Genomic DNA, 126,066 nt, shown 5'->3' on the forward strand with positions numbered 1-126,066 from the left:
TAACCTGATACATTCAAGTAGTAGAAAAAGAGGAGTAAAATAAATCCAAAGCTAACAGGAGGAAAGAATGATAAATATTAGAGTCAGCTAAATAGAATCGAAGCTAGAAAAACAGAGAATCAATAAAATCAAAAGTTGCTTCTTTGAAAAGATCCACAAAATTCACAAACTTTTTGCAGATATTTTGGTTTTTACAAACTGAAAATTTTTGGCAATCCTGCATTGTCAGATGATGGTTAACATTTTTCAGCAATAAAGTAGTTTTTAATTAAAGTATGTACATTGGGTTTTTTTTAGATATAATGCTATTGTACCTTAATAAACTTCAGTATAATGTAAACATAACTTTTGAATGCACTGGGAAGCTAAAAAAAATTGTGTGACTCACTTTATCATGATATTTGCTTTATTGTGGTGGTCTGGAACTGAGTCCACAATATCTCCAAGGTATGCCTGCAAAGACAGTGAATTGGTAATCAAAACTTCCCAACAAAGAAAAGTCCAGGACCAGATGGATTCACTGGGGAATTATACCAAACATTTAAAAGAGAATTAATACCAATCTTCTCAAACTCTTCTAAAAATTTGAAGAGGAAGAAATATTTCTTAATGTATTTTACGAGGTCAGCATGACCCTAATATCAAAGCCAATCAAAAACAATGCAAAAAAACCCCATAGGCTAATATAACTTATGAAAACAAACGCAAAATTCTTCAACAAAATACTGGCAAACCAAACCCAGCAGAATACTTAAAGGATTATATACCATAACCATGTGGGATTTAACATAGGCATGCAAGGGTGGTTCAATCTCCAAAACTTAATAGATATAATACATCACATTAATAGAATGAAAGAAAAGATATTCATAATCATCCCAACGGATGTATTTGACATAAACCCACACCCTGTCATGATACAAAATAGGAAGAAGGAACTCCCTCAACATGATAAAGAGCATTTATGAAAAACCCACAACTAACATCATAATCAATGGTGAAAGTCTGAAAGCTTTCCCACTAAGGAACAAGACAAGGATTCTGCTTTCACTGTTTCTGTTCAACATTGAAATATTTCTAGCCAAAGTAACTAGGCAAGAAAGCATTTAAAATTGGAAAGAACATGTAAAACTATCTCTATTTGCAGATAGAAAAGTCTAAAGAATCCACAAAAATATGAGAAAACTTTATGCCTCAAAGAACACCATCAAGAGAGTAAAAAAACCCTACAAAATGGAAGGAAATATTTATAAATCATATATCTGATAAGGGCTTGGTATCCAGTAACTATTATCTTACAACTCAGCAACCAAAAGATAAACAACCCGGTTAAAATGTAAGCAAAAGACTTGAACAGAGGGGAGGAGCTTCAAGATGGCGGAAGAGTAAGACGCGGAGATTGCCTTCCTCTCCACAAATACATCAGAAATACACCTACATGTGGAACAGCTCCTACAGAACACCTGCTGAACGCCGGCAGAAGTCCTCAGACCTCCCAAAAGGCAAGAAACTCCCCACGTAGGGCAAAAGAAAAAAAGAAAAAACAGAGACAAAAGAGTAGGGTTGGGACCTGCACCAGTGGGAGGGAGACGCGAAGGAGGAAAGGTTTCCACACACTAGGAGCCCCTTCACGGGCGGAGACTGCAGTTGGTGGAGGCGGGAAGCTTTGGAGCCACAGAGGAGAACTCAGCCACAGGGGTGCAGAGGGCAAAGCGGAGAGATTCCCGCACAGAGGATCGGTGCCAACCAGCACTCACCAGCCCAAGAGGCTTGTTTGCTCACCCCAGCGGGCGGGGCTGGGAGTTGAGGCTCGGGCTTCGGAGGTCAGACCCCAGGGAGAGGACTGGGGTTGGCGGCGTGAACACAGTCTGAAGGGGGTTAGTGCACCACAGCTAACCGGGCGGGGAGTCCAGGAAAAAGTCTGGAACTGTCGAAGAGGCAAGAGACTTTTTCTTCCCTCTTTGTTTCCTAGTGCGCAAGGAGAGGAGATTAAGAGCATTGCTTAAAGGAGCTCCAGAGACGGGCGCGAGCCGCGGCTATCAGGGCAGACCCCAGAGACAGGCATGAAACGCTAACACTGCTGCTGCTGCCACCAAGAAGCCTGTGTGCGAGCACAGGTCACTATCCACACCCACCTTCCGGGAGCCTGTGCAGCCCGCCACTGCCAGGGTCCCGGGACGCAGGGACAACTTCCCCGGGAGAATGCACGGCACACCTCAGGCTGGTGCAACGTCACGCTGGCCTCTGTCGCCACAGGCTCGCCCCGCAGTCCGTGCCCCTCCCTCTCCCCTGCCTGAGTGAGCCGGAGCCCCCGAAGCAGCTGCTCCTTTAACCCCAACCTGTCTGAGGGAAGAACAGAGGCCCTCAGGCAACCTACACGCAGAGGCAGGGCCAAATCCAAAGCTGAACCCCAGGAGCTGTGCGAACAAAGAAGAGAAAGGGAAATCTCTCCCAGCAGCCTCAGGAGCAGCGGATTAAAGCTCCACAATTAACTTGATGTACCCTGTATCTGTGGAATACCTGAATAGACAACCAATCATCCCAAATTGAGGAGGTGGACTTTGGGAGCAAAGATATATATATTTTTTTCCCTTTTTCTGTTTTTGTGAGTGTGTATGTGTATGCTTCTGTGTGTGATTTTGTCTGTATAGCTTTGCTTTTACCATTTGTCCTAGGGTTCTGTCTGTTTTTGTTTTGTTTACTTTAAAAATTTTTTTAATAATTATTTTTTATTTTAATAACTTTATTTTATTTTATCTTCTTTCTTTCTATTTTTTTTCCCTTTTATTCTGAGCCATGTGGATGAAAGGCTCTTGGTGCTCCAGCCAGGCATCAGGGCTGTGCCTCTGAGGTGGGAGAGCCAAGTTCAGGACACTAGTCCACAAGAGACCTCCCAGCTCCACGTAATATCAAATGGTGAAAATCCCCCAGAGATCTCCATCTCAACACCAAGACCCAGCTCTACCCAACGACCAGCAGGCTACAGCGCTGGACACCCTATGCCAAACAACTAGCAAGACACGAACACAACCACATCCATTAGCAGAGAGGCTGCCCAAAATCATAATAAGGCCACAGACACCCCAAAACACACCACCAGACGTGGACCTGCCCACCAGAAAGACAAGAGCCAGACTCATCCACCAGAACACAGGCACTAGTCCCCTCCACCAGGAAGCCTACACAACCCACTGAACCAACCTTAGCCACTGGGGACAGACACCAAAAACAACCGGAACAACAAACCTGCAGCCTGCGAAAAGGAGACCCCAAACACAGTAAGTTAGGCAAAATGAGAAGACAGAGAAACACACAGCAGATGAAGGAGTAAGGCAAACATCCACCAGACCTAACAAATGAATAGGAAATAGGCAGTCTACCTGAAAAAGAATTCAGAATAATGATAGTAAAGATATCCAAAATCTTGGAAATAGAAAAGAGAAAATACAAGAAACGTGTAACAAGGACCTAGAAGAACTAAAGAGCAAACAAACAGTGATGAACAACACAATACAAAAAGAATAAAATATCTAGGAATAAACCTACCTAAGGAGACAAAAGACCTGTATGCAGAAAATCATAAGACACTGATGAAAGAAATTAAAGATGATACAAATAGATGGAGAGATATACCATGTTCTTGGATTGGAAGAATCAACATTGTGAAAATGACTCTACTACCCAAAGCAATTTACAGATTCAATGCAATCCCTAGCAAACTACCACTGGCATTTTTCACAGAACTAGAACAAAAAATTTCACAATTTCTATGGAAACACAAAAGACCCCAAATAGCCAAAGCAATCTTGAGAAAGAAAAACGGAGCTGGAGGAATCAGCCTCCCCGACTTCAGACTATACTACAAAGCTACAGTAATCAAGACAGTATGGTACTGGCACAAAAACAGAAATATAGATCAATGGAACAGGATAGAAAGCCCAGAGATAAACCTACGCACATATGGTCACCTTATCTTTGATAAAGGAGGCAAGAATATACAGTGGAGAAAAGAAAACCTCTTCAATAAGTGGTGCTGGGAAAACTGGACAGGTACATGTAAAAGTATGAAATTAGAACACTCCCTAATACCATACACAAAAATAAGCTCAAAATAGATTAAAGACCTAAACGTAAGGCCAGAAACTATACAAGTCTTCGAGGAAAACATAGGCAGAACACTCTATGACATAAATCACAGCAAGATCTTTTTTGACCCACCTCCTAGAGAAATGGAAATAAAAAGAAAAATAAACAAATGGGACCTAATGAAACTTAAAAGCTTTTGCACAGCAAAGGAAACCATAAACAAGATGAAAAGACAACCCTCAGAATGGGAGAAAATATTTGCAAATGAAGCAACTGACAAAGAATTAATCTCCAAAATTTACACGCAGCTCAATATCAAAAAAGCAAACAACCCAATCCAAAAATGGGCAGAAGACCTAAATAGACATGTCTCCAAAGAAGATATACAGATGGCCAATAAACACATGAAAGAATGCTCAGCATCATTAATCATTAGAGAAATGCAAATCAAAACTACAATGAGATAACATCTCACACCGGTCAGAATGGCCATCACCAAAATATCTACAAACAATAAATGCTGGAGAGGGTGTGGAGAAAAGGGACCCCTCTTGCACTGTTGGTGGGAATGTAAATTGATACAGCCACTATGGAGAACAGCATGGAGGTTCCTTAAAAAACAAAAAATAGAACTACCATATGACCCAGCAATCCCACTACTGGGCAGATACCCTGAGAAAACCATAATTCAAACAGAGCCATGGGGCTTCCCTGGTGGTGCAGTGGTTGAGATTCCACCCGCCAATGCAGGGGACACGGGTTCATGCCCCGGGCTGGGAGGATCCCCCATGCCGTGGAGCGGCTGGGCCCGTGAGCCATGGCCGCTGGGCCTTGCACGTCCGGGGCCTGTGCTCCACAGCGGGGGAGGCCACAACAGTGAGAGGCCAGCGTACCGCAAAAAAAAAAAAAAAAAAAAAAAGAGCCATGTACTAAAATGTTCATTGCAGCTCTATTTACAATTGCCAGGACATGGAAGCAACCCAAGTGTCCATCAACAGATGAATGGATAAAGAAGATGTGGCATTGGAATATTACTCAGCCATAAAAAGAAACGAAATTGAGTTATTTGTAGTGAGGTGGATGGACCTAGAGTCTGTCATACAAAGTGAAGTAAGTCAGAAAGAGAAAAACAAATACCGTATGCTAACACATATATATGGAATCTAAGAGAAAAAAAGATGGTCATGAAGAACCTAGGGACAACATGGGGATAAAGACACAGACCTCCTAGAGAATGGACTTGAGGATATGGGGAGGGTGAGCTGTGACAAAGTGAGGGAGTGGCATGGACATATATGCACTACCAAACGTAAGGTAGATAGCTAGTGGGAAGCAGCCGCATAGCACAGGGAGATCAGCTTGGTGCTTTGTGACCACCTAGAGGGGTGGGATAGGGAGGGTGGGAGGGAGAGAGATGAAAGAGGGAAGAGATATGGGGACATATGTATATGTATAACTGATTCACTTTGTTATAAAGCAGAAACTAACTCACCATTGTAAAGCAATTATACTCCAATAAAGATGTTAAAAAAAAAAAGACTTGAACAGATAGTTTTCTAAAGAAGATATATAAATTACCAATAAGCACATAAAGTGAAGCTCAATGTCATTAGTCGTCAGGGAAGCTCAATGTTATTAGTTGTCAGGGAAGCTCAAATCAAAGTCACAGTAAGGTAGCACTTCACACCCACTAGCTTGGCTATAATTAACAGCAACAACAAAAGAAACTGGGAAATAACAAGTGATGGTGATGATTTAGAGTCTTCATACATGGTGGGAATGTAAAATGATGCAGCCACTTTGGAAATCAGTTTGGCAGCTCCTCAGTAAGTTAAACGTGGTTAACATACTATTAAACTATATGACCCAGAAATTCGATTCTTAAGTATGTACCTAAGAGAATTGAAAACAAGTGTTCAAACAAAAGCTTGCACACGAATGTTCATAGGAGCGCTGTTCATGACAGCCAAAAGGTGGAAATGGCCAACCGTCCATAAACTAATGAATGGATAAACAAAATATAGTACATCCATACAAAGGGGTATTATTTAGCCAAGAAAAATGAATGAAGTATTTATACACTACAAGAGATGAACTTTGAAAACATTTTCCTGAGAGAAGCCTAGCACAAAAGGTTTAATGTGTAATTCATTTATATGAAATACCCAGAATAAACAAATCCATCAAGACATAAAACAGATTAGTGGTTGCCAGGGGCCAGAGAGCAGGAGGGGAATGGGAATGGGATGCTTCATGTGTACGGGGTTTTCTTTTGGGGTGATGAAAATGTTCTGGAACTAGATAGTAGTAATGGTCGCACGACATTGTGTATGTACTGAATGCCACTGAATTATACACTTTAAAACAGTCAAAATGGTGAATCTTATGCTATATGTATTTTAACACAATAAAAACAATAAGATACTACAAAAAAAACCCCAGAGACTCAGATATTACAATAAAAGATAATCATGCAATATGTACAATCTCCCATTTCTATGCAGAAATAATTAATAAAATATTAGCAAATAGAATCCAGCAATATGTAAAAAGGACAATGCATCATGGCAACAACGTGGGATGTATATCTGTATGGAAGAATGAGTTAATATTTGAAAGGCATAAAATGTAACTTATCACATTAACAAAAAAAAAGAGAAAAACCATAGTATCATCTTCATAAATTCATCGAATGCATTTGACAAAATTTAACACCCATTCAAAAACTTGCAGCAAACTAGCTGCCTGTTTCTCCCTCTCCCTTTTTTTTTTTTTTTTTTTTTGCGGTACGCGGGCCTCTCACTGTTGTGGCCTCTCCCGTTGCGGAGCACAGGCTCTGGACACGCAGGCTCAGCGGCCATGGCTCACGGGCCCAGCCGCTCCGCGGCATGTGGAATCCTCCCAGACCGGGGCACAAACCCGTGTCCCCTGCATCGGCAGGCGGACTCTCAACCACTGCGCCACCAGGGAAGCCCTCCCTCTCCCATTTTATAGCTGGGAAAACTGGAGCCCAGGAGGCTTCCTTGGGGTCCAGCAAATGGAGTGGGGGGTGAGGAGGTCCCATTGTCTTCTCATCATGGTTCCCCGGTAGCTTCATTTGTGAACCACTCTGGGTGTGGCATCTTCCAGCCGGCTACCATTCCCAGGCCACTGGGTTTTCCAGGAAAGCTGTACGCACTCAGACACGTGGCCAGACATATATATGCACATGTTCAGACACATCTAGACGATCCCAGAGATTCACACATGACACAGGCACAGAGACAGCGTGGCAGTCCCATTCACACTGACACAGGCCACACTAGATATACCCCACAGCAGCCATCACATACACACACCTCCAGACACATACTGATACACCCAGCCCCACGTGCAGATGTACTTATGTCTACACCACACGCTCACACACAATGATCCAGGCACAGATGGTTGCTGAGGTTCCTGCTCAAACAGATACGTACACCCACAAAGACACGCACACAAGGACTCAGCCAGACATCAGAGACACACACTGTCCCCCTTGGCCACGACGCTGACACAGGCACCACAATCACGCAAGCACACGCACTCCCACACAGACCTGCAGAGACAGCACAAACCACACACCCACGGGTTCACACCCAGCCGCCCGCACAAACGCAGATGTGTTTGCACACTCAGACACCAGCGCACGTTGCACATGTGCTGAGAAACACTGTGCTCTCCCACGCACGTGCGCACACACACGCAGACACACAGGTGCACCCAGCACACAGGCAGCGTCTCCAGCCCGCGGTTCCCGGGCCCGTGCTGCCACACAGTGGAGATGCGGCATCCTCCCCGCGCCCCCGCCCACCCTCCCCACCTCGGCCCGGGCAGTCACGTGGATGAAAAGACAAAACTATGGATGGGGCGGGGGAGGCGGGTAGTGAGGAAGGGAAGGGGCAGAAGATGAAATAATAATACTGCTGGGTTTGTTCATTTCGGTGATAATTAGCGGTGCATTCACGCCGCCTCACTGGCCGCTCCCGGCTGATCCCGCGTGATGGATGCCTGGTGGTGCTGAATGAAATTAGCATAATTTCATTACCGAGGGACCCGTGAAGAGGTTCAATTATAGAGCAATCTCATTAATACCAGGGCTTGTTAAACTAATAGAAAGAGACAGGCCCCGCAGCTCCAAGAGGTAGGCATGTGCTCGGAATGCCATTAATTCTGGGACCCCTCTACCTGGGCCACGCCTTGCTTCTTAGGACCGGCCCCCAGTGCCCTGAAGACTTGGGCTCCCAGAGGGACAGTGGCCCTGAACTTGGTGGCCCAGAGCCTGATAAATAGATGCCTATCAGAGAGGCAAAACAGAGGATCAGCCTTTCCTAATCTCGTAGGGGGCTGCAGATGGCGAGACTGAGCTCCACAGAGTGGCTGACTCAAGGCCAGTGACATCAGAGGCAGCATGGCAGCAGGGGGGACATTCAGGCGAGGAGAGGTGATTCTCGTCCCTGTTTTAGGGACTGGCCCCATGACAGGCTCCCAGGAGCCTCTCCCACTGTGACTCAGTTTCTCCATTATTGTGAAGGTCCGTGGGTCCACTCGGCATCCCTTCCTGTCCTCATAAATCTTTTCGAAGCAAATGCACCTGCTTCAGCCCTTCCCCAGCTGAAGCCAGCCACTTTAGCCCCCAGCTCCTCAAGAAGGGGGCTCTGTCGGGGCACTGCAGACTGAAGCCTTGGACCATTGGAGAAAGCAGAACTTCAGCGCCGTTCCCTCCATCCCCACTTCCATCCAAGCCCTCCCACCCCGCACACCAAGTCTAAAGATGAGCGAATCTAAAAGGCACAGCTGTCATTGAGGGAGGAACCATTGCTTTCTCCCTGAACCCTCAGGAACTGGATCGAGAGGCCGGCATGTTCTGCCTTCGACATAAGAAGCTTTCTTAGGGATGTCATAATCGCCCCCTTCTCCAACTTCAGCAAAAAGGGGTCATGGTTGGCATTCAACTTCACTCACCCCTACCCAAGAGCCTTTCACAATGACCTCATGCCGCAGCTCCCTTCCCAGCCCTGACATTGTGCACGCACTGAGTCGGGTCATATGAATTTGCCGTATTTTTTATCACCTCTGTAATATTTGATTTTTCTCTGCAATTGTAAGTAAAACAGCACAAGTCCCGAAATACCCCCAAGCTGGAGAGTGACTCACACTGTATATTACTGAACACATAAAAACGTGCAGTGACTCAGAAGGGCCCAGCAGAAGAGACAAACCCCACCTAAGGCCCCACTGTTCAGATTTTAAAGTTAAAGGAGGAGGGCTACCCAATCGCAAACACTGGCCCTGGCTGCTAACACTTGTCAAATGCCCATCGGTCCGTGGTGTGTCTGGGTTCTCTCTTTTCTTTTTTTTTTTTTTTTTAATAAATTTATTTATTTCATTTATTTATTTATGGCCGTGTTGGGTCTTCACTGCTGCGCGCGGGCTTTCTCTAGTTGCGGGGAGCCAGGGGTGCTCTTCGTGGCAGTGCGCGGGCTTCTCATTGCGGTGGCTTCTCTTGTTGCAGAGCTCGGGCTCTAGGCGTGTGGGCTTCAGTAGTTGCGGCACGCGGGCTCAGTAGTTGTGGCGCACGGGCTTAGATGCTCCGCGGCATGTGGGATCTTCCCAGAGCAGGGCTCGAACCGGTGTCCCCTGCATCGGCAGGCGGATTCTTAACCACTGCGCCACCAGGAAAGCCCTCTCTTTTTCTAATGACATAATGAAGCCAGATAATTTCATAAGAGAAAGCCTCCTGGAGACCTTCATTTCTGTTTCAAAGTGCTGATCGGGAAGATGGGGAAGCGACATCAGAGACCATCTGGCCTTAGGACCCCAAGAAGCTGAATGTCCACAGGAAGGACTTCTGGCCACACTGACACCCACCGCCTTGCAGGGGATCATGACAGAGCCTGGGGTGGGGGACAGAACACAAGAGGAAGGATAGAGTGATGGGAAGAGGAACACAAGGCCGAGGATCCTAGGACAGCCGTGATCGCTGGTCCCCACAGGCACTCAGTTGGACCTTGGGAGGGCGGCGTGTGGAGCTGCAGGGAAGGCAGGGTCCTGGAGAGCCTCTTCTGACCAAGAAGGGCTTTGGGCGCCACAGGAGGGGCGGCCAACCCTGCAGAACCAAAAAACAGAAGAGGAAGTAGTGTCCTCAAGGTTAGAAAGGTTAGCACTGTGAGCGCTGGAAATTAACACCAGGATGCTGTGGTGAGTAGGGGCGGCGTGAGTATGAGTGCAGACCTCATCCATCACAGCAGAAAGTCAATAGATAATGTCTAAAACTGATGAATCAGGAAATAGTGGCAGACGTGCATTATTTAGAGATACGGGCAGTGCTCAGGACACCAGGCACGGAGTGGGTGTGGAGGCTCTGGGAAGCAGGCCTGCACCATCATGAAAGGAAGGAGGCTGGGCTTTCCGCGGGAAGCCATGCAGCACTATTTATTGTCTGAAATATTTTCTTAAAGATCCGTCACTTATGCTCCTGGCAGTGGCTCCGCTTCATGCATCCCCGTCACCCTGAAAGCTTTTAGTCGTTCCCTGGGCACAAAAATGAGAGGGGTGTTGCCTGTGTGTGTGTGTGTGTGCGTGTGCATGTGTGTGTGTGCGCGCGTGTGTGTGCACGTGTGCGTGCGCGTGTGTCTGCGTGTGCGTGTGTGCGCGCGTGCGCGTGTGTGTGCCCGCGTGTACACGTTCGCACCTGTTCCGTGCATCTTGTAAATCACTGCTCTACTGGGCCGACAACCACACAGCCCTTTTCTCCTCTGGGCCTCAGGCTTTCTTATCGTCATATTTGGAAGCATGACTGAGGGCCTTTCCCTTCTGACAGTCTGAGGCTTTGTGAGGATGAAGTTTAAAGCCAGAAGACCAAGATTCTTTTCCCAGTTCTGGCTGTGTGACCTTGAACAAGCCACTCACCCTCTCTGTGTCAGTTTTTCTCCTCTCTAAAATAAGCAGGCTAACTGCAGAGTCACCACAGGGATCGGAGGACAGTGGGTATGAGAGTGGCTTAGCTTTGCAAATCCATGGGGTTGTGTAAATCTATGGGGTTGCTGCAGATGGGTCCTCATTTCTCAGGCTCCAACTCAAATGGTGCATCTCTGCCTCCACGTTCTATTGCCTCCTTCCACTGTGTCTTCCTTTCTCTCGTCTCCTCCCCTACTTTGGGGGACCACTGGAAAGAAGTAGATTAAAAGCTTGAACTACGGTGACAGACCAGGGGATGAAGAGGAGCAAGTTTAAGCAGGGGGCTTCCCTGGTGGCGCAGTGGTTGGGAGTCCGCCTGCCGATGCAGGGGACACGGGTTCGTGCCCCGGTCCGGGAGGATCCCACATGCCGCGGAGCGGCTGAGCCCGTGAGCCATGGCCGCTAAGCCTGCGCGTCCAAAGCCTGTGCTCCGCAACGGGAGAGGCCACAACAGTGAGAGGCCCGCGTACCGCCAAAAAAAAAAATGATTAGGCAGGGAGATGAACAGGAGGAGGATGATGGGTGGATGGATGGAAGAGGAAGGGGCACCAGCTGTGACTCTGTGCTAATCAAGACCCTTTGAGCTGACTCACAGAACCCGATCCAAACCGGCTCAGGTGAAAAAGAGTGTTGATTGGTTTATTTAACTGGGAGTCCAATACCATCTTCAGGCATAGCTGTATCCAGAGGTTCTATGCTCAGAAACCTGTGTCTCTCTCCAGATCTCAGTCCTGCTCTCCTCTGTGTCAGTTAAAATATCAAGGAGGCTTGTTCCAGGTGATGGGGAGGATGGTCTTTCCTGGTCTTACAGCTTCTGATTTCACAAGATCCTCTCTCTCCCAGCACCACTACCACTTTCCCCCAAAGGAACTCTGATTGACCCTCCTTGAATCACATGCCCAATTCTGGACCAATCACTGTTTCCAGGCAGGTGAGGTCTCCTGATTAGCTGGCTGGAGTCACATGATCTGCTCTGGGGCTGAGAGGCAGGACCTGGAATTGGCAGTTCCCGCTGGAATCACGTGGTGTGGGGTGCGGGGGGGGGGGGGAAGCAGTCCCCAAAAGACAGAAAAGGGGAGAGGGCAGTGAAGGATAAACACCTGAAGGCCACTACCAGTGTCAGGGTTCTTAACCTGGGAGTGAGGTTTGGGGAAGGAGCACAAGGCTATCCCTGTCGCGCCAATAGGACTCTTCCCACCACTACCCCGTTCTCTGCTGCAGCTGTTCCTGCCCTTGACCTGGGATGGAAGAGGGTCCCAACGGGCCAGTTTATTGAGCGCTCACTCTCTGCTAGGCACTTGAGCTGCACAATCTCATTAGATCCTGATTCCAAATCTGACTTAACCTTATTTTGCAGAAAAGGAAATCAAGGCTCAGAAAGGTTAACTAACCCACCTGGGACCACGCTAGTTAAGGAAATAGTGAGTGTGCATCAAACTCTAAACCCTATGCTCTAGCCACCAGGCTCAGCTGCATATAAAATCTCATATTTATTTACAAATACCTGTGTAGTTCGTGGTAGGGGTCAGGAACTCTCCAGTGCACTCACTTTACATGCACCATCCCATCTAATCCTCATGGAATCCCATGAAGTAGATACTTTTGTTACTCCCATTTTACAGTTAAAGAAACAGAGGCACTGAAAACTTGAGCAAATTATACCAGCGCCTGGCCAAGCTCCTTCAGGGATGCATCGGTTGCCCTCCAGGCCGTGGTAGCCCAGGCAGGTTCTGTGAGTTTTTGCTGAATGACGTTTATTCTGGCAACAGAAAGCCCTGCAGAGAATTCAGCACACCAACTGCCCCAAAGCCCTGACATCGACTTTTCTGAAGAGGCCTCTCTCCGTGCCTCAGTTTCTTCATCTGTAAAAGGGCCTCAAACCTGGGGCAGAAATATGTTATTGCCTGAGGACGGGGGCAAAGGGGATGAGAGCCATAAAGGAAAAGAGAGACACAGCACCAAAGAGAGACTCACAAAAAGAGAGAACCGCGCGGAACCCGGGTGGATGCATACAGCCCCACTGCCGACCCCAGAGCACAGTGGGGCGGGGGTCTCCTAGCTGAACAGGGGAGGGAGGAAACCCCAGGCGGGGTCTCTGCAGCCCAGCTCCCGTGCCTTCCCTGATGGCCCACTGTCCAGCTGGCCTTCAGCAGGTCACTGTGGGGATAGATCTCTCTTCAGGATAGAGGAGAAGGGGCGGAGGACGGGGAGTGGTTGCTTGGAGATAAAGACCAGACTTCAGGACAGCCAGGGGTCCAGCCTCAGTCCCTTCCCCTAGGACTGCCCCTCTAGATCAGAAAAGCCCTTCTTGCTGTCATGTCCGCTCTCACACCCACCAGAGCTCCCCAGTCCCCAGCAGAAACATACACATCCCAGCCAACCTCATGGCTCTTCACTGCTTCTCCTCAACTTCCCCCATCCCCCATCTCTACCCTAGGACAAAATACCCACACCACCCTACTCACCACGGGATGTCTGGCCTCCAGGCCTTTGATTCAGCCTGTGCCCTAAACATGGAAAACCTTTCCCATCACCACTGTTGCCCCACAAAGCCTGGCTCAAGTTGGGACTGCAAGGACTTACCCAGACCCTGCCCAGCATGTTTTCTCTCCTCCACTTCCCCAAGCCTAGCTTCCATCACCAAGTCTGTTTCCTCAGAAATCCATCCACCCAAACCCAGCTATTACCTGAGCTCACTCCAGTCCCCCATCTGTGTGTCGTTTTCCACTAAAATTTCATTTCCGTGTCCATCTGCAAATGTAAATAATGATATCAATAGTAACTGTATCCTAGGGTGACTGTGAGGACTCACATAAGGTGATGCACGTAAATTGCTTAGAACAGAGCACGACACTTCGTAAGAACTCAATAAATACTACTACTGTAGCTATTACTATTATTAGTACTGTGGTTACTACTACTTCTATCTAGGAGGGGATGGCTGACTGCATTTTCCAAAATATTTTCGTCCCATGTGCTCTTGAAGAACTTGTCACTTCCCACCAAGGGCTGGAGGGGAGAGAATGATGCTATATGACTGCTAAGGCTAGGATGTAAAAATGATACAGCTTCTGTCTCTGTCTCTGTCTCTGTCTCTGTCTCTGTCTTTCCCTTTCTCTTTCTCTCTTCACTCACCCTTGCAACTCAGGCACCATGTTGTGAGGATGCCCAGGCCACATGGAGAGATCATATGGGGGTGTCCCAGCTGACTGCCCCAGTAACATCTCAGCCATCAGGCAGCAGACCCATGTGTGAATGAGCCTTCAAATGAGACCAATTCCCAGCAGGAGAATGGCTCCCCAAAGATCTCTATGTGCTAATCCCAGAGCCTGTGAATATTTTCCATTCCATGGCAAAAAGAACTGCAGATGGAATTCGGGGTGTGGACCTTGAGAGGAAGAGCAGCCTGGATTACACAGGCGCACCCCCATCTAATCATATGCGCCTGTACAAGCAAAGATTCTTTCCCCAGCGGCTGGAGAGACCTTCAGGGAGAGACTGGCAGAGACATGCAGCAGAGGAAGAGGTAGGAGAGATGAGCAAGAAAACAGACCCTCCCCTAGAGCCTCCAAAAGACCACCGACGGCCCTGCAGTCCCTTGACTTCAGCCTCGGGACACTCCAAGTGGAGACCTAGCTGTCCCCACCAGAACTCTGACCGGTAAGAATGTAAGATAGTAAGTTTGTGTGGTTTTAAGCCTCTACCTATGGGGTACTTTGTTCTGGCAGCAGTAGAAAGTACAGCAGACTTGAAGTTTTGCTTCTGAGGCCCCAGACATCACGGAGCAGAGGCAAACCGCCCCATTCCTGTGAGCAAATGCTTGTTCTATGGCACTGTGTTTGAGGGCAGGTTGCTATCACGCAGCCGTAGCAACTGGAACAGAATCTCCCCCACCCCCTTCCCAGAGGGGTCTGCTCTGTTCTCTGAACTCCCCAAGCTGCAGTTTCTTCATCTGAAACATGAGAATAGTGACAATAAAGAGGCAGCTGGTGTGTGCTGCCGTAGAAAGGTACCATGCTGTGTTTCTAAGTGAACAATCGATGACCAATTTGCGTTGTATGTCACCATTTCTGTGAAATTAAAACTTATGGATGCCACAATGAGATATCTTGTCACACCCATTAGAGTGGCTATTATCCAAAAAACAAAGCCAGAAAATGGGTTAGGAAGGATGTGGAGAAATTGGAACCCTTATGCATTGCTGGTGAGAATGTAAAATGGTGCAGCCACTGTGGGAAATGATATGGCAGTTCCTCAAAAAATTAAACGTCGAACTACCAAATGATTCACCAGTTCCACTTCCGGGTAGATACCCAAGAGAACTGAAAGAGGGGTTTGAACAGACGCTTGTAGAGCCATGTTCATGGCAGCATTATTCACAAGAGCTAAAACCTGGAAGCAACCCAAGTGTCCATAGGTGGATGAATGGATAAACAAGATATGGTCTATACATACAATGAAATATTACTCAGCCTTAAAATGGAAGGAAATTCTGACACACGCTACAACACGGATGAACCTCAGACATTATGCTAAGTGAAATAAGCTAGTCACAAAAATACACATACTGTATGATTCCATTTAAATGAATTGCCTGTAATAGGTATAATATAGTAGGAATAATACTAGTCAAATTCAGAGAGACAGAAAGTAGAATGATGGTTGCCAGGGCCTAGAGGGAGGGGGCGAGGGGAGTTACCATGGAGTGGAATGGGTACGGAGTTTCTGTTTGGGATGATGAAAAAGTTCTGGAAATGGATGGTGGTGATAGTTGCACAACAATGTGAAAGGATTAATGTCACTGAAGTGTACACTCAAAATTGGTTAAAATGGCAAATTTTGTGTTACATATATTCTACCAAAAATTTTTTAAATGCCCTGTGTGTGTGTGTTTGTACCTGATTATGGAAAGCTTAAGAGGATGCATTCTGTATTGTCAAGGATGGGAGCATAGAATGGGAGGAACCTTTTACTTTATATACCTATATGTTGTTTGACCAAGTTAGATAAGAAATAAGCGTTAAATCTGCAATAATAACACATATGCATTTTTAAATATGCATAAATATTTAAATAAAAAATATGCATTTTTAAATGGTGACAGAAACACCCACTTCAAAGACATGATGTGAGGATTAACAACCTCGCTGTAGGAAAATCACCTGCCCTGGGCCTGGCATGGAGTTCTCACTCAAGGAACATAAAATCCTCTCCCTTCCTTTTCCCTGTCCTGAGCCTCTCCGGGCATCCAGAACAGCCGCCAGAGGGTTGGCACTGGAGATGAAAGACTTGAGCCTGACACAGCTCCGTGTCCGTCTCACTGTCCACAGCAGCCAAGACTGAGGAAGGGTCCACCCCAGGAAGCGCACCCCAAGCCTGGTGATCCCATCTGATCATGACTCTGGGAAACCATCTCCACCTCTGGAATTTAGCAGGAGGGTTGAGTCTTGAGAATTGGAAGGAAAACATGATCCTTTCTAGGGGCCACATCATTAAATGCAAAAATTGCTGCCTTCTGGATGATTCTCAGAGACGGCCCTCTGGGTACCTGTTTTCTGTTAGAATCAGAGTCTGTTTCTGGGCCTGTGCAGACTCAACCTCCCTCTGTAGCTACGTGCCCAGTGTTTGTGAGCATGGGCTCCAGAGCAGGGGGAGGTGAGGATTTGGAAGCCAGTTCTGCCACTTAACTTCTTTGTAATCTTAAGGTACTTAACCGCACTCTACCTCAGTTTCCTTATCATCTATAAATTGGGAATAATAATGGTACCACATCACAGAATGTTTTGAAAGGTCAGTGAATAATACATGTGCAGTTCTTTGGAAACTGATAAACAGCAAGGCCTGAATAAATGTTTATAGAATGAATTACATTATTTTTGAAGTGGTCCTAACACGCCATAGTGGATTGGTGACTACTGACAGTTTTACATAACAAACCTAGAAGTACACTATTCCATTGATCTTTTGAACCACTCCAGAATTAAATATAGGTGATCTTCTGAAGTCTAAAAACCCCAAAGCTATAAAAGAAAAGTAATTTTTTATCATCAAAATTTTTTTGATGACATGAAAATTAAAACTTGTTTTTTGGCATCAGATAAACAAAATCAATTTAGACAAATAATAGATTTGGGGGGATATTTGCAATACAGAAAATTGAAGGTTAATATTTATAATATACCAATGAGCTATTAAAAGGAATTAGTTTTCAATTTTAAACTGGGATAAGTACATGAATAAGCAAATCACAGAAGAGCGAGTCCAAAACGTCAACAAACATATGAAAAGATGTTCAAACCCTGGGCTATGTAAATTGAAATAACAAGAGGATATCATCTTTCAACCATCAGACTGGTTTATATATTTTAAGTGATGTAACATCTACTTCCAGGAAGTTGTGAGAAAATGGGTTCTCTTGTTCAAATCTAGAAAATGAGAATTATTTCAGGCTTTATGAGAATTATTTCCAGAAAATCCATAATAATGTAAAAATACATATATTCTTTGATGTGGCACTCTCTCTCCAAGAAATATACCTTATAAAACAAAAACACTGGTACCTAAGAATACATATGTGTTTGTCACACAATTGTTCACCATGACAAGACACTAGCTGCCCATCAAATCATCAAGGATGGACATATCCATCTTATGCAGCCATAAAAATGAATGGATTAGAGCCGTGGCAAAATTAGAGGGATTTCTTCAAGATGCTGAAGAGTAAGGAAAACAAAAAGCTGGAAAATACGTATAAAAATAATCCCAGGGGCTTCCCTGGCGGCGCAGTGGTTGGGAGTCCGTCTGCCCATGCAGGGGACACGGGTTCGTGCCCCGGCCCGGGAAGATCCCACATGCCGCAGAGCGGCTGGGCCCGTGAGCCATGGCCGCTGAGCCTGCGCGTCCGGAGCCTGTGCTCCACAACGGGAGAGGCCACAACAGTGAGAGGCCCGCGTACCGCAAAAAAAAAAAAAAAAAAAAAAAATCCCATTTTTGGTAAAATAAATACAAACTCCAAATTCATACAGTTATGTAAATATTTGTGTTTATGAAATAAAAATTATTGAATACATAAATGCAAAAAAGTATATGCTATTTTTAGATACATATTTACACATGGAAAAGTATAAACATGTTCTGTCTAGAAGACTAACCACCAAAATAGTGAGAATCCTGGTCTCTGAGGGGTTGGGGAAGGGGCGGTTAAATGACATTTAGCTTCATTTGTAATACCTTATTTCTTTGATGAAAAGCAAACTATAAGCAAATATGAGAAATGCTAACAGCTGAGTGGTGAGGGTAGGGATGTTTGTTACATCATTCTTTAAAATAAAAACAAGAAAGTGAAATAAATCTAACTGTACATTCTCAGTCGATTCAGGCTGCTGTAACAGAATACCATACACTGGATGACTTATTAAAAATACAAATTTATTTCTTACAGTTCGGGAGGCTGAAAGTCCAAGATCAAAGCACCAAGCAGATTCAGAGTCTGGTAAAATTCCACTTCCTGGTTCATTTACCACTGTAATCTCACGCGGCAGAGGGACATGAGAGTTCTCTGCGGCCTCTTTTATAAGGGCACGATTTCCATTCATAAGGGCTCCAATCTCGTGACGTAATCACTTCCCAAAGGCCTCACCTCCTAAAATCATTACCTTGGGAGTTAGGATTTCAACGTATAGATTTGTGGGGGACATAAACATTCAGTCCGCTCCACATTCATTATATAATGAGATGTCATCAAAAGCATCTGTTATGAAGGCAGTCCATAGATCCACCACATACAGTTTCCCTATCTATACAATGGGCATAGTGATAATACGTATAACAGGTTGTTGAGAAGGTCAAATGAAAGAATACTTGTAAGAGGGCCCAGCACTCAGCCAATGTCAGTGAGCCCTATCTCCCCAGGCACTTGTGTAGATGTTTGCAAAGATACTTTGGTGCCCCTCCCAGGGGCCAGCTGATAATTTGGCCCAAGCATGGGGGCCTTGATGGTTAATCTGAACTCTGGGGTATTCTCAGAAGGCTAGAGGAAGAAAGAACATACAGGAAAGCAAAACTACAGATAATATCTCTTACAAACACGAATCTAAAAATCCTCAATAAAAATATTAGCAAACTGAACACAGTAACATATAAAAAGAATTATACACCATGACCAAGTGGGAGTTAGCACAGGAATGCAAGATTGGTTCAGCATCTGAAAATCAATTAATGTAATACAGCATATCAATAGAATAAAAAACAAAAACCACATGATCATCCCAATTGACATAAAACAAGCTTTTGACAAAATCCCATAGGTTTTCTTGGTAAAAACTTTCAACAAACTAGTAATAGATGGGAACTTCCTCAACCTATTAAAGGGCATCTACAAAAAACCCACTGTTAAACAGCATACTGAATCGTAAAATATTGGATGCATTCCGTCTAAGATCAAGAACAAGGCAAGGATGTCTGTTCTCACTACTTCTATTCAGTATTGTACTGGAGGCTCTAGCCAAGGCAATTAGGCAAGTAAAAGAAATAAAAGGCATTCAGATCAGAAAGGAAGAAGTAAAAAATAACTCTATTCACTGACGACATCATCTTGAATGTAGTAAATCCTAGGGGATCCCCTAAAAACTATTAGAACTAATAAAAGTGTTCATTAGGTTGCAGGAAATAAGATCAATACATAAATATCGATTGTATTTCTATATACTTGCAATGAACAATCCAAAATGAAAATTTTAAAACAATTATATTAACAATAGCATTAAAATGAATAAATTAACAAAAGAAGTACAAGACTTGCACACTGAAAACTACAAAATATTGTTGAAAGACATTTTAAAAGATCTAAATAATTGGAAAAACAACCCATGTTCATGGTTTGGAAGACTTAATATTGTTAAGACAGCAATTAACCAACCTGATCTACAGATTAAATGCAATTCCCAGCAGAATCCCAGATGACTTCTTTATAGAAATTGACAAACTGATTCTAAAATTTATATAGAATAGCAAGGGACCATGGTGGATAGCAAAAACAATCTTGAAAAAGAAAAAAACAGGAAGACTCACACTTCTTGATTTCAAAACTTACTACAAAGCTACAGTAATCAGGACAGCATGGTACTGGCACAAAGATAGACACATACAAGTCAAACGGAATAGAATTGAGAGTCCAGAAATAAACCAACATATCTATGGTCAACTGATACTTAACATGGGTGCCAAGACCATCCAATGAAGAAAGAATAGTGCTAGAAATGGTGCTAGAACAACTGGACAGCCACCGGCAAAAGAATGAAGTTAGACCCTTACCTCACACTATATATATAAATTAATTCAAAATGGATCAAAATCTTAATGTAAGGGCAAAACTATCAATACAAAACTCGGAAGAAAACAAGGGGTAAATACTCATGACTTTGGATTTAGCAATTCCTGCCCTTTCTCATTCTCTCCTCTCTGATGTGCCTTGGTACAGTGCATGGCATGGGGTAAGTACCAAGAGAATTAACGTTGAATGACAGCGTTTCCCTCCAGGAGCAAGATGAATAATTAGAATCCACAGCCCCTGCCCTGACCTGTGCTCTGCATGTATGAACTCAGACAGTCTTCACAAGAGCCTCTAAGATAGGGGCTACTGTTAGACCCACTTTACAGATAAGGATACTGAGGATCAGAGGAGTTCAGCAACTTGCCCTGAGTTACACAGCTTTGACAGCTGGAATTTGACTCCAGGCCATCTGGCTCTGGAGCCCATGCTCTCCAACATCATACTCTGCTACCTCTCACAAAAATATGAATCTGCACAGCCTGTCTAGATGCTTGTCCTCCAAGCAAAGAGAGTAGATCAGGGTTCTGGTCTCAGGCTGCCCTTCACACACTAGGCATTCAGAAGAAGTCCTGTCTCCTCACTGGACCTCAGTTTCCCCATCCCAACAGTGAGCAGGTTGGACTGGATAGTCTCAGAAGGCCTTTCCAACTCTGACCTTCTGTGAAGTGGACAGGAGCCCACGTGAGCCTTCAGGGCCACAAAGATCCCTGTTAGCACCTAGATGCTGACTTAAGAGAAACAAAGCTTTGTTGGCAGGATGGCCCGAAGGGGAACAAAGAGGGGCAGGCTAGGTGGAAGTTTGGGCAAACGGGCCCTCTGGGTGGAGGAGGAAATTAGGGCAGTCTGTTTGGAGTACAGTTTTGCAGCGTGTATCAAAATGCAAGACCGATTCCCCTTCTAAGTCTCCATCCTACCAGAAGGCACTCACCCGCCCACCAAGACACACCCGAGGATGCTCACTGCTGCGTCATCATCTGCGATCTTGACAGGCTGGAAATAGACGGAAAGTCCCTCCGTGGGGAAGTGGTTAAATCAATCACAGACATCCCTCCTCTGAAATCCTCTGCAGCATTTCACAAGAAAGGGTGGGTGTGTATGTCCTGACATGAAAAGGAGGTCATCAACATATTGTTGAGTGAAAAAAAGCAAGAGCAGTACGTTTAGTATAATCACATTTGTGTTGGGAGAAAAATTTAAAGACATGCATGTGTATATAGATATTGATATAAATGCAGAGAGAAAGGTCTAGAAGGACGGACACCTAACCTCTGGGGCAGGGAGCAGGTCAGAGCAGGTTGCTGGTGGACTCTTTCCTTTGATGGCCTCTACACTATTCCTGTATTGTATGAATTTCTTACTGTGCAAAGGTATTCATTTTTTTCCTGTATAATTTTTTTAAACAAACTAAAATGCAAAATGAAAGCAAGGAGTGAGAGCGTGGCTGGTGCCTGCTTCACTTTCTCCACAGCATTTTTCCTCACTTAACATGCTCTGTGCAGAACTTTTTCTTGCCTTAGTTATTGTCTGTCCCCCCACGAGAACATCAGCCTCATGGGGGCTGGAATTTTTGCCTAGGATAAAGCCAGGTATGTATTACACACTTAAATAATGTTTGATGAATGAATGAATGATCTCTCTATCCAACTTCAAATGGAACTGAGACCAACACACACACACACACACACACACACACACACACACACACATATCCATCAGTGCTGTGGGCTGAACAAGGTCCTTACTGAAAACTCTTTCTCTCTTCATCTTTTCTCCATTCCATGGACTCCACCTGACAAGAACCAGTGCAGATGCCCCTCTCTCTGGAAGCCTCCTCCTCTCATCCAGTGATTTATTCTGCAATCCAGCATTGAGCATTGGCTGCAGGCCAGGCCTTGAGTTGGGTGCTGGGGACACAGCAGAAGGCAGGACTGACATGAGCCCTGTGCTCAGAGCACTCACAGCTGTGCCGGCCTCACCCCTTCCCGCCGCGATGTGGATCCTGCTCTACACATTCAGGACAGCACCTCACACCACCTTCTACCGGAGTAAGCGGCCGGGAGCCACAAAGTGGCTGACTTGCCATTTGGCGGGGACACAACGAGGCCTCCTGTGTCACCCAGCACACGGAGCAGAAGGGAGCAGAGTGAATGCCCGGCCCCCCCAGGACACTCATCCTGGTTTGCTTGCTACTCATTTACCCATACAGGCTAATTCTAGTGAAAAGATAAAAGCTCATTTCTCCATAACAAAGAGTCCCAAGGTAAAAAGCCGGCTGCTAATGCTGGGGTGGGGACGAAGACCAAGAAGCAGTTTAAGAAAGAAAAACATGGGGTAAGTTAAAAGGTACAATGTTACATGAACAGAGGCAGGAAGCAGTGCTGAGTCCACCATTGCTCCAAATGGAGATGGGAAATAGCAAATCACAAGACTCTTTGGGTGAAGGGCTCCAAAGATGGGGAAACAGCTCATCAAATAAGAAAGAAAACTTGAGGCAGAATCTGCTTCAATACCATTATTCAATCATCTGGTGACTGAGCGGTCGCTGAAATGACTCCGTTATATTTTTCTTATGGGGGTGGCACATAACGTGTTAGAATGTTGTGCTCAGATGCATCCTTCCTGAAGGTGTAGGGGGTGAGAGTGAAGAGCCCATAGAAAAGACGTTCATAGCACTATTGTCTCAAACCGCAAAGAATTGGAGAATGTTTAAATGTCCAAAAACCCACAAAGCCCCTGTAAGCCACGGGGCTTCATCCACTCCATGGAATATATGCAATCTCTAGAATAAAGGTCTCATAAACTGCGGAAATGTGTCCTCCTGATAGTATTCTAAGTGGAGAAAAAAGCAGGATACAAAAGGCTACCTGGCTGAAAGAGCAACTTTAAAAACCATACATTCACAAGGATAGACGAGAGAGAGCCTGGAAAGACCCTTAAAATGTGAGAGATTGTAAATGACTTTTTTGTCTTTTATTTCTACAACTGTTGCTACAATATTGTTTGTGCAATTAGAAATGCTGAAATCAAAGCCAAGCCGGTTAAGGCTACTCGTAACTCAGATTTAAACAATCACGCACTGAACCCTGAGCAGCAAGTCTCTGACTGGTCCTGAGCTAGGATTTTAGGACCCTGGAGACAGACATGGAGCCTGTGCTTGAGAAACTCACAGTCAGGGATGGGAAGGGGGAGCTAGAACCTAAACAGATCATCATAACATAGTAGCAAGGCTTTCAGCATGATGGGCACAAGAAATAATAATGATAGTATTAAGAAGAATAATGATGGGGATGATGTCCAACATCCATGTATTAGTCAGGATAAACTAGAATATGCTGCAGTAACAAACAAACCTACAATCTCAGTGGCCAAGGTCTATTGCTTGCTCATGCTTGTCCATTGCATGTTAGCATGGGGAGGAGGGGGAGGCAAGAAGGAGGAGTTGCTGCTTATTAAGTTACTAAAAGACCTGGTTACTAAAGGACCCAGGCAAGTGAAGCAGCTTCCATCTCAAAAGTTGCTGGTCACAGGCTTCCCTGGGCGCAGTGGTTAAGAATCCACCTGCCTGGGGCTTCCCTGGTGGCGCAGTGGTTGAGAGTCCGCCTGCCGATGCGGGGAACATGGGTTCATGCCCTGGTCCGGGAGGATCCCACATGCCGCGGAGCGGCTAGGCCCGTGAGCCATGGCCGCTGAGCCTGCGCGTCCGGAGCCTGTGCTCCACAACGGGAGAGGCCACAGCAGCGAGAGGTCCGCGTACCGAAAAAAAAAAAAAAAAGTTGCTGGTCACTGTGCTGGACAGAAAGAGAGTTCAGGGGAGTCTTACATCTGCAATTAAATACTCTAGCCCAGGAGGTGACACCCATCACTCCTGCAAATAATTCAATGTCCAGAGCTACTTCCATGCACTCATCTTCGGGGGCAGGGGCAGGAAGTATAATGCTACCAATGCTTCCACAAGGCAGGGGCCAGAAACCTTTACTAAACTACCTTAATAACTGCCAGAAACACTGTTTCTGGTACTGTTCAAATGCGTTGCATATATTAGCATATTTAATTCAGGTAACAGGCATAAGAGGTATGGACTATAATCCCCATTATAAAGTTGAGGAAAGTGATACTCAGAGAGATGAAGTAATATACCCAAGGTCACAGTGTAAATGTCAGAACTGGACTTTGAGCCCAGGACTCTGGCTCTAGAATAGGGCCTCTTAACCACATCACTCTGCTAATGAACTCAAAGGAAGAAAAGCTCTTGGGGGACAGAGGCCGGAAGGTGGTCTGGGGGAGTGGTGCTTGAGATGATGATCAAAAAGCCTTGTCACTGCCAGCACTCCACAGTCTTGAAGGATGCTCTCACAGCATATCGGGTATCCAGCATTCTTGCCAAAAGTGCATAACCTGAATATAATAATCAGGAGGAAATGATCGGACAGACCCGAACGGAGGGATGTTCTACAAAGCAGCTGCCCTGAACGCCTCAATATCACCGTCGTGAAAGACAAAAAGGGGAGGGAGGGCGGGGGCTGAGGCACTGTCTGGATTAAAGGAGACACACGGGTGAGTGCAACCCTTGCTTCTCAGCCGGACACTGTATTTGGGGGGAAAATGCTTTAAAGACCTTTACTGAGACAATGGGTGAACTTCGAATATGGACAGTATGTTAGATAACAGTATGCTGTCAGCATTAACTTTCCTAAATTTGATTATTATAGTTGGATATGTAAGGGGAAGTGCTTGGTTTTAGATATTCCCTGAAATATGCAGGTGTGTGAAGGGTCATAATACCTGTACTTTCTCTCAACGGAGCCAGCAATAATCATAAGAATACTATACAGACACAGAAGGAGAGAGCAAACGTAGCAACATGCTAGCAATTGGTAAGTAAATATGGGTGACAGTAAACAGGCATTCACTGTATATTCTTGCAACCTTATACAGGCAGGAAACTCTTCCCCAAAAATGTATTTTTAAATAAAAATCACCATCCGCCTTCTGTCCTGTGCGTGCGTGTGTGTGTTGTGTTCACCATCCGGTTGGTGACATGGGCAATCCTCACCCACTGGCTACCCCTTTGAGGACTGACTCACCCTATCCCAGTCGGTCTGAGCAGGTGCTCAGGGCTGTGGCCACCCAGCTCTGACCTTGTTACTTGTTAGATTGACAGGAGGGGTTGCAAAAATCACATTGCCCAGAATGGAGGCCAATTTTGCAAGCAATTTATCCGAAAGTGTGCGTGCCCCTGGGCCTGCCCGTACGTGCGTGTCTGAAGGCATGGGCTTATGTGAAGTGCATGTACGCGAGAAATAAACAAACTGTTTGTACTGCATGGTGGGCTTCCCACACTCAGGAATTGTTAATGCCGCCTCTTCTGTCCTCCCAAAACCCTCTGAGAGGCAGAGTCCCGTCACTGGTGGCAGCTCTATCCGGAAACTCCTTGCTCAGACCCAGTGCTTAGCGGGGTTGTAGAATGAATTAACGTCCAGTAACCCTGCCTGCAGGGCTGGCTCCATAATCTCCGGAGCCCTGAGCAAAATGCAACTGCAGAGTCCCTTATTCAAGACAGTGACAGCAGAGCATTCAACCACGCATGGAGCCCTGCTGAGCATGGGCCCTGCACAGGTCACATGCTCATGACGGCAGCCCTGCCAGCCAAGCCTCCTCGCTTGGCCTGACCCTGGCCACCCACCACAGTGCCGGGCCCACCTTCATTCATTCATTCATTCAGTACAGGTTTATTGAGTGTCCACTCCATCCCAGGGCCTGTTCTACATGCTGGGGATGCAGCAGTGAACGGATCAGTCCCTGCCCGCATGGAGCTTACATTCCGGAGTGGGAGACGGACAAGTCAGAAAAATCAATATGTCCTATGTCAGACACTGAGCGGGCTAAGAAGCAGAAACAAAGCAGGAAGAGACACATGAAGTATGAGGCAGGGCCGGGGAACGGGAAAGTTGGTAAAGAGGCAGGATAGTAACTAGAGTGGGCAAGGAAATCTTCACCACATAGGTGACTCCTGATTAAGGATCTGAAGGAAGTGAGGGACTGACCCAGGCCCGTGGAATTGGGGGTGGGAGGACATGCCAGGGAAGGAGAACAGGCAGTGCAAAGGCCCTGAGGCAGGAGCATGGCTGGAGAATTCGAAGAACAACAGGAGGCCGTGTGATTGCGGAGGAAAGAGCCAGGTGGGTAAAGTAGGAGGTGAAGTCAGAGAGGAAAGCGGGAGTGGGACAGATGGGCAGGGCCCTGTTGGTCACGGCTAGGAGTCTGGTTTTTACTCCAAAGAGAAAAGGGAAGCCAGACGAAGGTTTTGAGCACAGGAATGACCTGGCCTGACTAATGTTTCAAAAGGATGGAACTCGCTGCTGAGTGGAGGAGAGTGGGTGGGGGCTGGGGAGGCAGGTTAGGGGGGCTGCCCTTCCCCCACCATGCAAGGTCCTAGTCCAGGCTGTTGGCTCAGTGACCACACCTGTGACTCTGTGGCTTCAGCAGCCAGCACTTAGAGGGCAGGAGGTACTGGGAATTACCCAAAAAGCAGCCCTCAGTCAGTGACAAATGAAGCTGTAGATAAATACGCCAGCTTCCTCATCTACGGGTGAGACACTCTGGAAGCTCCCCCTACAGCTCTGCCCCCCCTCCCCGTGCCCCAGCAGGACTGCACCCCAGGTGCCCATGAAGGTCACCTGCTTGACAACGTACCCCTAGGGTCTTCCTTCTCGTCCCTGCCATCGCTTCCTGGATCACCTCCCAAAGAAACCACTTGCCCCCAAACCCTTGTCTCTGGGAGACCCTTCACTAAGACGGAAGGACGGCAGGACCGTGGTGAGAGCGGAAGGTGGCCGTGGAAGGGAGGGCATCACAGATGCTGAGAAGGGGTCAGACTCCGGCTCCACTGCGGACAGATTTAAGACTAACGGGACGTGGGTCTATAGGCGCAAGGCACCTGTCTTCACCCCTGCCTGTGTGTCTTTGCCCCCCAAAACAGGCTCCCAGGCCTGAGGGGGGCTCAGCCTCTGGGGAACCAGGAGGCCGGACTGTGGCCTGGACACAGGCCCTCAGTGCCCAGCCGCCAGCCCGTGTCCTGCGGGGCGGAGGGGCTGAGGCTTCGGGAGTTAATGAGGTCCCAGGCTGCAGCGTACCCCGCTGAAAATGACAAACGAACAGCATTACAGCCCGTTCCCACAATTACTATCAGTTGGCTGTAATATAAATATGCAAATTCCCTGGGCTTGAACTTTAACACCCTCTGTAGAGACCATTCATCTCTTTAAAGTATTAATTTAAGTTGTAAAAGGGCCCATACATCACCGCGTGTCATTTTGAAAACAAATATTAATCAATTTTACCCTCGGAATTGCTGCGGCGGAGGCGGTCCCTATTACTGCGGAACAAGGCGGCGGCGGGGAAAGATTTACATATTCATCCGAGCTTAAGGAAGCCGGTGATAATGCAAGAACAACCCCGAAACTTGGGCCTCCAGACCTTATCTGCCTGGCCCCGCCGGCCGGCTCCGCTCGAGCATTCGCAGCACCGCCCCGCCATGCAAATGAGGCCCCGAGCTATCTGGATAACCTTGAACGCCGAACCGCACGCAAAGGCCTCTCCCCACTTCTCTCCTCCCAGAAATGACAAAGTATTGGAAAAGGTTGGGTTCGCCAAACGGTAGAGGGACAACTCTGGCTTCTGGGGTCCTGAGCAGCTGCCAGCCTTCAGAACCAGGGGACAAGGGTGGCAGATCCCTGGGAGGACGCCCCAGCCTTCAGCGGTGGGGGGTATCGAAGGTGGTTCTTCTGGGGACAGAAAAGGGCTTTGGGGTCATGGAGTCCTGACTTTAAAAACTGATTCTGCGTGTCCACACTGTGTAAACTTGCATGCGTTGATCTGGCGTCTCTGAGCCTGTTAACATCATCTGAAAAATGGACCTAGGTGTTAACGATATCGACTCATAGACTCGTTGTCAGGATTAGAAATTATCTATGAGAAGCACCTAGCACAGAAATGTATACAGTCAGTGCTCAAATTGCATTTATCCACAAGTATTATTATCCTCCATTATTGTCCCCTCGTCATCAGCCCCTGCTTCCACTTCTCCATCCTTGCCTTGGACGTGGGTTTAGAGAGACAGGAGCCCCCTCATCCCCGACCCTGCCAACTTCCACAGTCTGAGTCTAATAAAATCTCCTGCCACAAGCCTGGATATCAGCCACAGGTCCTCCACAAAGTCCCTGGAATGAAATGCCGGTCTCGGTGAAAGGATAATGGCCCCCAGTCCACAAGGCTCTGACCCTCCTCGGCTTCCCCAGGAGGATAACACCATTCTCAAACCAGCCTCTTGAAGCGGGGTTCGCAGGCAGGTGTGAAGCCCTGTTCAGCACGAGGCTGCCACTGTTCCCTGGTCAAGCCAGCAGAGGGCACATCACACCTGTCCAGGGGGACCCTCCTTCTTTCCCAAGGTGTCCCATAGTGGCCTGAACATGTGTGTGGGCACCCACTACATCGCGTGAGTTTACACGCACCCTCGGGCACAGAGGACACCCCCTGTGTCATCCACCTCTACATCACACCACAGAAAACCCCGCCTCCTTTCATCTGCCCTCCTACAAGGTGGGGACAGGTCTTCCCTGATGGACTCACTGGGTGGAACTGCGTACAGCCGAAGGGTTCTCCGGGAAATGTTACACCGGCCAGGAAATATTTTCCACCACCCTCTGGGAAGACATTCGCTGGGGGAGCCACAGACGCTGGCTCAGGTGAGGAGCAGGGAGAACTCCCTACCCTCTCCCCTGTGCAAGAGAAGTTTATCGCATCACTTCTAAGCCTGGGCAGGATTCGGGATCACTCACGGATACAATGAAACTGCCACCTCACAGGTGTCTCTGAAGCACTCCAAGCATGTAACACACATGGATGTCGAATCACATGTAAGCACGTGCACATCGACATGTTGAACCACGTGTGTGCGTGTGTATATCGAACCACACATACATACGTGGATTTGCACGTGTATGTGTTGGGCCACGTGTAAGTGTGCACACATTTGTGTTGGACTACATGAATGTGTGTGCACGTGTATACATCCGTCCCCATGTAAGCATCGCGCGTGCTAGGGTGTGTGTTGAATTACAGGTAAGTGAATGTACACGTGTACGTTGGTCTGTGAGAATAAGTGCCAAAAATGACAACCAGAGATAACGGGAAAAAATAAGCACGGTCAGAGGCCAAAGAATAAAAAGAAATAATCCTTATTCAAAACACCCTACATTCAGATTTCTAATTCACCAAACATCCATCCCGCAAATGTTTATTAAGGATCTAATAAGTTTCAGGTAAACGTCCAGTCACGATTTCCAAGGGCTGTGTTATGAGGAGTAGAGAAGGCAACTGGAGTTTTCATCAAACCTAAGAAGGAGCTCTAGGCTACGAGTAAGAGTATGTTTTGATAAAGTCAAGAAATCATAAGCACATCCTTTAGCCTCTGCCCTGCAACTTCGAAATTAACATGGTTATTCCCTGATACTTAAGGAAATCCCAGGATTCTGAAGGACAGTGATAACATAGAGGTGGAAAATTTCAGAAAAGAGGTGTTGTTTTTAAAAAGGACAGCGTGGCGTTTTTTTCTAAATAGAACACTGAAATAAGTTGGCCTCTACCAGGAGATCTATCTTCAGGCAAAATCCATATTTCCACACAGGCCCAGAGTCCCTTGTCAGTACATCTCCAAGTTCCAGGAAGTAAATTACCTGAGAAGCTGGACGGCAAGGACAGTTACCTTGGACGAGTTACTTACAGTGCTTCCACTTCCTCACCTGTAAAGCAGGGATAGCATCACTACCTGTCTCACAGCATTGTTGTGAGGATAAAACCTGTCTAAGACAGTCCCTGGTACGTGACAAGCACTCAGCAATGTTAGCTGTCATTCACCATCATCATTATACTTAATCAAAGCCAGCAGACACTTTATTTTATCGACAGAGCGGGGTTTAAAATTTTTTTTTAATTCAATGCCAACACTAAAAGTTAAAACAGTTGACATAAAAATTCAGAATTCCGGTTCCTCTTTAAAAATCTAAACCTCTAGGTCTGCCAGGCTTTCATTCACCCCTGGCAATATTCAGCTGCAGATGAGCGGTGGTAGTGCCCTCCAGCTTGCCACAATTCCTGGCCTACTCACTCATCTCCACCGCTGCCTGGCCCCGGTACGAGAGCCTTCACATCCTACTCACTCCCCTCGTAAACAGGTAAGAAGACAGAGGCCACAGCTGGGCCCCAGCAGCCAAGTGCACCCACCCAACCCCTGGCTGAGAACCCTTTCCACCCTCCCCTCCTAAATTCTTCTGGGTCACAAGACCAGAGGGAGGCTGAAACCTCAGCTCCAATTTTTCCAAGCTCTAGGAGACCGATTCCCTCCCTCCGTTACTCATTATGATGGGATTTCTAAAGATGGATGGGGCCACGAGTTTAGGGTGGAGCTGGGGTTGTTGCAGGACTGACTGTATGGCTTGTCTGGAGTTTAACGTTTTAGCCTCTCTTCCGCGTTCTTTTGCATTTAACGTATTACCAATATTAAGGCAAAGTCGACCTATTAGATGATTCCACAAGGGAGCCCAGCTGCTACCATAAAGCCAATGAAGTTATGACAGCAGAGCCCGGGAGGAATCAAAGCTGAGTAAAACCTGTCAAGGTTGCTGACAAATGATGATAAAGTGATCGCTCGTGCCAGCGCTTGATGGAAATTGACAAGGTGAGCCTCCTCCCCTAATAAACAGATGCAACCCTTGCTCCCAATGAAATGCACAGCAAGTTTAATCTCCATGAGCATCAAAAGAAATTTGCTCCCACGTTTAGAAAGGGACACAGACACGTGGGCAGGAGGCACGGCGTTCATAGAAGAGACCCTGGTGTGTGGTGTGGGGTGACAACATAGGTGCTGGGGGCATCCCCATATACAGTATCGCCGATGCACCTGCCTAAAAATACATCCATTGCCCACCTGTCCGGCTCCCAGAACAGAAACTGAGGCTCAGATGGCACCTACGTCACAGGGACCCAAACTGCTCAGAGAGCAACTGTCTCCACGACTCCTGTTAAATGTACCGAGCTCTGGATTCTTACAATGTCAGTTACAGAACAATACCAGCCTGACAGACAAGACGCATTAGAGGGACAAGGCGGATGGGGTGGGGGAGGGGAGACCCCCCCACCCCTCGGAATACAATGCACCAGCTGCACATTAATAAATATGTAATGTTTGATTAGAAATATGTATAGTATTTTTCCCTCCCCAAATGCCGGCTCGCCCTTAAGCGGAAGACGGGATCTGGCCCACACTGACGGGTTTCTTTCTTGCTTGCTTTGAAAATACAAACTCAAATGTTTTCCTGTCCCAGCTGTTTCCCATTGTTGCTGTTTATCAGTTTGAAGGATGAACAGTGGAATAAAAAAAAACAGGCTTGCATTTCAAATGTGCCAGTCAGTCACTCCATTGTTCAAAGAAGAAAGCTTAATTGTCTCTGCTGGCAAACTTCTTTTTGGTGAATGTCCAGGTTTTAAGAAAAGCTATTCAGCTGTGCAATTTGTCTAATACATGCAGAGAAAAGCATATAAAATCACACGTTTTCTGGAAAAAAATTAAATAAGGGGAAAAGAGGAATTTGGGGAAAAGAACGAGTGGCACATTGAAGTTTTCCAACTTGCCTGCACTGGGCACAGTTTTCTGCTTCCTCTGGGGCAGTCTTAGCTTCCCCAGGGACACTCCAGGGAGTCCCACCCCGTGGTCAGGCTTGGTGCAGACAAGCGGCACCAGCAGAAGCTGCAGACTGAGCTGTCCAAAACCCCACCTTCCCTGCCGATTGCACCAGCTTCTGTTTGAACGGCTTCTGCTTTCTAGGAATGAAGTGCAGACACAGCCAGCAGTGCTCCTAACTTATCTGGGAACATGTATTCTGGAGCCGTCTCCAACTTTAAAACTACGGAGAGAAAAGGTTCTAGGGATAAGGTTAGTTATGCCCAAAGCAGACAAGGCCCTGTCACCACAGATCAGCCAGATCTGGGTGGACACACAGGTGCAGGCCCGGGTGCCCCCCACGGACACCCACCTAGGGGTTGGCGGAATCTGTGGCTGACCGAGAGGGGAACCCACGCTGTCTAGAACAGAAATGCCGTTTACAAGGCGGCACAGCCTTCGGCTTGGGTTGAAATTGCTCAGCTTATCTTCCAAAGGAACCCAGCCCCGAGAGGCTTCCACGTTAAAGGAGGACACCAGGGACAGGATAATGATTAGAGCATCAGTATCAGTAGGAAGACCCTCTGTGTCCCTTCCAGACCCAAGTGTCTAAGAAAATGCCCTGAAGATGTAGATGACTGATCTGTAAGTGGAGGAAGGAAGAATTGGACATGATGGAGTCGAGGGGACACTAAGGAATTAGGGGAAAGTGACTCAGAGTAGGTGGAAATAAGAGTCAGTGTCACAGTTTAACCAGAGGGCAACATTATTACCCATTGCTATCTGGCTTTTCCCAGATTCAACCTCAGCAATGTTTTTCGTACTAGAAAGGAATGCTACGGCTATAAGTGTCATTACAGCCCAATTCACTACAATGTCCCCCGAATTTTTGAATATGCCATGCCATGCCCTGTGTCATTCACAGCCACCCCATGAAGTCAATGTCACCATGACCTCGAAACAGCAGCGAACAAGAAGGGGGACAATGTTCCCAGTGTCTCACAGCTTCCAAGAGGTAACAGGAGGACTTGAAACCAGACCTTCTGAGTCCTGGTCCGCCTGGGTCTGTGAAGAGAAACACAGGTGGAAAAGGTTAACCAGGTCCCTCCCAAGTTCTCCAGCTTCCAAACCCGCGCCCTGCTCAGAGTGACTGAGGACTGGAAGGGGGCAGCGCCTCTGGGCTGGACCTCCGATCCGAGGGCTAGTTCCCAGCAGAATCCAGGAAGCCTGTTTCCCCATTCGACTACCTCTCACGCTCTGCACAGTGACGATTTCAAACATTCCCTTCTCCCAGAACCCCTTGGCTGCCCTCTGCACCCCTCTCCCTCTCCCCACGATAACCTCACGTCCTGGCCCTCAAGAAACGCAGAAGGAACCAATGAGAACACAGTTCATGTTCTGCCATCAAACCTGAGGGCACACCTATACCTGTGGCTGCCCTTGACCCACCCTGCGTGTCCGGAACCAGCCCCGACCTTTGAGCTCAGCCCCTCAAGCTCCCCAGGGGACCGCACCGTATCATGTATCACCTCTCCCCTGCATCTTCATCTTTCCTTGCTCTGTCGGCCTCAGTGTAACCAAGAAAGCACATCTCAGCTTCTCCTGACTTAAGAAAAACGAACACATCAAACAAGATGATTCAGAAGACAAGTTAAGCATTCCCATCTCCCTGTCCTCCTGCCCCAAATTCCTGAAAAGAAAAGTCGTATTTTAAAAAGAAAGAGTGGGGCTTCCCTGGTGGCGCAGTGCTTGAGGGTCCGCCTGCCGATGCAGGGGACACCGGTTCGTGCCCCGGTCCGGGAAGATCCCACATGCCGCGCAGCGGCTGGGCCCGTGAGCCATGGCCGCTGAGCCTGCGCGTCCGGAGCCTGTGCTCCGCAGCGGGAGAGGCCACAGCAGTGAGAGGCCCGCGTACCACAAAAAAAAAAAAAAAAAAGAAGAAGAAGAAGAGTGAATCCGTCACCAGGCTGGAGAAACAAGAACTTGTCCACAGTTCCTGGAAGATGGGAAGCAGGTGCGGTGGGGTTGACAGGAGCCGAACAGGAGAGAACGAGAGGCTCAGAAGCAGCTGACGAAACCACAGTGAAAAACACCAGGGCTAGAGCCACTGAGAAAGGAAAAAAGACCCCAAATAACCTTGGGTTCAGAGGAAACAAACACAGAAAGCAAGGGATGAAGCGATCGGGAGAGAAGTTAGTAAAATAACCGTGTTCAGAATTGGTCTTCACTGGAGCCGATGGAGCCTGCCTGTCCCTTTACATCAGACAGGAGGCTGCAGTGACATTTCAGGTCAAAAGCCAAGGACTGCACACTAAAGAAGTGAACCCACTTCTACGGGCAATCTCACCCTCTAATTTGCCAGGTGGAGGTACAGCCCCTTTCACCCGGAGCTAGAGACATTTCACCAAACCTAAAGAATTCTGTGGTGACGTAAGTACAATCCCAGAGACCCTCCAGGTTCGTTCACAATGCAAACAAAAAATATAAAATACCTGGGAATAAACCTACCAAGAAATGTTCAGGACTATGAGAATAAAACTATAAAAATTTACTGTGGGACATAAAAGAAGACCTGAATAAATGGAAAGGCACAACCATAGACCTGGATGGAAATCGTCAATATTGTAAAAATGTCAGATCTTCCCAAATTAAACTATAAATTCACTACCATCCCAATCACTATCCTTACAGGAGTTTTTAAAGGAACTGGACAAGCCCAAGCTAAATTTCATTTGAAAAAGAAAATGCAAGAGAATAACCAGGAACAATTTGAAAAAGAAACAAAATAGTTTGGGCATTTGTTCTACCAAATATGAAAACAGACCATGAAGTACTTAAAAGAGCATGAAGCAGATGGGATTACACAAAGAAACCAAAGAAACAGAATAGAAAGTCCAGAAATAGACACATATATAGAGAGAAAAATCAGGAAAATGATGGCGTTTTCAATACATGAGATTATGACGTCTGGCTCTTCATTTGGAAAGAAAAAAAGTCAAATCCCTACCTCACGTTGTGTATAGAAATAAACTCCTACCAGATTAAGAAGCTAAACATGAAAGACAAATCTAGAAAATATTAGACAATGTCACGTGTTGTATTTGAAATAAATTAGAATGATGTGGTTTTGAAATCATGTAATATGAAAAACAATAATGTCTCAATGTTACATACAAAGTTTGAAACTCCCCTCAAGTAAAACAACCGTGTGGTCAGGCCACTCAAGATGACTGTTCTCTTGTTCTCTGTCCATCCCCTGCTGGACCAGGCCCTGCTTCACTCACAGGACTCTCCAATCGTCTTAATTATAGGGCTTGATCAGTAACTGCCTACATGCTTGCCCCTGCCCCAGCCTCTGGTTTCCATGGTAACTGATGAGCCAACCTGATGTCAATTCCCCCTATAAATGGTAGCCTCCTTCTCCCTCATGTAGTGAAGATTGCTGCCGTGTCCTGCCTGCTGTCTGCTGTCTGGTGTCACCCCGGGACCTTGCTTCAGATGCCCTGTCCAATAAACCATTGCTGTCTCTCTCACTGTTCCTGGGCTCTTTCTTAGGTCTCCAGGCTGGACAACTACAAGGTTTGCAGGCCTGCGGGATGCAGCCCAACAGCAACAATTAATCAAGAATTGTGGAATTTCAAGGGACTTCCCTGGTGGTCCAGTAGCTAAGACGCCTCACTCCCAATGCGTTCTATCCCTGCGTTCTATCCCTGCGTTCTATCCCTGGTCAGGGAACGAGAATCCTCACACATGCCGCCACTAAAAAAGATCCCACACGCAGCAACGAAGATCCCAGGTTCTGCAACGAAGACCCGGCAGAGCGAAATAGACAAATATTTTTTAAAAAAAGTATTGTGGAATTTCAAAACTAGGGCAAAGTGAGCTGGGACTACATTTATATTAATGCCACATGGTGATGACTCTTTAGCAGGTAGAAACAAGGGCCTGCTATCCTCTGTTATTACTTGAGCAGTGGTTCTCCAGTCACGGCTTCCAATAGTAAGCTTGATGACTAATGTGCATTAACATTAACTGATCTTATGATTCAAAATATAGTTTAATCTTTTAACAACACCCTCCAAGCATTTGTTAGAGTGGTAGTGCTAGGTTTGCGCTAAAACACCCCCCGCACACACACATCTAAACATCAATAACTCTGGGCTAGAGAATGGAGGGGATAAAATTATTTTGAAGACCAAACAATCACCATGGTGTGCTGTTAATTTAGGAGTGCGTGCTCTGTAAACTATTAGAAACATTGCTGGAAAAGATTCATCATCATTATAGAGTTGTGCGTTCCAAGAGTACAATAGACGCCACCTCGTGGAACAATTAGTCTTAAATGATGCTAGCTTTGAATTAGCTGAGATCTCTGGGATGCAGATTTCTGGACCCCGGAAGCCCAGAGCCCCTTTCTGGACCCCAGCTGCTATGAGGTAGGCTGGTAATGGCCCCCAGTGGCCCCCTTTTCTGGAGAATTGCCTTCAGCTGATGGGAGGTCCTTGCCCTGGAAGTTGAACCCCAGCACGCGGCAAGGGCAGCCCATAGCAAATGACTGGCCGAACAGGAGGTGCAAAAGACTCTGGTCTTGAGGGGGGCCAGCTGCAGTGTGATCTATGGGCTAGAGCTGCATCACTGTGGCTCAGACAAGACTGGGCTGTACTGAGGTTACCTCCTTGTCCCGCTCCTTCTCCACAATTACCCTGCTCGATTCCCTCCCTTACAGGTTTTTCTGGAAGAGAACCCTCTTCGTTAATCCTGTGCTCCTGAATTCTCATCTCAGGCTCTGCTTCTGGCGAACCTGAGCCAGCAGAGTCGGGACCAGGAGTGGTCCTCAGAAACAGGCTCAGGGAATGGAATTCTGCAGTCGCGAACCGACTAGCATGATGACCCCATCGTTGGCGGGAGTGGAGAATTGTCTGGAGCATGCGGTAGCAGCGCGGTTACCAGGACTCCCGCCTGTGGGTCCCCTGGGGCATGGAACACGTGTGGACGGGGTGCACTGCCTCATGCAAGAGCCCTGATGCTGGAGCAGTATGGGAGGAAAAGGACTTAGACTGTGGAACCGGGAGCCCATTGATGAGCGCCCCTGATGCTCAAAAAGCCAGGCCCGGGGTGGTCAGTCACAAGGTGGAACAAACCATGAAAGACCGGGAGCCCCCATGACAGCATTGTAGGCAGAGGAAGCTGACCACCAGGAACTGAACCGCAGAGAAATCTCAGCTCCCAGCCCAGGCAAGTTTTCTACACCAAAGTCGGGACCCTGAAAAGGAAGATTCAGGACTCCGAAACTTGGGCTAGGGTCCTCTGAGTCTGTGCACTGGAGAACTTTGAAGCCTCGACAGCTGCAGAAGCGGCCCACTCCCCCTGGTGTGGAGACTATTGGAAAAGCCTCAGATGGGGCTTATAAGACAGTGCTGGTCTTCCTAACGATCTGCTGACCGTCAGAAAATTGCTAGGGTCCAATCTCAGCATGACTCAACTGTGCCAGGCCTGCAAAGGGAACGTGCGGTTGAAAAGCCAAAGGAGTTGAAAGACCTCACGAACGGGTCCCAGCAGGACTGGCAAAGTGAGCCCAGGGGTGTATCCTGAGGATGTCGGTTACAACGCTGGGTGACATACACAGAATACAGTGCTGGTTAAGGGATCGTTTGTTGATAAGGGAGCCCTCTCCTTTGACACAGGACCTAACACCCTGCGTCTAATACACAGCTGAGATGGCTCTTAAAAGCTTGGAAAAAGTGATGTCTCACATTAAATGAAGTAGAGATGCCAGAACTATCCTTGCAGGTGGTGGGGGAAAGGCCCAAGCAGGCAGTAGCTGAAGTGCAGTTCCTGGGCCAAGTGGGGTATATTTACTAGGGCAGCTTAACGCAACCTCGGGTATGTGGTTTGCAGTCTCTGATCTAGCAAATCCACACTGTGTTAGTTTCCTGGGGCTGCCCTAACAAATTATCACAAACTTGGTGGTTAAGACAATAGAGACGTATTCTCTCACAGTTCTGGAGGAGAGAAGTCTGAAACCAAGGTGTGCACAGGGCACTGCTCCCTCCGTAAACTTCAGGGCAGCATCCTTCCTTGCGTCTTCCGGCTTCTGGTGCCTGATGGCATCCTTGGCGCTCCTCGGCTTGTAGACACATCACTCCAGTCTCTGCCTCCGTCTTCACGTCACCTTCTCCCCGTGTGTCTTCCCTTCTCTTCTCAGGACACTTATCATTGGATTTAGGGCCCACCTGAACCCAAGATGATCTTATCTTGAAACCTTAATTACATCTGCAAAGACCCTTATTCCAAATGGGGTCAAGTTTATAGGTTCCAAGTGGACATATCTTTTGGGCAGGGGCAAGGAGGGACCGCCATTCAACCCATTACACCTACCCATCACAAAGGAGGATGCCTTTACATCCAATGAAAAAGAGCATACATTTACAGCCTGGCCCTGGAATATGGTAATTCTGATTTCCGTCATAATACAGTCTAAAGTGACTTAAATCATCAGGACACTTCCCAGAACCTGACATTAGTTCCCTGTCTCAATGATGTCATGTCAACTGGATCGGGTAAGAAAGAAGAGGCAAGTCTTCTGGATGCCTCATAAGATACATGCTTTCCAAAGGATGAGAAGGAAAGGATTCAGAGGTAAGCATCTGCAAAGTTTTTAAGGGTTATCTGGAGCAGTGGAACATTCCCTCTAAAGTAAAGGAAAAGGGATGGTACCGTGTACCTCCTATCACTGAGAAAGAAGCCTGATGCTTGGAGGCTGTTTGGATATTGGAGGCAGCATACTCCCACACTTGGGAAGACGGCTCCTGCCCATCCATTGGGTTATGTGGAAGGATGCTGGTCTTAAGTGAGGTCCAAAGCAAGAAGGGTCTCTACCCCAAGTCCGGGTTGTGCTACAAGTCCTGCATCTTGTGCCATGTGACTCGATGGACCCCAGGGTGCTGACATTAGAAAAAAAGAAAGGTCTCAAATTAATGACCGTAGCTTCTACCTTAAAAAAGCTAGAAAGAGAAGAGAAAATTAAACCAAAGTAGAAGAAAGGAAATAATAAAGATTAAGGCAGAAATCAATACAGTAGAAAACAGAAAAACAATTTTTAAGAAATCAAGGAAACGTAAATCTTAAAAAGATCCATAAAACGGATAAACCTCTAGGCAGAATGATCAAGAATAAAGAAACTACAAATTACCGATATAGGAATGAAAGCAGGTACCTCACTAGAGAGCCTATGGAAATTAAAATGATAAACGGATATTAAGCGTGAATTTATGGCAATAAAGTGAATAACTCAGATGAAATGGGCACATGCCTTAAAAGACACAAACTACCAAAGCTTATATGAAAAGAAATAGATAATATTCCATAAAGGAACTTGATTTATAGTTTTAAATCTTTCCATAAGCAAAACTCCAGGCCCAGATGGCTTCACCAGTGAATTGTGCTAAACATTTAAGGAAGGAATAATACTCCTTCAGAAAATAGAAGAGCAAACACTTTCCAATTCCTTTTCTGAAGCCAGCAGTACCCTGATACCAAAACCAGACAAAAATCTAACAAGAAAAGAAAACTATAGATCAATGTCCCTCATGAACATAACCTCAAAAATACTTTTTAAAGTATGAGCAAATAAACTTCAGCAATATATAAAAGGAACACTGCATGATGACTATGTGGGGTTTATCCCAGAGATTCAAGAGTTGATTAGCATTCAAAAATCCACCACATCAACAGGCTGAAAAAAGAAAAATGGTCATTTCAATCGATCTAACAACAGAGATTCAAAGAATGCCCACGCGTACCGCCTCTATTCAACATTGTACTGGAGGTCCTAGCCAGTGCAGTAAGGAAAGCAAAAGAAATAAAAAGCATATATATTGGAAAGGAAGAAATTCAATATGATCATCTACATTAAAAACAATCTACCATAAGCTCTACCAAGTAGCTATTAGAACTAGTATGTGAGTTTAGCAGGGTCACAGGATACAAGATTGGTATACACAAATCAATTATATTTCTATGTGCTAGCAATGAACAATTGGAAACTGAAATTTTAAAATACCACGTACATGGGAGGGAGGGAGACACAAGAGGGAAGAGATATGGGAACATATGTATATGTATAACTGATTCACTAAAGCGGCAAAAATTGGTTCTCGGGAGACTAAAAAACTTTTAAATATCACAATGGTATATGTCCCTCCAAAGAGCAATAGTGCATAAACAGATATGCAGTATATCTGTGGCATTAAATTTCTTGGGCAGGGGTAGTGCTGGCATTAGGGGAAAATGTCTAAAAAGGCTCAGGGGTTGGGGGAAGGGTAGTATTCAAAAATATGTCTTGATAAACACTGGATAAAAAGTTTGTATCTAGAATACATAAAAACTCTCTTACAACTCAATAATAAGACAAAGAATCCAATTTTTAAAATGGGCAAAAATCAGAACAGATACTACATCAAGAAGATATACGGATGGCAAATAAACACATGAAAAGATGCTCAACATTATTAGTCATTAAAGACATGCAAATTAAAACCACAAGAAGATACTGATACACCCGTAAAAGAATAGCTAAAATTTTAAAAAAGACTGACAATCCAAGTGATGGTGAAAATGGGGAGCAACCAGAACTCTCTTGGAAGATATTTTGTCAGTCTTCGGTAAAGTCGTAATATATACGCCCGGTTATGAGATTTCTGCTCCAACCTTACTAGTTACAAATATGAACAAGAGACAGTCAAGTAGCTAATTTCTGGGCACCCAGTTTCCTCAGCTGTAAAATGATGTTAATCATACCTGGCTCATAGAATTATTATTCCTACTAAATGAGAATTATGTATAAAGCATTATTAATAGGGCAAAATTTTATCTACTTACAGCTTCTTCACTAGACAGGAATCAGAGTTTCCACTTGTCTGAATCTATCCCCAACCCTTTAAACTTGCACAGTAGAAGGCGCCCCTGAAAAGCCAGAAGACACCACCCTCTAAAATGCAAACCCATCAGCTGGCAGAGGACCCAGGAAGCCAGGATCACCCGTTGACACCTCAGCAACATCAGGTTATCTGACAACCCACCATGGCCCAAGGAGGGTGGGACGCCAGTAGGGGGAGAGGGCTCTTTGGGTGGGTGGGTCTCTGATTCAGGCTCAAGAGCAAACTTGCCCACTCCACATGGTACACCCCCACCCCATGCACAGACTTCAGCCCATCTTTGATAGTCACTTGTTCAACTATCACATGATTCACGCTCTCAGTCACTCAGGAATTTGTTCATTCATTCATCCTGAAAAGTATTTATTAAAGGGCCAGACATTGTGCCAGACGTCAGGTATGCAGTATTGACCTCTCTGAGCCTTTGTTTTCCCATCTGTAAAATGGGCTGTTGGCAGAATAAGTTGTGTGTCCATGAAGTGCCCTGTATGGTGCCTGGCTCAGAAAATGTCCCTTCTCTTCCCGTTAGCACACCAGGCTCCGAGATTTCCTTTCCATTAAAATGAGACCAGTGTTAGCCTTTCCTGGGAAATAGGATACGTGGACCCTGGCAACCCCTCTCTTTATGTCAGGGGTTGCAAACTCAATTATCTCTGGTGTCCAGGCCTTGGGGAAGGTGACCAGGTGCAAGCAGAGCACAGAGCTTGTCCTCGGTGGTCAGCTTCAGCCCCTGGTTGCCCTTCCAGAAAACAGCCCCCAACAGGCCAGATTTCCCAGTGTTTCAAGAAAAGCTGGAGGTCCAGATTTCTTGTAAAAGCTTCTAGTTTTTAAACAAGGGCAACTTTTCACATTTATTCCAAACACCATGCAGACTTTGAGTCTGCAACCTCTACACAGCGGAGAAAAGGCTGTGGTTCACAGCTTTCACCGCTTCCCCTCACAGGGGTAGAATTTTCAGAGACACAGACCCACCTCATCCTTAAAGGCCAGCCCATCCTCACAGCCTCCTGGGCCCACAGTCCACACCGACCAGAGCCTCTTCAGTTCTCAATATATGCTTGTTATATCCACTGCCGCTCCCCATACCCTCACTCCTGCATAAGGAAATGTCAGATCCCAGCTCTTTCTGCCTCTGGAGTATGTTGACCAAAGTGCCCTTTCTTTGCTGCAGACACAGATGAATACAGGGCTGCAAGGTGCCTGCCACGTGCAGGGGCCACTTACAACAAACAGGACTCCCCTCCCTCCCTGAGGCCCCGCTGCCCTGCCAGCCGCCCGCCTGCATGGCCACTGCTCTCCCAGCCACGCTCTTCCCCACCTTGGCCACCTCTGCTCAAAGCTACGCACGTGTCCCCCCAGTGACAGAGCTGTGTGGTATGAAAGGACTCAGAGTTGATAAAAAAGACTTCTCCCCTTGATGACCATTTGGCCTCTGGACAGGCTTTCCAGACAGCCTGGAGAGAGCTTATTACATTATCAAACACCTAGAAAAGCAGTTCCTCTCTTGCCATGTTCCAATCCTTAAAAAAAAAAGAAGAAAAAGCTACAATCTGGAAACAACCTAAATGGCTACATTAACCGGGGCGCAACCGGACAACAGAGCATTATGCAGCCGTGTGAAAAGCTAAGGAGCTCTGTTATGTGGTTACATGAAGAGAGCAAAGCACAGAACCAAGTGCAGAGTGCGTCCCATTTCTGTCCACAAAATGGTGATATTTAATTGCCCGAGTTGATTCATGAAAAGAATATTTCCGGAAGGAAATAAGAAACTGGTGAAAATGCTAAACTCTAAGGAAGGGAATTGGGAACAGGGAGGCACAGGTAGGAGGGAGGTTTGCCTTTCACTCTTATACTGTTTGACATCTTTTTAACCTTACTGTTATATTAGTGACTTTTTCACAAACTTCTTTTGTTTGGGAATATTTTTTAGGCTTACAGATTTGCAAGGATGACACAGTTCGCATGTACCCTTCATCCAGTTCCCCTTAAGGTCAGCCTAACACTGGTACATTTGTCAAAGCTAAAAAGCTGACAATGGTACCGTCTTACAGACTTTATCCAGGTCCTACTGGTTTTTACACAAATTTCCTCTTTCTGTTCCAGGCACCCATCCAGGGTCCCCTGTCGCATTGAGGTATCATGTCTCCTTAGTCTAAGTCTGTGACAGTTTCTCAGACTTTCCTTGTTTTTCGTGAACTTGAACACCTTTGAAGAGTAGTGGTCAGATGTCTCGTCCGGTGCCCCTCAGTCTGGGTTTCTCCTGTTTCCTCGTGGTTAGTCTGGACCGTAGGTGTGAGGCACAAACAGCCCAAAGGTGATGCGCTCTCCTTGCCATACCACATCGAGGTCCGTGCTGCCACGCTTACCCCTGGTAAGGTTAACCTAGGTCAGCTGGTTAGTCTGTTTTGTCAGTTTCCCCGCTAACATGGCTGTTCTTTCCTGTCCACACTCTGTTCTTCTGACGGGAGTCCCGGAGTCCAGCCCGCAGGCAGGGAGAGGGGATGCTCCCCCTCCAGACGCGGCAACAGCTACATGTGTTATTTGTACTTTTCTAAAAGAGATATTTGTCCTTTTCCCCCATTTTTTAATGTATTCAATCATTTCTTTATATTAATATGGGTATTTGGGGTGTTACAATCCAATACTGCAGCTGTTCGTTTTGTCATCCAAATTATTCCAGCTTTGGTTACATTTTTTTGTTTTGTTTTGTTTTTTTTGCGGTACGCGGGCTTCTCACTGCTATGGCCCCTCCCGTTGCGGAGCACAGGCTCCGGACGCGCAGGCTCAGCGGCCACGGCTCACGGGCCCAGCCGCTCCGCGGCATGTGGGATCCTCCCGGACCGGGACACGAACCCGTGTCACCTGCATCTGCAGGAGGACTCTCAACCACTGCACCACCAGGGAAGCCCTACATTTGTTTTTTAATGCTTTTTGATGATAAAAACCTACAGTCATTTAAGAAGACTGTGATCAAAGATAAGGTTGCTTGAGATCATCAGAAATTATTCCCGGGCCTCAATCTTCCACACCAGAGGAGAAAGTACTGGGGAGGGATGACAAGCTCAGGCCCCAGAGTGAGAACCAGGGTTCAAATCCCAGCTCTGCCACTTAGGAGCTGTGCAGCTTTGGGCAAGGGGTAACCTCTCTGTGCCTTAGGTGAAACATTAAAAAATGGGATGATTATGGTACATAATAATACTTCCTACCCCCCCAGTTTTTGTGAGAAACAATTACAACAGTATCTGGGAAGCATTCAGAACGCTGCTTGGCACCAGGACAGCACCCAGTAACCGTAAGCCATGGTTGTCATTGGCATGGCGTGGGGTGCTGGGCGCCGAGTACAGTTGGCGGTCCCTGCGCACTCATCTCCCCCCATCAGTCCTGGTCGTCAGCAGGAGTGGGCAGAGGGCCAGCCACACGCAGGAGGAAGGGAAGGCTTGGCGGAGATGGAAGGGTCAGAGGCAGGAGGTCTGACTTCCAGTGCAGTCCACCTCTGGCTCTGCCGCCGCAGGGGGCTGGGGTGGACGCTGCGTCAGCCCCCATGGGCCTGAGTTTTCTCACCTGTGGGGAGGGGGCTCATGAAGCTGGGCTGCCTTTCTCAACAATGGATACATGAGAGCTTTGGAAACTGCCAAGTTCAGGGGACCCAAAGAAGTCGGTTGGTTCTCAAAGCTGTCTCCCCAGGCAGGGGGTCCAGATGCTTTCCCTAGCCTGTTCAAGGGTGTCCTCTTTCAGCCTTCATCAGCCTTGAAAAACTCCAGCCAGCCTGCCTCCTCTGCTCTGCCCCCAGGGTCCCAAGCAGAAGCTAAATAAAGTGTGAGATCCCCATTGCCCACACCTAATTCACTTGACCTGCCAGGCCAGGGTGACAGTAGCTGGGCTGCCCTCAAGGCCCTTCCCCTGAGTGTTGAATGGCTGGGAGCCCATTTCACAGCCCTAGCAACTGAGGCCAGAGTGAACCACCCAAGCCAACATGGTGAATAAGTTTCCGATCCAGGACTCAACCCAGGTCTAGACTTCCCCCAGGGATTCCGCTCTGCGCATCCCACCGCAGTCATCGTCCCTCTGGGCTGGGGAAGTAGCAGGAGGCCTCTGGAGCGAACCATCTCTTTCCTCCACATCTGCTCTTCCTGCCCTCATCTTGTTCCCTCGGGAGTTAGCCTAGAGCATCCACTCAGCCCCCTCTGGAAATCCAAACCCTTCCCCAAGTTTCCCCACACTACCTCCTCAAGGAAGCCCTACTGACCAGATGAAAATTCCAGAAAGGGCTCTGGATTCTCTTGGACCCGAGTTTGAATTTTGGCTCCCTATTGCTTAGCTGAGACATCTTGCGAGAATTACCTACTTCCCGAGCTGAGACATCTTGGATGAATTACCTACTTCGTGAAATGGAGGTACCCACCTCGTGGGAATGTCACCAAAACTAGCTGAATATATATATAAAGCACCTGGCCTTGGTAAACGTTTAGAAAGTGGTAGACGGTACACTCTTCTCCTTGCAGCAGAACTCACGGAATAGCTCAACCTCATCCTGCATCATCCAACCCTCCGTTCACCCATCAAGTCCTCATGGAGTTCCTGTTCTGGGTCAGAATCCGGGAACCCAGAGCTAAGTAAAGCAACACGGTGGCTCTCACAGAGCTTGCAAGGAGCCAGATGCCATCAGAATGTCACATGATGCAAAATGACAGCTGGGAGGGTGAATCTTGTTGCCCTGAGAGCCCATACTTGGGGGACTTGGTGGAGTCTGGGGTGGGTCAAGTGAGGCTCCCCCATGAGCCAGTGATGCTTAAGTGAAACCTGATGGGTGATGAGGGGTGAGGAGGTGTGGACCAAAGACCAGCATCTCAGCTCCTGGAGGAAGACCCATGTGCCTGAGAGAGGGAAGCGGAGGGGCTGGGCCAGGTGAGCTCCAGGGAATGGGGAGCCCTGTATTCTGGCCGGGGAAAGGCAAGCCATCGGGAGGTGAGCAGCAGCTTGTGTCCAGAACATTCTACCCCTGTCCACCCCAGCTGCCAGAGGGGAGTCCCCATGCTCCCTATTCATTACCTGACATAACTAATTGCCTGGTGACATTTCCCATATTATAGACAAATGTGAATTATGGGCCCAGCTGTTCCCCTGCTCGTCACCAAGAATCGGTTGATAAATATGTTTATTCGAGGTCAGCCCAGCCTCATCCATTAGAAATATTGTTTTTCTAAACATTACATTGATTTAATTTAACTCTAATCAATTTAAAATGGTTCTGACAATTAACAAAAGCTTCAAATATGACCTTAAAGTAATAGGATTCATTAGCTATGTTTAGGATTAAACTTACCCTAATAGGGCAATTTTTCTTCCGAGGGTATTTGGTAAGCGACTAGTGGTCAGTCAAAATGAAATCAATTATTATAAATTATACAGTTAAAGTTGATTATGTATCCCCTGCTAATTTGTATAAATAAGGGTCTCTGACAATGGGAGTAATTTATTAATAACTATCTCTACCCCAGCCCGGTATCACACTTCATGTAACAGCTGCCAGGGCATCTGTAGCCCATGAAGTATTATTTTCCACGGCTGCTCTCGATGTATGCTAATTAAACCCATAATTAATTGGAACAGTTATAGTTAAGACACAATGCTGGCGCCCTTTGCCCTATTATTCATTACAGTCAACTCATTCAAAAGGCAATCTGATCAAAAATTCATATGCTAGCTCGGGCGCCCCTAAAGTAAGGCGATCTTCCTACAAAGGGTGCCTGTGATGTGACAGCTGGCGTGCTGGGGGTGGAGGAGACGTAGTCAGAATCCCAGCCCCGAGAGCTTCTGTGCTTCCCACCCCGCCAGTGCCAGCCAAAGCCCGGTGCAGAAAGAACGGAGGCTCAGAGCGGCAGAATAGAGGGCCTGGGACAGAATGCCTAGGCCAGAGCTCATGAACTGGTGGTCCATACAGTGTTTAAAAACAAACTAGCTAAAAAAACTCATGTTTTGGTCAGAATTGTTACAAATTTGGGAAATCTCACATCTCCTGGAAATTCCTGACTTTGAAAACTCAGAATCCTCTGGGCCTGCTTCTCCCATTCCCTGTAACACCCCCATGCCTTTCCTTCCCTTCTTCCATTACCTGCCTGGTCCCTATAGGCAGTGAGCTTGAGAGCCAAGGTCTAGGACGCCTCCCCATTTTATAGGTGAAGAAACTGAGGCCCTGAGAGACAGTCTCGTCAAGGAGCATGTGGTGACCAGGCCCCAAGCAGTCTGGGTATGGCTGGTTTCACAAGTATCTAGGTGGAGCCGGGGGCCCGAGGGGAGGTGGGCCTGTCCATGAGTGGACCCTGTCCCTGCTGTAGACTAGATGGACCAACATCACCGTGTTGGATGTTTGCAGTTGGAAACCACAGACTGAGTCCCTCTAATGGCAGATTCTTTGAGTTGGGCTGGCGAAGGATGGGGGAAATTCTTCCTTACCCCCACGTGGGCTCTCTGAGGCATGTGGCTGCAGGAGGGAACCAGAAGAGAAAAGTCCTGACAACTAAAATGGCATGGGCAAAAGAGAATATTCAGCTTGGAAATGCCCATGAAAATGACCTTCGTGTGAACCGTCCAGTCCTCCAGTGGACATGGTGTGCTTCCCATTGGGCTGTCCTGGGATGGGTGCTGAAGCAGCAGGGACCACGCAGCTCTCGCCCTCTGATCGCCCTCCTACCAGAGCCAGCAGCTGAATATAAAGCTTTGTGGAAGTCCCAGGAGTCTTGGGAGCGCCTGGGGAGGGGTCCCCTTGAGGATAAGGGAGGCAGAAGCTCTAGAGGTGAGGCTGGGCCTTTCTCTGCACACAGGCAAGTGAGAGTAGCATTCCTCTAGGGAAAGTCTTGAATTCTTCCTGCAGGAAGTGGCAGGTTGGTGAGTAGCGAGAGGTAGGGATGATGGAGCAGGTCTGAGACCCCAGAGGCTTTGCTGGCAAGGAAACTGGGAAGCTTCAGACGACTGTGAGAGCCCCACAGAGCCGTGAACTAGAACCACGGATACAGACAAATGAGCGAAAATCGCAGACACCGCACGGAGTGTACAGGAGCCTGTCCCCCTTTACATGGAGCCACAAACCCGGCAAAATGAATCATGGGGACAGGAGTCAAAATAGTGGTTATTGCTGGGGGAGGGGAAGGAGCTGCCTGGGAGGGGCAAAGGGAGAAGGACCAGTGCTGGAAAAGCCCCGGAAGTTGACCTGAGGGCTGTACGGACACGTGAAATTCACGGAACACTGCACAGAAAACAAGCGTGCTTAAACAAGGTACATCTCAATAAGAAAGGCCGCAGCCCCACACCGTCATGCCCGCAGTGGGCGGGGCATCCCCCAGGCTCCCTCCCGCGGATCCCTGAATAGATCCCAGTTCAGCGCCCCTAAGCGCTGGCGCCCCTCCCTGGCCGGGGTGATGGCTTGCTCTCTGCAGGCGGGCCAGAGCACGACTCCAGACGCAGGGCCACAACCACAGAGCATCAGACTGAGACCTTACCTCGTTGGCACGGAAACCCTGCCCAGGGCCCTCTGTCAGAGGGGGACCTGGATCTGGCAGGGTCCCGCAGACGTGTCCAGAAGAATGGCAGAAACGAGTGGGACCAGAGGGAACCGTCTTGAGCGGAAGTCCCCCAACCCTACCTCCTTTTAGAGTCAATGCTAGGCCTCTGGAGCCAGGCAGCCCTGAATTTAAGTCCCACTGGCTCTGCCTGGGCCTCAGTTTCCTCATCTGGGAAGTGGGGTGAGGTTCTTGTAAGAATGGGAGAGTACATATAGGAAGCACCTAACCCAGGGCCAGATGTTCACCAGATGGGGAAACTGAGACCCAGGGAACAGACAGACACGCTTCCCTCCATGTGTCAGGACCCTGTGGCTGCAGAGCTCCGAGCTGGCTCCCCCTGCAGCCCCAATTCCCCCCAGGCTGTTCTGCCACCAGCAGGAACACATTCAATCCTGCGGTTCCACCCTGGTCCCCTCCTCTGGGTGTCGGGACACCCAGTCCTGCCCACCACGGCCCTTTGCGTTGGCCCCAGCTACCCCGTCTCTTGGCCTCCTCCATCCTCGCGTATCCCTGCTGCCCAGCACGCGTCCCCAGCCCTGCCTGTCCAGACTCCTAGCATGCAAGGCCGGAAGGGGAGTGACATTTGGGGGCAGCAGGGACCCCCGGGGTCCCCCCACTTTTCCGCAGTGAGCAAGCAGCAGGCTCTGTGCCATGGCCCCTGGGGAGGAGCTCAGCCTGCCGCTTCTGGTCCTGCCCGCCGCGGAGAGGCCGGCTTCTATACGCGGGAGCGCCGCAGTAGAAGTCTGCTTAACCCGCAACTCCTGCCAAATCCCCAGCTCCTTCGGCCTCAGTTTCTCCAAAGCGCACCTCTCCACGCTGTGAGGTCAGAGGGTGAGGGTGAAGGCTGTGGGCTCTGGCAGTCACACAAAGGCTTGGACAGTGAGCAGAGACTGGAGCGGACAGGGCCGGGCGCAGCCGAGTCTGTTTACGCCAAACCATCCTGAACACAGCTCTCTTCCTTGGCCACCTCATGCCTGATGGGCTGCCTCAGTCTCCCCCGTGTGATCCTGGCGGTTCCTGCTGTCCCTTCAAGACCCCGTCACCCAGAACGGTCGTCGTGGCCTGGGAATAGCTTCTGTCTTGATCGGGTCATCGGCAGCACCCCCGAGCCCTCGCTGACTCACCCTTCATGCCAGCTGCAATCCCCTCCCTCCCTGGGGTCCTAAACGCCCTCTGACCTCCGAGGCCCCTCCCACCTCCCTTCCCTTTCCCCAGGAGCCGTCTTTTCTCCCCAGGACTGCCAGGAGAGAACTTGAAAACTGGTGGACGTGCACCTGTCTTCATCATGCCAAATGACCTCCAAAGTCACCGCCCAAACTCCCCAACATCCTAGCAGTATTTGATTTACAGCTCACAGACTTTCCCACATCCATTATCTCCTTCTGATACATGGCCGCTGCCCAGCCACCTCCCGGCATATCCCGTCATTCAGTCAAACACGGGTTTTGATTTGGATAATACTGACAAAGGGAAAAAACGAGAACATCAAAATCATTTGCCGTCCCTGTAATCTCTGCAGTCAGTGTATTCACTGCAGACTTTTCAGTACACTCGTACAAAACCTTGTATAAACAAAATTAGACAGATCTATTATGAAACGTGTTTTATAATCTGCTTTTTTTCACCTAATATATTGTGGAACTTGGCTCATGTCATTTTAAAAAAAAAAATGATGTTCTAGAAGCATCTTCAACGGCTGCTGAGTACTCCGTAGTCTAGCTATACCAGAAATTGATCAAGGTCCTGCACCCTTAAGCTTCTCAAGTGTAGCCACGTTGCGAACAATGTTGCCTGTGGTCTTACCGCTAATCTTGGGCATCCTTGTGATCATGTCCTCAGAAAGATGTCCTAGCAATAGAATTGCCAGGTAGAAGAGAAACATCAAGGCTTCTGAAAACTAAGCACACGTGGATGGAACCCCACAAGTGGATTGACTCACAGCCTGTGTGTGATTGTTTGGGGTCAGGGGGCTGAGGAAGAACCAAAGCAAGAGAAGTCAGCGGTCTGAACAGGGGTCTGAGCACATACCAGGCCAGAGCACCCTCAGATGTGAACATGGGGAAGGGGGCTTAGAAAGCAGTGGGGCCCCTGAGTGTCAGAGGACAGCGGAGAGGCTAGCCCCAATCCCCCTATATTAAGGGGTGGAGAAACAGGCCAGAGAGACACCACCCAGAAAGGTGGCGACCTCCAGTTCTGGAGTCTTTCCAACAGAGCCCTGTGCTTTCTGTGAAGTGAGCCCTGCGGGGGAAGAGCAGGCTGCGCCTCGGTGTGGGAGTGTGGACTGGTCGTATCCAACCTGCCAAGCAGAGCCAGGGAGAGATGGTGGGTATGAGCCGGGGTCACGGACATACAGTGGCTATAATCAGCATGAGCGCCTGTGATGTGCCAGGCGCTGGTCCAGGCGTTTGGGTCTGTGATGACAAAGTGAGTGAAGGTAGGAGCTATGGCTATGCAAGAGATTCCAGCTCTCGCTCACACAGAAAGCAGTTTATGTGAGCCTTCATCCACATGCAAATCCTTCCCGGATTTTGCTGAAAAAAAGTCTTTGCCACAGTGGCAGAGTCTAGGGTAGTGGTTCTCAAACACACACAAAGAGTGTATGAGACTCACTTGGTGGGGGGAGGGGGAGGTGTTCAAAGTGCAGACTCCAGGGCCCCATGCTGAGAGTATGATTCTGTAGTTTTAGGTGGGGCACTTGAGCCTGCATTCTTTTATTTTTAAGTGACGGATGTGTCAGTCCCATCACATATTTTTTTTAAGCCTTTATTGAATTTGTTATAATATTGCTTCTGTTTTATGTTTTAGTTTCTTGGCCGCGAGGCACGTGAGATCTTATCTCCCCGACCAGGAATCGAACCCGCACGTCCGCCTGCATTGGAAGGCGAAGTTTTGACCGCTGGACGGCCAGGAAAGTCCCTGAGCCTGCATTCTTAAGGGTCCCAGATGGCTCAGATGCAGGTGGGCCACAGACCACTCTTTAGGAAACACTGATGAGAGTGTGGTTGATTTTCATACGGAGACCCTGACAACTTGAGCTGTAGTAAAGTTAGTAGATATTAGGCTCACCCTGACAGTCTTTTCCCACACCCTGTTCCCACCCCGCCCCCAGAAAAGCATGTTTCTAATGAAGGGAGAAATGCATACCAGTTTAGGGGCTTGACATCAGGATCCCATGATTTACCTACTTTCTTCTCATAAAGCTAGGGATTAGTACTCCATTCTTCAGCAGATCCCTGAGAGAAGCGCTCACACCCGACCTTACGGCATTCACCCAGCAGATGGCACTAACTCATTTTAAATACCATTTGTAAAAGGAGACAAAGCTCAAGATAGATGGAGAGACAGAGAAAGGGCAAGACAGACAGACAGTGAGAGGACAGTCACAAGCAGAAACGTCCTGAAGTGACACAGAGGGAGCTTAAACCCTCCTGGATGTGATTTGTAATCTGGTGTGTAGCCTTGACTAATTGCCACACTTGTTTTCAAAAATCACCTGCTGCTTCCCAAACCTGGGATCTGGCTGCATAGCCTATTATCACCACAAGATGGCGATGCTGTGCCAGGAGGACCAGAAGCACAGGAAAATCTAAGTCTAAAAGGCAATGTGAAGGCTTGAGAATATGTCTTGAAAATAAGATCATGGAGGGAGAAGAGAGGGGGAGAGAGACATGTTGATTAGATTTGCAGCTTGTCTCTCAGAGTTCACGATTATGCTATTACCACGACAGCTGCTGCCACCAGCGGCTGCCATTACTGAGGGGCTACCACGTACCAGGCTGTGATAAGCACTCTACATACATACAGTTTCATTTCAAGTTCATCAAGCTTATGAGGGAAGTTCCACGATGTCTCCACTTCTGAGAGGACGCATTATGTGGGACACCAGAGGCTGGGACCTCTTGTATTTTCTCAAAAGAAATGGGGACAGTCATCTAATTCTGGGCACATCAACAATAGTGAATGGGGTGACTTATATGCATAAAAGGCTGAGGGTTCCTTCTTTCACTGAGCAGATATTTGAGTGCCTACTCATGCCTGGCCCTGTTCAAGGTGCTAAGGAAAGAGAACTGAAGGAACTAGAGAAAAATCCCTGCTTCTAGTGCAAAGAGACCACAGTAAAGCACCAGGTGCCAGGAGGGGTGCCATGGAGAAATTGAAGAACCCCAGGGCCAGAAAGCGCCTGCAGGGGCATTTTAGAGGATGCTGGTGGTGAGCTGGAGCTAGTCCCACCGACCCTCAGAACCAATTGTTTAATTTTCAGGAATTTTGTGAGCCCGGTCTTAAACACATCCATTATTAATGTTAAATTATATGAACTTACAATTGTTATATGTAAAAGTTATCATTAAATAAGTCATATTTAAAACTTATTCCTTCCTAATTATTTTACATTTTACAATTATCTAATGAGAAGCACACTTCTTCCGTAAAGGACCGGATAGTAAATATTTTAGGCTGTGCGGAGCATACAGTTTCCGTCATTAACTACTCAACTCTGCCCTTGTATCTTGAAAGCAGCCATAGATATGTAATATGAATGGGCGTGACTGTCTTTCAGTAAAACGTTATCTACAAAAACAGGCAAACAGGCGGTGGGCTGGGTTTGGTCACCCAGCCGTAGTCAGCAGCCCCCGGTCTGTACTCAGCTATTCCTGTCTGTCGTATCTGGTTGGTGGATATGCTATATATTGATACTTGTGTGCTAATCCTAGCTACATCTCTTCCCGGTGCCACCTTCAGGGATGTCGCACTGGCAGCTTGCAATCAGCCGCTGTGAAAGTATTTACACCTCAAAATTGGCAAACGCTGCAGATCAGGGCTTTTTTTTCTCCCTGGAGAGCTGGCTGTTAAACATTTACCAGCACACCAGCGGCTAATGTGGTCTGAGAAGGCCTCTCTGGGGACGTGAACTCTGCACGGGAACCTGAAACTGCACTTAAGTCTTTCTGTCCTGCAGCTGCCCATCCCACCCGCCAGAGGTAATATACAGGACATAGCTTGGAAACAGATCTGAACAAAACAGTCTAAAGTTCGCAGAGATGGCCAGAAAGAGTAAAACACACACTTGTTTAAAACGTAGAGATTCCAGTCTCATAACCCCACCACGACACCCTCCACGGAGCAGCCTTTCTTGTCCGTATTCAGCCATGGAGGACGCACAGCTAAGAAGCCATGCGTCGTGCCCCAAGACCTGGCCTCATGTATTCCACAGGCTGGTGAGACTCTGCCTGCTGTCAAATGGGATTCAATAGGTACAACCTCGGAGGTCACATTCAACGTCTCACAAAGTAGGGAGGGGTGGCAGAGAGGGACTCAGGAGGCCTCCCTGGGGAAGTCAATTTCAATCCAACTCTTCAAACCTGAGTTCAAACTGCCTTGGAAAAGGCAGTATTTGAAACAGACCTGGGTGCTGTTTGTAAGGGGATGGTCTGATGTATAAAATTTACGAGTTTTCATAAACTCCTAGCAAAGGGTAAGGTCAAAGCAGTGGATGCAACTTGCAAATTTCTGTGGCGCTTTTGTAATGGAGGTCACTGCTGGGTAAATTACTCTACCTTTATGATGTCCAGTTCAGTCTTCACTCACCTAATTACTTCAATGAGACCACAAACTACTCCCTCTTCCAATAAAATTCAGTATTGAGCAACAGCCCTCCAAAAGTGGCAACTTGCACAAACCGGACTGTCCACAGTTCAGTGTAAAGGCTGCCCCCCAAAACACTGAGCCCCTTCCTAAGAGCTTTCCCACCTTCTTACCTAATCAGCCTGGTGGGTTTTCTTTTCTGTTTATGACACCTAAGTTTCTACACACCTTGGAATATTTCCTGAACAGGATAGCATCTTCATTATGCCCCTTGAAGGATATCTTCATTCAAGCCCTCTTCAGAAGTAGTGACATTCACCCTGTTTCCAAATCCTTTCTCTGGCCTCTAGAATACATCCCACATCGATTTCCAAGGCTCTTTCTCAATAGTCTGGGCCATGATTTACAACAGACTTTCTACTTCCCGTTTGGAGCCTGTCCAAGTCCATAGTCCTCTTTATCAGAGCAGAAGTTCCACCAGGGAACGACAGGTGGATTATGTTTCACTCAGAAAACTCCATTCCCCCTGACAAGTGTCCCCCGATCCCGGCTGCATGTTGGACTAATGAAAGGAGCTGTGAAAAATGCCACGTGCCTGTGGCCCCGTTGTCACCGAGCAGGACCCTGTGAAACCTTCCTGGGACAGATGCCTACCCTATATCCTCTGCTTTAGCTCCTCTCTGAAGCACCTAGATAATAGTATCTGATGCTCATTTCCTGAGTTTTTCAGATGCTAAAACCACCACCAAATGGAAGAAATTTACTACTTGATGATCATGAGCAGTAGCCCCCAGACCTTCTGGCACCTATGGATTGATGACGTTAACCCCTGTGACAATACCTTGTTACCTCACCATCAACCAATCAGAATTGTGCATGAGCTGATCACATACCCTGGGACCCTCCCCCCTCACCTGGCCTTTAAAAGTGCTTTGCCGAAACTCTGAGGAGTTGGGGGCTTTGGGGGCACGAGCCACCAGTTCTCCTTGCATGGCCCTGAAATAAACCTTTCTCTGCTCTGAACTCTGTTTCCGTTTGTTTGGCCTCACTGTGCAGCAGACATAGGAACTTGCGTTTGGTAGCACCATCTGCAGACTCCAGTGGGCTCGGATGGGCACAGGCATGAGTTATCTTAAAAGCCTCCATCCGTGAATTCAGTGCGCGGCCAGGATTGAGAACTGCTGCTGTAGGCAGCACAGCCCTTCTCAGGAAAGTGAGGGACAAGAGGCCTCAGCAAGTCAGGAAAGGAGCAGGGAGCCAGGACCCAGGAGAAGAGGCCTAGAGAGGCCATGGTCCTCTGCCAACCGGGTAGCCTGCCTCCAGCAAGGTCTGGCTTTGACTGTCCACATCCACAGGTGGACACAAGCGTATAAACTATCACTGTCTCACTGACACACCCACAAAGAGAAAGAATGGATCTATGAAAAGGCATGAAAACCCTTGAGTCTGAACAAAGGAAAATCTGAGTGATGTTAAAATGGCAAAGTTTCATTATCACCAGTGTGTCATTCAGCTATGCATTTCTGAAACAGGAAAGTTCTTGAAGGTTCTATATTCATACGAATATTGCCAACTCAGACCATTCTGGCTTTCTTACCTTGGCATAACAAGTGACTTAAAATCCAAGTAGTAATTCCTGTAGAAGGCTTGTTATATCAGTTACCTAAAAGAAGGTAAAAGTTTCGGTCCTTATAGCATCATGTAATCATGCCTCTGGATTATACAGAAAAGTAAACTGTTTAACTGCCTCCTTGGCAGCTGTGAGGGACCAGGACACACTATTCTATAGTGTGTCAACAGTTTTGTGCCCATGTTTAGAGATGAACAACTTCTGGCTGGATTAGAGACTGGTGGATCAGAGCTTGGAGGTACCAGGTTATTTCAAGAAACTACAAGGAGTCATGATGTCAGGAGGCGACCCAGAGGCCACTGGCGTATCTCCCACCACAGGAAAAGTCTGTAAGGTTTTCTAAAACAATTGTGACGATGGCAGAGACTTGAGGAAGACACAGGTGTGCCCGGTACAGCATTTTCCTAAAGCAATCTTCTTTCCCGGCACCACTGCAAAAACTTATGAAGTTGTACTCAATTCTAGTCTTCCCATAACCCAAAACCCTTCCCCAAAGAAATCAAGGAAAAGGAACCATACAAATTTAATTTTAATGATACAGAAATAGTATATAGTACATTTCTTTCCACAGCTGCACTTCAATCATCTCTAAAAAATTTAACAAAATTAAGGCTAAATCAGAGCAATCTGATAGTAAAGGGATATTTTATGTGGTTTTATTTTTAAAGAATGTCTTCATAAATATAGAATGTTCATCAGGCCAAAAAAAAAATGTTGAACGAGATACCAAATATGGGAAATGCAATACAAAATGTGCTCCTTTATACCAATTTCCTAATAACCACGACTTCCCTGGGAGGTTCCAAATGGGATTTTTTTTTTTTTTAATGAATGTTTCTGACAGGATACCATGACTTTCTGAAGTACTATAGGCCATTTTAGAAAATAAAACCAAGGACAGTTGAGTCTCCAACACAATCTCTATTGAAAAAATGAAAAGCAAAAGTGGACAGGGTTTAAAAGTGCAGGAGAATTCCATCTGAGATGGCGATGCCCCCAAGGATGATCCCACCATACCTGGCCTTTCCCCCAACCTGTGTTATAGAAAGACTTTAAAATACAGTGAAAATAACTGGCATCACTGACAAGACAGAGAGTCAGGAAAGCAAATGGGGTTCTTGAGTGACCTGCTCCAAATACTGATGTTTATTGTGAACAGGAAGAAGGAATGTCCTTCTTTCCCCCTTTTTCATTATCCTTGGCCATATTTGCTGGTTCGCTTTTTACCACCACTTTCTGACTCAAGAAAGACCCTTCGGCTGTTCCAGGATTTGGAGTAAGATGAAGAGTCTTTTTTCCTCTCTTTTCCCTCCAATAAAGCTTCTGAAAGGAAACTAGACAATGCAGTGCTGACTCCCTGCAGGAAGCCTCGCTCTCTGCAGTCCCAGTCTCTGAGCAGCGACATAAGCCTGCGAGCAGAGAACCCACCTTCACAGGCTGGGTACCACACCTGGTGGCCTTCCCTCCTCCACCACCCCAACTCGCCTTGGGAAATTCCAGTATTATTTTCACTGAAGGAGAATTGTGGGTGTGTTAACATCACTGACCCCTAGAAAAGGTAGTTTTATTTCGTCATTATAAGCCTTAGAGTCCCCCTACTTTAACAAGGACAGTTTATGACCAGAATCTTCTCATACAGGGTTAAAGTTTTCATTATAAAGTAGCAGCTAGTTTACATTTTTTTCTATAACTTTGCATAAGAATTTTGTTTTTCCATTTCTTTGGTTCCCAGAGCCTCAATTTCCCCTAAAGAAATTAAATGAAATGCAAATAGCCAGGTAAATAACATCCAATACCCTCTTTAAGTCTTAAGTGTGTTCCAAAGATGGCTAAAACCTCTAGGAAACAGCGGGCTGAGGCATAGATACTAAAATGCATTTCTTATATAAATTCACATGTAAACACAGAGAAACAATATGACAAACATACAATTACCCACGTGAATGTAGAGTAATTAACACAATAACATTCTATGATCACACAATCACATAAGGAGAAGGTATTTGCGAGATCTTTCAGTTCAGTGCTTCTCAAATCTGGCTGATCATCAGGGTCACCTGGTTGGGCTTTGACATTTCCTAGACCCCATCTGTGAGGAGTCAGATCCAGCATGCATAGCCAGGAACCCAGAAATTTCTTTTTTTCCTATAAAATTCAACAGTCCCACCCTCTTGCTATATAGAGGAGGACACTAAGGCCCAGAGAAGTCAAGACGTTGCCCAAGACTAACAGAGCAAGCGACAGAGAAAGGGCTAGCACCAGCTCTCTTGTCCCCTTGTCCACCACTTTTTCTGTCACACCTCACTGCGTCCCAGAGCTTTGCCTCGACCTGGTACCCTTACACTTAGGCTAAGCAGCCTTTAGTAGACATTCTGTTGTTAGAAGTAGGTGGTAAGCTGCCTGAGGGCAGGGACCATGTCTCATGTTCCTTCTGACACAATCCTAGGTTATAAGTGTCTAAGAAATACTTGTTGGCAGGCAGTCCCTCAGCTAAGGCCTCATTCTGTATTTGCCACTCACATCTCTGTCTGCGATCATCCACATAGACGCAAAATCATCTAGCTGGATATCGAGATCCACCTGAGGAGGGCAGTAACGCCTCTGAATTTATGAAGGTGCCATGTTCACACAACAGGAATTTGAACGACTATGCAAGTTCCCTAAGGATTACCATGTCTTCCCCTTGTTCCTGAATTACATGAATTATGAAAAAAAATAATAATATTAAATGAATCCATGGGACAGAAAGAAGTTATTTACCTATAATATTTGGCAAATATGAATTATAAAAATCCTCAACTAGTCCAGGGAGATAATCCTTAGCAACTGTAACAACTATATTTTATTGAGTTTTGTTACTGTTTCTCTTGGTTTGCAATGTGTATCCCTAGTCTTATAAAACATTCTTTTGTGGATGGAGTCAAACTCCTTCATAAAGCTGATAGCGAGGGACTGAACACATTACGGCATGGTCGCTCTCCCTCCCCACCCCACATGTATAAACTCACACACACACACACTTACACGTGTGTACTTAATGGAGGTGGGGGAACATGACTTGTTTTATAAATAAGATGATTCTACTATATTGCCATCTTGATTGTAGATATGATACGGAAGAAAGGATAACAAAAACATTTGAAAAGCCAACAGGAAAATATTAAAGAAAATTTAAGGCTGAAAAGTAAATAAATCAACAGGCACATGGGCCACTGGTGCCACACAGCTCAGCCCTGCCTGTGCCCACCTGACACACGGGCCTCTGCTGGACCAGGAACAAGACAGGACTGCGGGGGAGCAGGGAGGACACCCAGGGCCGGAAAGGACCCCGCTTCCCCAGGAACCACCACAGCAGGCCCTGCCTCCCTTTACTGGGTACTCCCTCCCCAGCTAATGCTAAAAGAACTGTCAGCATTCTTCAGCTAATGCTTGAAGAGTCTGTCCTTAGAAATCATTTATGGATGAGGCCCCTCCCACTTGAAAGCGCCTCGGGACTTTGCCTCGGGACACAGCACAGCACAGGCACCCTCACAAGTCCTCTTCAAGTCTTCCGCCGCGAGGGGCCGGGCACGGCAGAGCTTCCTCAACTTGTACTTTGTTGTAATTTTTACAGGAAAGGCACTGTCTTCTCTTTTTAACTGTTAAGTCCAGTCCTACCCAGATATAGAGTCCTAGTCACTCCTCCAGACAGCCTTTTCAAATCACATTGATAAGCTCCTTCATCCATTTCCTCCCCAGCACGTACTGATTACGCGGTGACTGGACTTCCGGAAGGTCAGGACTGGGTGGGACCACAGACATCCTGTGTCCCATGCTCCTCACCTGCCCCGGGGTGACAGGGCGGGGTCACCCCCACCCCCACCCCCCCCCCCCCCGATCTAGGAACCATCTCACCCCCCACCCAGGCACTGAGCAAAACTTCCCGCACAAGTTGCGGACTTCTTCATTCCAAAACTGAAAAAATCACGATATGAAAGAACTTTTTGTACCTTATTATGATTTATAAAGCTAATAAATATTAGGAAAATGGAATGACAGAACCAAAAAGTAAACGTGACTTGAAAAAGAAACAATTGCAGGGTTTGCAAGGATTCTCTCCCTTTTTTTGGACATTCAATGTTTTATGAAGTCATATGCTAGACACATGACAGCCTCTGCCTTTCCGCGCGGTTGGGAAGTCATTCCAGAGAGACGATGACGCCATACAACACATCCCACGGCACTTACATTTACAGCCTATGCTTCTAGTCTACAACAGACACACACTACGGATATTAGCTACAAAAACATTCATCTTCTACTTATCTAATCAGGAGGAAGGCAAAGCGGCTGCTAACATTTCAATAAAATATCTGATTCGTAATGGTCACTATCTCAAGGGAAATCAGATGGAATTTAATGCGGGTACTGATCTAAGTTCTGGACAGTCTTATCTAAAATGGTAGAGGTTTAGATATCCAATACATCTCTTCAGGGAAACTTTAATGAGTGATTCTATATGCCAAATTTATTTTCTTATGAACCATATATATTTGTGTAGGAATATATTTATCACCCCAACGCTTTAATAAAACTTACTGTGCCCTGTTGCATACAATAGAGAGCCTTAAAAAAAAAGCTGTTAGCTGACAGTTACTACTATGAATGTAGAGCTTCAATTGCTGTATACGCTAATCCTCCAGGAAAACTACATCCAAAATGGACATTTTATGACAAAATCACTCATTTATATCAAAACCAGAACAAATAGAAAACACCACTAAGGGAATTTAAATACTCTTCTGACCACTACTGCAGAAACACAGAAACTCAGCAGATTTCAGACATGCAGGAATCAGCACTATACAGGGAAGAAATAACAAATCAAACTCAGTACAACTTTAATAACTGGATTGAAAGTAGACTCTTAATAAAACCAAAATATATCCTCCTCAAGGCAACCATGAGCTACAAAGGAAAAATGATTTCATATCCTTGGTCCATAAAGAAGACACATTTATTTACATTCTCAATGGACTAAAAGAGGTTTTAAACTGTCACAATTAAAATTTTATGCTTCCAAAAATATCTTATGATCAATGCACTTAACTTAAAGCTTCAGGTATTAATAACTTCATTTAGGCATCTTAAAAAACCAACACAAACATACTTTCTAGAGTGCAAAATGCTTCTTATTAAATACTTTAGTAACACAAAAGCAATTTGTTTTTAAACGCAGGAATCCTCTTCTGAAGGATCATCACCACAAAGACATCCATTGCCGGCAATGGACGTTGAACAAATCTGCCAGCTCGCGTGAAATGCAACATTAAAATTGTGCATTGGGTTGCTGCACCTGTCCAGATGACCCCGTTTATTTGTACAAACTCATTGTTGGACTCTGGTACATGCACATGTATGCATCACAAAGAAGTCTTCGTGCACAGCCTTGGATTCTTCTGGAGTCCAAGGAATGCAGATCTTCTAGAGACATTTTCAAGTACTCTCCTACTTCTGGGCATGGGGTAACCTGAGGAATGTTGAAGCCATTCTGACCACCTACGGAAAAGAGGAAGAGCTGTATTTAGGGCAGTCAAGTTCTAAACCCTTTTGCTGTCCTGCCCCACCAAAGTAATTTTACAATTCCATAATTTAGTTAAGGCTAATTCCCAGGACCTGAAAGACCTTATTTTACTTCTGATTTCTAGAAGTTAAATTCTCTTGTTAACTCCTAACAGTCTCATTTCTTGGTTTCTGAAAGGATTCCAGGACCAACAGTGAATACTATTGATAAAAGGACACATATCCTGAGCAAAGTCCAAAACCTACTTCCCAGGCTTCTCTGTGTATTCAATCAGGGAATAATGTTACACACACATACGTACACGCACTCAACTCTTCACATTCCCAAATCCCTTCCCAGACGCAAGCACCCCTCCCTGTATGCTTTACCATGAGCCTGTCCAGTTTAGGGCAGATCTAGTAAAATGAATACCATTTTATCCCGCTAAATTTAAAATATGTATTTGTGTGATTCTCGCAAGGTTTTGTTCTACATTTCGTTAGACTGAATGAAGATGCTATGAGGCATGGTCTTAGGGATTCCAGGAAAGGCTTTAGCCTCCCAGTGGCTTTTCTAAAATCGCCTGGAACCCTTCTGCTTTTGAGTTACATGGCTAAATGCAAATTTTAACTGGGGTAAGGACCTATTTACAGTTGGGGCTGTGCTATATCCCTCAACCGTCTGAGAGTTGAGAAAACGTTGAGAACCCTTGGGGTACAGCTTGGGCATCTGATCAAGAGGCTGCCACAAGGTGGCGTCCTAGGTCACCCGAGGGCCACACCAGAAGACTCGGTGTCTGGAGCGTGAGAGTGACTAAAGGAAAAACGGAAGAGAACTGGAAGTACGTGTAAGTCATACTTCATAACCTGGCCTAGGACCAGTCCTAATCTGTAAACTCTATACAGGCAGGGGTACAGCTGTTTTGACAACTGTTTCGTTTTTGAAACCTACTAGAGCCCCAGGCACTTCACATGCACTCATTAGGTATTTGTTAAATAATGACTAAACATCCTAGAAAGCAGCCTAGAAGGTGCAGTATGTTCCCCACTTAAGGAAGACAGATTACACACAGAATAAGCTTATTTTTCCAAAGAAGACATTTACTTCTATTCTTAGCTTTGTCATCTAGAAGACAACAGAAAAAACATAAGCACCGAGGTCAGAAAGACTGAATTAAATACAAGCTCTGAGACCTTAGGCACCTTAAATCTCAGCTTTAGTAAGAGAAAAATAGGAATCATTCCCATCTTGCAAGGATTTAGGTATAATGACGTAAGGTACCTCCCTGACAGCTTGGCACGCAGGTATTTAGGAAATGGTGACTATGGTACAGAAAATAAGAGAAGCCTGAAAGTCAAAGATGACAAAGCTGAAAACCTTTCAGCCCTAAAGAAAGAAATTTCCAGTTCAGTTTTTTTCTTTTTTTTAAAAGACTCTATGCATGTCAAAATATCACAACAATATTATCCCTTCGTTTAGTAGCAGGGCTGTTAATGCATTTCAAGATTTCGGACTACGTCACCAAGATATTCCTGAACGGCTTTTCCCAACACTATCTTATTACTCAGACCAGGCTAGCCCACTATGGTTATCCCACTACAAACTCAAATGGCGCCACATGTAGAAAAGGTCTGGAAAGTACCATCCCGATCAGCCATGCTGTCAAAGAAGAGCCAGGCAGAGTCGTCTTTCCCGTACTTCACAAAAGCGACATAGTGGCTTGTTTCTATGCAGAGGACAGCAAATAACTCCATCTTCTGACGGGGGATGCAGCCGTGTCTCCAATCCCAGTCAGGTAAATCTTTGGGAAGTGACACTGGGTTATATTTATGATTCAGCCTCTTGGGATGAAGGTGGACCTGAAAGGGAACATGAAGAGAATGCCATTAAGAAGCCAAACTCAATGTTTGACGGGAATGAATGCCACTTACTCTAATTGAATACATCCTCACAAAGAGCAACTGAGTACTTGACAGAAGTCCATCAAATCAGCAGAGGAGGCATAAACAATACCATTTAATTATGGAATTTTTAAAGTTAATTATGATTCTGAAAGCTTTTCAAAACCTGAAATCCGTTTAAACTACAAATGATTCACTGTTTATTAAGAGAATATCCATTAAGTGAAGTCAAACTTACTTGAGTGTTGCAGGTTTTACAAAACTGCTTGATTTTTCCAGCTGAGATGTCAGGGTCATCGTAGCATTCTCTACACTCATACATTGCGAGCCCTCCACATATCCGGCACTGCCTAGGGGCTGAAAACGTTGGGGGTGGCGGGGAGTTAAGGGGTCTTTAAAAATGCATTCTTTCATTAAAAAGATTAAAAAGAAAAGTTAAGCTTTAAAAAGGATAATGCTCATGGACTCAGTGAAGTCCACCCCTCCCCATCCCCATCAACTTATTGGATTTTCTTGGATTCAGGATATCTTTAAAAACATTTTCTCTGACCAAATGACAATTTTTTAAAAATAATATATTCTAGAGTGTTTCCCCGATAATAAAATTTCTATTGATGAATATGCAAAAATACAAGAGAGTATAAATAAGAAAACCGAAAGCATCTACAATTTCAGTTAGCAACAGACAACCACTGTCAATCCAACTGTGAATTTTCTCAGATAATTTTATATCTGCACACTCATATAACTCGGCGCACGTGTGTGTGTGTGTGTGTGTGTGTGTGTGTGTGTGTGTGTGTGTGTGTGTGTGTAGCTCCTCTTATAGAAAATATCAGCATACTCTCCTTTTCACTTATCATTACATCATGACCGCTTTCATATAACACTGGTCTTCAAAAACATGAATTTTAATGGCAGTAGTTTTGTTGTAGAGATACACCATAATTCACTTAACTACTCTCATTAACATATAGAGTGCTTCTAATTTCTTACTCATAAACCATTTACATATGAAATATTGATTTACATGTCTGATTATTTTTTCAGAATAAATCTTTTTTTTTTTTTTTTTTTTGGCGGTACGCGGGCCTCTCACTGTTGTGGCCGCTCCCGTTGTGGAGCACAGGCTCCGAACGCGCAGGCTCAGCGGCCATGGCTCAGGGGCCCAGCCGCTCCGCGGCATGTGGGATCTTCCCGGACCGGGGCACGAACCCGTGTCCCCTGCATCGGCAGGCAGACTCTCAGCCACTGCACCACCAGGGAAGCCCCCAGAATAAATTTTAGTATAGTATTTCCAGGCTCTTCAGATACCAAACTGTCCTTTAGGAAACTCATATCCTGTTAGACTCACATTCACAATTAACGTGAATGACCTGACAGACTATTTCTGAAAAACAAACAAAAAAATCTTGTACTTACTGTCTTCAAGTAAATCTGTTATATTTAATTCCAGAGAAGGAAAAATTTTTTTAAATAGTTTAAAGTCTTTTCCAAATCGAGGCATCTGAATAATCAGACATGATGGTGCCTAAAAAAAAAAGATACATAATTTTAGAAGCAAAACGCTGAAAAAAAATTTCCCCGAAATAGTTGATTGTCAAACCAAGCAGTGGTTCCACCATAACATGGATGGCTTCTCCGTGTTCACAAATGGGATCCACACGTGAAATGGACTGTGAAGGCAGAGCACCACGGAGCCACAAGCCTCAAGTAGTCCAAGATCTATGGACATGTGGACACGGAAGTCAGGCAGTTCAACAACCTTGGGTCTCAAATAATATGATGACCATGCAGAGTCATCTACTTTGGGTTTATATTTTTTAAAGGCTTTGGAAAAACCTGAAGGACACTATTCCTTATACTTCAACAAATAAATAACGGTAACTATTAAGGTTTTACCAGAACATTCCTTCAGAGATGGATACAATGAAAATGAACCACAAGCATGTACTACTAAGATCATGAAGATACTCAGTAAACAGTAAAAGAAAAGTAATTTAAATCACTTGTTCATTTACAGTAAGTGAATTTTGTTTTTTATTGAAGGAGGAAAAATAAACATTTTTTTGATATATTTGGGTAATATGCTTGGGTAAAATTTTTAATTGGGTAAAATGTTAAGCTGGGTGAAAGGACAACAACAACGAAAAAAAGCAAATCTTCTTTGCTTTAAGCTACTTAAAAGTTTTCAAGTTACAAATTAGAATGATATTTTCTATGGCACCAAAAATCTAAAAAGTTCAATCAGTTCTAAGGTATTTTCTACATGGACAAAGTTGAAGCATGGCATATTTTTTTTAAAATTTGTGTTTTGTTAACAATTTGTGCTCCTAACTGTTCTCAGTGGGTTAAAAGTAATAGTTATAGAAACTATAGTTGTCTGGAGAACCCTAATGACTTGCATAAAAAATACAATAAGTAATTATCACTAACCTCAGCAAATTTCAGGTTGCTGTTGATAAAAGACCATTCTAATAATTGCTGAATTGTAGGAACTCCAACTTTCTCATTTTTTTCCATAAAAATCTGATAGAAGTAACAATCTTGAACTTTCTGACCTGCTGATCTAAAAATATGCAGAAAAAAGGCAGATAATTTATTTATGAAATGCATCAAAAAGTGAAGTGGTTCCAGAGGCATTTGAGAACAGAAAAACTGTTGAGAACAGAAACCGATGGTGCAACTCTGACCATAAAACCAATGGTGCAACTCTGACACTCAGAACAACAGGGGCAGAGACAATCATTTAGATAAAATAATTAAATGTACTTATGCATAAGACCTTGCAAATGATTTCTTGTTTAAGTTCTCATATTGAAAAGCTGCCTTAGTGATTAAAAGAAAAATAATGCAATAACATCCACAGTCAAGAAGCACTGTGTGAACAATAAAAACCAGAAGCTAACATCACTTGGTTCAACTTAACCACCGAAGCTAGAAAGGAGCAAACTGCATTTAATGCTTGAAACAGGAAAGTTAATTTGTACATGCCTGAATGGGACAGACCCTAAGAGATCTTCCAGATGCAACTTTTCATTTCTAAAATAAAGGCCCTGAGATCTGGGGAAGGATAATCCTTCCCAGTAACTCAAAATCAGAGCCAGGTATAAAACCCAGGTGTCCTAACAACTGCTCACTATTCTTTGCACCGAAGCATGCTGTCTCTTTAGATGGTCACTCACTTATTCAACAAACACCAAGTTAGGGCCCACTATATGCCAATCACCGTGTTACCCTTATATTGAACATTTTCCCTTCTAAATATTTTACTTCAGAATGCATGAAAATTCAAGACTAACTCTACTAAAAGAATCAATAATCTTTCAATTTACTATTTACCCTTTTTAGCAGAATTTCTGCATATAGAATCAGACTGTTTACAATTAGATTTATAAGTACAGTTCAAGATTTTGAGGGAAAAATATTAACATAGTTTTCACAATAAAATCTCAGCTATTGAGAGGCCAACCTCAGAAACCCTCAGTTTCCCAAAGCAACTTATAGCCTGAAATAAACACAACTTATTTGGTAACAAAGCAAAGATTCTTGGGAAGCTACAACAACAACAAAAAAAATGATAGCCAAAAAACCTGAAGGTTATGCTGTACCAATATTTTAATTGGTTACAGATGACAATAAAAGGCCAGCATTTTTCTGGCCAAAAAGCAAAAAAGCATTACCAAAAAAAGCCATTAAAAAAAGCCAAAAAGCCAAAAAGCATTAAAAAAAATTAATAGGTAACAGAAAAAATAAGACTGGAAACTAAGAAAGCAGAAAGTAGTAGAGGTCAGTAGTTGCAAAAATTAGAAATAATAATAGTGATGGGGAGGGGGATGGTGGTTGGAGGGAGCATGGAGTGGCAAACACGAGAGATGGGAACCAGAAATGAGGATGTAATACCAACAGCTTTGGGATACTGGGACAGAAAAACTGGAGGCGGTGAGGGGGGCAGCAACCACTCAAACCTCATAACTAAAGTTTTAGAAGGCTAATATCCTAGGGTAATTAGCTGGGCATTAAGACACACATATAAAAGAATCACAACAAAACTGGTGCTGTTGTACAAAATCATGAAATTTACATTGCTGTTTATCACCAAAAACATCTAAGAGCAGAAGGGTACAAATGTTGTATTAACCTTAAAAGAAAACAGACGTCTACAGAGAAGACAAAAGTATCCATGGGTTTGCATAATATTGGTCTATCTACCTTTGTAACACAGACCATAATGGGTAGTCAACTAAAACTTTTTACAGATTCTGCATTATCTAGTACTATGGAATATAGCATATCCATGTAATAAGAATTGCCAGTTCTATTGTTCTATAATGAGAGGTACTCAGTAATACAACCTGAATATTCCCTTATATCTGCTTCCTGATGCTGATCTTATTCCGGTTATTTTTCTTGTAATGCTTTACCTCCATCCATTAGCCTCTCGCATTAGTGGCTATGACTTTAGCTTCACCTTAGCACCCCATACACAGTAATTATTATTACTACTACCATCGTTGTTATTGTTTTTAAGTATGAAGGCTTTACTTACCCACATTTACCAATTTCTTGCTTGGCTTTCTTGCATATCACTCCTTTATTCTAAATTCAGTTTTATGTTATTAAAGTACACCCTGTAATAAGTCTCTGACTGGTAATTTAGTCTTGGTTCTTCCAGCTCAGGAATTTTATGCATCTTTATTCTTAGAAATTAAGTCTGTCAAAAATTCCAAAAAATCTTCAGCTATTATCTCTTGAAATATTGCTTCTTCCCTATTCTCTCTAGTGTCTCCTCCTACAATGACAATTAGAATTTGTCTTCCATGTCTCTTATCTCCTCTTTCTGGTTTTCTAACTCTTTATCGCTTTGGGCTACATTCTGGGTAATTTCTTCAGATCTATCTTTCAAGTAAGCAATTCTCTCTTTAGCTGTGCATACTGCATTCAGTGAGGTACCCTCTCCCAGCTATATATACATATATGGCTATATATATATAACTACATATATAGTTTTTTATTGTATTTTGGGGAGTTTTATTTTTGTTTATTTTTCTTTGTTATCAAATCTGCATTTATCCTCCATAGGTCTCTAAGTTCTTCTTTTTTCTCTTAAGCTATTTAAGAATATTCATATTAAGAATATCATTTTAGAATAGTCTCTTTTAGACTACTTTACTATTTCAAGGTTTTAAGGTACTCATCCTCCTATTTGTTGCATCAGCTGATGCTCCCCCAGTCAGGAAGACAGGCTCATGGAGGGGAAGAATGACACTTGGGAAAAAAACTCTAACTTTTAAAGTATTTTTTTTTATCTTTTTATAATCTTCAAACTAGTGATTCTCAATATGAAGAGGCTGCTGAATGGGGAGGAGAGGCAGAGCTTCCCAGGGCCCTCTTCAAACTCCACAAGACCTTCAGACACTGAGACATATTCCTATATGTGACTGACCCTTCTTCACCCACTCTGAGAATCACTGCAGTATTCATCCTATGTACATCCTGTGCTCTGCAGTATTCATCCTATGTAACACACCAGGAGTGTATTACAACCCAAGGTGTGTTGGGCTATGCAAAAAAAGAATGAAAACTGTTTTAATCATCTGAAATTTATCTCTTCAAGATGAAAAACAGAAGTGATTTTTTTCCTCCCAAATTGCCTGGCAGATTTCCTACATCATGTATTCAATATATATTTCCTTCCTCCTTTGTGTTTGAAGGTCGACTTATAAAATACTGAAATACCACATATAGTTAATTCTATATCTGGGCTTTCTATTCAATTCTATCTATCCAATTTCTAATTGTATACCAGTATCACACGGTTTTAAATGTCTGTTGTTTTGTCTTTATAGCTTATAATAGAGTTCTTTAAAAAAAAAAACTGCAATGTTTTCACCCATTTCATCTTGTAGAGAATTCTAAAATCATTTTACTAAGTTCCAGGAAAAAAAAAAAGTTAAGATCTTGACTATGTACAAGTTATTTTGTAAACATTAACATCCTTAAGTTATTTAATCTTCCTACCTGGAACACAATCTTTCTCACTAATTAATTAAATCACCTTTTAGCTCTGTGCAAGTCTTCTTTAAAAACCTATCTCAGTAAAATTGATTTCTTAGCATTTTATACTTTCATGAAGTATGAAATTATCTCTTTTTCATATTTGCTAGTGGGGATACCAGAATATGACTGATTTCTCCATGGTTTTTTCCTGCATGGTCAAATTACAAATTCTTGTGTTAATACTAGTAGTTTCTAAACAATTCTCTAGGATTTTCTGGGTATACATATAGCTATGACCTTATTTGAATAGATAATAAATATATCCTATCTTATTTCATTAGCTAGAACTTCCAAAATAACATCAAACTATAACTTCAGTACTGTCCACCCTTCCCTCCATCCTTCTTACTCATCAATTTGACACTGGCATCAAAGAACATCACTTAAGACACTGAAATGAGTAAGAATACTTGTCTGTGATTAGGTTTTAGGGAAGTAAATAGTATATAAGCAAGATTTTTCAACAAAGAAACCCAGACTAAAATGTAAAAAGGCCCAGCATTCAATCTGGAAAGTTCATCAATTTAGAACATCTCACTAAGAACTTCACTGTATTAGATTCAAGGCTTTCACTGAAGATGGGGGGAAAAAAGACCAAGTTATAAAACTGAGAACAAGAGAGCTAATTTAGAGCTAAATTAATTCTTTGACTAATGGGTTGTCAAAAACAGTGCTCCCACAGTGTTTGATTGAGTTTGAATAATATTCTCTTAAAAGGATTCATTAATTTAAATTACAAAAATATTTACAGGGCTTCCCTGGTGGCACAGTGGTTGAGAGTCCGCCTGCCGATGCAGGGGACACGGGTTCGTGCCCCGGTACGGGAAGATCCCACATGCAGTGGAGCGGCTGGGCCCGTGAGCCATGGCCACTGGGCCTGAGTGTCCAGAGCCTGCGCTCCGCAACGGGACAGGCCACAACAGTGAGAGGCCCGCGTACCGCGAAAAAATATATATATATATTTATATACAGTTTTATAAGAAAACGATTTGCAATAGTGCTTATTACTGGGGTTAAAATTAAAAGCACAAATTTACACTGGATTTGTTCCTCAAGTTAAGTATGATACTATGGCAAAGATAATGATTTAAATTAATTTGCATTGCAGGAACCTAACATATTGAGATCCCTAAATAAATACAATATTAAGTAATCATTAAGGAAATCATTTCTACTGAATGATGGCAGTGGAAATGAGGACTATTTTTTCCAATGCTTCTGTAACAGTTTAAAATTACCTTATCTTTAACAATGGTTCTACCCTTAAAATATGATGAAACAGAATATTCAAGAATTCTTCAGGATCTAGGAGAAAATAAAAAATCAAATAAGTCACAGACAAGATTTTTAAATCATTCTATTTTTCCTTTATAACAGTCATATTCCTATACAGAATTCAATTTCATAATCAATATTATTTCCATTAAAAGCATAGTTCTCAAGTTTTCCTAACAAACTACAAAGGATATTTAAATGATACGATAAAGTATTACGTGCCAATTTTGTTATAACTTTATTTTATTTCAAAGGGTATAATAATTCACATATAGGGAAATAATTTTAATTTCTTTGGGAGGGGCTTAAGATAAGTGTAATAAAACCTGATGTATGACCTTATCTTTCCTGTTATTTAAATAATTATCAAGTCTGTAACTATTATAGCTAGTATGCTGTTAATACATTCAAAGTCAGGAGTTGAATCTCTGAGTAAATTCATTAGCTATGAATAGATTAAAACACTGTCTCTGACCATAAACTTAATCCTAATCAGCCATTTGTAACTCCCTTTATAACAAGGAAGGCTAAGTGAGAAATGTGGATGACTCAGTGCAACTCTTCAACCCTGAAAAGAAAACAACTCCGAATATCATCGCTGGACGGAAAGATCTCCTTATTTATTCATAATATACTAAAACCAGCCAGCTTCTTAAAGGGGTTCATTATTCCACATATGACTCACTTTTAGAAGAGAGAAAGCATTTACAAAAAGAAAATTGTACACCACATAGAAAAAAATTATATTTTAATATATAATCCCCAAAACTACACAGATATAACATTTCAGCCAACAATTTAGCATTTATGCTTTCAAGTTACTTTTAATGCCTATCCTATAAATTAAAACAGTCACCTTGGGCTTCCCTGGTGGCGCAGTGGTTGAGAATCTGCCTGCTAATGCAGGGGACACAGGTTCGAGCCCTGGTCTGGGAGGATCCCACATGCCGTGGAGCAACTAGGCCCGTGAGCCACAACTACTGAGCCTGCGCGTCTGGAGCCTGTGCTCCGCAACAAGAGAGGCCGCGATAGTGAGAGGCCTGCGCACCGCGATGAAGAATGGCCCCCACTTGCCACGACTAGAGAAAGCCCTCGCACAGAAACGAAGACCCAACACAGCAAAAATAAATAAATTAATTAATAAACTCCTACCCCCAACATCGTCTTTAAAAAAAAACAAAAAACAGTCACCTTTTTCTTCAGAGGTAAATCCTGATGCAGCCTCAACTTTTTCAAGTATTTTCCTCAGTTTCATAATCTTTGTTGCACATACGTATCCATATCTATGTTAGTAAAAAACTATTAATTAATATTAGCAAATACATTAAATTAATATAACACATTTTTTATTGAAGGACAGTTGGCTTACAATGAACATAACACATTTTGATAATCAAATATTTCTTATGTAACTCCAGTGTGTCATAAATTAGTAAGCTTAATAAGTATTTCAGAAAATACAATTATAAGCTTCTTCTTGAGGTTTGTAAATTTTAAAATCTATAATCAGAATTATCTCAGACACTATGATAACCTAAAAATAACTATCATATACTAATAAAAGAAAAAAATATTTTTCATTTATGATGACTGTTTTTTTAATACTATTTTACTTAAGGAATTAAAACATGTACTTTACAAAACAGGATATACAATTTTGAGAGAGAATCCTTTTAATGCTGTACTAAAGGATGAAATAGCTACCAAGGGGGATGGAAAAGGGCAGTGATAAGAAAGTGAAATTCTAAACTCTGCAATCAAACCAGTCATCGTAACTATGACACTTTCTCTTATCTTTCTCTGAATACAGGATACATTCAATAAGCTTCCTGTCAATCCTTGACAAAATTCTAATTCTAAAAATGGCTTCAGAAGACAGCTTAGAGGCCACCATGGGCTTCATAAGAGCAAGTCAGAACCACCTAATCTTATATCCATTTTTCATACCGGCTATCCACTCACTCATTAGCTCTTTGCGGCCAACATATATTGAGCATCTACCACTTACATAGTAACCTAACCTTTCAGTCACTGGGAAAACAAAAATGAATAAGGTGAAAAAACAGGGTCTCTGCCTGCGAGAAGCTTGAAATGGAGAAAGCACGTGTTTCAGTACCAAGTAAAACCAGTTAGTTATAATCTAGATATGACTGCTGCAGACACAGGGAATCTTGATCAAAACAGGGCATCTGACAAGCTTCTTGCTGTGGACAGGGTGACAAAGTCTGACGAACCATGATTCTTGACTGGTTGGACAACAGTATTCAAAGAACATTTATTAACGGACTTATGGTGTTTTGGAAGGAAAGAAGGAAGTGGTAACATGCCTTAGAGTTTTGGATTTAATCTGTCTCGTTCTAGTATCAATCACTTGGGGGGAAAATAGACAGTATGTTTAAAATTTGCATTTATACAAATATAATACAAAATAACTGATGTAAAACTCAAGATTCATAATTATCTTAAGGGGGTAAAAACTACAGTTATTTTCATCATTACAGAATTCAAAGAAAACAAAAGATACAAGTAGGAAATTTATTCACCTATAATATACTTTCCTAGTCATGTTATATAGTAGGTCATTCCGAATGCTCATTATATTTCAGTGTTCTGCATTTTGGGGTCAAAATCTTACATCAAACTATTTTTTATTTTAATTGTTAAATAATAAAAGTATGTCACAAAATTTAAATTTATCTTAATATGGACTTTAAATTACATAGTTTGCTCCCTATATTCCTAAAAGAACAGATTTGTTTTGTGATCTATGGCCCTGACTCTTCATAGTTTAAATTTTACACTGTGACATTATCACACATTCCTCCTACCACTTAACAAAAGTCCTTACTAGATGTCTTGTACTTATACCATTACAAATTGCTTCCTGTGGCCAAAGAAAGACATACTTATAATTCTTAAACTAGGAGATAACCAAAAACATCACCTTTTTAAGAGAAGTGGAGGGAGGCCTAAATATCTTCCTTTAACCAAGAAATGTGTTAATAAAATACATCTTATTTATTTCTAACATAAAACTATTAAATACTTGCTACTCTATAAATAAAAATGTCCCTTGCTGCTATTCATTCAGATAAAATTGTTTAAGAAGCCAGATCATACCGATTAAACTAATAAGCATGATTACATTCGGGGTAGTATTGAAGATAAGAATCCCAAATACCTTATATCAGCTTTTATAAACCTACTGTAATTGCTGAATTGTAATACACTCTACCAAAATGGTTTAATCACTTCATGGCATACACTATGTGCTACACTTTGGCCAGATTTAAAATGTTAAAGAAGTAAAGACAGTACAACGGGACTTCCCTGGTGGTGCAGTAGTTAAGAATCCTCCTGCCAATGCAGGGGACACAGGTTCGATCCCTGGTCCGGGAAGATCCCACATGCCATGGAGCAACTAAGCCTGTGCGCCACAACTACTGAGCCTGTGCTCTAGAGCCAGCGAGCCATAACTACTGAGCCCGCGCACTGAAACCACTGAAGCCCATGTGCCCTAGAGCCCGTGCGCTGCAACTGCTGAGCCCACACCCCGCAACTACTGAAGCCCGTGCACCTAGAGCCTGTGCTCTGCAACAAGAGAAGCCACCGCAATGAGAAGCCCGTGCACCGCAACAAAGAGTAGTCCCTGCTCACCACAACTAGAGAAAGCCCGTGTGCAGCAATGAAGACCCAACGCAGCCAAAAAATAATTAAATAAATAAAATAAAAATTAAAAAAAAAAAATAAAAGTAGCAACAAAGACTGAACAGAAATCTTCTTAAAAAAAAAAAAAAAGACAATACAAGGACCGAAAGTTAAAAAAGATGTTAATACATCATCGAGAGAACTAATTCTCTCCCATTTCTCATTAAAGGAAAGCAGGGAATAAATTAATTACTGTACCAAAAAACAGCACCTAGGATACCACACCTAAAGGCAAAAATAACTATCTTCTACTTACATTCTCAGAGGATTAACGATTTCTGTCCTCAGCAGCTCTTGAGTTTCACTATAATATTCTACATCATTCTTTTCTTTGGGTCTAAGTAACACAGTGTCCAGAACAGAACTAAAAGCAAACAAGCTGCAAAATAAAAAGAATATTTTTCCTCATGCTGTAAATGTACTAATTTTTGAGAAACCCATACTAAAAAGAATATGAAGAGAAAAATCACAAACTCTGGAGAACAAATAACATGCAAATTCGTGTTTTTTATTAATACAGGTAACCAAGACCCCTGCCAAGGCTCCCATGGTTCAATCATCAGAGATCCTTAAGGAGAATACTAATATCAAGAAGGCAAACTATAGATTGACAGTGCTAAAGGATTAAAAATACGCCTTCAGTACACTGGAAAACTTCTTTGCAAAAGCTGAAAGAAGGCCTACAAATCTGAGTCAAACTACAACAGAGGAGAAAGTTTGGAAACTAATTTCCCAAGGCAAACACATAGCCAATATGTAACCCACTCTAGATATTACACTTCTCTCTCTCCACAGCCCTTTGCAGAAATCTGAATTCCTTTAAATGTCAAAATCACTTGTGAGTGACTAACAACAGTGACTTGCTGATATCAAAGAAAAAGAAAATTTGGCTAAACAGATTTTTATCAGAAAATCTGAAGAATACTACATCAAGTCTTGCTTTTGTCAACACCTCTGAGAGACAAAGTATTCTGCCCCCAAAATGGCCCACCACTTTTATTCTTCTCCCTTGTCTTTAAAATTTTAACATCCCATTAACTTCCTAATTCTTACAACATGGCTGTACAGAGCTGGCAGGTTATGCTCAGTTTAACTGGCGATGTTCTTGGTTCAAGCTTCAGAGTGTAAAAATTCTTGCCATGTTAAATTGTTCTTCTTTGGAACAAACTACATATACGAGGGCAATTGTGCTTCTACTGAAAATACTTCTTTAAAATGAAGTAGTTTTATGATTGCCTCTGCCTAGTAAAACAAACACACACGCCAGTCAATGGCTTATGACAAGTTATTTGATTTGTGCACAAAGATCCTGTACTTATTCTCTTCAGTCCTATGATTTCCCACATACCCTCAGAATATCTGTACCACCTGTAACACTATCATTCACCTCTTATCCATCATTCACTGCATTATTTTTTATATTAATTTTTTGGATACAGGCACATAAGGCAACATTCAGTAGCTTCCAAGGAGTATATAGTGAAATACAAATCTCCCTTTCTCTCCTGAACCCCAGCCCCCAGTTTCTCCACTCAGAGGCAATTAGCAGTTTCTTTCTCTCTTTCTCTCTCTCTCCGACACACACACAAAGAAACACACACACCTGCCCCCATGGCACTATATTCCTACTGCATTAATTTTAAACTTACCAGAATAAGGTTGAGTCTAAGTAACAAGAATTGTAATGACCCTGGATACCTTTCTTCTTTCCAATCATTATCTCTAAACCTTCTTTTTCCATTTTTGGTGGAGTATTTTCTTCTACTACTTCACTTAAGTAGCCTCCAAATGCTGCAAAGATAAAAATGAAAATAATTCTTTTAAACTATTATAGCTATGTATTCCCATACATATTTCTTCACTTAAAAATATCTCTTTGGGACTTCCCTGGTGGCGCAGTGGTTGGGAGTCCGCCTGCCGATGCAGGGGATGCGGGTTCGTGCCCCGGTCCGGGAGGATCCCACATGCCGCGGAGCGGCTGGGCCCGTGAGCCATGGCCGCTGAGCCTGCGCGTCCGGAGCCTGTGCTCCGCAACGGGAAAGGCCACAACAGTGAGAGGCCCGCGTACCGCAAAAAAAAAAAAAAAAAAATCTTTTTGTATTTTGATGCACAATTTATTACCCAACTTAAAACTAAGTTAAAGGTAGGTTTTGGTTAATTGTTATTCAGCTTGGCTTATAAAAAAAATGCTAATGTTCGTTTTCAACCTTACTTCCTCCACAATTTAAAAAACATTTTAGAGTATCAAGTAACGTAAAAAAGCATCTGCCAAGTAAAATATTTTGTTCCCCAAATATCTTATTTGTCTGAAGATGTTCCATTTTCAAGTTGGAAAAGAAAACAAAAAATTCCAAAGCACTACTTCAACTGTAAGAAAAATTGTTTTTCATAAAGATGGCTTTCCTATTTATACCTGTTTAACCCTCAAGATGTTTCACCACAATTATCCAAAACTGGAAAGGAACAGTATCAGGAAACTGCCACCTACTATAAGTGATGAGATCTGTCGTTCATCAAGCAATTAAAACTACTTCTTATAATAATGCTGACTTCTTGATAAGACATGCTTATTGATGTACTTGAACAATACAGAGAGAGGAAAATCAGTGCCATAACGAAGGCCACATTTCAATCTCTACTTCCTGGGTTGTTGAAAATTAAATGTCTGTAATCAACAGGAAGGGGAAAATAAATCCCACTATTTCTCAATTTTTAAGTCTCAAGCATGGTTTCCTGGCTAATACTTTTTCTAAATGTCCCCTCTTAGGATAACTGTAACTTTCTCATACACCAAGTAATAATTTTTTTCTGATTTAAAAGCTTGATGAAAACTGGCAGGAAAGAAGAAACACTGTTTACTACCAGCTACTGCAAAATGACATGAGGTCAGAACTAGAGTCATTCCAGATTGATGAATAAATGAAAGGCACACAAATACCTAAAGAGTTACAGCGTTCGATCTGATTGGAAACTGGCTGCAGGGACGCAAACCTAGAGTCTGGCCGGCAGCTCTTCAGTTTAACAAACAGCGCCTTCTTCAGGGCACAGGTGAAATACCGAGTACCCCTAAAGGTTCCATCTGTACAGCCTGCACACTCATCTTCCTGAAAAAGAAAAAAAAAAAAGCTTAAACATGCATTATTCTCCATCTTGCAAAGATGGTATACAAAGAACTAAGACTTGTTTCAAGTTTACCCTTTCTTAGAATTCTGCTGTCACACCTGTACTGAGAACTCCATCAGGAAAAAGGGGTTGACTAATCAGTGTTTCAGCCCACAGCTGACGATTTGAGAAATTAATGCCTTATTCCAGCATAAAATCCTCAATGTATTTCCCTTCAGAATATATGTTAAACCTTCCCTGGTTAACTGACTTCCCTGCATCATTTCCAAAAGCATTAAAACTAGTGGGGACAGGAGGCCAGAAGGGGCTGTTTATTTTAACAACCCAAAGAGAAAAATAGCATTCACTGGCCTGTAAACCAACAAATAAAAAAGCAAGAAATGTATTTAAATAAAAGCTAAATGTACTCAAATTCTCTTTCTGATTATGAAATGTCAAACAATATGCTTTCTAATCTCCAAAATCTTTCCCTCTACCAAAGATCTCAAAAGGTCACTAAAAATGGTGATTAATCTTAAAGTCAATGATAGAAATATTAGAACTGATTGCAGGAGGGAGGCTAAGAAAAAAGAAAAACTGATAACAGTTTGCTTTCCTTACTGCATTCTGTTTAATATAATGAGCCTAAACATATTAGCCTAAAAATCTACTTTCATTCCCTGAACATAGATCAACTAACATTAAGAATAAGTGGATCAGATGCTTAATGGGTGGCAAAGGATGTCAGGCAGCGTGGTAATAAAATTTTTCTCTAGTGATGGCTTTGTGGATAAATAAAATATGTCACCAAAAAGCAAAGCATAGGGAAAGATCTGTACAAAACCCCAGACAGAAAAGAAATGCAATTTTTAGGTGAAATTAAATTACCAGTTCCAGTCCAGCCAGTACTTCATTGAGTCCTGGCGGCTGACCAATCCAACGGATTACCCCATAGAAAGGAGGATTCTCTTTAACCTCGGCCAGCGAGCCCACTTCCAGGCCATGTGAGTTACCAGAAGATACGGCCAAGGGTGGACTCTCCTGCACAGGTGCGTTATTTAGGTCTCCCATCACAGACTGAACGGACAGAGAGAGCGGACTGTGGCTAATACTTCCATTGGTGTTGGGCATCTTTGTCAGACTAAATGGTAAAGAATGAAATCTGTTCTCGCTGGATAGTGAGTTCATGGAAGGAGGTTGCAGTGGTGGTGAAGCGTGTCCAAAGTCTGGAGAGATCTCCGTAAGCGATTTTGCAGGGTCTTCAGCAACTATAAGAAATTATTCTTAATTAGAGAAATTTATTCAAGAATATTAAATATGCCATACATCTCTAAAGATTAATATATACATAAGTCCAACTGCCCACCTGACCTCTTCTAGTATGATTCTCATAAGCATCACAAACTTACTACCTCCACGTCAGTGTTCTTGATTCAACCTCCACGTCAGTGTTCTTGATTCACATCCCCACCTCCAAATTTTTCTTCTTCAGTAAATGGCACCCAATTATTCAAACCAATAAAATATGTTATTGATTGGAATTGTATAGGTTATATTCTTTGTCCAAAATACAATTAAGTTACAAAAACCAATACAAAAAAGAGAGCAAAAAATTTAAGAAAGATGCTTCTAAATAACAAATGAGTCAAAGAAGAAATGATAATGTAAATTTTTAAAATAAAGAAAAAAACACTTGAACACAACTAAAGTAATACTTATAAAAGAAATGTATAGACTTAATAGTTCATTTTAGAAAAAAAGGAAAGGTAATTAATAAACTCAGCATACAACTTAGGAAGTTAGAAAAACAACAGAATAACCTCCCCAAAAGTAGTCAAGAGGAAAGAACACAAAAACAGAAATTAATGAAAGAGAAAACAAACATCCAATAAAAAGAACCAAAGCCAAAAGCTGTTTCATTAAAACAACTAATACAGTTGCCAGGCAGGTACTGCAAATCAGTGTGGAAAGAACAAACTTCTTAATAAATGGCGTTGAGATAATCAACTATGCATATTTTTAAAAAATTAAATTGGACTCCTCTGTCATACTCTATACAAAAACAATTTCCAGATGTCTTAAAGAAAAATGTCAAAGGCAAACCTACAAATTTTGCAAGAGAATATAGAAGAATGTTCTTTATGACTTTAGGGTAGAGAGAAATATCTTAAACATGAGTATACAAACCAAAAAGGAAAAGACTGACAAATATGACCACATTAAAATTAAGAGATACTTGTCCATTAAAAGGCATCATAGCAAGAGTAGAAATATGAGCCACAAACAAGGAGAAGATACTTGTAATCCTTATTTCTGACAAAGGATTAGAATTTGAAAAAGGTCTATAAATCAATTTTTTTAAAAGAGCAGAAAAAAATAGAAAAAAAAATGGGCAAAAGACTTGAAAAGGGAGCTCACAGAAAAAGAAACCTAAATCACCAACAAATCAATGAAAAGGTTCTTGCCCTCACTAGTAAATACATAAAAGAAAGTCAAAATCAACATGAGAGAGCATTTCAAAAGGTAAAGGTCTTAGAACATTAACTGCTGGTGAGGATGAGGAGTCAATAATACCCTTACACAAAGCCGATGGGAGTGTGAAGTGGTATTAACTATTCCGGGAAACAGTTTGGCATTATTTAGTAAAGGAAAGATGTGCATATCCCATGTACATCTAGTAATTCCACTCCTAGGTACATACCCTCGGCATGGGTAAGAATGTTAATAGCAGAGCTGTTAATAATAGCAAGAAAATAAAACCAGTTCAAATGTCCATCAGTGGTCAAATGGATAGTTACATTGTGGTATATTTAAATACCATATTTCACAGAAATGAAATGGAATGGAACGCAATGCTATACAGCAACGAAAACAAATAAATCATCATCACATACTACAACTTGGATGAATCTAGAAACATAATGTTGAGGGAGGAAATTACACAATATACATACAGTCTGATTCCTTGTATATAAAGCTCAAAACATGCAGAACTAACAGTATGCTGTTTAGATGGACAAACTCATAAAGCGATAATGAAAACCAAGAGAGCAATAAACACTAAATTAAAGATGATGGTAGCTCAGAGGAGAGTGAAAAGAACACCACCAGGAAGAAGCGCTGAGGGGATTTCAAAGGGAATGATAATGTTCTTTGCCTTAAAGTGGGTAGCGACTCCATGGGTGTTCACTGTACTTTATAACTTATCCATTTAAGATTCTTTACTGATGATACTTAATCTAAAAATTTTTTAAGTTATTATTTTCTTTCCCAAACCCTCAACCCCCCAAGCCCAACACTCAGTTCCATACAGCAAGATCTGTTGTTTCTACTTCCAAAATATACCTCAAATTTGTCCACCCCTCTTACCCTCTACTATCATCTCCCCAGTCAAAGCCACCATCATCTTTCACCATGCAACCAGTCTCTTACCTGGACTCTCTGCCCCTCTTCTCGCCCCTCTCCAATCTAATTACCATACCACAACTAGTGAGATCTTTTTTAAAGTTTAAAGATCTTACGTGATCTTGTATCATTCCCTTGTTTAAAACCATCAATGGCTTTCCAGTACCTTACAATAAATACTAAATTTCTTACCAACACTTACTAGGTCCTAAATGATCCGGCTCCTACCTACCCCTCCAAACTCATTTCATACACCTCTTTTCCTTGCTTACTCTGCTGCAGCCACTCTGGCCTACTTCCTGTTCCCCAAATATAGTTTCTTACCTCAGGACCTCTGCCTTTACTATTTCCTCTGCCTAGAATGCTCTTCTCAAGCTCTTTTTCTGGAAGTTTCATTCACATCATCCAGATCTCAACATAAATATCATTTCCTCAAAGACTCTTTTCCAAACCATCTCTGGAGCCAGCTTCCCACCAGCTGCTATCACCTTGTTCATTTCCTTCATTGCACATGTCACAGTTAACCTTGTCTGTCTATACATTTATTGTCTATCATACCAACTAGAATATAAGCTCCCTACAACAAGGAACTTTGTTAGTCTTTTCCATGGTTGGATCCATAACACTTGGTGTAGCTACTAACACAATAAAATACTTAATATTTAATTAAAAAAATTGAATAAATGAATCAAATGTTATAAAGAATAGTCTTTAAAATGTGTAAGTAAAACAACTACAGATATGATGTTCTTTTACAAGTAAATTGCTTCTATTTTCTAATTTAAGGATGCAGACCTATTCCATACAAATTTCATTACTTCATATGTCTTTCTGGACCAGTTAGAAGGTTACTATATTAATCCAGACAGCAAAAAACAAAGGAAAGGATCTGAACTAAGGCAGTGGTTTCAGAAATGAAGAGAGGGGAAGGATTCTAGTGATATTAAAGAGGAGGAAATCCCTAGGACTTGGTGACATCTGGATGTGACTAATGAGAGAGAGAGAGGAAGTCCAGGATGAAGCAGAAACTTACATTTTAGGCAACTGGACTCATGTCTCCATCTCCTGGCTCCGTAAAAACATAACTCACAAGGCCATCAGCGACTGCCACTGGCTAAATCCAACGGGTTTTTGTGTGGTCTTTATCTTATTTGCCCTCTCAGAAGCATTCGACACTGGTGTCTATTAGCTCCTTGGCTTGTTGGCCCAATAACCTCTTGTTTTGCCCACATCCTCTGGTTACCTTTTCTCTGTCTCCTTTGAAGACTTCTCCTCCCAGCCATTATGCTCCTCAAGGCTCAGACTTCAGCCACACCCTCCATCCCTACTTTCTCCATAGGTGATACTATTCACAGGATTTTAATCACCACATACGTGAAGGCAAACTACAAATTTATTTCTCCAGCTCTTAACATCTCTTTTAAGCTCCAGATCTGCATATGCAACTGCCCGCTTGACAAATCAACTCTGGGAAGTTTAAAAGGCTCCTCAAACTCAACATATTCAAAGCAAATCCATCACTTTCCTCCACAATCACCTAATCCATCACCTTCCTCCATCATCACCTACGTATGCAGGCCAGAAAACTAGGAGTCATCACTCACATCTCTTTCTTCCTTACCTCTCACTTTCAATCTATCTGTGAATCCTGTCAATTCACTTCTGATATCTCATAGCCATCCACCTCTCCCCATCCCTTCCCCAACAAGTCTAGCCCCAGCGACTATAATCTACGGCTGAGCCTATCAGCAGCCTTCAACGGTGTCCTTGCATTCACACAGCCCCTGCTTCAGTCCACTGTCCACCCTGCAGCCACAATCATCTTTTCAAAAGGCAAACCCTGCAAACCCCTTGCAAAATCCTTCAGTGGCTTGCCATTTCCTTTTAATAGGATACACCAGGCTCCACGTGCCCTGGCCTTGTTTGCCATTCCATTCTCATCTCATAAAATGTTCTACCTCTCCGTTCTGGCTACTCTGGCTCTCTTTAGTCCTTGGCAAACACCAGCTCCATTTTACCACAAGGCCTTTACATATGCTGTTCTTTCTGCCTAAAACGTTCTTCTGCCCCATTTCAATTTGTTATCTATCACTCCCCTGGTAAATCTAAGCTCATGTCACTTCCTCCTAGAAATATCCCTGAGCCCCTCAAGTAAAAGCATCCCTTAATATACTCTCACAGCATCATATGCCTTCATTATACCCATCAAGACTGCAATTCTTCATTTGCTTCTGGCACACAGTAAGCATTCGATATATACTTGTTGAACAGATGAACAAAAGAAAAAAGAATAAACCAGAAGAAAGTGATGTCCCAGAACCAAGGGAAGGTAGAGTTTTTTAAAAGTGGTATCAAAAAAAAGGATATCAAGATAGTAAAGTCTTTAAATGATTCAACTGATTCTAGAGATCTTCTACCTTAAACAGATCAATGAAGTGCAGAGAACAAGCTGCTAATACATTTTCTAAATATTACATTAGCCTTAACAGCAGTGCAGCTCAAATTGTGTACAATATTTTAATTCAGCAATATTAATAAAGAATGGTCTACTCATTCTGTTTCCAAAAACTATCTATATTGGTGAAAAAGCCATTTTTTCTCTAGTGAGTTAAAAGGAGAGAATCATTATAAAGAACACTAAAATTATAGATTACCTTCATCAATATACCATGAATTTTTTGATTTGGATTGTGGTTGTGAGTCAACAGAAGACCCATTTAAGGTATAAAATAATTCAGATCTGTTTCTATTTCCAGGGTCTGAGGTAGATCCTATGGAACAAGAAAAGTTCCTTTTAAAAATAAAGTCAATATGACGTGAAAGTTCTTCCGTAAGAGAAAATAGTATGTATATGGTGTCAACAATTATTTACACAACCAACAGATGTATACAAACACAATATATTTTATTAGTACCTTCAGCTTTTAAAATTTTGGTAACCATTTTTGCAGTGTCAAAAAGATTCTTCAGCCCAAGAAACAATATAAGAGGAGAACAGGAGTTAAGTTAAAAGAAAAGCCTGCTTTTTTTTTTTTTTTAAACAAACTGCTTTAAAAAATCATTTCACGTACTATGGCTTATTTCCAAATGTCAAAATCACCATTCCCCAATTTCATTTAACGAAGCTCTTGGTTCACAAACTTAACATATTATTTTAAAACGGTTGCCCTCAAAAGAAGGCAGTCTTCAAATGTATATAAATAGATGCATAAATTAAGTTTAAAAGATTTAAGGTTTAAACATTTTGGAATTTAGTCAACAAATCCCTTGCTGAATTTCTTCATGTCTCTGAAAAAGTGAAGCAGTATTATTTCTTATACATTAGATTTATTAAATGTAAGAAAATTTAGTGTAGCTATGCCACAGACACATCAAGACATTCCCCCTGCCTCATTACTAAAAGGACATGCTATCGTTGAGAGCAGTGGGGTCTGAAGAACCTACAACAAAATCTGATTTCTTTTTCAATTTAAAGCAGATAACTTTACACTTCATACCTATAACTAAGATCTGCTACAACATAAGTAGTACACATATCTTAAGAAAATCTTTAGGCTATTCATATTTAAGTGAGAGTAGCAAATTGGTGCTAACCTATCTAGATCCATAGGTTAACATAAAAAATACTATCTATCACTTATATATTCTATTTAATTCTACATCTCCCAGGGTCCAATGTCACATAAAATATTTCTTAAAGTACAATTTCCTTTTAAATAAGCTGAAAAAGTTTTCTTCACTAGATAATTGAGGAAAAAATATTCTTTTCTTAACCTACATCTGAGTTGAAAATTCTTGCAGCTTTTTAAATTAGCTGTTTAGCTTGTATAACTACCACCCTATACATCTATGAAATATGTGGAAGCTAACCAAAAAACAACTAAAAACTCCACATGTATTGTAAGGGAGTCTCTGGAAGAAAGACAAAAATTTTTGCTTAGTGGTTTGGAATTTAATTTGTGCCACCTCTGTTAGCAAAATCCACATAATCTCTAGTATATTTTATCCTATAAACATTATCCATAAATGATTATTTTGTACAGTGTGACTCTAAACTATATATACAAATGTTACAAGTAGGGAATTCCAAAAACCAGCGTATATGGACCAGAAAAAGACACAGGTCCCCACAGGAAACTTTTCATCATTTAGAAAAGGTTGCGAACCCTTGGCTTAAGCAACACCATCTATAAACATTTTTTAGTAAACTACTAAAAATGTTTGCAAGAAGAAAGTCTACGTATACATTAAGGAGTAATACCTTTTAACCTTTTTTCAATGCTATGGCAAATAAAAAATCATGTAAATAACTAAGAACTGTATTCTATTAATCCATACCTGTAGCCTTTGGTTTATTATGACTGGATGAACCTTTGTCCCCAACACCTCTTGACATAAAGGCTAGTTTGGGAGGCCTCCTTTCCTGTGTAACGCTATCTGAAACAGTAAACATGTTTTTTAAAGATAAAAGCAAATTCTTATAGAAGAGAAACAATTGAGCAAATAATGACAATAACAACAACAATCCCTTTCCAATGAAAAAACAGAATTTTCAGAGTAGTTTTACAAATTCGTCAAGGCCATAAAAAGTACTGAAAAAGATCATACCAAAAAAAAAATCATTGCTGTATTTCAAAACATAATTTCTACAAGATAATACACCCCAAGTACAATTCAGCTATGTGCTTTAACTTCTTGAAAATTTAACCACTTTTAATCAATTTTATTTGATATGTTGAAACACCACCGAGAAAACCTTACTCAGTTTTTTGCAGGATTTCCCAAATCAGTATCCCCAGAACACCCCTGTGTGTTATGAAGTGTCCCACTCTCAAATATCTCTAGAAGATGCTGAGATAAACAGACTTCTTTACTGCATAACCCCAGAACCTTTAATATGCTAATATGCATTGTGAATCTCTCAAAAAGGGATATAATAAACTTATTTGATAATGTTTTTGGTGCCACTCTACTTAGCATCTCAGATTAATATATTTCATGGGACACAGATTGGAAAAAGTCTGGTTAGGTATATGTATCAGTTTTTAAAAATATATATACATGTTAAGAATAACACAAACACATATACATATAAGAGAAAAAACACAGAGAAATACACAAATGAATAATGCAGAAAGCCAGAGATAAACAGCAACAATATTTCTGAAGAAAACACTTAAAACTGTTTTGAAAAATTGGTGCAATAATTTTGTTTTTGATACAAAGACTACTTTAAACCTTAAAGGCCAGTGATTTTCATAAGATATTCACAAAAACTCATCAAGCAAATGTAGAAAAGTCAGTCTGGAAAGTTTTCCCCTGGAAAGTTCAACATATCCGTGGAATCCAACATGACACTTAAGAGTCCTACCTGATAAAGCTATGTATCAGCAAAAACAGTATCACCCACAGTGGATTTTTGAGAACAGAAAGAGAAAAAGAGGGAAAGTTTTACATTTTAAACACAAGGGCTATTTTTTTTAAGAAAAAGGAAATAATATTGAATTAATTATATATAAATGATGCTTGGTAACTTTTTTCCACAGTTGGAGGGGGAGAAGAATGCATTATTGAACTATATCTTAACTGTCTCATAATGTGATCAAATGGAATATTATTTTAGTTCAAAAATTATACTGAATAACCATGTGTTTAACCAAGTGATATAGTAAATGTGAGGCTATTTACCAATATTTTTATGATGTTACCATTCCAATATCTCTAAATACCACATGTGACAGCTACTGTGAAAGTAAAACTTCTTAGTCACTGGCAAAAGTTTCCAAATTACAGCATACAAATTGACTAAAGAAAACTAACTCCCACTATTAACTGTAATTAATTGCATGTAAGTACATTTTGAAAAGATCTTCACATGTATACCATAATCTATATACACTATACAGTTAGTGGTGATTATAATAAAGGCAGAAAATGGTCTTAACTAAGGCCGCCTGGCAGTACCAAAAGGCCAAATGGATGAGCCGGTGGTGACAACTCTGATGGTGATGCTAGGGGAGCGCTCCAAGGGTTAGGAATATGCAGGGCACTGGAGTTGGAAATGGTGGTTATCTTCTGCCAAAGACTTTGTCATGGGGGAGGTAGGGGCTCAAATATCAACTTTGAGGAATAGGACAGTCCTGCAGAATTCTATGCAGATAAAGGGTCACATGCCATATCTAACTTGCCCTCCAGCAGTTACATACCAACTAATTCTTTCCTTATCACAACTGTATTCATGATCCAAAATCAAAGGCTTCCATCTTAAATGAATTTTAAGAGATTACCATCTCAGGAAAAGGCAAGTATGAGAAAGTAAACAAAGTAAGGAATAAATTTGGCAGGCGATTTTGTGAGATTAAAACAGTCTTGATTAAAAGATATTAAAAGAGATAGCAAGACATGTCCACCAAACGGCATGTATAAAATGTTCACAGCAGCCTTATTTGTAATAAACTAAAGCTGGAACAATGCATTCTACAGGAGAATGGATAAACAAACTGTGATCTGTTCATGCAATGGAATATTACATAGCAATAAAAAAGAATAAACAACTGATATACAAAACACCATGGACACTGTGTTGAGAAAAGAAATGAAGCCAAAAGCACCCATTATATATACACAGCAGGAGTGCATTCAAAATGATAAAATTAGAAGCCTGCCCATCACTCTTCTCGATTTAATCAGAAAAAGAAAAACCTCTGGAAGAAACTTGGGTTGGAAATCATAACAATAAACCAGTGAACAATAACAAACCACAAGAAATGTCTGTGGATTTGAATGATCCACTAAATTGAGAAAATTGCTTAACTGAGGTACTGCTTAACATCATCAGCCACAAGAGCATAATTCAAACCCAAATGAGAATTTAATATCCATGGAGAAATCTACTGAAGAAAATGTAAGTTTACTTGGGTAGAATGAAGAATTATAAAACCCAATACCAAACATACTATACACAACAACAAAGCAAAAATCTCCTTACAGTGAGACTACTGATCAAAGTAAATATTTTCGTTATATTTTAGACAATTTTATATGAAAAATTGTTCAAGAAATCCTGGAAGGTCCATAGAGATAACATCAGGGTTGCATACTGTGATCTAGTGCTTCAAAATAACCTTTTGGCTCTAATTGTCTCATATGAGAGAAGTCCTGCCTATACAGACAACATTCAGGGTGATTCAGACTGACAAATCTCTACAGAAGGCCACTTGGCATTATCTATCAAAATGTAAAGTACACATACCCTTTGACCCAGCAAGTCCACTTCCAGGAAGTTATCTTTTTTTTAAGATCTTATAAATATTTTAATGTAAATATGAGTATAATATATCCCATTTAAATACTCAGAAAAGTATATTGATGGCACACAAGAAAAATCTACAGATGACATGATATTGAGAGAGACAAAACACAAAAGGAAAGAATTAGTATCCAAAATGATCTGAAAATGGAAGACTGGATAGTTCTAACGACATGAAGTTAAACAGGGACAAATGTAAAGTCCTGCCATGTGTCCCCCAAATCAACCATACAAATATAGATCAGAAGCAGAAGTACATGTGAACAAAATTGGGGATTTAAGTCAAGCGTAAGTTCAGGAATCATTAATTCATTAGTTTATAAGTGCATTCATTTAGTCAAGAAATACTACTAACTCCATGCAAGGAAGGCATTACCGTGTCTCTGGGAATATAATTCAAACTGTGACAGGGCAGGCCCAAAATCTTTTCTTCCAAAGTCCTGTTCTATTGCAATAATTAGTCTACATACAGACTACGGTATTCTGTTCCCCTCTAGGTGTCCAAGTGTGAAGGTGTCTTTAACAAACCAGGTCTTATTCAGAATATCTGGAAGGCATGCGATATGAGAAATGGCTAAAATGACTCAAACTATTTAGGCTGGAGAACAGAAGATGTAGGTGTCAAGGACACTCATCTTTGACTTTCTGAGGGTTGCTACAAGGAAGAGGGGCTGGATTTGTCCTAACTTCATCCCCAGTTAGAACTAGAATCAATGAGGGAAGTTATACGGAGGTAGAGGTAAGCACGTATCCAAGGAGAGACTTTTTCACAATTAGATCTTTCTAAAATGAAATACTCTAATTTTCTTCAGGACAAAGTGACTCTTCTATCAAATGAACACATAAGTAATGTTTTAGCTATACTGGATACATGCAAACTGAAACATACATATGACATTACTCACTGAAGCATTGTTTATAATAGCAAAAGACTGAAAACAGCCTTAATGCCCATCAGTAGGGGACTGGTTTCAAAAAATTGATACATTTTGAGGCTTCCCTGGTGGCGCAGTGGTTGAGAATCTGCCTGCTAATTCAGGGGACACGGGTTCGAGCCCTGGTCTGGGAGGATCCCACATGCCGCGGAGCAACTAAGCCTGCGAGCCACAACTACTGAGCCTGTGCGTCTGGAGCCTGTGCTCCGCAACAAGAGAGGCCGCAACAGTGAGAGGCCCATGCACCGTGATGAGGAGTGGCCCCCGCTTGCCACAACTAGAGAAAGCCCTCGCACAGAAACGAAGACCCAACACAGCAAAAATAAATTAATAAATTAATAAACTCCTACCCCCAACATCTAAAAAAAAAAAATTGATACATTTATAAAATGAAATACAATGCAATAATTTAAGCAAAAGATTAAGTATGCAATTTATGTACTAATATAAAATGATCCCTATGATCGATTTACTGTTAGCTTTTTTTAAAAAGGGGCAACTTACTCTTCTGGGAAGATAAGTTGGTGTACTTTTTCCTATTCCTCCTGATAAGTACAGCTAAAAACTCTGGATGTAACATATAAAACAAAACTGAGAAGCCTCTGAAAGGCAAAGAGGAGAAGGCAGATGAGCTAGGGAGCACAGGACCTAAGGAGTGACACGAGATTTCCCTGGGTTTTCTTATTGCCTCATATATCCTAGACTTAGAGCTGAAGAAGGCAGCAACCTGGAAATGCCAACGGGGAGAGGCAAAAGAAACTCCCAACAAAGGTATCCTCTCATTAGTCAAAGAATGAGAAAAGACAAACCCTAGTTAGACAGAAACTTTCAGACAATAATCACTCTATTGCAACCAAACACAGCGGCCACACCCACTCCAACAAAGGCCAAGCGGGGAGTCTGGACTTCTGCCTCCACCTGACCATAATGAGGTGACACACACCCCTTGAAGCGGCAAAAACAAAGTTTAAATATGATCTAGAATCTCAGAATATAATACCCAACTGTCCAAGTTTCAAATAAAAATCACTCATTATACCAAGAGCCAGGAAGATGCCAAAAAGAATTTAAAAAGACAGTCAATAAATGCCAACACTGAGCTGACAGAGATGTTAGAATCATCTGACAAAGATCTGTAAAGCAATCATGGTAAAAATGCTTCAATAAGCAATTACAAACACACTTAGGAAAAAATGAAAAATAGAAAACTTTTTACATAAAAGATAAAGAGAAAGGAATATTAGCATACCACTAAACAAAGTCATCAAACCACAAAGGAAGAGAGCAAGAGAAGAAGGGAACAGAGAAGAAATACAAAAACAGCCAGAAACACTGGACTCCATAAAAATCTAAATCTTTTGCTTTGTGAAAGACTCTGTTAAGAGGATGAAGAGATAAGCTACAGACTGGGAAAAAAAAATTTGCAAAGGACTAGTGTCTAGGATATATAAAGAATTCTCAAAATTCAACAGTAGAAAAGCAAATAATCCAATGAAAACATGGGCAAAAGAGATGAAAACAAAATTCACTAAAGAAGATACATAAATGGCAATCAGTACATGAAAATAGATATTCAACATCATGAGCTATCAGGGAAATTCAATTAAAACCGTAGTGAGATATGACTACACACATCTCAGAATGGCTCAAGTAAAAAATAGTGACCATACCAAATGGTGGTGAGCATGTGGAAAAACTGGATCACTCATAGATTGTGGATGGTAATGTAGAATGGTACAGCCACTCTGGGAAAGTGTGGCAGTTTCTTAAAAAGCATGCAAATACCACATGACCAGAAGTTGCACACCTGGATATTTATACCAGAGAAATGAAGACTTATGTTCACTTGTGTTCACTCTACACAAATGTTTATAAGCATTAGTTATAACAGCTAAAAACTGGAAACAAATCAGATGTCCTTCAATGGGTAAACTGTTAAACAAATAGTGGTACAGCCATAACATGGACTGTAACTCAGCAATAAAAAGGAACAGACCAGTGACACACACAGCATGGATGAATCTCTAGAGAATTATGCTGAATGAGAAAAGCCAAGCTCAAAAGGATTCTTGAAATGACAGAACTGTAGAAATGAAGAACAAATTAGTGGATGCCAGGGTTAAGGAGAGGTTGGGGACAAGACGGGCAGTGTGACAATAAAAAGGCCACATGAAGTATCCTTGTGGTAATGGGAATGTTCTGTATATTGACCATATCAATGTCAACACCCTGGCTGTGATCTTACACCGTAGTTGTATAAGATGTTCCTTTGGGGAAAACTGTGTAAGGGGTACACAAGATCTCTCTGTATTATTTCTTACAACTGCATACAAATATATAATAATCTCAAATATTTTTAAATCATGTATCTGACAAAGGGCTTATATTCAGATTTATAAGAATTCTCAAAACCCAATAATAAAAATAAATTAACAAGAAATTGGCCAAAGATTTGCATAGATGCTCCACCAAGGAAGATATACAGATGACAAATAAGCACATAAAAAGATGTTCAACATCACTGGCCATCAGGAAAATGAAAATTAAAGCTACAACTAGATGCCACTATATAGCTATTAGAATAGCTAAAATTTATAAGACTGACCATACCAAGCGCTGGCAAGGATATGCAAAAACTGGGATTCTCACACACTGCTGCTGGGAATGTAAAATAGTATAACCACTTTGGAAAAACCGTTTGGCAGGTTGCTGTTGTTTTGTTTTGTTTTTAAAGTTCAACAATCACCTACAATAGTACCAGCCATTCCACATCTGGGTATTTACCCAAGAGAAATGAATACCTATGTCCATACGAAGACTTATACATGAATTTTCATAGCAGCATTATTCATAATAGCCACAAACTAAACAGAAACAAGCCAAATTCCACCAACAAGTGAATGAAAAAACAAAATGGTATATCCTTATGCCTATAGGGAAAACACGCTGTCTTTCCCTTTGTTCTCATGCTCACAACAATTTTGACACTTCTGGCCACCAAATGTGTGAGGAGTTTTCCCACACTAAGCTGTGACACCAGCTGGGTGTCCTACAATTCAATTTGGTTCTGACGCTATCTACCTGGGGTTAGCGGCAAATCCCACAAGTTAAGGGCTCAGTCCCAAAAGACCGTAAGCTTTGCGGTAACCTGCAAGCTCTCAAAACCCCATACTATGGGAATGTTTATAGAGACTTCATCAGATAGGCATGCTTGATTACTAACTCAATTTCCAGCTCCTCTCCCCTCTCCAGGGAATGCGGCTGTGGCTGAAAGTTCTAATCATGGCTTGGTCTCTGTAGTGACCAGCCTCCATCCAGGAGCCCACTAAGAATCACCTCATAAGAACAAAAGACACTTCTATCACCCAGAAAATTCCAAAGGATTTTAGGAGCTCTGTGTCAGGAACCTGGGTCAAAGACTAAACATTAGCAAGACTCAGGGGCAGACACATATATATATATATTATACATTTATATATATTATATATACATTATACACACATATAATATATATAATGCATATGTATAATATATATTATACATATATAATATGTATTATTCATATATAATATATATATATTATTTCTCACTATAGAATGGAATACTTCTCAGCAACAAAAGGGACACGTGGATGAGTCAACAAATAATTACGTTGAATGAAATAAGTCAGACCAAAAAAAAAAAGAATACATCCTGAGTTACTCCATTTATATAAAATTCTAGGAAAATGTGAACAAATGTACACTGACAGAAAAAAGATCAATGGTTGCCTAGATTTTGGAGGATGGGACACGCAGATGGAAGGAAGCAAACACAAGGGGCATACCTCGGGGTGATGGACATGCTCACTATCTTGACTGCGGTAAAGGTCTCACTGGTCTACACATTCGTTAAAACATAACAAACTATATACTTAAAATATGTGCAGTTTACTGTATGTCAGTTAAAACTCACTAAAATTGGTAAGATTATAAAAAGAAGGTACAAAAAAGTGTATAAAATATGCAAACACTGAACAACAAAGAAACGAATTAATCAAGAAGGATGCAGAAGATAATTAGGTAGTTGGGGGGCAATGCTAGGAGGAAAAGGTCTCATACACCCTTTGAAAATTCTGTGCGAACATGAATGTACCACATAATCTGAAAAACAAAATTAGTATTACATTCCTAACCCCCAAAACTAAAAAAGACAACACAAATTGGACTAAAAAAAGCAGAAATTTAGGGGAGGCACTAATTGATATGCTTCATCACAACAGGTTTAAGAACCTGAATATAATGTCAAATTAGATTATGTTAGAGGTTTTTAACATTTAAAACAGTAACAAACGGGACTTCCCTGGTGGCACAGTGGTTAAGAATCTGCCCGCCAATGCAGGGCACACAGGTTCCATTCCTGGTCCAGGAAGATCCCACATGCCGCGAAGCAACTATGCCAGTGTGCCACAACTACTGAGCCTGCACCCTAGAGCCCACGCGCCACAACTACTGAAAGCCGGAGCACCCTAGAGCCTGCGCACCGCAACTACTGAGCCCACACGTCACAACTACTGAAGCCCGCACTCTCTAGGGCCCGTGTGCTGCAACTACTGAAGCCCGCATGCCTGGAATCCATACTCCACCACAAGAGAAGCCACTGCAATGAGAAGTCCAGGCACCACAATGAACAGTAGCCCCGGCTCGCCACAACTAGAGAAAGGCCGTGCACAGCAACGAAGACCCAACGCAGCCAAAAACAAATAAATTAAAAAATAAAAAAAAAAAACAGTAATGAAGAGATGAAAAACTCTTAACAGGCTGAAGACTCCTGCATTTTTAGTCAATGGTATTCTTCAGAAGCCTACTGTAACAAGCAACTGAATAGGATGAATTCTTTCCTAATCTCATCAACTGTTCAACCACTTCCAAAAAAAATTTTTTAATGCTGTAAATAATTTTGTCCTACGAGTGAAGGTAATAGGGCAAGAAAAAAAACTAAGAAACTAAATGAGATTATGACTATTTTCTTCTCTCTCAAGAAATGGGTGTTAATGATGACATGAAATATAGATGAAGACCTATTTAAATAAATGAAATTAATTTTCGTTTAGACAACTTTGCTTTTTAAAGTCTATTTGCAGGCTTTATTTTGTTGGCAAAAAAGTATAATTGGTGTATTATGTAATAAAAGCTGGTATCATTCCTAATTATTCTTCTATTCATGGTTTATGAAAATCAAGGTTTAAAAGAAAACAAAAAAAGCATCCTTTGCCTTGCCTGTCACACTGCTCTGAGAGCCAGTAACAATGACAATGATTGCCACTGATCTATAAGATCAAAGTTTGCCTGACAAGTGATTCCTAAGAGATTCATGTAACTAATTTTGATTATTTTAATCTTACATCACTATTTAAATAAAATGTAATTGTAAATGTTTTTGAAGATAAATACTACTAAAGATGAATTCTTTGTGAGGTTATATATAATTCCATCACATGAAAAATAGAAATGGTAGCTTTTTCTTTTCTTTTCTTCTTAAGTGCTACTGTAGAACCCAAGATCATTTACATTTCAAACCAAATCAAGATATGGAAAAAGTATACAGAAAGAAATACAGCTCTGGAGTTGGAAAAAAAGGGGGTGGGGGCATTTCAAATCTTTATTCTACGGCAAACTGAGAAAAACACAATTAATTATACATAAGCCAACCTCATATTTCAGGTATCTTTTTCTTTCTTAAATTATAATACTGAACTAATGATTTCCCCAGCCTCCCAACTTACTTGATATAATGAATTATATTTAGTTGTAAAATGGAAAATTCAAAGAAATTCAATTAAGGTACGTAAAAAGGATGGTTATACTAATAAGGTTTTGAGCTTTCAAAAGTACCCTTTGGACATTTAAAACAAAAAAAAAAGGTAAGAAAGAAAGAAAAAGAAATACCCACAGAGATATTTGATTTGGTAAGACAAGTTAAATTACATTTATCCATGTGGTTCTGGTGAGACAATATTAGCATAGAGTTGATTATTCCTGTAAGAATAAATAATGAAAGAAAATTGATTTTACAAGGGATTCCCCTTAGCTATCCAGCAAGTTATTATAAAATTAGCATAACTCACAGAATTTGCTTATTAGGACAGGGCTTCTCAACCTCGGCAAGGCTAACATTTCGGACCAGATCTTTTTTTGTGGAGGGCTGCTTGCTGCATTGTAGGATGTCTAGCAGCATCTCTGTCTCTATCCCCTAGATTCAAGCAGTACTCCTACACCAGATGCGTTGATCAAAAATGTCTCCAGACATTGCAAAATGTCTTCTGTGGGCAAAATCACCACAGGTGGAGAACTACTACTGGCTTACAACTAAAATGACCTTCTTATGAAGGTTTTGTACTAATGCTAAAAGTAAAAGTAAGGGCTTCCCTGGTGGTGCAGTGGTTGAGAGTCTGCCTGCCAATGCAGGGGACACGGGTTCGTGCCCCGGTCCGGGAAGATGCCACATGCCGCAGAGCGGTTAGGCCCATGAGCCATGGCCGCTGAGCCTGCGCATCTGGAGCCTGTGCTCCACAACGGGAGACGCCACAACAGTGAGAGGCACGTGTACCGTAAAAAAAAAAAAAAAAGTAAAAGTAAAACAAAAAACTTAAAAAATTGCTTAACATACCAAAAAAAAAAAACAAAACAGTAAACTGACAGTCTAAAAAGAAAAAACTGCAATGGATACCAATGCATGGATGATTCTGATGTTGTAATTGGCAGATAAGAATTGTAAAGAGGCTATTATAACTGTGCTTAATGAAGTAAAGAAAAATATGCTTACAGTGAAGGAGAAGATAGGAATATCTCATCAGAGAAATAAAAACTAGAGAAACAAAAAAAGGAACTGGACGGAAAGTCTTAAAATACTTTTAAAAACTTAAAAATACAATATCTCAAAACATAATGTATTGGATGTGTTAAAAGCACAATGTGGATAAAAGAGGGGGAAGTGAATAAAATTGAAGGTAGAACAATAGAATTATCTAAAGAACAGAGGGACTAAAATTTGAAAAAAAATTAACAGAACCTTAAGGATAAGGGACAATACCAAAAATTTTGACATATATCAAATTGAAGGTACAGAAAGAGAGAACACTGAAAGGAACAGAAAAAACATTTGAAGGAAAATTGGCTAGACGTTTCCTACTTTGTTAAAAATATAAATTTACAAATCCAAGAAGTTTAGCAAATACCAACCAGGATAAAGATGAAGAAAATCATTCTGGGCACATCATAGTTAAATGCTGTAAGCCAAATATAAAGTCTTCAAAGCACACAGAGAAAAACAACATATTACATTACATACAGGGTCACAATGATTCAGGCTACTGATGACTTTTCATCAGAAACTGTGAAGGCCAGAAAATCACACAAAACCAACTTTATAGCAGAGTTCTATATATACCCAAAATATCCTTCAAATATGAAGGCAAGATAAAGACATTCTCAGACAAAGAAAATTAAGAGAAATTCATTTCTAGAAGACTTCACTTCAACAAACACCACAAGAAGTTCTTCAGGATGAAGGAAAATGATAAATAGATGCACAGATCTTTTAATTCTTTAAAATATAAATGATTATTTCAACAAAAAATATAACATTTTCTTGTACATTTTTAAAGTACACAGATGTAATGTACATGACAATTAATAGCATAAATAATGAGGAAGAGGTAACTAAATTTACATGGTTACAAGGTTTCTACACCTTATACTGATGTATATAATTGGCACAATATTAACCCGAACTAAACTAAAACATTAAGGATATATACTATAATCCCTGGAGAAACCACTAAAAGCAATATTACAATGAAATATAGCTTTAAAACCAATAGATTAATTAACATTTTTAATTGAAAATTAAAATTTATCAAATAATCTACCAAAAAGGTAGAAAATGACTATAAGAAGAATGAAAAACAGAGGGACAAATAGAAAACATAAAAAACAAAAATTATTTTAAGTGTTAATAGATTAAACACAACAACAAAAGACAGAGATCATCAGAATGGATTTTTTTAAAAAATGACATGCTGTCTAAAAGAAAACAAGTGGGATAGAGTGGGAAAATGGAGTAAAGAAGGTGGGGCGGGGGGAAACATCTCAATCCAAAAAAACACACTGGGGATAGGGCAGATAAAGTAGCACAAATAGAAAACACACAAGATGGTAGAAATAAATCCAACTGTCGGCAATGATAACTATTAATAGATTAAAATCTTCAGTTAAAATATAAAAATTGTCAAACTATATTAAGAAACCAACTATATGTGATTATAAGAGACATAACTAAAACATAAATGATGAAAAAGAGACACACCTGGAAAATACTAACCAAAAGAAAACCTATCTATATCATACAAAACAGAATTTAAGGCAAAAAAAAAAAAAAAGAAAAAATTACTGGAGATGGAGGCAGTCACCACATAATGAGAAATCACAACAATTCTAAATCACAACAATTCTAAATTCTAGGTATATAAAAATTCTAAACTTGTATGTAGCAAATAACAATTTCAAAATTAAAGGAAACACTTATAGATTAAGAAGAAATTAACAAATCCATCATCATATGAGGATGTTTTAATATACCTTGCTCAGTAACTGTTAGACCTCACAATTAAAAACTCAGTAATGATACATAAAATTTGAATAGCATAATAAATTAGCTTGACCTAAGGGACATATAAAATATGCATGAACTACATGCAACTAAAATTGAAGAAAACACATTCTCTTCAAGTACACACAGAACAATTCTGAAAATTGATCACGTACTAGGCCATAAAGCCAGCCTCAACAAATGTCAAAGGATTAGTATCATATTCTCTCACCATATCAATCAAATTGAAAATTAATAACGATAAAAACAGACACCTGAAAATTTTTAAAGTACATTTTAAAATAGTTGATGAATTACATTAAAAAACTCATGAAGGAAATTACAAAACACTTCAAATTTAATGGTAACAAGATAACTATATATCAAATTTTATGGAATGTAGGTAGTTGGGTACATAGAGAGAATCTATAGCCTTAGATGCTTTACACTAGAAAAAAAGACTAAAAATTAACAAGCTAATAAGCATTCAAACTAAACAGTTTAGAAAAAAATAGAATCCACAAAAAGTCAAAGAAAAAATAATTTTTAAAATTACTGAAACAGAAAATCAATATATCTAGAAAGGATTAAGAAATCCAAAAGATGGCTTTTTGAATAAATGAAAGTGAGAATCCTCTGGCAAGATTGTTTTTCTCTGTCTGCCTTATTTCACTTAGCATAATGCCCTCACAGTCCAACCACATTGTCATAAATGGCAGGATTTCCTTCTTTCTCATGGCCAAATAATATTCCACCACATCTTCTTTATCCATTTATCCATTGATGGACATTTTGGTTGTTTCCATACCTTGGCTACTGTAAATAATGTTGTAATGCACATGGGAGTGCAGACATCTTTTTGAGATCCTGTTTTCATTTCCTTTGGATATACATCCAGAAGTGGGCTTGTTGGATTGTAGGGTAATTCTATTTTTAATTTTTTGAAGAAAAAGGCAAATACTGTACGATCTCATTTATATGTGGAATCTGAAAAGGACAAACTCAGAAAAACAGAGAGTAGAGTGGTGGTTACCATGGAGTGGCGGGGTGGAATGGCTAATCATTAAAAAAGAAACAGTGTACGATTCCACTTAAATGAAGTACTTAGAGTAATCCAAATCATAGAGACAGGAAATAGAACAGCAGTTGCCAGAGGCTGAGGGTAGGGGAGAGATGCGCGTTTACTGCCTAATGGGTACAGAGTTTTACAAGATGAAAAGCATTAAGGAGGCAGATGGTGATGATTGTTATACAGAATTATGAATGTGTTTAATACCACTGAACTGTACATGTAAAAATGGTTAAGATGGTAAGTTTATGCCATATGTACTTTACCAAACAAAAATGTTTTTTAAATTTAAACACATGCATTTTTAAATTTTTTTTTTTTTTTTAATTTTACCCCAACACTTTCCAAGGAACAGGCCCTTCCTGAGGCAAGCCCATTCCAGGGCACTATGTAAAAAAATTTTTAAACATGCAATGCAAATTTGTTCTTTAATTTTGAAACATGCAAAAATTAGCAAACTGGACCAAGCAATGCATGACTCATGATAAAAGTGGACTTATATCAGGAATGTAAGGCTAATTTAATATTAGAAAATTAGCAGATTAAAAGAAAAGAAACACAGGACTACCTCAATATATAAAGAAAAAAGTTTGATAAAATTTAGGGACTTCCCTGGTGGCGCAGTGGTTAAGAATCCGCCTGCCAATGCAGGGGATATGGGTTCAAGCCCTGGTCTGGGAAGATCCCACATGCCGCGGACAAGCTAAACCCATGAACCAGAGCTACTGACCCTGCGCTCTAGAGCCCGTGAGCCACAACTCCTGAGCCCATGCATCTAGAAACTGTGCTCCGCAACAAGAGAAGCCACCGCAATGAGAAGCCCATGCACCGCAACGAATAGTAGCCCCCGCTCGCTGCAACTAGAGAAAGCCCGCGTGCAGCAACAAAGACCCGACCCAACACAGCCAAAAAAAAAAAAATTCGATATCCACTCATGATAAAACTCTTTGAAAATGGAGAATAGTGGGTAACTTCTATAACCTGATAAATGACAGCAACAACAATAAAATCCTATGATGAACATCATACTTCATAGTGCAATGCTGAAAGCATTCACTTTGAGATCAGGAGCAAGGCCAAGATGCCTCCTATCACCACGTCTATCCAATATTATATTTACAAGGACACTAGGATAACAAAACCATATTTTAAAAATGAAAGATATAAGGATTAGAAGGAAGAGGTAAAACAGTATTTGCAGATGATAATGACTTGCTACTAAAAAAGTAATCTACAGATAAACTGTGAATAAAAGATTTTAATAAGGTTGTTTATAACAAAACTCAGCATACAGAAGTCAACTGAGATACTACTTCACACCCACTAGGATGGCTAGAATCAGAAAGTCAAATAACAACAAAAAAATGAAGAAATCAGAATTCTCATACATTGCTGTAAAATGCGAAATGGTGCAGCCACTTTGGAAAACAGTCTGGCAGTTCCATAAATGATTAAACATGAGCTACCATATGACCCAGCAATTCCATTCCTAGATATATACCCAGGAGAAATGAAAGCATACATCCACACAAAAACCTGTACACGAACGTTTGTAGCAGCATTATACATTATATCCAAAAGATGGAGGGAACCCAAGTGTCATCAACAGATGAATGGATAAACAAAATGTGATATATTATTACAATGGAGTATTATTCAGGCATAAAAAAGAATGAAGTACTGATATACGCTATAACATGGATGAACCTTGAAAACATTATGCTAAGTGAAAGAAGTCAGTCACAAAAGGGCACAGATTATATTATTCTATTTATATGAAATGTCTACAATAGGCAAACATACAGAGACAGAAAGCAGACTGATGGTTGCCTAGGACTGAGGAGGATGAAGGGATAATGGAGTTATAGCTAAAAGGTACAGGGTTCCTTTTTGAGTTGATGAAAATGTTCTCCAATTGACTGTTGTGATAACTATACATATCTGTAAATACACTACAAGACACTGAATTGTATGGCTTAAACTAGTGAATTATATGGTATGTGAATTAGATCTCAATACAACTGTTTTTATAAGTAGACTATATTTCTACTTATCACCAAAAAACTATTAGAAAATATGTTTTACTTTATAATGTATCAGAATACATGCAAGAAATGGAGAAAATTATAAAATTTTACTAAAAAGAGATTAAACAAATGAAAGGCTATACATTGTTCATGTATTAGAAGTTTCAATATAATAGAAATGTCAATTTTCCTCAAATTATTCCACAGCTTAACTGCAATTCCAATCAAAATCCCAACGGAACTCTCATAGTATCTGAGAAGCTGACTGTTAAATTTACAGTGAAGAGTCAAAGGCCAATCACAGCCAAGACACTCATTAAGAGAAAGAACAAGCTCAGGGTTTATTGTTTTGCTCTTCTGATGTCAATTAAAACACTTGGTTATTAATTTTAATAAACCTTTTTAGTTATTAAAAAAAAGAGAAAGAACAAGAAGGGAAATGTACTCTTACAGCTATAAGACTTCTGCTAAAGCTATGATGATAAAGGCCTAGAGGTCTTAATGTAGAAAAAGAGTAGAGCACAGAAAGAGATCCATATATACTTATGTTAAAACTTGATTTATACCCAGCAAGCATGGTAGAGAAAATTGGGTATATGTACCTCATATCCTACACAAAATAAAATCTAGGTGTATTATACACTTAAATGTGAAAAGCAAAACTATTAAACTTGTAGAAGACAATATAGAATAACAGGAAAACTCAGAAGAGCAATGAGACAGGACTAGGGCTCTTATTAAAACATATTATAAAGAATCATTAAAAACAATGTGGTGCTGAAGCATGAAGAGACAGAATAGAAAGTCCAGAAATAACTGAAGTATATGTGGGAGTTCAGTATGATGAAAGTGGCATCTCAAAGGAGGAAGAAAAAGATGGACTTTTTAATAAATGGTGTTGGGACAAGTGGGTAACTATCTGGGCAGGGGGCTGGAACCTAAATTAGATCCATATTTCACATCATACACCATATAAAATAAAAATGGATCAAAGAAATAAATGTAAAAAATAAAACCACAAGAGTACTAGAAGAAAACATGGAGAAATTCCTTTATAACCTTGGAATGACAAAATCCAGAAGCCTCTAACAAATTTGATAAATTCAGCTATGTAAAAATTTTAAATCCTGCATGACAAAAATCACCTAAAGCAAAGTCAAAAGACATTAAACTAAGTGAAATAAGCTATATACAAAGGACAAATATTGTATGGATTCCACTTACATGAGGTATCTAGAATAGGCAAACTTATAAAGACAGAAAGTAGAGAACAGAAGTTACCAGGGGCTGAGGGAAGAGAGAAATGGGGAGCTATTTCTAAATAGGTATAGAGTTTCTGTTTGAGATTATGAAAAAGGTCTGGAAACGGCAGTGATGGTTGCACATCATTGTAAATATACTTAATGCCACTGACTGTACACTTAAAAATGGTTAAAATGGTAAATCTTATTACATATATTTTATCACAATGTTTAAAAATGAGGACAATCAGATAAGCAAACAATTAAAAACACTAATGACAAATGAGGGTTAGGGACAAATGAAACAGGAACATTTGCATCTCATATCACAAAAAAGTTTACAACCCTAACACATAAAGAAGAAATTGGTAAGAAAAAAAACGATACTCCAACTTTTTAAAATAGACAATAAATATGTATAAACAGTCCACAGAAAGAGAAATACAAATTTCTCTTAATCATACAAAAGGATGCTCAACCACATTCATCACAGACATGCAAATTAAAACTATACTGAAATATATCCTTCACCTATCAGATTGGAAAAAAAATCTATGACAAGGCTATAAAAAAATCCCCCTTATGAAACCCTCCTATGCTGTTGGTGAGAATGTAAACTGTCACAGCCACTATGGAAAACAGTGTGGAGGTTCCTTAAAAAACTAAAAATAGAGGGACTTCCCTGGCACTGCAGTGGATAAGTCTCCACGCTCCCAATGCAGGGGGCCCAGGTTCGATCCCTGGTCAGGGAACTAGATTCCACATGCATGCCGCAACTAAGAGTTCGCATGCCACAACTAAGGAGCCCACATGCTGCCTCCCACAACTAAGACCTGGTGCAACCAAATAAATATTTTTTTAAAAAAACTAAAAATAGCGCTACCATATGATCCAGCAATCCCACTCCTAAGCATATATCTGAAGAAAACTCTAATTCAAAAAGATACATGCACTCCAATATTCACAGCAGCACTATTTACAATAGCCAAGACATGGAAGCAACCTAAATGTGCATCGACAGATGAAAGGATAAAGAAGATGCAGTATATGTATACAATGGAATATTACTCAGCCATAAAAAAGAATGAAATAATGCCATTTGCAGCAACACAGATGGACCTAGAGATTATCATACTAAGTGAAGTAAGTCACTTAGTATGATAATCTCTAGGTCTCAGACAAAGACAAATATCATATGATATCACTTATTTGTAGAATCTAAAATATTATACAAATGAATTTATTTGCAAAACAGAAACAGACTCACAAGACACAGAAAACAAACTTATGGTCACCAAAGGGGAAAGGGGGTGGGGAAGGGGTAAATTAGGAGTTTGGGATTAGCAGAAACAAACTACTATATAAAATAGATAAACAACAAGGTCCTACTGTATAGCACAGGGAACTATATTCAGTATCTTGTATTAAACCATAATGGAAAAGAATTTGAGTGTGTGTACACACACACAAACACACACACACGTATATATATATATATATATATATATATATATATATATATATATGTAAAACTGAATCACCTTGCTGTACACCAGAAACACAACACTGTAAATCAACTATACTTCAATAAAAAAATAAAAAACAAAATAAAAAAATAAAAATAAATCACCCTCACACTCTGCTGGTAGGAATATAAATTGTTATATCCACTACTGAAAGCAGTTTAGCAGTATCTAGAACAATACAAATGTATACAGCTTTTCACCAAACAATCCCACTTCTGGGAATTTATCCTATAGATAAGTTAAGCACATGTGGAAAATATATATGTACAAGGCTATGCAGCATTGTTTAAAAGGGAAGAAAGACTATGTATTTATAGTGTGTAAAGAAACTCTGGAAAGATATACAAGAAACTAAAAAAAATAGTTACTAATGGGAGGCAAGGAGAGGAGTGAGGGTGCAACTGGAGCAGAGGGGATAAGAATGGAAACAAGATACCCTCCTATACTGTTTCATTATTTTGACTTCAGCTATGTGAATGCATTTCTTATTAAAAATTATTTTAGTAACTTGATAGTTACTAAACTCAAGGGTATTTGCATTGGTCAAAACTCAAATGATACAATGTATATTTCATTACATGTATGTCTTTTATCTCAAAAGGAAAAAAAACCCTAAATACTTATCTCTAGCTAATTATATGCGTGCTGAAGTATTTAGGAGGAAGTGTACTGATGTCTGCATTTTGAATGTAGACATTTTAATGCATTTTGAAATGCATTAAAAAAATGGTGGATCAGTGCATGGATAGAGGGATGGATAAATAGATGATAAAGCAAGTACAAAAATATTAAGTGTAGACTCTAGGTCATAGGAATAGGGATGTTCAGTATAAAATTCTTTCAACTTTTCCATATGTTTGAAATTTCATAATAAAATGTTGAAAAAATATTTTATTAAAAGTTTAAAATAGAGAACTCATAAATCAATAAATAGACAAACAAATCAACAGAAAACTGAGCAAAGACACAAACAGGTATTTAACAGAAGACACAAATGTTCCATAAACATATGAAAAGTTATTCAACCCTACTTGTAATCAGGAAACTACAAATTAAAACCACCTTGAGATACCATTTCCCAAAGGCATCAGATTGGCAAAAATGGTGGTGAAGTGGTGAAGAGGATACGGAAATACGCAAAACCCAAACATCCATTCACATTAGAATGGGTTATTAAATCATGAAGTATTCACACAATGAAATATACTATGAAGCAGTGAGGGTGAACAGACTACTAATACCATCATCTACAGGAAAGACTCTCAAAATACACTTTAAGTAAATGATGCAAGCATTAAAGAATACAATCACTGTGACTCTGTTTATACTAAGTTTAAAAACAGGCTAAACAATATATTATATACCACCTCAATATACCACCTCAATCCAAGCCACCATCCTCTATCTCTCATATGGATAATTGCAACAGTCCTCCTCCTGATTGCCGTTTTTGCCTTCTAACACGCAGCCAAAGCGATCATTTTAAAATGTAAGTTAGGGTTAAGTTGTCCTTCACTCAAAACCCACCTGAGCTCCCCATCTCCCTCAGAGTAAAGCCAAGAATCCATACACCAGCCCACTTGGCCCTGCCTGGTCCAGCTCCACTACCTCTCCTATCACTCTCCCTCATTCAAGCCACAATGAACCCCTTGCTATTCCTCAAGCTGGCCAAGCCCTCAAATCTCCTTCATGTCAAGAGCTCAAATGTCACATTAGAGAGGCTCACTAGGACTACCCTATATAAAGTAGAAAAATCCCACCCTCACAACCCAGCACTCCCCTTCCATCTTGCCTTGTCGTTCTCCATGCAATCACCATCTAATTGACCATATGTCTTATTTATTGTCTGTCTTCACTCACTAGCATAAAACCTCCATGTGGGAAGACCTTTTACCTGTTTTGCTTCCTACTATATCCTCAACACCTAAAAGAAGCCTAAGTAAGGCTTTAATAATATTTGATGAAGGAACAACCTTTTACAAAACTGCTTTTTAAACAATAAGCATTTATTGTAACATTGAAAAGTATTTTGATTTATAAGATCACAAATTGTGTTTTTCCATAAGCAGTCATGAAAAGGTAAATTAAATATTACTAGGTAAAATACAAAGCACGTGTATACTTTCCACTGAATGTAAACCATTTGTTTCCAAAGAGAAGCAAAGAAACAGCTAAGAATCCAATGTGTAAGAAATTAAAAACTGATTTTAAAGAAGTCAAGGAAAACCAAGTATGTCAGAGTTTACAAAGCAAAATCAACATAAAGCTATCATTTGAATCCCATACCTCCAACTAAATTAATGTACTCTTGCTGTAAGGCTAAAAGCTAACGTAGAAAGCATTTCCTAACTCAGCAAAACAAGCATTTATTACTTGCCAAGCCAACAGGGAAACAGGAAGGACAAAGAGGGCAGGTTAGAAGGAATCTCAAGGATCACCTAGTATTAGCCCCTTCATTTTTACAAAAAAAGAAACTGAGGACCTGAAATGACCTTTTGAGTTTTGGGGAACTCAAAAGTGTTATGTGTCAAAATCAACAATAATGAAATAACACTGGAAGCAAAAAAAACATTTTGTTCAGTTGTGATCCTTGCTGTAGTAAAATTCAGCTTTTAAAGAATTAAAGACAAAATACATCTCCATGGAAACAATATTCCCAAGTATACATGTGAGGCTGAGAATCATGTTCTTCTATGCAGGGCTTCATATCCTAAGTACACACACAGGATTTGGGGTGAGGAGGTACTGAAAAGGTCAGAGCTTTATAATCAGACAAGTCTGGATTTGAATTTGGGCTCTAACAGAATCAACTAGGATGTTACTTGATCCTAGTCAGTCTTATCTCTATCTAATCCTCAGTTCTTTATCAGCAAAATGGGGATAATTAAGACCTACCTTATAAGTTTGTCAAGAATGTAGAAACTAATTAAGAATTAATGTCCAATCTAATTAAGAGATTCATAATTTGTGGCTACTGAATGCAGACTTTCAATGCTCAATAAGAATCACCACCTCTGATTGCCTCTGTTAGTTCCATGACTACCAACAGACTAGCTGATAATTGGAATTCTACTAGGAGCAGGGAGAAGGTGATGTTGATGCTGCTATCAATAGGAATTTATCAATTAGTTGACAGCAGCCATTAGGTGCTACTTGTTTAGGGTAAAATAAAAGGTTGCTTAAGAATTTTTAAGATGTAAAAGTTGAGTGATCTGTTTCTGACTACAGAGTCATGAAGCCTGATCAATTATGCCATTCTCAAAACTGGAAGGGATATCGTAGGGCATCCAGCAAGAATCCCCTCCATAGTATATTAGATTATATTAAATGACCAACTTCTGCTTAAAGGCCTCTAGTTTAAACCAGGCTCTCACTCAAACAGGTAGCAGTTTATTACATTTTCTGACCCTTGCAATTATCAGAAAGGGTTTTTTTTTCACCCACTTAGAAGGGAAACGTAATGAAAAAGTGAACAATAATGGATAAATGCTACCCCACACTCACATACTTTTAGAAATGCAAATCTTTAAATATTGTTTTTATTTGGGGGTAAGGAAGGATATTCTATGTAATAACAATTCCATAATATAAAAGTCAAGTTCCAAAAATGCATCTTGAAGCTTATATTTACATCCTCATAACTAAATATGCCTTAGAAGCTCTGCCTTCATAATATTTAAAACACAAAGAAAACATACCTGGGATGATATCATTGATATGCAAGAGAATTGTACTTTCAACACTTGCAAAACTACAAAGCTGTACTCCATCAAATCTTCCATCCCAGTTGCCAATAGGATTATCCTAGAAATTAAATAATAGAATAAACTTTAAAACCCTCCTCAACAAAACATAAATATGAAAGTCTGTATTTTCCATAAAAAGATCCTCCAACAAATGAGATCCAAGAACAATCAAGCCATAGTAAACCCATGGATGAGCAAGGGATCAAAAGCATTTGCCATATTTCACTGGACAATACTTATCTATATAACAACAATCCATCTACATAGGTAGATGTATTAATCATACACTGTTTCAGCCAGAAATCTGCCCCTAATTAACCCTAGCTTGCTCTAGTCACTTCACATTCCCTGAGCACTTAAATATTCGATTTGAATTCCCGTGTGCCTTTCTGTAGACAGAAAGTCTATTTTTTTTAACTGTTCTTTTGTCATTTTATGGGTATGCAAGAATTCCCTCCAAAATGGAGATTTTTATATTAATTATAAAAATGTACTCCATGAACAGCACTGTACAAGTGCTGTTCATGGAGCTAGATTAAGAGATGGCCCAGTCAGACAACTGCCCTGAGCACCAATATGGACAGCATGCGAAATGTCATCAGAAATAGGAGATGAACACTATTGCATTTGCCAGAACTTTCCTTTCAAGGAGTGCACTAGAGGGGTTTGGAATGAATGCTTGCACAAGCCAACTGGAAGACAGACAGAGGCAGGGGGAGAAGCTGGCGGTGCAATCACTAGGCAGCCTGCCCCAAGTAAACAAGATGCTCCCTAGACTGCCATGTAAGGAGCGACAGGCCTAAATGGCTTTTGCCAAGTTTAAGGCCCAAATGACCTAAAGCAAGAGGAAACTAACCCCAATGACCAGTGGCCCTCTTTCTCCAACCTTCCCTCCACTCAGCCCACAACCTCTTCTCTAAACAAGTTCTGAATATTTAAAGAATAATGGTTTAAAGATGTGCTTTATTTCTAGCTATCCCGAGGGACCCACATGTTTTACACTGGCTCTAACTTCTCACATGGTAAATGTTCAGTAGGTGTTTGTCTAAACAACATAGTAACGTTTGTCTAACTAATGGATATCAAATAGAATTTCCCAGAATTTCCAAGCACAGCGTAAGAGAAACTTACGCTAGAACATTCATATCCTACTAAAACGTGTACCTGAATTGATAAAAATAATCACGAAAAACACCGTGAGTACAAGTCTATTACTCACATCCTCTCCCAACTCTTTCTAGTATTTAATAATTCCGTACGAATTTCCTTCATTATACCTAACAAATTCCTGTCCGTATTTTCAATCTATGAGAAAAATGTTCTCAAGACTTTTTCTTCTCCTTCTCTTAATCTCACAGGTATCGTCCAATTCGCCATATTGGGATGTAACCATAATTAACAAATATGATTGTAAGGTAACATTAAAAATAAGTGACACAAACAAAAGGACAAATATTGTATGATTCCACTTAATGAAGCACCTAGAATAAGCAAATTCACAGAGACAGAAAGAATTCTGGTTACCAGTAGAATACTGGCTGAAAGGAGTGAGTAATAGGGAGTTATTGTTTAATAGGTACAGAGTTTCAGTTTGGGCTGGAGATGAATAGGGGTGATGGGTGCACAAAAATATGAATGTACTCAGTGTCACTTTAAGGTGGTTAAATTGGTAAATTTTATGTCACATATATTTTATCACAGTAAAAAAAAAAAACCTCTTTTGAGTGAATTACATCCTAAGAAGACACTCTAATTGTCTTTTCCTCTAAAGCAATGTGCCTTTCCTCTATTCAGGTATTGATATTTTCCAGGAATGACTTTTACACACTACTCATTAAAATCAGATCAGCCAATTAAATTCAGCAAAATATTACAAAAAGAGAAACAGATTACAGGAAAAAAAAAAACCTTTTCAAAATAAAGAAAAATAAGACATCATGCAATATATTTCAGTGGGGTTTTTTTCTGTTTATTGGTCAGCTATTATAGAGCAAATTTAAAGACTGAAAACATTATTCCAGTGTATTCAAACTGGAAAAACGAGTAAGTGTAAATCTACAGCTAGACTCCTGTCCCCTATCAATGTTCCTCTACCAAAGACAAATTATAAAGTGTTCTTTAAATTACTACAAATTAGTCCATTTTAGATATTCTAAGTGTTAAATTTGTACCTAAATTGGTCGTAAAGCTAATAGATATATTCATAAAGATAACATAATTCAAAAGTTTCTTACCATGTCCACACCTACAAAATATCCTAAGCTTTCTTTCCCTGGCAAAACATCACAGAATATAACTGTTCCAGATTCTATAGTTTCTCCAAGCTTCAAAGAAACTCTGGAGTTTATTTCCAGAGGGGGAAGTTCAACTTGCATTGTGTCCACTGGACCTGCATAATCACTATCCAATCCAGTGTCATCATCTTCTATGAGTTCTAGCTTGTCCAATGCAACAAATACTCCACAATCTTCATCACACTGAAAAAGCTGTTTCCCTTGATATATCCCATCAGTGAAACCTTGGCCACGACCTTCTTCCTAGTTTTTAAATGAGAGAAAAAAAATGATTGACTGATAGAGAAAGATGATCCCTAAGGAAAAAGATCCACTCTGGGGACTTCAGAGAAATCACTGAACAAATTCTAAATGACACATATAAGAAATATAATTATTAGAAGTTGATATTGAATTTAGGGTGTTTAAAAAATAAGGAAGAAACTGTATCTGATGCTGAAATAAAATTACTTGATAATTTCAGATCATTACTGTGAGAGAGCTTGGGCTAGATTCTACATTGTGATTTTAACAAAAATTTTGTCATAAAAAGAAAACTTTACTTTAATATGACAGTAATGCTAGCTCCATTTATTGAGCGCTTACTGTGTGCCAGCCACTGTGCTAAATCCTGAATCAATATATCACAAAAACACTGCAAGTTGTGTATAATATTACTATTTTACAGATGAGGAAGCAGATTTAGAGAAGTGGCTTGCTTAAATAACCTAGTAACCCAGCTAGCAAATGGCATAGTTAGGATTCAAATCTCCAATTGTTTTACAATTGCTGCTTTAAAAAATTAAATCAAAAAGCAAACAAGGGCTTCCCTGGTGGCGCAGTGGTTGAGAGTCCACCTGCCGATGCAGGGGACACGGGTTCATGCCCCGGTGTGGGAAGATCCCACGTGCCGTGGAGCGGCTGGGCCTGTGAGCCATGGCCGCTGAGCCTGCGCGTCCGGAGCCTGTGCTCCGCGGCGGGAGAGGCCACGGCAGTGAGAGGCCCGCGTACCGCACAAACAAAAACAAAAAGCAAACAAGGCATGAAATTCTACTTGCAAGAATGTCAAAATATAACTGACATTTAAGTTCTTGAGAATTAATATTAATTTTGGAAACATTATCACAGAGTTCTTGGTTCTCTTTTCAGTAGAAACAAATTCCAAGATGATTTTCACGTACATTATCAGGGACAACAATAAGCAAGTTGAAACTGCTGTAACTTATATAACCAAAATTCACTACTTAATAGTACACTTTAAGAAAAAGTGGGAAACCTACAGATGATAATATCACAGGATAATTAACAATTTTAAGTAATGAATTCGTTTACAATTGATAGAATTCATTTTTAACATTCAATGTTAAAATTTCTAAGATATGAAAGCCTTCAATAATTACATCATCTACTTGCATTTCCTACTATAGTAGGTAGTTTTTAAAAGTTTTCAATGCAGCATCTTTGCATCATCTCAATTTACCATTAGAAAGTAAATCCTAAGGATTATGAATATTAAAAATTACAGAAGATTTCTGGGAAAACTTATTTTGTATTTAAAAGGGGAAAAAACACGTGTGCACACACAGACACAGACACAAATACACACAGCCCACTAAAATGGCTTATCAAACTTACCAGTAATTCTACTCCAAAGAATATTCCCGATACTGTCCTCTCTGCTAATAAGGGTCCTCTGAAGCGTACAACTCCAGGAAATTTTTCTTCCCCAGATCTCAGCTGGACTTTCACAGGGCAGCCCACATCTATTTGGAGGCCTTTACTTAGTCTGTTTCTGTTTTTAAACAGGCTGAACCTCTCTTCACAATTGGTAATTGCCAAAAGTAACTCTGTGAATTTTTCATTTATTTCTACAACATCCTTTTCATCAACAAACAGAACTGCATGTGGTTGCTCTAAAATTTTTAATCCAATCTGATTTTTCTTGCCTTTTGTAGAAGGAATCCTTGAATGCCCCACAGAACGGTCTTGGATATACTGTCCTATACTCCCCTTTGGTACTTTAAGGAGTTTTTGTGTTTGTTTGTCTGTAACACTGCATTCTTGAAGAAGCAAATAAAAAATCCGCTCTTCCCAGTAAGGTGAAGTAACTTTTTCTTGGCTCCATAAGCCCGAACTCATTGTGATATTAACTCCAAAACATTAACTCAAAAAAAAAGGAACTACTAAGTGTGTAGTAAAACCGCAAAAGATAAACTCACTGGCAGTCCCAAAGCATGTTTTTAGCAATCTGGTGTCCATGCTGTAAAAAGACAGCAAATCAAAACGCCTGGAGGACAAGCAAAAAGAAACTTTACATTTCACTCTACCGTGAGCTAAAATTACGGTCAAAGACTTTTAAAATTCTTCATTGGACTAGTAAAAACACACACTAATGACATACTTCCAAAAATATCTTAAAAGGTTAAAAGATATACTATATTACTTGTTTCTACTGTAATCTCGCATATTTAATCAAGGAGATTCAATTGTAAATTATCTCCAAAGACAATACAATAATGTTTGTTTCCAAGGCATTGAAATTTATGAATTCAAATTCTAGTAAAAGATAACCTTATATACATATTCTGACATTTTCAAACTTTCACAAGTAGAAGTTTTAATAGATCCTGCCTAACTTAAATGGATAAGCTGCTATATTTGGGCAACACACACAAATCAAAAAGGCTATTTATATATATATATCTGTACAGGTAGTTTAGGTAAAAAGTTACCCATCACAATTATTATATTGAACATTTTTATCAATAAAAATACCATAAAATCACATTCTGAAACTTCAACCACAATTCATTTATCTGTGTACCACAGTTTGATAATGGAACATTTTATCTAACTCAGTTTCATTTCCTTAATCTTGTACATTTTGTCCTTAGGCAAATGTTAATAGTATAAATCATAGCTGTCATTTAATTTCTCTCAATCATAAATATCAGATATTATAAATCTGCTTAATATTAAATATATCTTAAAAATCAATTCTGTAGCCATCAAAACTTGGACTACATAAGGAAGAAATATAACTGTAGTACAGCATCAAATATAAAATGTTTTTATACCACAAGTTTAACTATGTATACTAGAAAGGAATACATGAAAGATTATTTCTTTTTCAGTTTCAATTTTTCATTAAAAATTTTTACAAGAATACTAATCTTTTGCAATTAAAATAGACTTCGCAACCCTACTTGAATCATGGGTTTAAAACTACACAATTTCAGCAATTCAAGTAAAGACTTTAATTCATTATGTTAATTAATTATCTTACTGAAAACAATAGTTCTTAGGTATTCTCTGTCACACACATGTGGCTATTTGGTTTCTGAATACGGTATTTATTCCATCCTTCTCTGAGGTAGCCATATCCATTTCCATTATTCTGGGTAATAGCAGCAGATGATAGCACTATCACATTTATCTATTTTATTCTTGGAATTAAAAAATAAATACTCCTAAAACTTAAGAGCCAAATTTTAAGTTTAACCATTTAACTTAATGATTAAATGTGTAATCTGGCAAATCTACACACGGAATAACATTTCTTTTAGAACGCACTGGTAGATAGTGAGGTTCTCTATAATGGTAAAGTTTTAAAAGTCTGTCCCTCTACAAGCCAGAATGAGACATGAAGATCACCCAAGACAGGGTAAAGGGCTTGGCACCTCCTCAAGCCAACATTATCGAAATATATGCACAACAAATATATGCACAATATTTAGTGAGGGCAAGCAGCATAAAGTGGTTCTCTCTCTTTTTTTTTCTTTTCTTTTTTTAATAATGTGTTTGTCTTAATTCCACTTGAGGGCACTGTCTCTTCAGCAGGAATAGGATCAATTTATGTTTGCTACTTATATAAGACACCTGTGGAAACCCCATATAAACAAAACCCTTTAGGAAGGCGACCCAAACCGTAATTTGGCTCTATTCCTTAAAAGTCCTCACATGAAGTATTCGTTATTGCTGACTAAAATTCTTTTTAAATGTCAGCACTTTTCAACAAGGAAACAGTCTCATTTTTATCTTGATCACTGAATTATCAACATGAATATAAATTATTATGTGTGACCCTCACTATGCAAGCGTGTTCGTTACTTTGTAATGAGGCTTTACATCATGCTTTCTGAGTTCTTCGTCTGCCTTCTGTAGATTTACAGTCTATGGTTTTCCCCTGCCATCAGCCATTTTCTGTGGTTTCCTGCAACATGCATTTGACTTATTTTACAGCCTTGCTGCTTTCCAACTTATTGCTTCTAATGAGTTCTGGGAAGCCAGGTGATGAAATACAGTTGTGTGTTTTAAAAAAAAACAAACAAAACAATAACAAAAAGAGGAATGCATAAATTCTGAACGGGTCTTTTAGGAGTAAAGTGCATAGGCTTTATTGCATACACATTATTTCGGTTGCTCCCGGAAGGATGAGACGGTCAAAAAGCAACTCCTAAAAAAGTGAAGTTGTTTTGTTCTCTTTAGAATATATTTAAATATTTTTGGCCAAAAATTGTTTTTAAAGTATGGCAATTCTATTTTGAAAAGAAATCTTTTAAGTTCCTACAAATTATATCTTCAAATATTAAAATTAAGAAATTCCTTGAATCTTAATAATTAGTATATGCCAACAACTTCTGCTCTGCTGATGCTCTAGCTTAACAATCCATGTCATGATTTAAAATAAAAACCACCAGTGCTAATGGAATATTACCAAGACAAAACTAAATCACTGTATGGAAGGCATTAGGACACCCTATTTTAAATGAATTTGATTACGATTGGTTTTTTGCAAATCATTTAAGAGACAGTCCACAGTAAAATATAACTACCTTTGGTTTATAAAAAGGTTGAGGGCAATTTAATAATAGTTAATAAGAACTGTATTTTAAAGTTAACTACACAAGTAATAGTAACTTTTTTCTGACTTGCATTAGCACAAGTCAGAGTGAGCTTAACTCATTAACAGGATGGGTCATGTTAGACAACTAGAACAGCAAAAGTTATAAAATATTTTAAAAGCATTATCCAAAAAGTAAAAAGGATGTGGTTTTTCCTCTTTGAAAAAGAATACATGAAGAAAGAATAGGTTTGGAATTATCATATTAAAAATTGATTCTCCTCATTGCAACTGATAGAGAAAGTTGAACAGGGAACTTTATGGCTCTATTAGAGGTATATAAGACAAATTTAATGAACATTAATATCTCAACTTACTGGCATTACAGCAGAATATGCTACTACAGACTTTCTTCCCTGTAGAAATGAATATGATGCCCACATTCTTCTTTCACTGGGATATGCACAACACTAAAATTAAGTCTTAAAGAACCCCAAGCAGTAAAAACTGACTCAAGACCACATGGGAAAGATTTAAATCACATTGTCAGTGAGTTCTTTATCAATCAACGTTTGTTAGTTTAGTATTTTTACGGACTCAGCACAGTGTTAGACACTGAAAAATACAGAAGATTTAAGGTTGATGGCTGCCATCATTTGTGTTCTTTTATTACCTTCCAGGTCTAATTGTTTAAAAAGTGCCTCTAACAATATACTGTACTTCACTTTGAGTGTAAATGTATCACAAACGATTCATCTAAAATACCATCATACTTATTTCAGGCCGAAAAACTGAGTAATTATGAATATCCTGATAAATACTATAAGTACCGAATGAAGATTATCAAAGAGTTGGAATACAATAATATTTTTAACGCTAAAACCATACTGAACAGGACTTTCTTTTGACAACACTTCAGATGAGATTCAGGGTCAGATAGATTTGAAAATATATCTGGTTATCTAAGCTTGTTGATGGTCTGGATTCTGAGTAAAGGAGAATTTAATTGTATTACAATAAAGTCATTAAACCAAGTGAGGGTGGGAAGGCACAAATATCAGTTTCCTATCAAATGCAATGAAAAGAAGATGAGTGAGAAATACGTTTCATATGAAAATATTAAACTAATCCAAATTAGTTCTAAAAGATAATATATAGTACAGATGAACAGCATTAGCTACATGAAAGTGACAATGGTTAACTTATCTAGAAGAAACAATGTCATTTTGATTCTCAAGTTATCAGGTTATTGTTCAAAGAACTTCACCGAAGAAAACAAAAACAGATGCAATTCAGTAACATTTTGCATCTCCTGAGATATCATGACTTGTTCTAAAAACCACAGGGGTCTATGTATACCAGAATAAACATTGCAACACTAAAAAATTGCCCATAATTATAAATGACAAACAGGTAGGGAGGCCAGTGTGCATACCCAAAAAAAAGAAGATACACAGGACTTTTTCCAAATGCTTCTAGATGGCTAGAATAATTACCGTTTTAAGAAAGAATATTTCCCATTAAAAGAACAAGGTCGTATATTCCCAAACAGCAGAGATTCCAGAAAAGAGACCAGACCAGAAAAGAGTCCGTTTTCCTCATAGATTAATTTGTGACCCAAGCACACACTTATTCAGTACCTAAACAAGTGGGTTTTATGAGGTTTGGAAGAAAGTCTGGCTCCCACATCCGCATATTCACGTCCTCCGAAGAACCTAAAACACTCCTGTCTCACTGGAGTTACACCTGGCCACTGCACTTCCAAACTGTGAACTCTCTAAGTCCTTCATCTTTATATTTCCACTGCCCAAACAAGAGCCTGACAGTATGTTAGACAATCAGTACATAAGAAATGAATGAATGACTTGGTTAACTCAGGTGATAACAGTGAAAGCCAAACTTCCATTTCCTCATCCTAATCGTTTAAGTGATTAAAAGCTTCTTTTAGGTTAAAAGAAGAAAAAGAGAAAAGACTCAGGAGTTGAGAGTAATTAGGTTTTTACCTAATTCCCTAAATAAATGCTAATTCTAATTCTCTGGCTCAATGAAGGAATGGTCAGTCTTTATATCACTTCATTGTTACACACATAAGAGGAAACAAATAAGGAATATTTCACAATTACGAAAAGTTGTTTTGAGGTTCATTTGAAACTGGGTTCCTAGATTCTCACACCATGTCTGATGCCTATAAATTCTGCGCAACCAATGAAAATACCTTGACAAATTTAAGATCACAGTGTGAAAATCAGGAACAAAATACTAAAGTTTGATGAATAGGATAATTTACTCTTTTCTTCTGTGTTAAAGACTTCCTTGAACAAAATCACAGTTTAGGCATGCCAGATCACAACAAATCATTCCTGCTGCATGTCTATTGTTTTATATAACAAGTGCCCTGGTCTTATCAGCTCTTCACTAAAGTTACCCTCCAAAGGAAGGCTTCTTCAAAAGAGTACTGTAAAATTTTGTAGCAGAACATTAGAGAATGTTCTAGGTGTTATCAACATTCACAGTACAAGAACTTCAACAAGAATTTCCGGCAAATCATTTTCACCTAATATTGTGCTAGTTCAAATCCACCCACTACTCAGTAGGGAATTAGCAAGCTAAATTCTTAGACCATTCAATCTACTTGGGGCGTGAGGGGGTGCGCAGAAAACCAACGCTTGAATGAACACCCTCTCTCAAGGCCTGGATTTTTCTCCTGGAGCCAATGACTGCAAAAGGAACAATCTTATTAAGATCCCTATTAGCCCGAAATCAAAAGCCAAGCAGGGAATGCTCCTTAGCTAAGCTAAGCTAAGCATACAACTTTCCAGGGAACCTGAGGAGAGGAAGGGGGCAGGCATGACGGGGACTGAAAAGCTTGGTGGCTGGAAGGTGACAACCATCCTAAAACATGCAAATGCCACAGGGTGGAATAGAAAAGATGCCAAGTAAATGAATAACTGGGCAGTTGAGCCGGCTGAAAACCAAACTCAGGAACACCATCTTCAGTCAAGACTTCACGATTTCCCCAGAGATCGTTAATATGACAAGAAAGAAAAAAGAGAAAAAAAAAAATGAATACCTTGCTTCAACAGAGCGCACCTTTCAACTAAAGAACTCCGGCTTGTTGTGTAAAACCATCCTCACCCTGGAAAGGGAGAAACTGAAAGAAAAACACAACACGCCATTAACGAGGCCAGAACCCCGACTGCTCTTCCCGGACAGGACCCACAAACACTCCAAAACCCAAGGCACCGAGGTGACAGTATTACAGCCCGGGGCTCTCGATGCCAACCCGGGCTGTCGGGAGCCAGCCAGCGGCCCGTGCCTCAGTTTCCCCATCTGTAAATGGGGGGCCCAAGGAGCAGACGGTTTCCTGCGCTGCTCCCACCCCCAAGTCCTCTCTTCTCCCGGGGTCCTGGCGGTGGTGACCACGCTCCCACTACTTGGGAGCCCTCTCAGGAAGGCCGGAGGGGCTGGGGTGTCGGTGGGGAAGCCCCGGGGAGTGGGTAAGTCCGGGCTGACATCAGCGGGCTCAGCACCCCGCGGGCCCGGCCGGCTAAGGGCCGGGGCAAGTAACGGGCCGGCGCCGAGGCCCGACGGCCGCCGCGGTAGCTTGAGGCGCCCAGAGGCCGGGGAGGGGCGCCCGAGGGACCGGGCCGCCAGTCGCTCGCCCGCTCGGCCGCCAGCTCATTCACTCACCTCGGGCGGCGGGGCGTCGCCCCTTCCCCAGTCTCGCTAGCCCGCCTACCGGGTCGGCCCCGTCGCCCCACACCCGCCGCCCTAGTATTTACCTCCAACGCGCTAGCCCCAGTGCAGCCGAACCTGCTACCTGGGCCCGCCCCCACCTGCCCCGCCTCCGAACCGCCCAGGGACAGAGGGAGGGAGAGGGGTAGGCGGGGGCAATCCCGACTCTAACCAATCGCAGCCCGAGCTGCGTTCCTAAGCACGCTCTGATTGGGCCTTCCTGTGACAGACCTTCCTCCAATGGCTGCCGGCCCGGAGCGGACTGAAGGGACTTTCCGCTCCGTCAAGCTCGGTCGAGCCAAAGGGAAAGCGAAGGGGAGGGGAGGAGAACTGGAGATATGGGGGGCGGGGAGCTCTGGCTGATTGGACGAAATATTGCGGGTGCCACGGCCCCATTGGCTAACAACAGAGCCGGGGCGGGGCGCTGTGCTTCTCCCGACTCCACCCGGGTCTTGGCTTTTGGCTTAGCTGTCAAAACTCCTGCAGACAGAGTTCGGAGCTGGGGTGGGAGGAGCCCAGACGCAAGCTAGGAATAGGATTTTAGGATTCCACGAAAAAGCAAAGCTTTAGAATAAGACCTAAGTTTGAATCCTTTGCGCTTTCAATTAGTAGCCGCGTGACACGGGGAACTCAACTGCTCTGAGCCTCAATTTCCCCATCTGTAAAATGGAGATAATCGGATCGCCTGTGTTACAGGATTGTTGTGAAAAATCGTATGTAAAGTCCTGACACACATTAAGAGCTCAGTAATGTTGTCTTTTCCTCTTCCTCAGATTCTGTGTGGGACCCCTGCTGTTTCTGAACCTCCGTTGCCACCTATCCGAGTTTGGAGGGACGTCTCCCTAGGGTGATGGAGAAGGGATTTCCACACAAGGCCTCCCACAGATCTGCACCCCTGGCCACCAGCCAGGACTTGGGGTGTAGTTAAGGATCTTTCAATTAGAAGGGAGATTTCTGATTCCCAAAAGTGCTCACAATATTTAAGGAAGTGCTTTTTATAATCAGTCCCAGAGCCTTGCAGCATGCCTTGCTGCACCGGATACTCCTGTTAATTAATTCCTTCTCCTTTGACATTTTAACTACCAATTATAGGAGAAGGTGATTAATACTGAGGAAGGAAGATGTGGGGTGTGTGTGTGTGTGTGTGTGTGTGTGTGTTTAACCATGAGAGGGAAAAATTTCCTCAGTGGAAAGTGACATTTCTGAAAATCTGGAGAATTTAAACCAGTGAGTCCATAAAATAAGTCACAGGAGTGATTATTAACATTACTGGTAAACAGGCCACCCATCTCCTTTGCCATAAGAGCCCAGAATGAAATGGACATCTTTTGAAAACCTCAATCCATTCTTGTCCCTCTTTAGTCCATCCTTAGCCATCTTCATGATCACAATGCAGGAGAAAGCAATAAAATGAGACTCAACAGACCTAACTCTAAGTGTGGCCTTAGGCAACACTGTTCCCTTCTAGATCTAGGTTCTCCAAAAAAAGTCAATAGGACACCGAAGCCACAGTCTGGCTGTCGGGAAGAAAAATTCAGCCTGAGGACTGTTTTTGCTTGACCCATACAGTGAGGAGGAAGAAGTGGGATGAGGGAGAAAGATTTTGAATCCTTTTAGACAGGGCAAGCCCACTCCCTTTCTCCAGTTTGCCACACTCCTCACCATTCCCTATTTTATCCTGCTGGAACACTTCTCTCATTTACATTATCTGCTGGCTCCTGAAGGCATTTGAATTTGCCACCCCTGGCATAGAACATCCTCGTGTCCTTTGGTGCTGCTGAGCCCTAGGCTTCAGGAGGGCTTTCTTCCCTACCAGCGGTGGTCAGCCCTCCTGTCACAGGTTCCCTGAATCAGTGTCAGGGCCCAAATTCATCCAACAGATATTCTTCCAAGCCAGAGGGGATAAACAGGGCTTATCTCAATTACCATCTCCTATCAATTGGTAATGACCGCCTAGAACATTGTGTTGAAAACAATCCCCAAGCTGTATTCAGGCTCACAGGGAAGAGAGATGCCTGCCAGGGGATGAAATGGGAAACAGTGTCATGGTGCTATTACTTACAGTCCTTAGTAAGCTAGCCTTTCATTTTACAGATGGGAGATTAAGGTCCAGAGCGGGAAAACAGCTTGTCAACAGTCACCCAGGAGATGAGCTGGGGCCCTGATTCTCCTAATTGCAAGCCAGGGCTCTTTCTACCTCTGTTTAAATGGATTCTCCAACTGAAATGCCCATCCTCCCTGCCTTCCAAATCCTCCTTCGTTTAAGGCTCAGCCAGAGTCCACCCACTTCCCGGGGTCTTTGCTGATGGCTCCAGGCCCCACTGATCCCCTCTGTCTACCCACCACCCCGCAGCCTCTTCCACTCAGCCTGGCCCTGGCTTCACACGACCGGTGGTTCTGTTACTGTGCGAGCAGCAGGAAACACGGCAGCGTGTGAGAGAGATGCCACCCTCGTCCTTTGGCAAGGAAGGCAGACCTTAAACGAATAATTACACCATCGCTTAACTGGGGCGGTTAGAGGGAGCCCCAGAAGGAGAACTGCTCTGAGCACACATCAAAGGTGGCTGGGTACCCAGGGAAGGCCTATTTGAGGAAGTCATCTTTAAGATGAGGTAGAAAAGTTGACTGGCAGCCGGGGTGAGGGGAGCACCCCGGGCAAAGGGAACATGTTACATGACATATTGGAGGAACTGGAAGGGGCAGAGCACAGAAAGTGTGGGCGCAGAAGGGCCTGTTAGGGCCTGATGAGCAGGGACCAAGGGGTGGTCTATATCCCAAGAGCAGTCAGAGCCCTCTGAAGGGTGTTAAGCAGGGTAGTAACCGTAATTCTGCACTAGCTCGCATACTTCTCTTATGGCACACAGCGGGACCCCAACAAAAAGCCAGTGAACTGAATGGAGCTCTCTCCCCCAGGAGCTGGGACCCTCCTGGTTGCCTGGTAGAGGCCTATGACTTGGAGTAACACCCAGTCAGGTCTCAGCAAAACCTTCACAGCAGCACTGGTCATGTTTATTCATGACATGCCGCCCCATGCTTCCCAAATCGCTGCCACAGGCTACCCCTACTTCCAGCCTTGCCAAATTCAGTGTGAATTTTATATCCTGCTGCACAACCCAAGTATCCTGATATTTCACACTTCCACTCCCCCATCTCAGTAAGTGGCAACTGCCAGTTTTTCATCCAGCCTCCCGTGGGTCCAGTCCTGGGAACGTGTGCATTCATGAACTCTAAACCACGAGGCTGAATGGACCAGGCGTCCCCACAGACAAGGACACCATACCACTGCTCTCTCCATGATAGACCGGTGTGGCATTTCAGTCAATGGCTGAGTCGAGAGCCCTCCATCTCGGGGATGTGCTTCTCTCTTAGCGAGGCAAACGCTGAACACAACTGAACATTCTGTCTGAGGGCTTGTACTCCAGTCACCTAAAAGCTCTTTTTAATCAGATAAAAGAGATTATTTTAATCATCTTTAAACTGATCCAACTGAACTATAAATCCATGTTCTCCTGTTTGAGCTATTTGCTGTTATCAATGACAAATGATTTCTGTGTGATTTAGAAAACACACACAGAGAGAAAAAGGGTTTTGTGCTCTCCATTGGGATCTTTGTGCTACATCTAGAATCTCATTTTGAGCAGTAGATACGTTAGGAATGATCCCATGTCCCAGGAAGCCTTCCTCCCTAAGGAAGGAATCACTAACAGTGTCGGAAAAAAGTGACGCATTATCAGAATCTACCCCAGGGGCAGAAACTTCTATTTCTGCCCCTTTTAAGTAGGTGGATTCTCCCTTCATTCAACAAATATTTGGGCACCTACTATGTGCCAGGCACTGTTCTAGATTCTGAGGATCTGCAGTGAGCATAGCCCATGTTCTCATGGAGTTGACATTCTAGGGGAAGAAAGAAACAAGGGTGCATCAGGTGGTCATGCTGAGAAGAGAGGACTAAGCAGGGCAGGGGCGAAGAGGTGGTTGGGGACTGCTGTTTTAGGCAGATTGTTCAGGGAACGGCTCCCTTGATGTGGTAGCATGCGAACAAAGACCTGAAGGAAACTAGGAAGCCAGCCATGCCGCGTCTAGGGAAGAGTGTCCCAGTGGGAGGAGACAGGCAAGTGCGAGGGTCTGGAAGCAGTGGTGTGCTTGGCGTTGCCAAGGAAGAGCCAAGAAGCCAGAGTGGCTGGAGTTCAGAGAATGGGAGTGTGAGTGACAAGGGTGAGGCCAGAGAAAACACAGGGGTGGTCCAGGCCAGCAGCAGACCTCGCCTTTTACCCGGCACCGGATGGGAAGTCCTGAGGCGTTTAAATCAGAGCCCTGGCTCATCTGACTTATGTTTTAATGGGCTCACTCAGCGGCACAAGGGCAAAAGCAGAGAGACCAGTCAGTAATCAGGCAAGGGTGGGCCCCAAAGGAGCCCCTTGTTTCTTGGGGGGTGGGAGAGAGCAGGTGGGAGGAGGGGAATGTGGAACTGGAGATGTCAAGAAAGAAGGTCCAGATAAAGAAGAGATGCAGCCCTTCCTGTGAGGAAGGATTTTCAGGTGATTGACGGGGCAGGGGTAGCACTTAGGGGATTGGATTTGTGGATTTTTCTGGAAGTGATGATAGGTGGGATTACATTTAGAGGGAAAAAAAAAAAAAAGGAAATCTTGGGGAATCCAAAGAGCTTGGATTGCCAGTCTGCACAGCTGCAGTCTCCCCCTATGTAGTTCTCCAACGGCAATTGCCCAGGCCGGTCCTCGATGTTGTTCATGACCTTGCTGCCCACCGGAACCTGCCACCCAGGGCCCGAGGCCCTGTGTCCCCTCCCGTAAGGCCTTGCCAGGGAGTGTGCCCAGAGCGCTGTGTGCTGCACCAATCTCCCGAGCGGGAAAGGAGGCGTGAAGGTGTTGGTGCAATAATGAAATGATGCTGCATGCAGTCTCAATGCAGCCCGCTTGGAATGGGATTCCGCCTCCCACATCTCCGTGGGGTGTATTCATTTCAGCATCTGGGTTTGCCACTCTAGGTTTTGGGGAAAAAAACACTCAGATTGACATTTTTTTTTCTTCTAAGATGATGGTGAATCTAATTAAAGTCTCAAGCTCTTTAAAAATTCTTCTACCCTGATACCTTTTTTTTCTGTGTGGAAGAATTAAATATTCTGAGCTACAGATCTGGAATCTGCCTGCTCCCGGATAAGCCACTGGCCACCAGCACACATCTTTCAGGTAACCTCCCTGTTGGAGAATTTTAAGAGTCCTAATTCGCAAGTTACCTGCAGATACCTAGAACGCCTTTGGTGGACCTACTGGCCTTTCGCAAGGTAGGAAACATCCACTCTGAGCTCTGACGGTAATCACATGTCAAGATCTCAGCTCCACCCTTACCTGGGTCCTCTTACATTTCTTTTTAAATAAATTTATTTATTTATTTTTGGCTGTGTTGGGTCTTCATTGCTGCGCGTGGGCTTTCTCTAGTTGTTGCAAGCAGGGGCTACTCTTCGTTGCAGTGCACAGGCTTCTCAGTGTGGTGGCTTCTCTTTGTTGCAGAATACGGACTCTAGGCGCGCAGGCTTCAGTAGCTGTGGCACGCGGGTTCAGTAGTTGTGGCTCGCGGGCTCTACAGCGCAGGCTCAGTAGTTGTGGCGCACGGGCTTAGCTGCTCCACAGCACGTGAGATCCTCCCGGACCAGGGTTCGAACCCGTGTCCCCTGCTTTGGCAGGCGGCTTTTTAACCACTGCGCCACCAGAGTAGTCCCACCTGGGCCCTCTTGAGCTCTTTGCTCTCCATAATCTCTCCCTGGGTTATATCATCCAGGCCCGAAGACCCCATTCCCCTTTTGATGCTGAAGATGCCCATGGTGTTATATCTGGTGGTGACCTCTCCCACGGGCTCCAGACCCACGCCAGAACGTGGCGTCTCCATTTGACCTTTCTACTTAGATACCTCAAACTTGAAACTCCAAAACAGCAGTCTCTCCTGCTTCCAAACTTGTTTCCTCCCCAGTTACTCAAGTCAAAAATCTAGCAGATATCCTTGAGTCTTCACTTTCCCTCACCCCTCTCAACCATTCCATTTGTAAACCTTTGGGAATTGACCTCTAGAATATCTCTGGAATCCATCCTTTTCTCTCCACCTCCACTGATACCCCCTGATGCTGCCCAGCTGCCTCTCCCCTGCAATGGCTCCTAGATGGTCTCTCTACTTCCTCTTCTCCTCACCCTTACCTTTATGCATTCCAGTCGCTTCTCCACCCCAGAACAAGAGAGATCTTCTTTAAATGGGTTGCATTGCACCGCTTAGAACTCTCCGATGCCCTGCCATGATTCTTTCCCATGGCCAACTAGGCCCTTCATGAACTGGCCCTACCTACCTCTGCAGACCCATGTGGTGGACTCTCCCCTTAGCTTGCCTCAAACACGCTGTATTCGTTTCCTGTGGATGCCGTAACAAATGATCACAAACTTCGTGCCTTAAAACGACACAAATTAATTCTCTTACAGTCCCGGAGGCCAGAAGTCCAAAATGGGGCTAGAACAAAAGTAGCTGCAGGACTACACCCCCTTCAGAGGTTCTAAGGGAAAATGTGTGTCCTTGCCCTTTCCAGCTTCTCAAGCTGCATTCCTTGGCCCATGAGGCCCCTTCCTCCACCTTCAAAGCCAGGAGTATAGCCTCTTACTTCAGTGGTCACCTTGCCTTCTTCTTCTGTGTCAAGTCTCCCTTCGCCCCTCTCTTATAAAGACACTTGTGGTTGCATTTAGGGTCTACCCAGATAATCTAGGATAATATCCCTATCTCAAGATCCTTAACTTAATGACATCTTTAAGTCCCTTTTGCCGTGTAAAGCAACATTTTCAGGTTCCGGGGATCAGGACCTGGCTATTTGGGGGGGGGGTGGATTATTCAGCCTACCACACCCACCAAGCTCTCGTCCATGACAGGGTCTTTGTAAAGCTTGTTCCCTGTGACTGGAATGCTCCCCCAGGTCCCCCTCCCTCTTTGCATGGCCAGTTCCTTCTCATTTGGGGGCCTGTCACCTTACCTGTCACCTCCTCGCAGAACCTGTCTCTGAACAACCTCCAATCCAAAGGTTTCCCTCTATCTTGAAACTTTATTTCCTTCCTAGCACTTGACACAGTGGACCTTATTTTATATATTTTCAAGTTTACTTGTTTTCTGCCTGCCTCTCCCTCTGCCCTCCCCACCAGTGCCTTGATGACAGGGCTGGTGTCTGTTCTGTTCAGATGAATTTGCAATGCAAGATCGTGCCATGCAAACAGGCTGCTCTGTCTACTCCTCTGAGAAAGCAGCCCCCCCCCATCTTCCTCCTGATCTTCTCTATTTGAAAGAATGGTCCAGACAGAACCTGATGCCACCAACAAAGAGAACCCACCCCTATGTTCATAGCATCATTGTTTATAATAGCCAAGACATGGAAACAACCTAAATGTCCGTCAACAGATGAGTAGATAAAGAAGATACAGTGTATATATATATATACACACACACACACACACACACACACACACACACACACACACACACACACACACACATATGCAATGGAATATTACTCAACCATGAAAAAGAATGAAATAATGCCATCTGCAGCAACATGGATGGATCTAGGGATTATCATACTAAGTGAAGAAAGATAAATACCATAAGATATCAGTTATATGTGGAATCTAGAATAGGACACAAATGAACTTATCTATGAAACAGAAACAGACTCACAGGGCTTCCCTGGTGGCACAGTGGTTGAGAGTCTGCCTGCCGATGCAGGGGACGTGGGTTTGTGCCCCGGTCCGGGAGGATCCCACAAGCCGCGGAGCGGCTGGGCCCATGAGCCATGGCCGCTGAGCCTGCGCGTCCGGAGCCTGTGCTCCGCAACGGGAGAGGCCACAACAGTGAGAGGCCCGCGTACTGCAAAAAAAAAAAAA

At 42.1% G+C, this 126,066-nt stretch overlaps 1 protein-coding gene across 3 annotated transcripts; it reads right to left on the reverse strand.

Moving 5' to 3' along the window:
• Positions 1 to 56,369: 56,369 nt before the first annotated feature.
• Positions 56,370 to 118,228, reverse strand: CYLD (CYLD lysine 63 deubiquitinase). Of its 3 annotated transcripts, none has more exons than XM_082862491.1 (18): positions 118,192 to 118,228; positions 117,480 to 117,560; positions 111,202 to 111,853; positions 109,528 to 109,830; positions 107,246 to 107,351; positions 85,151 to 85,249; positions 83,467 to 83,583; positions 78,296 to 78,675; positions 77,244 to 77,409; positions 75,955 to 76,096; positions 74,562 to 74,684; positions 71,789 to 71,880; positions 70,561 to 70,627; positions 65,699 to 65,831; positions 64,685 to 64,793; positions 63,504 to 63,622; positions 63,007 to 63,223; positions 56,370 to 61,360 (listed from the first exon to the last, which is right to left on the reverse strand). In XM_082862491.1, exons 3-18 carry the CDS (start codon positions 111,703 to 111,705, stop codon positions 61,176 to 61,178), a joined length of 2,862 nt encoding a protein of 953 aa, XP_082718617.1. In that variant the 5' UTR covers positions 111,706 to 111,853; positions 117,480 to 117,560; positions 118,192 to 118,228; the 3' UTR covers positions 56,370 to 61,175. The 3 variants fall into 3 exon arrangements, with proteins under 3 accessions (XP_082718617.1, XP_082718616.1, XP_082718618.1); XM_082862490.1 differs by lacking the exon at positions 118,192 to 118,228 and adding an exon at positions 118,100 to 118,185; XM_082862492.1 differs by lacking the exons at positions 111,202 to 111,853; positions 118,192 to 118,228 and adding an exon at positions 118,100 to 118,185.
• Positions 118,229 to 126,066: the final 7,838 nt, after the last annotated feature.

Source organism: Leucopleurus acutus (assembly GCF_964270905.1).
Source record: "Leucopleurus acutus genome assembly, chromosome: 20".
NCBI lineage: Eukaryota > Metazoa > Chordata > Mammalia > Artiodactyla > Delphinidae > Leucopleurus > Leucopleurus acutus.

Bases quoted from the DNA above. Each gene is read 5' to 3' on its own strand.
- CYLD (XM_082862491.1), bottom strand. From the start codon at position 111,705: ATGAGTTCGGGCTTATGGAGCCAAGAAAAAGTTACTTCACCTTACTGG. The intron at 74,685-75,954 runs GTAAGTTTAAAA...TTTATTTTGCAG, and splicing joins TTAGACTCAACCTTATTCTG to CTTGTTTGCTTTTAGTTCTG. The intron at 71,881-74,561 runs GTAAGTAGAAGA...TTACTAACATAG, and splicing joins ATCGTTAATCCTCTGAGAAT to ATATGGATACGTATGTGCAA.